The sequence below is a fragment of the Eublepharis macularius genome, chromosome 1, assembly GCF_028583425.1.
Source record: "Eublepharis macularius isolate TG4126 chromosome 1, MPM_Emac_v1.0, whole genome shotgun sequence".
In the NCBI taxonomy this organism is placed as follows: Eukaryota; Metazoa; Chordata; class Lepidosauria; order Squamata; family Eublepharidae; genus Eublepharis; species Eublepharis macularius.
In genome coordinates, this window is record NC_072790.1 from 49,122,622 (window position 1) to 49,266,800 (window position 144,179).

At 41.0% G+C, this 144,179-nt stretch overlaps 3 protein-coding genes across 3 annotated transcripts in view; 1 reads left to right on the forward strand and 2 right to left on the reverse strand.

The window, feature by feature from the left end:
* Nucleotides 1–503: 503 nt before the first annotated feature.
* On the forward strand, nucleotides 504–119,799 carry ROCK2 (Rho associated coiled-coil containing protein kinase 2). The gene is made up of 33 exons (XM_054969922.1): nucleotides 504–1,387; nucleotides 42,777–42,858; nucleotides 44,150–44,250; nucleotides 48,635–48,772; nucleotides 51,681–51,941; nucleotides 58,623–58,767; nucleotides 61,102–61,240; nucleotides 62,625–62,716; nucleotides 65,115–65,274; nucleotides 70,783–70,840; nucleotides 72,939–73,027; nucleotides 73,921–73,969; nucleotides 76,911–77,046; nucleotides 77,181–77,272; nucleotides 77,440–77,686; nucleotides 77,901–78,007; nucleotides 79,128–79,287; nucleotides 80,361–80,521; nucleotides 84,678–84,862; nucleotides 86,831–86,900; nucleotides 87,495–87,598; nucleotides 91,167–91,353; nucleotides 94,488–94,581; nucleotides 94,670–94,764; nucleotides 95,501–95,680; nucleotides 96,084–96,252; nucleotides 100,460–100,530; nucleotides 101,644–101,732; nucleotides 103,905–103,983; nucleotides 105,833–106,094; nucleotides 109,059–109,272; nucleotides 115,302–115,426; nucleotides 116,669–119,799. The coding sequence occupies exons 1-32, from the start codon at nucleotides 1,232–1,234 to the stop codon at nucleotides 115,411–115,413; spliced, it is 4,284 nt and encodes a 1,427-aa protein (XP_054825897.1). The 5' UTR covers nucleotides 504–1,231; the 3' UTR covers nucleotides 115,414–115,426; nucleotides 116,669–119,799.
* A 3,249-nt stretch (nucleotides 119,800–123,048) lies between these two features.
* On the reverse strand, nucleotides 123,049–134,724 carry SLC66A3 (solute carrier family 66 member 3). The gene is made up of 7 exons (XM_054997566.1): nucleotides 134,492–134,724; nucleotides 128,540–128,622; nucleotides 128,373–128,442; nucleotides 127,062–127,119; nucleotides 125,675–125,795; nucleotides 124,802–124,843; nucleotides 123,049–124,212 (listed from the first exon to the last, which is right to left on the reverse strand). The coding sequence occupies exons 1-7, from the start codon at nucleotides 134,638–134,640 to the stop codon at nucleotides 124,121–124,123; spliced, it is 615 nt and encodes a 204-aa protein (XP_054853541.1). The 5' UTR covers nucleotides 134,641–134,724; the 3' UTR covers nucleotides 123,049–124,120.
* A 7,763-nt stretch (nucleotides 134,725–142,487) lies between these two features.
* Nucleotides 142,488–144,179, reverse strand: part of C1H2orf50 (chromosome 1 C2orf50 homolog) — a 22,429-nt gene continuing 20,737 nt past the window's right edge. Inside the window, exon 3 of the mRNA XM_055000491.1 lies at nucleotides 142,488–144,057. Coding sequence (XP_054856466.1) covers nucleotides 143,866–144,057 — 192 coding nt within the window. The 3' untranslated portion in view covers nucleotides 142,488–143,865. The remainder of the gene's footprint in view (nucleotides 144,058–144,179) is intronic.

The following is a 144,179-nucleotide window of genomic DNA, read 5'->3' on the forward strand; positions in this document are numbered from 1 at the left end:
GGCGCGGGGAGAAAAGGGAGGCGCCCTGCTCTTTCGCCTAGCCTGAGGGCGACATTCTTCAGGGCATTCCCGCCAGCGAGCCACCCTCTTTGGAGAGTTTGACTGAGGCAAAAGATCAAGATTCGGGTCCAGTAGCGCCTTAAAAAGACCCAACTAGAGACTTCCAGGGCAGGAGCTTTCGAGAGTCAGACTCTCGAAAGCTCCTGCCCTGGAAGTCTCTAGTTGGTCCTTAAGGTGCTGCTGAAGTAAAAAGCATGTCACTGCAGCCAGCAAAGCACACAACATGATCCCGTCACTCCCAGAGCCACGGGGCTAAAGTTAGCCTCAGTGACCGACAACGGTATCCTTCTCTCGGTGAAAGAAAGACACAAAACTCTCTTCGCGCCGCTTCCTTTCGGTCCACAGCCCGCCTCAGACCGAAGCAGCAGAGGCTTGTGGGTAAAGCGGAGGCCATAGCAGCAGAGATAGCGATAGTTTATCGGGGGGAGGGGGGGGGGGGAGACCGGGTTGCCTCAGCCGGCTGCAGCGCGGAACAAGGCCCGCCAGTTGCCAGGGGAGTGACACGAACGGCCCAGAGAGAGGGAGCCCAGTGAGGCGGTCCCAGGCCCTCCTGGAGGAAGAGAGGGAGGGAAGAAGCCAGCCGGGCTCCTCCGCTCTCGCCTGCCCGCCTTCCTTCCCTCTCTTGTCTCTCCCCCCGCCGGGTATTGACCTGGTGCAAAATGGCCGAGAGAACAGCACGGGGAGTGGGAGACCAGCCGTGACTTGTTTTCCCGCCGAGGAGACGGAGGGGCGAGGAAGAAAGCGGCGAGAACCCGACTCTTCGCACCGACTCCAGCTCTCCCCCCCCCCGCTCCGGGCTATTCATGCCTGAGAAGGGGGGGCGCCAACAACCGGGCGGGTGGAGCTGAAGCAGCGGCGCTCGCCCCAATCGGCGGAAGGGGAGGAGGGCGGCCGCTGCTTGAGCCCCTCGTCTGGGTCCCTCCTGGGGCAGGCCGAGCCGGGACTGGGCGACCCCTTCCCCCAAGGCGGGCGGCTCTTTCCCCCCCGGGCAGCAGCAGCAGCAACTGCAACCCCGCAGGCCCCGAAGCGAGCACCGGCGGCGGAAGGCTGCCCGGCGCTTGCTGCTCTTCTCCTCCTACCAGCTAGCCATTGCCCGGCTCGCCTTGGCGCCCCAGAAGGATAAGAGGAGGAAGAAGCGGCTCAGGAAGAGAGCCCCGTAGGCAGCGGGGGAATGAACCATCAGCCGCCGCCTCCGCCTCAGCAGGAGGGGAAAATGTCCGCTTCGCCGCCGCCGGAGCCCGGCGAAGGGCTCATCGCGGGGCGCCAAAGGAAGCTGGAGTCCATGATCCGGGATCCCCGCTCTCCGGTCAATGTGGAAAGTTTGCTGGTGAGTCGGGGAGGGCGAACAGGGGGTCTGGGTGGGGGGCTTTATGAAAGGCTGAACAGGGAGGGGATTGGGGTCTCGTTTGGGGAGGGTGGTTCGGGGGGATTGGCGTGAGAAAGAGTTGAACTCCCGCGTTTTGCGCGATTGCGGAAAGAGGAGGGAAGCGCTGGTGAGGAGGGGAGAGCCCTCTCCCACTTACGGCTGGGAAGACCGGGGTGGGGGGACCAGTACTCGACATGATGGGTCTGGCGGACCTTCCGTTTGCATATAAAGGGTTACTCTCTTTTCTGTCTGTGCGTTTAAAACACAATTCCTACCCTGTGTTCTGTTCCCCCGCCCGAAAAATTCTTGACAGTGACTTTTTTAAAAAAAATTGAGTAACTTGATTGGATGGACGATGCACTTAGGCTCCCCTCTTTTCCTCTAGAGTGTGCCGAGGGTGCTGGCAGTCGTATTCAGTTGGGCCTGTTGAAATATTTTTCCCTAGAAAGTTTGGAAGGGGGAGCAAAGAGTTTAGGGGGAGGAGAAGGAGAAAAGAATTCCCATGATGGAAAGAGTTTTGTGTTTGTTCAGGCTGGGGAAGTTACAGACTTCCACCTATCGTTTTTGAGTTTATTTTCTGAGGGATGAAATCCATTAGAAATCCCAATAGCACTTGCTTTTGAGTATTCTTACAGTGCAGCTGTATGCAGTTGCTCCAGTCTAAGTCCATTGAAACACTGATTGCAGAGTCAGGGTTCCAAACCCATTCATATTGGAATTTCCTCTGAATCCAATTACATTACTTCCAAGCCAGTCTATTTGTAATCAGATGTTAGTCCATCCTTCTTCGATGTCATCTTCGATCTTTTAGCTTTGGTTTCCTCCTGAACTTGGTTTCTGTCAATGGGAAACTTAAGGTTGACTTTCTGCCTGTAGGCACTATGTAGAGAGAAAAAGTTAAGGACTCATGGGAGGGAATAAAAAAAACACTTTAAGGAAGAAAGAGACAAATGAGTTTTTTTTCCTAATTCTCTTCACTATTAACTTTCTGCCACTGTAGGAAAATAGCTTTTGGAATGCCAGAGATTTCATGCCTACTTTGGAAGAAAGAGGAATGGGATTTTTGTTTCTGTTCCAAGAGTTGCTCCCTGCAGGCATTTGGGGAGGTGGGGGGAGCAGCAGCTGGAGTCATTTTCAAAAAATGACTCAGTCCTGCTTGGCCAGAGTACAGGAACTGACTAAACAGTATGTCTATGTCTGTGCTTGAGGGTGTAGGGATGCCTTGTGTAGTGGTATGCTTGTTACAGATACCCCATAGCGGCATGATGACGTTTATGACACTTGCTAGAAGTATTGCAGAATATTTACACTGAATTATGCTCATATTAGCATAAATAGTCTTTGTCTCCCTTGTCCACCTCAGGATCTTTATATCCACCTAGTGAAATCTTTGGCCTATGGCCAAAAGAACAACTGATAATAATAATGAGGATGCAACATTTAAACAACAAATTATCAGATAAATGCTTAACACTGGGCTAGAATTTTTCAGGACGTCCCTCTTTCACAGTTGTTACTTTGTTGCGCTGTTACAAAAATGAGCCCAATATTGAAGAAAGTCATTTTAGAAAGTGAAAATTTAGCTTTATATTCATTTTTGTAAGTTGAAAAATAGTTGTATTGTCGAAGGCTTTCACGGCCGGAGAACGATGGTTGTTGTGGGTTTTCCGGGCTGTATTGCCATGGTCTTGGCATTGTAGTTCCTGACATTTCGCCAGCAGCTGTGGCTGGCATCTTCAGAGGTGTAGCACCTCAGGTGACACTGAGAGATCTCTGTCTTTTGGTGCTACACCTCTGAAGATGCCAGCCACAGCTGCTGGCGAAACGTCAGGAACTACAATGCCAAGACCACGGCAATACAGCCTGGAAAACCGACAACAACCATTGACAAATAGTGTTTCTGTGTAGATCAAGATGGGTAGCCATGTTAGTCTGTCTAGCAGTAGAAAAGAGCAAGAGTCTAGTAGCACCTATAAGACTAATAAAGTTGAGGTAGGGTATGAGCTTTCATGAGTCATAACTCAGATATATCTGAAGAAGTGAACTGTGACTCGCAAATTTTGTTAGTCTTATAGGTGTTCCTGGACTCTTGCTCTTTTCTGCTGTTTCTATTTAGTTGTCTTAAGCAATATTAGATAAGTAATCAAAATACATTGAAATATACTGAGTGTTTAGCATTTGTATACTGGCATGCAGAGGATATAGGTTCATTATTGTCCACATGAAATATTCAAGGTAAAGCTTTGTTTATTTGATGTCTTTGGATAAAAATAGGAAACATCTATCTCAAATGTCTGTCAGATTAAATCTGGAATAGAATTTTTGACAGTGGTCTCTTACAATTCATGCATCATTATATATTCTGTTTCATAACTATATAGAGAAGGAAGACCAGTTGTTTTAATATGCATGAACACCTGTTGACAGTTGGGAGAAGTGAAAGCTAGTACATTGTGTTGCTTAGCAAAAGCTATGATTACTACACAGTAACTTGTTGATATAGTTATATGGAAGTTGGAGCCGCTGGTTCATTTTAAAATCTTGATTGTATATCCATTCTAATAATTTAAGCAATATTTTCAAATATTACCTTGGTTTACCACTTGTCCTGTATTAGATTTACATGTATTGTGTGGGAATTAGTGCATGTTAATTAACTTTATTTTAAACAAGTGTGCATAATTGGAATGCAACATGTGAAATATTTGAATTGATGTTCTGAGTTGAGTAGTGCTTAAAAAAGCCTGAAGATGTAAAATGTTTCATCTGATCAGAAATACATAATTGAACATATATTTAAATTTTTATTAAACTGGCAATAGAGACTTATTAATGACCAAAAACCTTTGTAATAAAGTAGAGCTGTTTTAAAACACTTAAGTTCACATTTGTTTATTTGAAATATGCAGGTATGTATGTGGATGTTATCAAGAGATTTCTTAGTCTGTTTATAGATTAACTATTCATATTTCTGTCCTGCTTTCCAACTGGCATGCCCCAAGTTGCTAGCCTGTGGTTTGTGGTTTTTTTATCCATGATAACCCATGCAGTGGCAAAATTTATTTTAATATTAAAGCACTGTAGCTATTATAAAAGAGGGAAAAGTTTTAAATTCAACTCTGTGTAAGAGAAGCTTGTATAGAAGATAGGTACTTCAATAGCTATTCAACATGATGCCTAAATAGAACCCTATTTTCAGAGGCAGTACCAATGCTGGCGTTGGAGCACCTTCCAGTGCCATTTGATTGGCCACTGTGTGAAATATTTGTCTGCTGGACCAGATGGGCCATTTGGTCTGATCAGGCACAGATGTTCTAATGAATGTATATCAGCCACTCTGCTCAGCAAAGTCTGAAGCCTTCCACCTAGCCTAAGTCATCTTCCTCCAAAGATCCACTTACACTGGATGGAAGGCTTCTAGTTTTGCTGAGCAGAGTGGCTGGATCACTCCCTTGTTCCTACCTTTACAATCATCTGATGTAATTAGAAGGGTAGGTTGCCACCTAGCCAAGAGAATTAATGGGTTTCTGACTATTTTTGATTGCTGTGAAATAATAGCAGTTCTCAGTATTGAATGATCAGTTGAGTAGCCAACCCTACAAAGCTTTGTAGAAATGCACATATTAAAGATAGGCCATATATCATGAGATGTAAAGTACTGTTTGTCTATAGCAATCTCTTTAATATAGTGGATGTTGTCAGTTTTCTGGGTCTGTCCTGAACTGCTGATTTTGGAATGTTTCCTTACTGAGTGCTAATAGCTGTGTAGTAATAGTGAAAATGTCTGCTTAAGATAGCTTCTCTCCTAACTCAAATGGCTGTAGAATGTTTGAAAACAAGTATTTGTGGCATATATAATAAATACATCATATTTTGAAAGAAATATTTGAACATATTTAACATAATGTTGGCCTTTACCTAACGTTAAGAGATGATTAATGGATTGCAAGATTGTGCACTCTCTCTAATCTTCCATATAAATATATAAATTCCACGTATTACTTCCCTTTTACCACAGTTCATAATAGTGTCAGAGTAACACATGACTAAGCATACACCTCTGTGCTTGTGCTCTCATACATGCAGTCAAAGCCTAATATTTTAAACTCCCGGAAAGTAGATATGAAGTAACTCTAAGGATCAGTTTCCATTAGATGTTACGCTTTAATGCCAGTTAAAAGGCAGTTTTGAGCTCTGGCTGTACTAGTCATTAGATATTTTCAGTCGCTAAAATTCAGAACTTTGTCCTTTGCAACTGTATTTTCTAATATGGTTAATGCAGATACTCTATTTCCTTACAGATGGTCTGTTTTGTTCCTCTTATGAAGAACCAAATTCCAAATAACTGGTCTAGTGAATAATACATTGAGCTTTTGCTTACCCAGACAATTGTAATAACAGGAAAAGTGGCTGTATTTGTTTTTGCAGAAGCGAGCCTATGGCTGTAATAATGTATGCACTTGGAAGTCCCATTAGACTGCTTAAGAAAACCATATAGGATTGACTGCAATCAGTTTCTAGAAGGTTAATTTGTGTGGCTCATTGATGCTTCATGAACATATATAATATATGATTACTACACATTTAATGCTACTTGTATGCTTTGATTAGAGGTCAGAACACTTTACTCACTTGTGAGCAATTTACTTGCTGCTACTTACAAGGAGATTTGTAGTTTGTATTTTCAGGTTCAAATGGCTAGTTTCTAACAAATAATTTATGATAAAGGAAAAAATCTTAACATCTATTATCTTTTTAATAATGATTTTTATACCAGATGCTACATAAATGGCTGTGTTACATAAGCAGTTTGATCCTGTTACACTGGATTCCTATGGGTAGTTGCTGTGTGCATGTGTCTGTTGTATTACAGCAGCTACATGTGAGGCAAAAAGCTAAAGCTTCATATATTTGTCCCTTACGCTGCTTATCCCCAAACTTCTTTGTGTCTGTTCAGGAGGATCTAAACTCCTAGGGTCTTATGCTAGTTGCCATACAAAGTTCTACCAGCCCTCTAGCCCTGCCATTCCTTCACCTTTAAAGAGTGCTTTGGTGGTTGTTTCACAAGATCTCTGAAGCAATAGTGGTAGAGGTTGTAGCTGCACCCATAGTGGAAGCAGGGCAGCTTCCATGCTTCCTGGTGCATAGTTGTATTTTGTAGCATCTGTCCATGAGAATGTAGTGTTGAGTTTTAATATTATGTAGGAATGAATAGGCTGTTTATTTTGGCTTAGCCCTTTAGCAGTAAACGTTCACACTCTGCGTGGGAGGACATCTTAACAGGGGTGATTCCAACCAATCAATCAGTCTTGGTTTCAAATTTTCTGTCCCCCGTGTTGGTAATGCCTTGCCAGTGAGCGCAGATTTTCTGTGGGATCTACAGAGCTAGGCTCTCTTCTTCTACATTATTTTTTTCCTATTCTATCTTCCCTCAAAGGAAGGACTGAAGGACAAAGAGACTTTGAGGAAGTTATGGACAGTCTCTTTGATGCAGAAGATGGGGACACCCTTTTCCTCCCTAAGTAGGGAGGAAGGAAATGGTCCCCTGTGGGCCGGTTGAGCCCCATACAAGTGTGTGCAGCTGCAGAGATCCAGAAGTACTTAAGCCTCTCCCCTCAAACACAGCCACTGGATACGTAGTAGAAATCATTGGCGGGGGAAGAGTTGGTGCAGGAAGCCAAGGTCAAGTGTTAGCATGGCCTAAATAGGAAAGAATAAGGTTAGTTTGGTAGGAAAATCCCCTCAGTGAGGAAGTACGTAGTAGTACCAGATCAGCATCTATTTTAGGCTAACACTGTGTGTCTCCCAGAGGTACAGCTACGTGCATACAAGAAGGAGCCTCAGTGACTGTCTCTACCTGCAAGTAGCTGGATGACTCTGGGGAATCTACACTGTTACAGGTTGACCTAGCACCATTAACCTCTAGAGTACAGATGGGCATGAACTGCAAAATGAACTAAAGTTTGTCATGAACCGGGCTGGTTCATGGTTCACGAACCTGCAGTTCATGGAAGCCCCGTTTTCACGAACTTCCACAAACTGCTCTGCCAGTTTGTTTGGTTTGTGTTAAACCAAGGGAGTGGGGGTGGAATGCCCCTTTCCCTGCCGCTTTGCAGCGGCACGGAAAGGGGCATTTAAACCCCTGTATCAGCTGCTTGGCGGGGACTTCCCCGCCAGTCAACTGATCAAAGCCGGCGGGGTTTAAATGCTCCTTCCGTGCCGCTGTGTAGCAGCACAGAAAAGGGCATTTAAACCCTGGGCGCTTTCCATGCTCCAACGGCAGGGCTGCAGGCTTCAGCAGGAAGCTCTGCTGTTCCCTTCGCCTGCTGTAGAAGCAGCCAGGGGATCCTCTGGCCGCTCTCATGGCGGGCAAATGGAGCGCCCAGCAGTAGCGGGGCTTAAGCCAGCGGGACTGCAGGCTTAAGCCGATGGCCCTGCCGTTCCCTTCGCTGGCTGTGAATGGAGTACCCGGTGGCGGCGGGCTTAAGCCGGCAACTCCACCATTCACTTCGCCTGCTGTGAAATGGCAGGGAAATGGGGCATTTAAATCCCCAGATCAGCTGCTTGGCTTTTTGCTTCGCAGCGGCACAGAAAGGGGCATTTACCCCACGAACTGGTTCGCGAACTGGGACAAGTTTGTTGAACTTCGTGGTTCTTGGTTTGTAAAAATTGACGAACCACGAATTGTGGTTCGTTGCATTTTCTTGATTCGTGCCTATCTCTAGAGGAAGCCAGTGGCATAAATCTCGCTCCCTCTTTCCTCCTCAGGTGGGTAAATTCAAGAGTAGTTTTTGTTTCTTCCCCCTTTGTATTAACCAGCAAACCAACAGAGGACTCGTGCATGTTGGTCTCAGGTATGACACTATGGCTTCTTCTCAAGAGAAAGTTTCATTTAGGAAATCAGATTTCTCTTCAGATCCTTCCACCTATCCAAATGGGTAGAAGGTCTCCAGTCCGATGCTGAGCAAATAGCTCAAGCAGTATGTTATTCTTGTCCATCCAAGTCAACTCCACTACTGCAAGGGTTACAGTTGTAGGGTAGTACGACCACTGTGGTTCCTTGTCACCAATACCTCAGTTCAGGGAACTGGTAGAATTGCCACCTGGGTGTTTTCCATATACTATTACTAAGATACCCTGCATAGTCTAATTGCAGCCTTGACAGGTGGGTACTATATTAGTTGTTCAAACAAAGCAGATCAGCCATTCCTAACCAACATGGAATTAACTGCTTTTGGACATCTCCTGCCAAGATGCTCCCCCCCGGCCCCTAGTCAGAGTGAGAAAGAAACACTGGCACTTACTGTGAGGGTTCCTTCTGCTCTAAGAAAGTGAGGGCATCGTATCCTACCCTAATTAAGAGAGGAGACAATTTGGGCTGACCAGATATTTCTCTGTTTATCTCTCTCTGAGTTTCTCTTTCTATATATATTTTTCCATTACATTGCTAATGGTCGTCTTGTCTTCTTGTTTACTACCTGTTTAGTTCAGAGCTGTGCAGTATTTACCTGGCATGTTTGCCTTTTTATAGTTATCTCTGAGTTCTAGGAGTTGTTATATGGCTTGGAGAGCTCTTTAACTGAAGAGTAGGGCGACCCCCACCTCTAGGAACAGAAAGTTTGAAACTAAAAACCTGCATCCTGGATTTATTGGTGCGAATCACCCATGCTAAGATCCTTCCTCAGAGTAGAAGAAATCCTTATAATAAGTGCCATTGTTTCTTTTTAATGAGGTTTGAGCTAAGTAAACTACATGCTTTATTTATATGTAGGTAAAGGTAAGTCCCCTGTGCAAGCACCAAGTTATTACCGACCCATGGGGGGATGTCACATCACGACGTTTTCTTGGCACACTTTTGTTACGGGGTGGTTTGCCATTGCCTTCCCCAGTCATTTACACTTTACCCCCAGGAAACTGGGTACTCATTTTACCGACCTTGGAAGGATGGAAGACTGAGTCAACCTTGAGCCGGCTACCTGAACCCAGCTTCTGCCAGGATCGAACTCAGGTCATGAGCAGAGCTTGGGCTGCAGTACTGCAGCTTACCACTCTGTGCCACGGGGATCCTTTATTTATATGTATTATGTGGCTTCTAAGAATTGCCCACAACTATTAAGAGGCTTATCTTCTGTAGCATTGAAGAATCTAGTTGACATTTTAACCCCAGAGATGTCAGGGTACAGTCGTGATGAGAATGAAACTGCTGGGTCTGATCCTCCACACAATGCCTTCTGTTAAACTTAAGGTTTTATTTGATGAATCAAGTTTTGCCTTGAGTCTCAGTGAGAAAGACTGACTATAAGTGAAGTATATAAATAAATGGTGCTAAATGAAAAAAAAAACACCATCGCTAACTTGGAACTCAAACTCATGCCCAGCATATGAGCATTTCTGGACCTTACTTTCATCGTCAATGTTTATAATCAGGGTATTATTTTAAAGGACACTCCTTTTTCCACTCCGATACTAGTTACATATGAACGTCTATGATTTATGGAATGTTAGGTAGATTGTCCTGTGAAAACTATTACAGTTAAATGAAAATACTAAGATGTCCATTAAATACAAGGATGAAAGCATATTGATAGAGGGCTACTATAGCATAGTGTTTAAGTGGTTGGGCTGCCAATCAGCACTCTGGGGTTCAAATCTCACTACTTGCATGAGTTCAGGAGGTGGCCTGGGTAAGCCACTCCTCTCAGCTCCGGCTCCCTAGCTGTATTGTACTTCAACTTGAAGTGTTTTGGAGTCTTCGTTGTGTTTTGCCTTCACAACAGCCTTGTGTAGGTTACTATTAGTCTGAAGAAGAACCAAAGCAGAGAGTTACTTTCCAATGCCTACAGATTGAGCCTATTATTTCTTTCGGTTAATTTCTGTACATTTTCCAGGTACTTCCTGCTGAGGATTTTTGGAGAATCTGACACAGTTACTTGATCAACTACAAAGAAGCTGTTTAATAGCAGAGGTATATAGGGCTTTGGTCAGAGCTTCAGGAAGCTCTTTGCTGGGTATGATACTATAGCAGTGTTTATGGGTGGAGAATGAGATCTCTCCCTCTTAAGTAGTTTGGGTCCCTTCATGATTAGGGCAAAAGTAAACTGGTTGAACTCTTGGGCTTGGAATAAATTCTGATGAAACTATGAATGAGTAACTATGGGATAAAGAATTCAAAGAAACGGTTCAAATAAGTGCAGCTGAGAGGATTGAATATGTTGTTGCTGGAAGAGCTAAGAAAAATAGAGAGTAATGTACATTACCTTGATTGTAATGGTAAGAATGTATTAAATCTGATGAATTGAGGGAATTGCTATTAGTAGCGAAAACTGGATGAGAATTAGGTAATAATGGGTAACACAGAGTATATGATTGAAGAATAGATCAGTAAGCTGAGGAACAATACGTGTCTTCCAGCATATGCACCAAGGTGGAGGTGGGCAAAGAAACATTTCCCTAGCAAGTGCCTCTGGTTATGATTAGCTGCATGTCGTTGCATCTTCTGCTATACTAAGGAAACATGAGTGACACTTTAGAGGGGAAGAAAGGATGAAGAAATTGTGGTCAGACTACAGCAACCGGGTAAATAAATAATAGAGAAGCAAATTTCCCATTCACTCCTCTGATGAATCTTCTCCTCTCCTTTTTTAGTGTTAGAGCTGCTGTTTCTTCAAAGCTAGGAGAAAAAAGTGTACCATGTTAGTCTGTTCTCTTCTCTGTCATTAATTAACCAGAATTCTATAATACTTGGAAGATAGAAGCAAGTGAACCAGAGCCAACCGCATACAAACTCATTGCTGTGTTTTGCGTAGAGCTGAATTACGAGGGCTGAATGTGCATATTGCTATCTGAGAATAAAGAGGAGGGATAAGTAAGTACGCTGCCCCTTCGCTGTTAGTTGCTTCGGCTTCAGGTAAAAGGAAGACACAATATATTCTGATGCTCATTAAAGAGCAGTACAGTGATATCCGTCCTGCTTTTTCTGTGGCTAGGGCTAAGGCAAACACTGCGAAGTTTCTCACTCTCATGTTGATCAGAAGAAAGGTACAGCCTGTAGTAAAGCTGGCTTACAGAATTCTGGCTTTTCACTGTTACATTGCTTTAAAGGTAGAACAGTTAATGTTCTGTGGCAGCTATGATTTTTGCTTTACCTACCGGAAAACTTCTCCAAAAAACAAAACCCTATGAATAGCACATTGGGAAGAAGGTTAAGCCAAAATCTTTCTGCCAGTATGTAAAATAAAAAGGAATCTTGTGGCACCTTAAAACCTAATTTTTTTTTTGTAGTGAATGTTTTGGTGGTGGGGGTGGGGGTGCTTCTCAGCTCCTTTTTAGTTTTGCTGCAACATCTAACATGGCTGATGCTCTGGAATTTGCCAGTATGTATTCTCCATGTGCAGGAAGCTAATTTTTTAATAGAAGGAACACTAAAACATACAGTCTGTTTACTCTCCGCCTTCCCCACAATCTAAAGTGACATATCAGAAAAAAAGCTTTATTACTCCATTCTTATGAAAACATAGTCTCCTAGAAGTTGGAAATTAATTAACAATCTGCCCAGCTAAAGTAGAATTATCTTGCTTTAAGCCACAAAATATAGTATGATAATGACCTCTGCTAATTCACATATCTCCTCCAGTTAGTATTGTGTAAACAAAGAACCGTCTTCTCCAGTAGTGACTCAGCAGCATGCAAACAAATACTTCCCACCAGTAGCTTTGCATGGCATGAACCAAAAAAGTATTGAAGCAGTCAGGGGAAAAATGCATGCATGTATGATGCTGTGATTGTCCAGTTGCAGATAGTCCATTTGATTTTGATTTCTGTCACTAGTGATGTGCTTTTTTGAGCTCTGGATAAGAACATTTGTTCTTACTTATTTTAAAGAGCAGGATATCAGGTGCCGATTCTGAAGTAGCATTTGTAAACTGAGAAGGGAACAATGCCAGATCAGATGTCAACTGACCATTCTAATGCTTCAGTAAAGGTTGATATAGCATGAGAATTTACTCACATGTCAACAGGACTTGTAGATTATTGACTCTTCTGCTTCTCCTACTGTTTGTGCAGTGGGTGAATTAAGATGACTTTTGACTTTTTCTTGTGAAATGGGAGAGGTGCTGACAGTTTGTTCTTACATCATGTTAGTGCAGTTTTTAAATAGTTTACACTATTCTTTTCTCCTGGGAACTATTGTAGGTTATTATGAAACATAATTTTCTCGCTATATTCACACCACTGTTCTGTATGCTTGAAATCATGTTGTATTAGTAAGAAGGGTCGGAAGAAATGAAGTAACAGATTTACTCTTCCTTGAATTCTGGTGCCTGGAGAGTTCGCACTTTGGAATTGTGTGTAGTCAAACATCACAAAAGCCATATAGTTAGAACTCCTGAAAGATTTAACAGAGTTAACCAAAGAGCCAGATTTTCATTATTCATCACTGTAACAACGTAAGTGTATTTACACCTTTATTGTACTTGAAACCATTGGAGTCTTTGCAATGCAACAATTCTCTTCTGAGATCTGCCTAGGGTTTACAGATGTTCCATAGTTGAAAGAGATGCTCCTTATTCCAGCAAGAGGTTATACACTTCATAATAAATCTTTCTCAGCTCTGTTTTAATTTTGCAAGTTCTTTGTTGAATTACCCAGCCAAACCATCTTTCATTTTATCTTATGATTTGTTTACTGTCAAGAAGGATTGATGTATCTCGTTCTTGTATAATAGTATCTTGTTCTTGTATAATAGTTCCACATGTGAAGCAGCCTTCACTGTCCCAGGGATGCTTTTAGTGGGCAATGTAATGTGTGCAATAGCCAGTCATGGATGCAGCTGACAACTTCTTGTGATTGTGGTGGCTAGAAAACGTACTGCCGTGAGTGCAGAAATTGTTGCCTGCTGTTAATATGTGATTCAACTAGGTAGATGTGCCCAATATTGTGTTTAGTGGAGCAAAATATCTTGTGTGGTAATAATTGTCCAGGTAAAATAATTGAGGTTCCTTACCAATAATTAATGTTTAAACGAATCTTATATTTATTCCAGTGTGCTTTGTCTATGTTGCATAAGAAGTATATTGAATTTAATATTCTGTGAAAAATATGAGACCTCTTGCAGCTGTGATGGGAGGAAGTCTGGGAGCCTTATTTGTTCATTCTGCTTCAGGATATTAACCCCTCCCCACTCATTCCTGATTCTTGGGGCAGGAAAATATAAAAATAAACTTGCTGTAGACTTTTTCCCTCTGGAAATGTTTTCCATTGGGTTTAAATAATAATCAATTTGTGGTGTTGACTTTCTCTAGGAAATTTAATTTTTCTCTAGAAGACTTCATCTTAGCAAATGATACCAATTTTCTATATAAGACCAAAGTTGTTAGCATTGGTAGTATTGGAGGTTGTATTTTAGATTGCTGTTTTAAAAACATGCTTTGTTTTAATTGAGATTTATGCTGAATAAATGAGTTTCTGAGTTAGGTGTTCCTGAGAGCCAGTTCTCCTGGTAACTTTTTGGCTCCTCCCCTCTGCCCCGCCATGCGATTAAAAAGGAGGCATTATGGGATGCAATAATTGCCCGAGTCAGTAGTGATTCTACAGTTGCATCACTGCTTTTTGGCAGTGCCATGATGATGGAAACCATGGATGAATTTTTTTCCTCCATGCAGTCCCATTAGGGTGAATGCACCTGCACTTGAGGGTTTCCTGTGTAGAAAAAAAGCAGCCCAAATGACTGTTGTTGCCAGTTTTTACTCTATATTAGCATAAATGAACAGGAGGAAGGATTGCTCATGAGTTCATTTTTTAAGGTAAATGTGGCTGGTTATTAAATTGCAGTGGTGAAAACCCCTCGAAGTTCCTGATTCTGCCAGCTTTGGCACTGGGATAATGTGAATGCCGCATGGTGCAGAGTTTAAAAATGAAATAATTTGAACTGCATTTAGAGATATTCTGTTTTGCTTTATCAGTCAGCAAAGTATGAAGAAGAAATAAACTATTACATGAGAATCAGGCTATAAAATCTAAACATAGATACATTGTATTATTATTCTTAGTTTAAGCAAGTTTTATTACATCAGCAAGCAAATTTAGTTGTCCTTGAATCTTCTGATATCGAACAAGAGTGTGGACCTTCCTTTTTGTTCTGCAAAAAGATACACAGTCTAAAACATTTACATTTCATGTTGTTAAAGGAAAAATAAGCACCGTAACTGCACGTTGACTGTAGAGTTGAATACTTATTGCTGTTATATCATCGATTGCCTTTCGAAGGAACTAAAGAAAAAAATGCAATGTTGGTTTAGATCAAATGCCCCGTTAGCCCAGGAAAGGTCACAAGCAGGGCAAAATGATGACATTGGACTCAGCATCTGGGAATTGCAAGAAGCATGCCTATGAAAATGCAGATTCCATGGCTAGCTATTGGGTCTGTCAAGTCAGATCTTCCTTTTAATATTTCTTATTTAATCTTTTCTTCAAGTCTTCTAAGATCATCACTGGCAGTGATTTCCATAGGTTAGTTCTGTACTGTGTAAGGAAATGCTTCATTTTGTTCTGAATCTGTCGCCTGTACTTTTTGTGTGGGCAATCCTGTGATTTACACTTGTGAGGAAGGGGGAGGTAAAGAGAGGGAATGAACCAGGGCCAATTTTCATGACACTTTTTATGCCAGGTGTCATTTCAGCACATATTGACTCTCACTCTCAGCTGTATCTCTAAGCACTGTGTAGATCGTGAGAGAGAGTTGGTGCTGCATGCAGAAATTAGCATAGGTTGTCTTCATGTGATATTGCAACTAAATTTTTAATCTTCACTACAGAAATTTAATACACTGTGAATGAAAGATGGGGGAGAGAAGCTTATTAAAGAAACCAAATTCATTTGTTTGAGTCTTTCCTACATAGCAGCAAGCAGAAGCCACTACTGGTTGAGCAGTGAGGCCAGCCCTCTATTTGCCTCTGGTCAATAGAAGGGCCGAGCAAGTCTAGCTGTGTATTAGGGCTGAGGTACCATGCAAAGTGGGTTTTTTGGTCAAGTGACCTCTCCCTGCAGGTTTGAGCTGCCAATGACTACACGCTGCTATGTTGTCTTAGATAGGAAAACTAGTTTAGGACGTCCAGACAGAGTTCTGGCCTGTTCATATATAACAAAATTAAAGTCTCTTGAACTGAAGACAGAGATTTTTGGCTCTCTCAACAAGAAGCATATCCAGCGTCATTAAGAAAAATACTAACAGTACAATACACCTCTATTCTGTGGAGTATGCACTTAACTGTATGCAGGAAAATGACTTGTTCTTTTAATAAGAGTTTTTGCCACCCACTTGGTGCCCCCAAATTAGTTTCATTTCTGGCACAAAGTGATGTTTGAAGTGACTCATTAAACTTGTTTCTTCAACAATAATGGGGTTCAGTTACCCATTACTAATTTCTTGCTTGTAACAGACTAATCAATTAGTCATTATGGTTTCGTTGTTGTATCACTGTACAAGTATTATGGTGTAAATACATATTAAGGGCTGGCTGTTTTTCATCATTTAAGAACAAATTTAGGAAAGTCATTATACCTGACAGTGGATGTAAACATTAAACACTCTTCTCATGGTGTATGTCTGATTTTTGAAGAAAGTCTGGATGTTAAATTTGTACTTAATTAGCAGGTTAGTTGCAGTGATGACTGTGGTGAATGCTGCTTTCATTGTAGGCTGCAACGTATTGTATGTTGAATCTTTTTCTTAGGCATCATGCTTTATGCATCTGATGTACATCTCAGTTCTTCCCAATGCACATTCGCCCTTAAACAAAGCTTGTGCTGAATAATAAAAGTCGTTAAGGAGAATAAATATGTGGAGCTTGAATGATAAGTGAATGGAATAATATATTTAGAGTGGATGTTCACTTGGCTTTTAGTGGAACTAGAGGAACTGAAATGCATGGGGTGATGATTAGAGTGGCAGTAGAGAAAAATTTGGCCAGAGTCTGACCGAACACAAACTAGAGCACATTTGAGAGCCTATTCTGGTGGTGGCAATGAAGGGAAAACTCTTTTCTGTCACTATGGCATTCACATAGTGAAGTTGAAAGATGCTGGTTAGTATGGTGTGAGGCCTCTTTGCTCTAGGAAACAAATATCAGTACCCTCAGATACATGTTATGACCAAGTTATTCAGCAGTTTAAGGATAAAATCACTTGCATCTGGTCTGACTTAGACTTCATGTTAATGGTGTCTTCATACAGTTATACTTAAGTGTTCCTGAGATTTCTGATTTTCTGACTCACATGTCTTTCGTTTAATTCAAACCAAACACACAAACAAGATACTTGAAGATGTGAGGCCTCCCACCTGTTCTCTTGGTCAGTGCCCCTCATAGTAGGTGAAGTCTTACACAGTGGATGGTAGAGGTGTGCAATTTCAGTTTGGTATTTGGTAAAAATACCAAATTTTATCTGATTTAGCAGATAATAAACTGGATCTCAGGGATTAACAAAGGGATTAATGAATTAATACTGAATTTAAGTTTACTAAATTTATTTGATAAAACTCGATAAACTTCAGAAATCGCAGCTAGGCTGTTCTTTTGCTAAGGAACAGCAAAGAAACACTGCTTGTTCAAGGTTATTGTTCTTCGGGGAGGGGTGTGTTTGCCAGGGTGCTTGGTTCAGTTTAGCATAAAATCACTTAGTGGTGTTTGGAATGCTTGGTTCAGTTTAGCTTAAATTACCTAGTGGTGTTTGGGTGTGCTTTCATGACTGGGTCCCCTGCAAATTTGGTGTATATTGCTTGCAAAATGCCACAACCAGCCCTCTGGATAGCCCCCTATAGCCCCTATAATTTTGCCTATAGGGAATAATAAGATTGCAGGTGGCTGGGGATACCTTCTTTGGACAGCCATAAAGTGGCCCTCTGGGGGTCCAATCTCTCTGAAACTTGGGGGTTCTTTAAAGGTCAGATGCCTTGCAAATTTGATGAAATTTGGTCAAAAATGAGCCCTCCAGGCCACTGAATATACCTGAATTGAGTTTCCCATATGAAACAATGGCCAAATTATTTAGAATTTGCTTTGCATTACCAAACCAAACTGGAGAATGAATTCGATATTTGGGAGATACCAATTTTTTTTCTATTTCAGTATTACCAAACCTGAATTTACAGAATTTTTTTCTTGTTACACCCTTAGTGGACGATGCTGATTGTTAATACTGCCTTAATAATAATAACATAATAACATTCAGTTTATACACCATCCTTCAGGACCATTTAATGCCCACTCAGAACAGTTTACAAAGTGTGTTGTTATCCTCGCGAGAATCACTCTGTGAGGTGGGTGGGGCTGAGAGAGCTCCAAGAAGCTGTGACTGGCTTAAGGTCACCCATCTGGCTTCAAGTGAGGAATCAAACCCGGTTGTCCAGATTAGAGTCTTGCCGCTCTTAACCACTGCACCAAACTGGAGTGGTTCCACCATTCATGAAACAAGGTATAGTCTGACCTCTTTTAAAAATCCATTTTTAGGTGGCATGGAACTGAACAGCTATAGAATAGAATATAAATTATATAGTTTAAAGGAATGTTTTGGAGAGAATAGAGGCTAAACAGTTCCTGGCATTCTAGGATGAGACTGAGTATCAGATGTGGATTTAGACCTAGCCATGATACTCCCTTGATCACCTTGTTGGTCACTTTTGACTTCTCTGTAACCTTCATTACCATCAAGCATGGTATCCTTTTGAGCTGCCTGGCAGGGTTGGGTGTGAGTCAGTGTTGTGTTTGCTCTGCTCCTTCTCTGAAGGCAGGAACCAAAAGGTGGTTCTATGAGACTTTTGTTTAGCATCTTGGCCCCTGACCTGTTGGGTACTGTAAGGGTGAATTTTGGTCCCCCATGCTTGTAAATCTGAAATCACCTGGAGAGATCATTTGGAGATTACAGTACAGTGCTACCATTATGCTGGTGACATAACCTATCTCCCTTTCTGTCTACATCCAGGGAGGAAACAGAAGTATTTAATTAGTGATATGGGATAATGAAATGGAACAATGCAACACACAAGTGCTATAAATGGGGAATAAAGCCAATTTGGAAGCAAGAATTTCATCAGTTCTGGATTCAGGTTACATTTCCTTGGAAAGTTCTGATTTGCAGCTTGGGGGTGCCATTTGTCTCCATGTTGTGTCTGAACACATAAGTTTCAGAAGTTGTCTAGAATGTCCTTTTCAATTAACATGAGTTTGCCAGTTGTCGCTGTTCCTGGTTAAAACTGATCTGGCCACAGTTGCACAGGCATTCATAGGTTAGATTACTGTAGCATGTTTTGTGTGGGGCTGTCTTTCAAAATTTGCTCAGAAACATCACTTTGCACAAAATGTGGCTGTGTAGATCCATGTTGGAATGCACTGGTACGATCATATAATGCCAGTGCCGCTTCAGTTGCACTGATTCCCTGTTTTCTCTGGTCTGTTTAAAGCCCTTAACAGCCAGTGCCTCAAGTATCTAAAAGGCTGCCTCCTTTTGTAGCCCCCTTCCTACATCAATACTATTTTCCTTACCTTATTTCCTAATGAGATACTAGTTCCCAGCTTTCTTTCCGTTAGCCCTTTGGTTGCAGAGATATAAGGGGAAAGGTTCTAGAGCACATTTCTCCTTAAGACTCCACAGCCAAAAGGGTTAGAGACTTTAAAAGGAAAAAAGAATGAATGCCTGGGACTAGTGCATTATTGCTATAGCTATATATTGTGACATAGCTGTTACTATGGTTTTTTTAAAAAAAGCTTGGGGGTAGGACTAAAGCAAGGAAAGTACTGCGAAAACTTTGTTATGGACGCTCTGCTGTTACTGTGAATGGCTCTGTGCAATGAGCTACTCTGAGAATCATCTCCATGTGGAAGCAGCCTATTATGAATTGCCCTGAGGAAATTTGATTGGTCTAGATACATACTAAGTAAATGCAGTGTAAGGGCACATTTAGTTGGTTCAAGTTACTATTTTCTGCCTGTGATATAAGGAAACAAACTAACTGAAAAGTGCAAAAGCTACTTTAATGTTTTAGAAAAATGTCAGAGACGTGCAACCTGAGAATATTTTCCTGACCACCTTTCATGAAGTTTTTTGTTGTGGATTTTCCGGGCTGTATAGCCGTGGTCTTGACATTGTAGTTCCTGATGTTTCGCCAGCAGCTGTGACTGGCATCTTCAGAGGTGTAGCACCAAAAGACAGAGATCTCTCAGTGTCACAGTGTGGAAAAGAAGTTATAAGGTCTTTTCCACACTGTGACACTGAGAGATCTCCGTCTTTTGGTGCTACACCTCTGAAGATGCCAGTCACAGCTGCTGGTGAAACGTCAGGAACTACAATGCCAAGACGATGGCTATACAGCCCGGAAAACCCACAACAACCATCGTTCTCCGGCCGTGAAAGCCTTCGACAATTTCATGAAGTTGCTTAATAGTTTTTACATACCTTGTTTGCTGGACCATTCTGACTAGCTTTTTTAATTTAAAAACTAACCAGAATGATCTTGATTAAACACCCATATCATTTTTATTAAAAAAACAAGGTTCCTTTAAATTAGTATTGAGCATATGGCCATAATTCACGGGCCTTAGGATTGTGAGAGAGTTTGTGAGAGAGCTGATATTGTCATTATCCTTCTGTGAAACTGCTACCTTTTTGTTGGCCTGAAATAAAACTGCTTGTGTTGTGGAATTTCAAGAGTGCTTTGCATGTTCTGCTAATTGGTAGCAAAAGAGATTCCTGTGTCTCATGTAGATTTTTGCTGAATGGATGACACAGACAGCAAGTCAGTTGAAAAACAAAACAATGTTTATGTAACCCTTTTCAGTTTGAGCCTGGTCAGGAAATGCAATACCATACTGTGAAGAATTTTTGTACTAACTCAGCACTGAAAAATATTAGCTCAGTGTCTTCTGTAGAGTTTACTTTTTACTTGTATTTGTTGCGTGGAATATTTCACATTGGTATGCTAACTTTAGTATGGGTAAAATCCCTTTGAAGCTATCTTAAAAAAAAAAAAGATTTTAACTTGCACTAATAGCCAGCTCATTGACCCTGATCAATGCAAATAAAGCATCATGTGAGCTTCATAAAGGGAGATCAGAATGCTTATGAAACATGGTGAGGAGGGATTTCTTCAACCCAAGAAGTCTTCTGTGAGGTAGCTTTTATTCTATGTTACATTGTTCACAGGAGATGAACAATCTTTTCAGTTGTATGAGAATTTATGGAGCAAAGTTTGCATTTAAAAAACTCCTTTGACGTGAATAAAAGTGACTCCTGATTTCCTAAACAGGAATGTATGTAGGTATGTTGTGTGAGTTTTTTGTTGTTTGTTACATTATTTAACACAATCTGTTTATTGCTTCTGTGGATATGCCAGTATTCAGTTTAGTACTCTTTTACTGATTCCACAGTGCTTCTCTTCATCACCCTTTAAATAGTTTAGAACTTCTACTTTCTCCCCCCATCTGACCTTTTTAGAAACTCCAACTGGTTCCCTACAACTTCACCTCTTTCTTCTTGCTGATTACTTTCCAAAGACTTTTGCGATACCTTGATTTGAAACATATTACTCTGATCCAGAAGTCCCTCAGAGATGTATCCAGATTCCAGAGAACGGCTCATCCTTCCAGACTTGAATGTTAGCTATAGAAAGTAAAGATTTGCATTCAGAAACTGTTACACAGCTGAACAGATAAAAGAAAAACATTTCTTTGCAGCACCGAGTCTCTGGTTTACAGCTCTTATGTCAAAATAAGTGTATTTAGTAGATCCAAGGAGCTTCAGGTTACACACTGCTGCTCCAATGAAAGTAGAATCTTATTGGTATATATTTGATGCAAGGAAGCGCAAGGCTGTTTATCCTAATATGAATATACTTCCATTTAAAAATTTTTCTTTATTTAAACTATAAACTATACACCATAACATAATAAACAATAAACATAGAGAATAAGAAAAAACATACAATTCTAAACATGAATATACTTCCGTGATAATGTACTGTAGAAATCAGCAGGGCTCAATTCTGAGAATGTTAACTAGGATTAGAAGTAAACTTTTAAGAAGTTATTATTGATGGATAAATATTTAGTTCTTAACCATCTCGGATCACCCATTAAAATATAATTTTGGAGGATTAGAATTTTCTTTAAAAAAAACAAAAAAGCACTGATCAGCTTGTGTCAAAACTGTTGGTATGAAAAACTTCCTCGTTGGAATTTGGATCATAAGTTAACTGTGTTCAGTGTCTAATTCAAAAAATATTTTCCATTACATAAAAAGTGGGAACATCAGACTTTTCCCCAGTATGTTAAAGCTGGGGGCGGGGGGAATCACTATGTAACTCTGAGTTTGAAAATTGCTGGCACTTGAGTAGGGTTTAGCTCTTCAGAAGTATTGAAAATATCAGATTGTGTTCCTGAAAGTTTTAATGTTTATAGCATTTATTCTGAAGATACTAAAAGTTCTGGTGTCAGATTACTGATAGATGCTCCATTTCACTCAGGGAAAAAAATCTGCAGTACAGATTCCAGAGTGAGATCTAATTTTTGTAGATAGAAATATCTGGAGCAAAGGGCCTTTCTTACGAGATGAGTAGCCAAGGCTGCCTTGCTAAATAAAGCTTCATAGCATTTCTGATATCACTACCAAACAGCTTTAACTTCTCCTGTTGTTCAGATTCAGTGATGTTGATTCAGAAGATTGCTAGTACACACTTCGTCATTTCTATCATGCCATATTTTTTGTTAATTTTTGATCATTTTAGCACTTTTGGGTCTTGAGTTCAAGTTCTTTCTATGAAGGTGTTTGTGTAGGCTTTCTCCATAGTCTTGTAAGTCTCTCCCAAAAAATTCACAATATTTTATCTAGAGGTAAGAAGCAGGATTTTAGAGTTAACCGCAGGCCAATTAGTCAAGATTTGGCATTTAATTACCAGAAAACCTAATACTCTGTTTTCTGCCGCTACCATGCCACACTCAGCTGCCTCTACCATTTTACATTATAATATGTAGGGACTTAGATGTAGCTGTGAATTTACAGTAATATTCTGTGACTCAGAATATTACTCTTGACTCAGTTTGAAGCAGTTTTCAGCAGTTTATTTACAGGGAGGTCAAATTGCCTGTTTAAGTGTTCATTTCAAAAGCAGCTTTTGAGAGCTGATTTGAATGTTCAGCAAGGCATATAGGACTGTATCACACCATCAGTGCTAGAATAGCATTTCTTATTCAGAGCCAGTGTAATGGTTAGAATGTAGGACTGGGATCTGGGAGACTAGGGGTCAAATCCCACTATGCATTGAAATTTGCTGGATGACTGTGTGCTAGTCACTCTATCAGCAGAACATGTGAGTGTGAGTAAACAATGAGGAAGGAAGACCCACATACTTCGCTCTGAGCTTCTTTGAGGAATGATGGAATAAAAATATTCTGGATATATAGAGATTTGATTTCTTCTCTGTGTCAAAGTTTTCCTGCTAGTGAGAATCTTGGCAAGGGTGTCATGTGCCCTGCTGACTGTTTTAGACAGCTGGTTGGCAGATACCTTGATATTTTCAGATTTATAAGAAATTATATGTACTCGTTCCTTACTTCAACTCTCCCTTGGTTCCTTTCATGTGTTTACTGAGATTCTCTCTACACAAGACATATGACATGTGTTCTTCACATGTTGGGAGACACAGTGCTAGCCAGGAAGTGTCATTTTGAAAGACAGAGCTGGTGGAGATCACTCTAGAGGGGACAGATTCTCTCACAGCTCTCCCCCACCTCTGGTGTGCTGGACTGTCTCCCCTTCCAGAGCTTTTACTGTGCCACCCTCACTGCTTAAAACTTTGAATTAACCAAGCCTCGGCAGGGCAAAGGCTCCAGAAGGGGAGACCCCAGAGCCGGCGAAGATCACTCTGGAGGGGATGAGGCATATGTGGTACTTCCTTACCCACTGTACCCTCACAATAGCTTTGTGAATTAAAATAGAAAAGAGTCCAGTAGCACCTTTAAGACTAACCAACTTTACTGTAGCATTAGCTTTCGAGAACCACAGTTCTCTTCGTCAGATGCATCTGGACTCTTTTCTATTTTGCTACTACAGACTAACACGGCTAACTCCTCTGGATTAAGTTAGGCTTAGATAGTAGAATTGGCTCAAGATCATACAGTAAGATTCTTGCATGGTAAGGATTTGAATCTGGGTCTCCCAGATTCTGATATAAAACTCTTACCCCCTACCCCATACTGGGTTTTGTTAGCAATAGCACAGGAATTTTTTTCCATGTTGTATTGTGTCCCAGGTTAGCATCTTTTCTTTATTTTCATCATGAGGTCATTAGGCAGCTTTTTCTTTTAGCACTTTGCTTAATTTGGGGATATTTTTAACCATATCTCCCTACATGCCTGGGGTGATGCAGCAGGGATATTTTAAGAGTGCTGTAGTTGCAGAAGAGGCCCTAGGAGGAGTTGCCACCAAAGCGTACTATGACTCCTGTTTGCTCTGGCATGAAGAATGTCCAAACCGTGATTCATTATTGTACTTTGCTTAGTGAATGTCCTCAGTGAATGATGATACTGTATTTCACTTGTACTGTGTAATCTGCCTTGGATCTTGGTGAGGAAGATGGTCTATAAATAAATAAGATAACAAGGTAATGTTAGGGCACCTTTTGGGGTGAAAGCTTTGGCAGCTGCCATTTCAGACTAACCCACAGAGCCCCAGGCTGTGAGTTTGAAAAGTTTGCCTGGTTTGAGTTCCTCAGAGTATTAGTATAAGTGCTGGATTAGCTTTAGTTCCATCATGACATCTGAAGAATATGTTCCTAAATACTCTTCAAAGATACTGTCCAAGTGGTCAAAAGATCAGTACTATGCATTTCTCTTGATTTTATCCAGTACTGATAATCTAGAATGAAACAGGGGGGAGGGGACTATGCTAAATCATGCACATCAGCTGAAGTTCTTGTAGTTGATGTGCTGCAGTCTTTATGACTGGATAAGTAGATATCAAGTAGTCAGTAGGTTTTCAGTACCTACTCTATACTATTCCTCTTCCAATTTCAACTTTTGCCTGATCCCTTGGATTCTGCAGTGCTACAATCTGTATTGTGTAATCTGAAGAAATTTGTACACTAACCTAGAACACAGCATTGCTTTAGATGTTTAGGCATTGGGATCCCTTTTGGAGGATAAGACTGAGGACACTATCTCTTTTTCAGCTCTGTTGGTCATCTCATTTTCCAATCCATTCTGCAGTCTCAGGATTCTTGGCACATACACCCCCCACCCCCAGTAGGATCAGGCCAGAGCATGCCTGGAGTCTAGATTGCAGAGTTCGGAATGGACTGGGGCATAAAGCACAAAGATGAGTAACTCTTATTGTCTGTTTGGACCTGCCTTTACTTCCAACCTTATGCTGTTTTTTATTTAAAATACTTCTATACCACCTTTCTACAAATGTCTTCAAGGCAGTTTACTATATAAAACAATAAAACATCTAAAAGAAAAGAGATAGGAATAAAAATAAAATAAGTAAAAGCAACATGTACATTAAAATAGAAATAGTAATAATAAATCCCCCAGCAAGAACAAAAATAAGACACCATACACAAAATGAACACAGGGAAACAATCAACTCTCGCCTATGGGGCTAAAACTAGGGCTCCCATGGAATCAACCAACCCTCTATCCTCATGTAATAAAATATAGGCACTTAAATAGAATTAAAGCCACACCAAAAGAATCCATATACATTGTCTGGAAATTTTGCTTATACAGAGGACATTGAGATCTTCTCTTTAGGTACAAGTTGTTGAGCTAGCCACAAATAACACTGTTACCAAACTTCAGATCAACAAACAGGGAGGCACCAGTTCCAAGATACTCTGCTTGATAGTGATCTATCTTTGGGACTGGTATCTAGATCCTAATATTTTCCTGCGTGTTGTCCACTACAGCTCTCCACAGCTCGATGCGTTGAACAAGACTGATAAGGTAGCCTTTGTGTAATCTCTGAATTCTTGATACTTATTTCACATTTTCATGTCCTAGGGCCAATTCTGTGGATTTGTCTTGAGAGTACAGTCAATGCCAAGGGTTTTCTTTTCTGCTGTGCAGAAGGCTACATAAGCCCTGTTCTCTAGGAGGAGTATCCACAAGGGCATGGAGGAGAGATCATGTATGTACTTTGTTCCTCAATTCAGAAGTGCTACCTATGACACTCAATGATCTCTCCACAGATTGTATCATGATATAGTTAATAGCCCTGCCAATCCTGGTCTCCTAATTAGCACAGAGTGATTTCCTAATCTCCCACTGTGAAAGCCTTACTTTCCCAGCACCTCTGCAAAGTTCTCCAGCATGATACCTGATAGTTTGAAGGATCTAGTTTTAGTTGAAGCATTTGCTTTGGCTCAGTGAAGGAAAATCTTACAAAAGCAAGTTGATTTCTTTGTTTCATGCATTGGCGTAGCTTGGTACCAGTACACATTCCATTTCTGGACATTCTTCTCAAACATTAGACTTCCATTTTTTTTTTCACGCAGTTTGTCATGAGATTTTTTTTTTAAAAAAGGAACTCCAAACAGGAGAGTGTAAAAGCAGAAAAGCTGCGGGAAAGTTGATATGACAGCAGGTTTTCTGCTTTTTCACTGTCCTGTTTAGAATTGCCTTTCCCTTCTTTTAAAAACAAATCTTATGGCCTAGAGAAATGCTTCTTTAAATGTCTTCAAAACTTGCACCCATTTTTTTAGTCTCCAGGCTGTAATGGGTTTTTTTTGGTACTATCTAAATTTAAAGTGTAAAACATCTTAGCCAGTGGCATCCTGAAAGCTCCATCTTCTATCTTTCGAAATGGCCTTTCTAGTAGCGATTATGTCTATGCTTTCTTCTGTGATTTTCTTGTTTTTCATATGCTCAAGGACGAGGTTGTTTTACATCAGGGTAGTGGTAGAAAGTGTTGAGTCGCAGCAGACCTAAATCAACCCTGCAGGATTTTCAAGGCAAGAGGGAATTTGTCATTGCCTGCCTCCATGTAGTGACTCTGGACTTCTTTGGTAGTTTCCTTTCCAAGTATTAACCATGGCTGCTGACCGTGCTTAGCTTCTGACATCTGGGATTGGGTTAGCCTGGGACTTCCAGATTATGTCATTAAGGACTGACTTCTAATTTTTCATCTCAGCTAGGATGATGTTCTGCACCTACCCCACTCACCAAATTCTTAGGTTGACAGGAACATGCATATACTGCATGTATACTTCACACACAAGGAGACCAACAGTGATTTTCTTAGGCGAAGTTCTATTCTTTTCCCTATTCCAGTTGTACTTCAGAGAAATTTGCATCCTGTTTGAATGACTGTTTCCTCAGTTTTCCCTGCAAGTACAGATCTTTGGAGTGGCAGCATATATATATTCTAAATAAGTAAAATAAGTGTTTTCTACAAACATGTGTAAAACTGTTCCACAGTTGATCATTTCATTTTTGCAAAGCATTATATTCTGAATAACTGCATGGCCAGAGGTGGCTTTTGGCAGAGCAGTTCTATACACTTAGTTTTGTGAGGAAATCAGCTGCCTCCTGCAGGTGTGTCAGCTATCAAGTTACCCTTATAGGGGGCTGCTTGGGGGACCATGAAGGAGAGTGCAGGATGCTTGCTTTTTTTCTTCCTCCCTCCAGATAGTTATGTGCAGTCATACAGTTTGTCCTCCTTTCTTGATATAAACTTTCATTCAGTTTTCTAGCAGTGGTTGTTTTTTTTTCAGAGATGCATGCAAATGGGGTAGATGCTTGCTCCATCCTTCAAAACATACACAGATGCTCAACATCTGACAACTTCTTGGATATACTCTAATGTGTTTCTCAACTCGGTTATGTCAAAGCACAGAAACTGAGTGTAGGATGGCACATAGACTACTCAGTCACCAATTACAGGTAAATGGCCCAATTTTATTCCCACATAGACACAGCAAAACAATCTGTTACAGGGTGGTGACACAACACCTTGCCTCAGCTCTGTGTTCTTTTTGAATCATGGACATAATGCAGGAAGCATATCAAGCCAGTAGCCTCAGTCTTTTTGTTTTTTTACCATTGGCGCTCAGTCTTTATATATTTTGATTTTAGCTGTCTTATCAGATCTGTTGTTCTCTGTGAGTTCTTCAGCTTCTGCAGACTCCCGATATAAACTATAGCTGGGATTGACTGTATGCTGCTCATATTAGAGACTACAGATGGATTAGGCATTCTTGTTTATCGGGTGCCAAGTTCCTCAGTAAGCATCTTCTCTGAATTGGCAGAGGTACTGTCAGACATGGTGCTGGAGATACCTGGACTGATTGTCCTGGGTGACTGTAGTATTGATACTGAATGCTTCTCACTAGGGCTAGCCTAAAGTTTTATTGCCTGTGTGGCTGCCCTGGGCCTCTCTCAAATTGTGACAGACGCAACACATGAAAGAGGCTCTACCTCAGAATTCATTTTTTCCATCGAGCCTTTGAGATGGAGGTCTTCTTTCAGGATTAGGGATTTGGCCTGAACCATGGTCTGATCATTTTCTGCAGAATGCAAGGGTAAATATGGACCTGGCATCCCCACAAAAAAGGAAGCCCTGTTAAAATGGTTTGCCCATAGAGGATCAAGGATCCTTCTGGACTCCGAAACGCTCTGCGGGATTTTAGAATTCCAAAAACATACTCTGGTGAGGCAGAGGTGGAAGCTTGGAGCATGAAGCTCCTCAAAGCTATTGACAAGGTTGTTCCTTGTCATCCTCTACCTCCCTTGGGGTGGAAGCCAGCTTTGTGGTTTACTGTTGAACTGGGAGATCTAAAAAGGGCTAGAAGACTTCTAGAAAGATGCTAGGGGGAAACTCATGCTGAACCTGATAGATCATGCTAGAGTGCCCATGGAAGACCTATGAAGTGGCAGGGAAAATGTTGAAAAAATGCTATTTCTCTGCAACCATTTCACCAGCTATTTTACTACCATTTCAGTTGTTTAGGGTATCTCAACATCTTCTGGCTCTTAATTCTGAACCTTTAGAGTGTTAGGAACTGACAATTAGCTGTGACACCTTTGCAGAGGGTTTTTTTTATTTTGCTGATAAAATGGCATGAATAAAATCTGATCTGGTTGCCACTGTAATATGTGAGGAAGAAGAAATACTTAATACATCATCTGGTCTACTTATGGACCATTTTGACCCAGTTACAATGATGGGTATTGACGGGATCCTAGGGTTTGTGAAGACCGCTACTACCTAGATCCTTGGCCATCATGGCTTCTAAAATCATGTAAGGCCCACATAAATGAGCCCTTAATGTCGGTCATAGATCAGTCACTAACTCAATAAATCAGTCTCTAACTGAAGGCACCTTACCTTGGCCACTCAAAGAGGTTGTTGTCTGCCTACTACTTAAAAAAAAATCCCTAGACAAAAATGATGTGGCCAGCTATCACCCAGTCTCTAATCTGGCCTGTCTTGGCAAAGTGATTGAGAGAGCAATAGTGGACTTTACTTTAATGATACTACTCATTTGGCCAACAGACCTTGAGCAATGATACACTAAATACTACAAAAATAAAAATATAAAAAATAAACCATTTTAAAATGTCCTGACACTACCACTACCACATTTAAAATCTTTTGAATTTAAAAACATAAATTTAAAAACATACGCAAAAATTTTGGCTACAGCCAGTGTTACTCCTAAGCCCACACCTTCCAGAAATGTTTTTACCTTGGCTGTTATGGCCAGCATTTCATTGTCACGGAAAACAGTAGTAATCCACACATCCCCTATACCATGAAAAATGTTACATTCTGATAAACAACGCTTTAAAATTTCTATCTATCCAGTAGTACAGTCACAAAGTCTATCAGAATATGGAATCTTTGTATTCAACCTTGTATAACTTGAGAAGGGATAGAATTTAGTCTTGCAAGAATAATTAATCTCCTGTATTGAGGAACGGTTAAAAAAACTAAGTATGGTAAAAGCGCCTTTGGATTGGAAAATCTGAGATATAAAGGAGAGGATACCCTATGGGCTTTGTGCACAGTACTCAGATGATTCATTCACCAATGAGCATGCTGCTAACTTCTTATGCTCACTAACTCACTACTGTTGAGCCCCAACAACTAAAGTTTTTCTCCATTAGTTTCCTCCATGGAATGACATATAAATCAGATTTTAATAAATACAGACACCTGTTAGCTTCAGAAGCAAATAGAATTTTCAACTAGAGCCCAAAGGCCATTGGCCAAGCCCACACTTCCAGAGATCGTAGGCCCAGTTCTACCCTTAGAGAGACATTAGCCACACAATTTGGCATATTGATCTTCTGGACCAACTCTGGATCTTCTTGGGTAACTCTTGTGCTCTGGACTCTTATCAGTATGGTTTCAGGCAGGGCTATGGGATGGAGACAACTCTAGTGGTTTTAATTGATGACCTCCATCTGAATGTATGCAGGCTATCAAAACCCAGACCTGTTTCTTGGCCAAAGTATATGCTAAGATACGCCTGCCTGGCTAGGCTCAGATTAGGTGGAAGTGATCCTGGTTGGGAAAACAGAGATATTGAAGGGTTAAATTGGCCCTTGCTGACTCTTAACAGAGCCTAGAGGTTATACTGAATCCAGCCCTGCTGCTAGAGAAGTAAGTTAATGCAGCTGCAAAGAATGCCTTCTTCCAACTCAGTCTATCCTAGAAGGTGGTCCCCTACCTTGACACAGCCAATCTGGATCCTCAGCATGGTAACATTGAGATACACTCCTCAAAGTCAGCTCACAGACTCCACTTGGTGCAGAACGGGTTTCACTCTGCAAATGTGCAACATCAACAACTGCCTGTGTACATACATTCTCTGGGGTGGTCCTCCTTTATGAAATGGCCTGCCTGATGAGGTTAGGAGGGCCCCCGCTCTCCTAGCTTTCTGAAAACAATGCAAAATTAAATTATTTAGTAGGGATTTTTATGCAGGTAGGAAGGCTGTACTGGAACGAAATGGTTTAAAAGATGCTTTGGTCTGGGACTGTAGACTGTACTACTATGTACTGTCCCTTGCTGTAAGCCTACTTCTACTAAGTAATTTCTGCATCATTTAGCATGTCATATTTAAATTGCTTATGCTTTGTTTAGTTCTGTATCAGATTTCTGCTTGATTATGCTTTGTGTTGTTTTAGTTTTAGCTCTTTAGCTCTTTATCACGTTTCCACTTGTTTTCAGATTTTCTCCTAATATCCCATTGCATCATTTATTGAGTGTCCCCAGCTGTAGATCATATTGAATTTACACTATGTAATCCACCTTGAGTCTAAGTGAGAAAGGTGGACTATAAATAACTTAAATAAATAAAGTTGGTTAAAAGTCAGTTGCCCAGCCCTCTACTTAGTATGTTTTCGGAGCACAGCATATATATATAGAGAGAGAAAGCAGCTGATGTTCAGAAAAATGCTAATATGTGATATAACTTTCAGGTATAACTTTGCTTTAACTGGGAAGATTCTTTCTCACTTGCGTAGAAAAAAGTGCTGTGCTTGTTATTACCAAACTCTTTGGAGCTTCAAATGATATAATTCCCTTACAAATTTGATGTATGAGGTAGGCTTTAAAATAATGTTTTAGATTTGGGCATAACAAAAGTCTCCAGCAATAAGCAAGCTGCCCACACAGTTATCACTTGCAAAAAAGTGTGGTATGTATTTTCAGATCATGAGTCAGTTCAAAGTAATATTTAACTGCCTAAAGAAAGGATTTTGACTTGACAGCACAAAACTACAGGGCTACATTTGTCTTTATCTCAAAGTAATGCAGCTAATGTATCATGTGTCCTTTTGAGCATCAGGGTAACAGTCCATATTTTTAGCTATGATGAGTTATGTATAATAGCAGTCTCTTCTTTAGTTCTGCGAGCATAGATACGTTCTTGTCTGCCAATGTGTACCCCTGCCTCAGAATGACTACAGTGAAAGTCTGCCAAATTTGCTGCCATATTCTTCTTTGTAATTTCTCCGTGCTCTCTTTCACTTTTTGTGGTCTTAATTTTCTTTTAAAGAATATGATGGTTTGGGGAAAGAACCAGTATAGGAAATAGTTATGTTAGTATTCAAAAGATCAGTTTATTATGGCATCATTTTTCTTGTAAGTTCATCCCTGCAACCAATGAATTGCCTGGCTGGTTTGTTATGTGATAAAGAAGTCTTGTCTTACCCCCTGCTGCTTGCTTGCCCCCAATAAGGTTGACAGATAATAATGTTACAGTGACAGTAAAAGCCACAATGGGCAGTATTAACTAGCTATGAAATCCTTAAAGTTGCAGTAGCCTTATCAGGTATAGATTCTAGGCTTAACCATTATGTCCATTTTGTTTATTTGCCAGATTTGCTGGTGAGTAAAAAAAATTGATATTTTTCCAGAAGATTAAACCATTAAGTAAAGCTATAAAACCAGGCAATGGCTTTATTAACCCTCAGTTCTCCAAACCTTACTCTCCTCTCTTAATAACAGTACATTGCTCCTCTTGTCCCTAACCCCATGTAAAAGTTTGCTTCAATCCTACTTTCTCTTTAGTTTCTCCTTTCTTCAGCTTCATGTTCTACCACCTATTGTTTCCTCGGGTCTCTGCTTTTCAGTCAACTACTCTTTTAGTCCCACATTGTTGAAATGTTTCCAATCCAATTTCTGTGAGAGAAGAAAATTTGTCAGTTTGGCTGGGATTCATTCATACAGGAGCAACTTTGGGGGGCATGCTGACTGGTAATTTTTTTTGTAAAGGTGGTGATTAATTTGACTGTTGATGATTACAACATGGTCATCCAACTTAAGGATGTAGGATTGAATCCCATGGAACACTTCCACCTGTGCAAGAGCTCTTGTGCGAGTGGAAACACCACAGTCATTGCATGTAGTCCTTGCATTAAGTCAATTCGAGAGTCTCAAGATTACATCACCTTAAATACAGGGTTTGTCCATGGAGTTGGTTCACACATTGAATTCCTAGAAATCAGGTGATATAAATGCATGAGTGAATTGACCCTTTGGGCTTTAAGGAAGTAAGATGAGCAGATGGGGATGGCATGCTGTATTGGAGAGGTAGGGGAGAGAATGACACAATTGGGGACAGTAGTAGATTTTTCTGCTCCTGTTCTGAAAACAGCAGATCAGATGTGAAAGAATCCTTTTGAAAGAAGGCTTTATAGAGAAGGTTTACAGTAAGAGAAATGAATAGGGTTTATGCGCTCCAGAGCCTGACCATTTCTCAGAAAAACTGAAGGAAAGTTGGATTACTGGTGAGAAGATGACAAGCTTCTGGAGCCTGATTTTTCCCCCCCTCAATTTCTGTTCTCGCCTTTCCCCACTACACCTCCAAATTTCTTCTTAGGAATTCCTAGAACTAGAGTAGTGATACTCACTCCATGGCTTGCAGAGAGCCACAGTTACAATTACCATCAGCCAAAAGTGCCACATTTAATTCTTGCCATGAGGCCTGTGCCTCAAGGAGGCTCATAGCTTATTCATTCCTCTGGCAGCAGCTGCTTCAGTGTGGGAACCATCTGCCAACCACAATCCCCACTGGGCAAGGGTCTTGCCCACTTTCCTAGAACATGAGACAGGTTTTGCAATCCATAGTTGTATAGTTTATTTAACATCCCAGCCATCAATCATATTTATTTACACTGTGTGATCTCAGTGAGAAAGGCGGACTATAAATAACATAAATAAAAAATGAAAAAGGCAAGTCAAATCTCCTCATGGGACTCCTGAGCCATTGAGTATTGCTGATCTAATGCATGAAAATACAATCAGGGCTCATTTTGAGGGAGAACACGCAGGAATGCAGTTCCAGCAGTTCCCCAAAGAGGTCACATGTCATGCAGCCCAGCCCACTTGACTCTTGGCCATTTGGGCCCATTTCGGCCTGGATTGGGGCCAAAATGGCCCGGATCGGGCCTCTGACGGGTAGTGGATCACTCTCCCGCTCAGCCCCAAACCTGACCATTTTGGGTCCCTTTTCAGCCATTTTCAGCCCCTTTTTGCCATTTTGGACCCAATTTTGGCCCTGAATGGCCAAGATTGGGCCCCAAACAGCCAGGACAGGTGATGTCAGGGGGTGTGGCATATGCAAATCCGTTATGCTAATGACACACTTCTGGTGATGTCAAGGGGCATGGCATATGCTAATGAGTTATGCTGATGAGTTTTGCTAATGAGTTCCTCCAGCTCTTTTTCTACGAAATGACCCCTGAGTACAATATAACATCAGGGGAAGGCCTTGGACTCCATGCTCTGCTGTTGGCCCTCCAGAGGAACTGGCTGGCCACTGTGAGAGATGGGATGCATGACTAGACGGACTATTGCTCTGATCCCAGCAGGCCTCTTCTTATGTTCTTATGACAAACTAACTCAAAAAAGAATTTGTAAATGAATGCTGGCATCTGCTCAGAACAGATTATATTAAGTGATTCTTCATGATTACAGTACCGCAACTGAAATAGACATAGGAATGGATGTGTGATATGCTTTTTCATTGTGAGGGGAAAGAAGTAGCAGATGAAGTGTGGGAAGCGCTAAAAGAAGAAACTTTTAAAAGCTGGATTTGATTATTTTGGCTGCCATACATAGTTACATCAAGTCAATGTAACTTAGTTCTATCATATAAATGTCTGATTTAAAAAAATGACAAGGCATATATTTAACTGTAATAAACAATTGTCTAAAATATCATTTGAATGTTTTCATGTCTCCAACAAGGATCAGATTATCAGTGATATTCTTTCTCAAAAAAAAAGTTTAGAAATTTAAGTCTTGTATTTAGTTGTAGTCGGTGAATAGTGTTTCAGATTTCATGCTGCTACTGTCTTCTGCAAACTCCATGCACCTAAAAATTAATGTTGTGAAATTTTATATTTATAACACGTTCCCAGAATTCACAACCGTCAATCTTCTGTAATTCAAACAGTGTCATGTTTTATTTGTATACTATGATTAAATCTGAGAGAACTAGGAAGTTATTGAACTTGACAAATTTATATTTGTGGGAAAGATAACTTTTAAACACCTCCCCACCCTTTACTGAAACTACCAGTCTTACTGTGTCTCAGGGGTATCTTCTTGAGTGGTTAGGTAATTCCAGTTGCTGCTGTATGAGGACGATGGAATAACTGAACTAGAATCAATAGTGGTTTTGGTTATCATTTAGTTATTAGAGCTCTTACAATGAAATCCTAAGCAGAGTTACTCCAGTCTAAGCCCATTGAAAACAGTGGGCTTAGACTGGAGTAACTCTGCTTAGGATTTCACTGTCTATGTATTATAACTATGTGTATAGATGGAAATTTAGAAATAAGAATGCTGCAGAGCACATTTGTTCCTAGTAAATTACCACTATCCAAAGAATTTCTCCCAGTGGTATCCATTTTTTTCCTCCAAGGAGCCTAGGATGCCATGTTGGTTTCTGTCTTGGTTGAAGACAGTTGAACCATGTTGGTTTCATCCCCAATTTTGTCCAGTAAGATTAGAGCGAAATATTTTGACTGATCCAGTGTTACACAGTGAAGTAAACAGAGTGAGAATTCGAATCTGCATCCCTCCACCTCAAGCCCAACACTGTGTTGTATTATTCTGACTGCAGTCTCTAACTAGAGATGAGAAGGCCCTGAAAAAAGCTGATTTTTTTTTTTAAAGACATCCCTCCGTGGAAAAATTAGAAATTTTGCAGAGTACTGAAAAAAGCATGTGGAATGTTTTCTGTTTTGGAGCAGTTGGAATACTTTAAAGATAAGGTTTTAATCACTTCAAAATGTGGTATGAAAATTTTTATGTAAGACAGTCTGCAGCGTTAGGGGAAAACAATTGATGTGTAGTCTATAGACATAAACAGTATTTTCTTGGATACAGTTACTGTTTAAATGTGACTAATTTTATCTGCATTTAGTGTGCACTATTGAGTTCTATAGACACTATTGATGAGTTCTTTATTTTTAGTATTTATGTTTAACTTGATATTCAGATATGCTGCTAGTCCTGTAGTGACTGTGTAAGATTGTTTCTGTCCACAACATGGTACATTTTTGTTCACTACAAAATCTGTGTCCTCTATTTCAACCTCTCAGACGGCTAAGACGGCGACGGTGGTACATCTGCTAATGTAGTATAGGGTGCAGCAGTTTGTAGCACATTCTGTCTAGTATATGTTATGTTAATAATGTTGCTTGTAGGAAACTAAGATATTTATACTTTAAAATTTTGTTAATATGTCCAGTATAGTTTTGTATGCTAGCTTATAAACGATACTTTCTTTTGTTGTTAAAGCAATTTAAGTTTGATCAGAAAGTGTTAACTATATTTCAGTTATTCCAAAATAATTGGGATAATTGGGCTTTTTTCTACACCTGTATTTACACCTGTATCCCCAACACACTTGTTTTATTGCAAATCCCATAGAATTTACTCAGGCAACTATATACTGAACTCTAGCGTAAAGTAACCTTTCTGTACTTCAAGCTGTTCAGCTAAGACAATTTGTATTTATATGACCTACTAGTATGAAAAATGGGTAGCTACATTTCATTTATAAGGGTCTGGGTATTTGAAAGGCCATCTTCTCTCATTACTAACTTACCCGCAAGTTCTCATTGGCTGTGGTAAGGTGTGTATGAAATGAGACCTTTTCTGTGGTGGCATCTCGCTTAAAGCATATCCTCCGCATAGTTTTGAGCCTGAAGGTGTCAAATGAAGTCGTGAGTGCAAGTATTCTGTTGTGTCCCCCCTCCCTTCCTGGATTACTATTGTAGGGACAGCTGTATTGTGTGCTAAAACAAGCTAGTGGAATTTTAGGACACTTTTTTGTGGCTGCACTTACGTTTTTAAGATTTTTTAAAAAGATCTCTGCTTCCTCACTGTGGTGGTGGTATTCTATTTTTGTGGCGCTGTAAGCTACTTGGTACATTTGTGGAGAATCAGTCAAGAAAGAACTTCCATAATTATAGCCTAAAGTAAATCGGGCTTTTTTCAAAAGTTCTGTGAAGTTATTTTGAGTTTGTATGCAAGCTTAAATACATCAAACCTCCACAGTGTTGCTCAGTTTTAATGTAAGTTGTCTAATTGTACAATTTGTCTTGTAAGTGCTAGCTACGGGGACCGCAGGTCTTAGCTGAGAGATCCCCATGCCCAGATGGGCTGTTATTGAGGTTGGGGTATCCCCCAATGGTAGCTCTTTGGCATTTTCACAAATTATGCTGTTATATCAGTTGGTGTAAATGTTTTATGAACACAGAAAACCATCTTTCCAAATTCAAGGAGTGCTGTATAAGTATCAGTTGTTGGAACATGCTAAATCAGAAAGTATGGGCTAAAATTGTACATTATTGTGATCATGTTAGTGTGTACTTGCCTTTGCCTTGCTGTGCTTGCCTTTGCCTTGGATGTGTTTTGTTAGACAATGCTATTTTTAGTTCAGTTGTCTTTCAACTTTTTGTAAAAAGGGAGAGAGGAAGTGAACAGTGAAATCACTTTAATAACATATTTCCTGCTTGAAGTGTGTTTTTATCTGTGAGGCCTAGACAGAGGACATGTCATTTCCTGGATTACTTATCTTTAGTACGGATGGTCTGCTGTACTACATAATCTCTTGACCCCCAAACATTCATCAGGATTCATAACTGCAGTACACATGAAGGGCAGAATCTTGAAAACCTTTACTTGCTAGTAGTCCCTTAAGTCAGTGACCCTAGGTAGTACTGCTGAATATGCTTGTATGGGACTAAGTTGCATTGAAACCGGCGGGAAATTTCTAAGTAAATATCCTTATGAATGAATATTTGCTTTTATCTGAAATAGATGATTGTTGAATTTCTAGAACGTTATCAGATTATAATGTAGAACTATTTTTTTTGCCATGATCTGGATGGCCCAGGCAAGATCTCATCAGATCTTGGAAGCTAAGCAGGGTCAGATGAGAGACCACTAAGGAAGTCCATGGTTGCTATACAGAGGGAGGCATGGCAAATGTCCTCTGTTCATCTCTTGTCTTCAAAACCCTATGGAATCATAAGTTAGCTGCAACTTAATGGTACTTTCCACCACCTCCATAAATATGTTTCTGTCTCCATATCCTATTACATAAAAGGCTAACCATATTCCTAGCAGAGCTTCCCTCCATGGCAGAGGGCGCTGCCATGGAGGGAAGCTCGAATGAGGCAGCCCGTCCCTCTAGAGACCACACTACAGCGGGAAGCCCAGGCTGGGATCAGGTGCGGAGCAGGCAGTAATGCCTGCCCCCTGCCTTCACCCAACTGGGATCAGGAGCAGAGAGGGGGCAATGCCCACCCCCTGCCTTCACCTAGCTGGGATCAGGAGCAGAGAGGAGGCGGTGCCTGCCTCCTGTCACCCAGCCGGAATCAGGAGCAGAGCAAGAGACAATGCCAGCCCCCTTCACCTGGCTGGGATCAGGAGTGGAGCAAGTGGCAATATCCACCCCCTGCCTTCACCCGGCCGGGATCAGTCACAGAGGAGGAGGCAGTGCCCACTTGCCCGCCTTCTCCTTTCTAGAGCCTGATGTATTTTTTCCCACAATGGGCTTTGTAACTAATTATTGATAATTTTTACATACCATATGTGATTCAGCTACAGTCTTCAAAGGCAGCCATCTGATGGTGATACCACGTTTTAGGGTGGCCCATCTGGCATAGACCAGTGCTCAGATCTTTTTCATTTTGGCCCTGCTCTGTGGAATGGGCTCCCTGAAAAGGTGGGGAGCTCCCACCTTGGAGATCTTTTGGAAGTACTACAAGATTGTCAGTTTGCCAGGAGTTTTAAGGGGGTTTGAATGATAGGCATCTTTGGGGGAGGGGGGATTTGGTTTTTTAATTTTTTTTGTTTTAGCTGTAAATATCTTTAATCTATTATTGTAAGCTTCCTTGAACTATCAGGAAAGACAGGGTAAAATGTTTTTAATAAGTAATTATAAATAAATACCACCTTTATTGTATAAAATATTTTGTGATACCGTGTATTCATCTGTGTAACAACTGGTTATGAATGATGGACCCCCTCCAATTTCTAATTAGAATGGGCTGGGCTAGTTTATTTTTCAAAACATTGGAAAATGATTTTTACTGGTATAAAAGTACAAAAGTATTAATTGCATGTAGCCAAAGGCCCCCCCCAAAGGTGAATGACAGTGCTAAAATTATTAAATCTAAAATACTCATTAAGCCATGTAATTCATGTTTTATGTGTTGTATATATATTTAATTGTAATGGCCTTTGGCTATATGCAATAAATGGCTTTGTACCTTTGTAATTATTACTGTTCCTGAGCCTATTCCAGAGTTTGTACCTTTGTCACATACTTGGCAATCCCTTTGAACGCCCCTTGGGACCCCTTACTCCTTGGCCAACTGACTCCCTTCCCTCCCTCCAAATTTAACTGATGGCATTGGCCTCCACAAATGTGTCATATAGGAGGTTTTTCTATTTGAGTGGTCTTTTAATCCTATTATCCCAGAGATAATCACATTATCTCTGCAGTTTCCTCAATTATATATATGGAAAGAGAGATTCTTTCTCTCTCTTCTCATAGAAAATATGACAGTGGAGATGAGGTAACCTAAAGCAGAAAGAAACTGAAAACTTAAAAAGGCACATCTTCTAATGTTGATTCTAATCAGCACCTATACAAAAGTTTGTCATGGTTACAAGTTGTAAAAGAGACAATATCTGGAATCATGAGAATAAGGTATTTAAAAATAACCAAGGTGTTATATCTGTGTATCTTATTAACATGACCAGTGCCACCAGCATGCAGACAAAAAATACATATGTAAATAGGTGTCAACCAGTGATAGGGAGAGATTTGTGCAAACTTGGAGAAAACTCTATTTTTACAGAAAAACCTCAGAGGGAAAAGAGAGGACTTTTTAAAAACCCAAATGTCTGAAATGATGCCTGGACTTGATACTACAGCTTAAAGGGGGAGAGAAAAGATCCCGCAATGCTATGCCTAGCAACCCCAGTAAACATTGTCAAGGTGCTTGGGCAACAGGAGAAAGTATACAATGATGATAGCTGGGACAGGGCAGGAGTAGGAGAAGGCCGTTGAAGTGCGGGGGAAGACGTGAAGAATCAGGGAATTGGCGGCCGAGGGCTGACCCAAAAGGGAGGACATGGGAGCCAGCATAGGTGTGGGATTTTTCTTTCCCCATAAGTTCCCCCAGCCTGTCATTTTGTGAAAGAATAGCAGTGATAAATATTTTAAAAACCTGCATAGTATACTTTTGGAGATTGTTGATTTTTTTTTAAAAAAAGGATTATACATGGCTATAGCAACTGTAATTAGTATGCATTTTTATTTAGGATTTATCTAAACAATAAATAGATTTAAATCTGCCATTTTTCCAGTGATTTACATCACTTCACCCTGTTTGTTCTACTGTATGTGGGGCATGGATTTTCTGCTGCATAATTCGTGTGTGTTTGTAATCTATGTGGGTTGGCTTTCCAAAAGCAAGGTTTTTAAAAAAATTTTTACAGATGATGCTAGAACAGACATACCCAGGCTTATGGAATCTAAGACTCTACAGCCAGAATGTTATTTGGTCCAGCTCTAGGACTGGATGAAAGCAACCAAGTTATGAACATAAGAAGAGCCCTGCTGGGATAAGACCAGTGGTCCATTCTGTCTCACACAGTGGCCAACCAGTTCCTCTGGAGGACCATCAACAGAGCATAGAGTCCAAGGCCTTCCCTTGCTGTTGCCTCCCAGCACTGGTATCCAGAGATTTACTGATTCTGTGGCTAGTAGCCACAGATATATCTAACCTCCATAAGTTAGGTGGATAATCTGGTTCCTTTCTTTCTGGAAAGGTTTATCCTCATATCTGTGGATCCCAGAAGCCATTGGAGAAGACTGTCGTCAAATTTGAACAATGTTTTTTCTGGGCTTCAGAAACATAGTGAAAGAGGTCACTTAATTTTAGATTTTCTCCATTACATTCCCTTCCAGACATAGCAACATATAGGGAGGCTGACAGAATCAAGAAAGTGCTCCAGGATAATTGAATCGATATATGCTCATTAAAGTAATGGGTCATTTGTGGGGAGGGGCTACAATTATTGCTTTTCTGAGCATTTCAGGAAGATGTTTGCAAGACCCTCTGTTTAGTTTTTTATTAAGCATGATGAAATTAATTCCCTAGTATTAATGGAGGCTACTTTTAAGCTATGTTAAGTTGCTGCTTTGCAGGGCGAGAGAGGGAGGAGATAGCCTACTGCATACCTCTTGGCACTGTCCCATGATGGAAATACTACCTGAGTGTAAATTTTCATGGAGTAAAATCCAGTAGTATGGCAGGGAAAAAGGAGATCCAAGATCTTACCTGAGAGTTGCCTTCTGTCACTACCACTTTACATCTTCTATTAAATTCTTATATTTTACTCATCTCATCTCCATAGGGGAAGGGATGTGGTGTTTTGCCCTTTTTATGTGATCTGTATATTGCTGCTTCCCTGATTTCTTTAGTGTTCCCAAAAGGTTTTCACTGCCACCAAAAGCCTTGGTTCTCTCTCAGTTCACTTACTTACTGTATAGGAAATCTTAGCTATAGATAATAGTATGACAGAACAGTCAGCATGAGGGGTGGCTGCGAGGTTTAAAAAGGGATCCTTTATTCTAAATGAAACACTGTTTATTTATACCTTCATATGTGCAATGGTTTCAAAGTGTATTGGATTCGGAATGGTTCATAAGGGTAATGGTTTCAAAACAGGTATATATTGTTAAATATTTCCTACAGACGCAGTAACAAAGACTAATTTTCCATGATGTTGCCACTTAGGCTAAAAATACCCCCAAAAGAGAGGAACATGGTATTCTCTGAGTTCCCAGAAGTGCACTTGCCACATAAGCTGATTTCATCCACAAAGTAACTGACTTCTTCTCTCAGCACTTCACTCACAGAATAACTCTCTCCTCTCATCCACACTGAAGTCTGCCTGCCTTGCCTGCCTGAACACTTTTTCTCTCTGTATTCTGACTAAACTGCAGTTCATTCTGTCCCCTAGGGTACAGCTGCCATTCAATCACAGCATATTCATTCATTCATCCAGTCCTTCTCCTCCTTTCTTTACAGGCCTGCATTTTAAACCATACCAACATACTTTCAAACCCCAGTGTGTTGCAAAGCTTAGAGTGCTGGACCTAGGACCTGGGACACCCGTGCTGGGTGACCTTGGGCCAGTCACACTCTTTCAGCCTAACCTTCACAATGTTGTTGTAAGCTGTGTTGGATCCCCCTGGGGAGAAAAGTTGGAACATAAAATGAAGTAAAGGAACAAAATCAGCAGAAATAAAATGCATGAACTATTAACATGGCAAAAGCATACATGGGGGCTAGCCTGGGTAATGGCTTCTAGATGGGACTGACCGCCTATCTCACTTCAGTGACTGATGTTGGAATGCCACCAGATTATGAACTACTAACTCAGGTCAAAAAAACAACCTAGCTCTTTATTCCGTTCCCAACAGTGATCAGCCAAATGTTTCTGGAATTTTCAGATGGGCCATCAAGACGATGATCTCCCTGTTTGCCTCCAGTGTCTGTTTCTCAGAGTTATATTGCTACTGCTGCATATGATGGCTCTATTTAGACATTTTAGATAATAGCAATTGATGGCTGTATCCTCAATGAATTTGTGTAATCCTTTTACTTAAAAAACCAGTCTAAATAGTGACTGCTACTTCTGTGGTATATTGGATGTTATCAGTTAAGTATATTGTGTGAAAAAGTAATTTCTTTTGTTTGTCTTGCCCCCATCACCCACCTGTTAGCAGTCTCCTGTCTGGCTACTCTGTGAAGGGCTGCCCTTGAAGATGGCCTAGGAGCTGCAGCTAGTGCAAAATTCTGCACCTCTTCTCCTTCCTGGAGTAGGCTGAAGACAGTATATTTGTTCTAGGCCCAATTCAGTGTGCGTTAGATGCTTAAACAGCTTGGACCCTGTACTCTTAGGGGTAATCTTCTGTGTATTGCCTCCAAAGTTAGCTAGTGGTGCTTCATTGCTTTTTGTACCCTTCTTCCCCCAGTTCCAGATACACGTGTATACATATACATTATATGTTTTTATGTTTTTAAAGGATGTGTAAAGCTAAGACTAAATGTGAAAAGTAAGAGTACTTCTTCAGCATCTTAAATTATATTTCAAAATATAGATTGAATGCAAACTGGGTATGAGACACAAGGTACTTTGTAATCTGTGTGTAGCAAAAGATTATGCCGTCTAAGAAGCTATAGAATAAAGATGGATGGATTTCTGTAAAATTAATTACAATTAACCTTTAAAAAAACTCTTTTTATAGGATGGTCTGAATTCTTTGGTTCTTGATCTGGATTATCCAGCTCTGAGAAAAAACAAGAACATAGACAACTTCCTAAATAGATGTAAGTTTCATTTGCATGCTATTCCTTCCTGTCCATTGATACTTAATGTTTAGAGATGTTACATATTACTCCGTTTTTCACCTTGCCTGTCTGAAAAAGCCAGATAAATTTTAAAAGACGGACTTGTATTCTCATCATTTTTGAATAAGAAGCTGTCAGTATGTGTTTAATATTAGGTATTTCATTACATTGTTCATTATATTCGAATATTATTTACTTTTCTATGCAATTAGAACAGTAACTTCGTAAGTCAAATGAAGCCTTTTGTTGCTCATTGGAATACCCCATACTATCTGAGATTCTGTTCTGTACTGTATAGATAGGGTACCTGATTATTTGAAATGTCTTTTTTTTAAAAAAAAAAAATGAAGGCTCTGGTTATTATATATAAAAATGTTTATTGATGTCAGTGGCTCACCAAGTGTGCAAGCTGGTGGCTTATACCCTTGAACATGAATCATCCTTCCAGGATGCTTATAGGTGGGAACCAGTGTTTATGGTCACAGATTTTTCCCACTTTTAGCTCTTCCCAGCACTCCTTCCAACGTTAGGAAAAAAATGAGAAAAAATATTCTGGGATTGTAGGACCCAATTGGACCCTATGATTTGGAAGGTTGCTGTGGGTTGGGGGGAAAGGGTACAAAATTGCCCGTTCTCTCCCTTCTGTCTGCAGTGCTCCACTGACAGAAGAGGGGCAGAGAGGGTAATTTTGCCCCCTTTGCTCTTTCCACTGCAGGCTCCTGACCCGTATGGCTTATTAGTCCACGTGGGTTCTGCAACACTGGGGATAAATTTTCACAAGTCAGAAAGAAGTGCTAGGGAAGAGGAATGCCGAAAAGGATCTGTAGTTGCTTGGGTCATAAACTGCTGGACCCAACCTCTATAAATTCTTATGAATGCAAGGTGGACAATATCCCTATTCCTTGTTCTTTTTTATACAAATCACATCAATAAAAATACTTATATGTGTGATACAAGATGTATCTAAGATGAAAGCCAGTGTGATGTAATGGTCGATGTGTTGGACTAGGATCTGGAGGTTTGAAACTCCATGCTACCATGGAAGCTTGTTGGGTACCCATGGGCCAGTCACATACTGTCAGCCTAGCCTACTTCACAGGGTTGTGAGGATAAAATGAAGGAAAGAAGAACAATCTAAGCCACATTGCATCTCCTTTGGGGAGGAAAATAATCCATTTTAAGAAAACGTATACTTACTTAAGAAAATATATAGATAGATGACCTAATATTTGACCATGTGCACATTATAATGGCATTCTTTAAATTTTAGTTGAGAAAATTGTGGAAAAAATTCGAGCATTGCAAATGAAAGCTGAAGATTATGATGTTGTTAAAGTGATTGGAAGAGGAGCGTTTGGAGAAGTACAGTTGGTAAGAATCAAAATCTACGTAAGACCTGTAAACTTAAATTTTGGTGCTAGTAATGTCTTTTGGTATTTAGGAGTAATTACGGATGTTAATTTTCTCAAACAACTTTACCCTATATTACAAAATGTTCAGAAAATGTGTGTTGTCATAAAATAATCATAAAATAATACTTTTACTAAATAAATTGGCCTCCTGATAGTCTCAGTTCTTTCTTTCTTCTTCAAGTAGCTTGACATTATACCCTTTTTAGATGCATTGGTGGTTGATTCTCTTCAAAAGTGTGTGATTCTCAAAGTATAACAAACAATGAGCATGAAAAGGAAGTTGAAAGGCGGTTAATGAGACTGACACTTGATTAAAACTCATATTTGTAATTGTCTTAGATTTCTTTAATCAATCTTGCTAAATTTGCACATGAATAAAATAATTGTTCCCAAGGAAGAATATTCTTTGGTTGAATCCAGCCAACCTTTTTCACTCAGTCATACCCAGTTCCCTTGGGCCTTTTCCCCACATAACTTTTGTACATACAGATCCCGTGATCTCCAGTGCAGAATTTTTTGAAAGCCAAAAAATTCCTTCTTCCTTCTTTCAATCAGCTTCCAGAAAAGCTGACTGAAACTAGCCCTTTGTGCTTAGATAGTGTGCTCATGTGCCACAGCAGGCATAACCTTAAGAAAAAAATTCTTGTATTAAAAATTAAGTTTGAAAAAAAATACAGCCCGATTAATCAGGTGCATCTTTTTAATCAAAAGATTTTAAATTAACAAAATGTTCCTGCTTAGTAATTAATAGTATTTAAGTAGCCTTGAGTACCCTTTCTAATTCTTACTTTAAAAGATTGATCTTACTGTAAGTTAACAAGTATGCCGTGTGCATATACCTTTCCACTCTCAGCAGTCACAGATCACACTCTCAGTTCAGCAGAGGAGGTATCTTTGCTTTACTGATGCATTGCCTGCCATCGCTAGAGGACCCACAACCATGTTTTTGGTACTTTTACCTCATCCAGTAACTTAATATAGAATCCTTCCTGGAAATTTGGGATTAGGGAGCATTAGGGCTTATTGTAACAGAAAAGGAAGGAGGAGAATAAAAACATCTTGTGGATTTTATGAAAATGGAAATAGTGTCATCATGGAGCAGGAGGACTTGTGGGCTTCTGGGAGAGAATGCCTGTCCAGCAAAGGCATTCCCGCCCAGAAGCCCTCTAGACCCACAAACACACCTCTTTTCCTCCTGCTCCCTTCAGCCTTGGAGCAGACAAAGAAGGGCCTTATTATTGTTCCCAGGTGACTGCTGGTGATTTGTGCCCACTGATTGCTGCTGATTGGTGGGAAGTGGCAAGCTGCCTGGCGATCACCCACCACCGGCAGGCAGCCTGGGCAAACTTGAGGTACGCGTGCTCCCAGCCATGTGTAACCATGTCATTTCTGGAAGTTATGTCATTGTGCTGGCTGTGGGAATTCTCCCATGCTTTGCATGTGGCTGATTTTGGCCCCAAACAGGCTAATTCTTAAAAGAATCAGCTCCTCACAAAGCATAGGAGCACTCCCGCAGCCAGTGCAATGATATCACTTATGGAAGGGATATTGTCACGTGCAGGCCTAGGACTGAATGCGAAAGAGAAGAAGCCCAGTAAGTACTGGGACCCCACGCCCACTGGTTGCCAGGGAGACATGGCAACCCTACGCCTTATACTGGCTGCCATCACTCTGGTCTGGGAGTTCAACTAGGATGGGCCCATAGTATCCCCCCCCCCCCTCCAAGCAGTGCTTCTCTATTGGGGAGGGTGTTGCCAGACGATCGGTCGAGCTAGAGACGTGAGAACCACCAAACAAGATGTGGGGGGGGGGGGAAACAATTGTGAGCAACAGATTTAATAGGGGATACTTTAAAATAAGCGGGGCATAATTAATACATAAAGGAGCCATCAAGAAAAGCGGCTACCTGACTGGTCCCTTCCTGGGTCTAACCACCCTCCCTGGGGAGGGATCATCTCCTGCTGGTAGCTGCTTCTCTGCCACACAGCTCCTGGGATAAGAACACCTTCCCCCTTCAGGGAAGGCTTCTATTACTTTTCTCGTGGCCCAGCCTCTTTGGGGGTGATTGGCCTTCCTTTCCCCACCATTCTTCCTTAGTCCAATCCTACATTGGGGAAGGATCTTGGACAAAGACAGTCAGGCCTATTGGGAATTTTACTCTTGGCCTCAGGCTTCCTTGAGGCCTACAGGCCCAGGATTACGCCAAGTAGGAAAGTGAAAAGCAGAGTGAGGGTGGGGTGGAGGTTCGGTGTTTCAAATGAATTGTAGCAGCAGTTCTCCCAAAGAAAAATATTGCTTGCAAAAAGGAAGAAAGGTGCAGGCTTGAAAATAATAACTTTCGATGTATTGTCGAAGGCTTTCACGGCCGGAGAATGATGGTTGTTGTGGGTTTTCCGGGCTATATTGCCGTGTCACTGTGACACTGAGAGATCTCTGTCTTTTGGTGCTACACCTCTGAAGATGCCAGCCACAGCTGCTGGCGAAACGTCAGGAACTACAATGCCAAGACCACGGCAATACAGCCCGGAAAACCCACAACAACCATAATAACTTTCATTGGATTTCTACAAACCCCAATGTTGTGTTGACTGATGGCTGTGGTTACTAGCTCTGATTCTTTCAGTAGCAGAGAAAATTGATGCATGTGACACACACAACCTGGGCATGGTGTTAAATAAGCAAGCCTCATTCTCCCCTTGTGTGCTGTGATTCCTTCCATAGTTTCTAGTTCTGATTCAGAAGGTGTGCACAAAACTATAGTTTGCTGGTTTGGACATAATGGCAAGCCACAGTTGCTGGGAAACAATGGAAGAAATTGTGGAGGAGAAGGGAGCACACAAGGCCAGGGCTTGTTTTCCATCCTCTCTCTCTCTCTCTCTCTCTCTCTCTCTCTCTCTCTCTCTCTCTCTCTCTCTCTCTCTCTCTCTCTCTCTCTCTCTCTCTCTCTCTCTCTCACACACACACACACACACACACACACACACACACACACACACACACACACACACACACACACACACACACACCCCTTAATTGAAGGCTTCCTAAGGTGGGAAGTCTTGACTCAAGGTCCCTTTTTCTGTCGCATCCACACACAGCTGTCAAAGATTAGGTTTGTCTTGATATCTGAAAGTGGTGTTTGTTTTTGATGCTGTGCAATGCTTTGAAAATTTGTTAGGGGAGTTGAAATGAGGACAGGATAGATAGACTTGCATTCAGACAAGATGTTGAACAATCTCCCCGACTTTAAAAAAAACAACTAAGTAAGAGTCGCATGCTGTCCTGATTCAGATTGGGTTTGTTGAAAGCCCGGAAGTATGCTCTGGTTTTTATTTTATTTTCTTACAAGACTTACAAGACATAGGAATATTAGTTTCTATCAGGAAAACTATCTCCCTTCTGGGTGCCTGTCTGAATCAGGACATTCCAGTTTGCCTTTTTAAAAAAATGGAAAGATCCACTTGGAGATTTCCCAATATCTTGTCTCCTTTAAATTTTAGAGACATTTTTTAGGGGGATATCAGAGAAAGCACAAGTTCAGGACTGACTTGATTATGGCTGATAGTTTCAGGTCTGGTAGCTCATCTCTTAGAATGTGTTACCTTCAGATTTATTTATTTTATTAGACTTATATCCCGCCCTTCCTGTGAGCAGCCTCAGGGCAGCTTCCAACAAATTATATTATTAAAATACAATAAAACATTATTAGGTAAAGGTAGTCCCCTGTGCAAGCACCCAGTCATTACTGGCCCACGGGGGGACGTTGCATCACGATGTTTTTGGCAGACTTTTTACGGGGTGGTTTGCCATTGCCTTCCCCAGGCATCTATACTTTACCCCCAGGAAACTGGGTACTCATTTTACCAACCTCGGAAGGGTGGAAGGCTGAGCCAACCTTGAGCGGGCTACCTGAACCTGGCTTCTGCCAGGATTGAACTCAGGTTGTGAACAGAGCTTGGGCTGCAGTACTGCGGCTTACCATTCTGCGCCACAGTGCTCTTCAAGTAGCATATTAAAAGTAGCATAAAAACCAATATTAATACACAATTATACCAACAGCATAAAAATCCAGGCGCTACCGAACAAATCTGGCCACTACAGAATCACCATAACCTTGTGGATCCCCTGTACATTTTCTTCAGAGTGTTGTATATTTTTTTTAGGATTTATGTTACCTTGGAAGGTTTTTGCTTACATAGAAGTAATTATTTGGGTTTAATTTTTGTTATTGATGGAAGTAGTTTCAGACTTGCATGTTACTGTTATTAAAAACCAAAATGCAAGAGAATCCTTTTGTAAAATCTTGATAAAACTTTTCAAAATATTATTTTCTTCATCCACAGGTGCGTCATAAAACAACCCAGAAGGTTTATGCAATGAAACTCCTTAGTAAATTTGAAATGATCAAAAGATCCGATTCGGCCTTCTTCTGGGAAGAAAGAGATATAATGGCCTTTGCCAACAGTCCATGGGTAGTTCAGGTAAGGATTCTTTTTTATGTTTAGAATTGTTTTGCACTTTGAGATGTTCTTTTGAAAAAGCATTAAAACTCGTGTACTATAGTATACTTTGATGTAGTATTAATTGATGGTTCATTGTCATGGTCACAGTGTAGTCCCACATGGATACTGCACATACACAGGTCTGCTATGGGAGAAACCTTGAGAGCTCTTAAAAAATGAAGGTCAGGTTTCATGCAACTTGAAACAAAGGCATTCTTAAAGGGTCTCTTGAATAAATTTTCCCTTATCCCTATTAGTTCCAGAGTGGAGCTTGTCTCTTGTCGTTGCTAAGCTGATATGAAGATCCTTTGAACTACTGGCCACCTGCTCCCTTAAATGCCTTTCCTGGAAAACAGCAAGATTTGAGTCCAGTAGCACCCTAACGACCAATAAGATTTCCAGAGTATGAGCTTTCAAGAGTCCCCATTCACATTCACATGCATTCTGCTAGGTCTTAGGCTGATTCAGCTGCTTCCTGCGCTGGTCTCTCCATTGACTCTATTTGTAGGGCAACTATGTGGTGGTCCTCCTTTACTTTTGCTACTCAATATGCTTTGGACATAATCTGCAAAAGAAGCAGCAGTGGAAAGGCAGTACTGCAATCTCTGGTCCATTGAGAGCATCACACCTGCCATCCTTGTGGATAAGTTAGCTCGCTAATCACCCGTGTAGGACTGCCCTGTGACCATAATGATGAAAAATATGGCTGCACTTCCCTGTAACTGATGTTTATCAAGTGGTCACCAGTGCAGTCGCTGAACCCTCCCTCCTGTGAGCTCTCTTTGTTTTCAGTACCTATTTTTTCTGAGATCTGTGGCAGAGGCGAAGAGGAAACTGAGGGGAAGGTACTCCCTCTTTCCCTCTGTGCGCCAAGAAAAAGGTGGGAAATTTGGGTGTATGATGGAATTGGGGGTACACCTCACATGTTTTTAAGAGCTCTCAAAAGTTTCTTGCGTAGCAGATCTGTACATGTGCAGTACCGATGTGTGATTGAACCGGTGACCACCTGATGAATATCAGTTACAAGTAATGGCAACCACATTATTCCCATCTAGTTTGAAATCCAATTGACTTACTCCTTATTAAACTGAACTTTTAATGGCTTGGGTCCACCAGTAATTTCCACCTGCAGAACACAACTTCCTCACACACACACACCCCACTGCAGCCCAAAATGCCCTCTGAAATGGTGCTCCTTGGACCAACAGTGAGGGGAGATTGTCCCATGAAGGGTGGGGGCGGGGGAGAGGGAATCAGAACCCTGCAATGCAAGGGGGAAATTGGTGAAACTAATCTCGATTTGCAGAAATCCTCCAGTGGATTCCAGCTAGTATGTGGTTCTTTCTGATCCATTTGCTGGGTTGTAAATCAGCTGCTGTGAAGTGTATTTGTACGCTGTGGCAGCAATATGTATAACATTTAAATCAGAACAGTATCAAAAAGTAGGTGCTGTGAATTTCTTTGAGCCACAGCAGTGCTACTGCTGTGGCGTTTGTTTCCTATTTTCTTCAGTAGTGTGTAATGTTCGTCAAATTTAGCTGATTGTACCTCATGAAGCTTTATGGAAATGTTCATGCATTTGTAAGTGGAAGAAGTATAATCAGCCAACTATGCTATGAATCTTTATTTGGGTTCCTTTAAAACCAAAATAACTGAACTAGGCTCACATGCCAGTAATGTGTTCAGTTCTGGTTATAGTTAATTTTACATGCACAGGATGATTAAATTAACTCCCAAGTGCAATCAGAATCCAAGAAGCCTTGTGGAGAAATTGCAGTCAGGAAGCAATGTATGTGTTTCGTGTTGGCAAGAACTCCCCGAGGGCTCTTTATATATCTTCCATTTATTGTTTCAACAGCCGTTTGCTTAAAGTCAGGAGCTAGGGCAATCCAGAACCCATTTAGAAATCATCTCTTAGGCTGATCTTGTAAAAGTCCATGTATTCTGCCATTCTCTTTGTATTATCCCCATTAGCGTGCAGTAAGTTCTTAAGAAAGTAAACCTAGAGGGAGTGGAATTTAGATACTTTCTCCTTCCTGCTGTGTGGATTTGCTATCTTGTTTGCTATTGTAGGGTTAGGGGCAGGAATTGGAAAGACCGGTCAGTGGTGTTTTCGCTAGTGGCAGTACAATGACCCCTTCCACATTTTTATCAGTGTGCACATGAACTTGAGAGTTACAGGCATGGCTCTGATGCTAACCTAGAGCCAAAACACACGTTAAGAAAAACCTAGGTTCAGCACGTGTTCTCTTACCTCAAGGTTTGCCGGGATCTGTAGGAGTCCTGGAAGCTTAAAGTAGGCGTCCTGGAAGCTTAAAGATCTGTAGGGGTCCTGGAAGCTTAAAGTCCTGGAAGCTTAAAGGATCTGCAAGCGTCCTGGAAGCTTAAAGGTGTCCTGGAAGCTTAAAGCTTAAAATACAGGCGCCTGTATTTCCCTTTCCCTTTTTGCTGCTCTGTAAATGCTAAACTTTAAGCTTCCAGGACGCCTACAGATCCCAGCAAACCTTGAGGTAAGAGAACACGTGCTGAACCTAGGTTTTTCTTAACGTGTGTTTTGGCTCCTAGTCATCTGTGAATAGGTGCTGTAAAGTTGCTTTATCCAACTGTAGTTAACACTTCAAAGCGAGATGCTCAATTGTATTTTCTACAGTAACATTTAGTGTCAGGTAAAAGATTGACGTGATCATTTGGAATGATAGATTGTCTAAACTTGAAAACCCTTTATTAGGAGGTACGCCTATACAATTAAACTATTAAACTATACCAAAACTATTAAGGCATAAAAAATAGCTTCCATAGTGTTCTAAACTGGCTGTGAGCTAACCGTATATTGAAAGTTGACCAGTCTAGTGAACATCTTTACAAATGTCCATCCTTCTGGCTGCAGCTTTTTTGTGCCTTTCAAGATGACCGATACTTATATATGGTAATGGAATACATGCCTGGCGGAGATCTTGTGAACCTTATGAGCAATTATGATGTGCCTGAAAAGTGGGCCAAATTTTATACAGCTGAAGTTGTCCTTGCGCTTGATGCAATTCACTCCTTGGGATTAATACATAGAGATGTGAAACCTGACAACATGCTTTTGGATAAATATGGACATCTGAAGTTGGCAGATTTTGGCACTTGTATGAAAATGGATGAAGTAAGTATCCAGTTGATTTTGTATTCCTTGAAAATAATGAGTAGTTTGCTTAACTATGCCATACTTAATAAAGAGTGTAATGTAGTAGATAGTGAACAAGAAAGTAACTGTTTTAGATCTTGCCTCTACCATGAGCTCACTTGGTGGCCTCAGAGAAGCCACTCTTTCAAGCTACAATATATTTTAAGGGATTTTAGGTCCCCTAGTTCAATATATTTTAAGGGATTGTTGTAAAGATTGCCGAGTAATCTGTGAAATGCTTTTGACACTCTTAAGATCATGTACGTGTTAAGTAGCATTGGGCCTTTTGTTTGTTTTTTAAATTGAAGTACTTGAATTGAAACTTCATTTTCATGTTCAAGATACAGTTCTGTAGTACAAAGGATAGCTTGATCTCCTCATCCTAATATTTGTATGTTACTGTCTTGCCTTGAAGATTTAGAGAGAATGAAAGTTGGTGTATATATTGATGATGCAATTCTTTGTTTCAGGTTTTGAACCTAACTCAGCGCATTCCCCCCAGTAACCCAAGAAAGATATAAAACATATTCTAACGAGAGATCTCCCTTGAGCAGATTGAGATCACAATTAAACAAAAAAAAAAAGGTTTCAGATGCTACCCACACAACTATATTTGGTACTGCTTCTTGTAAAGAGAGGCCTCTCAGTCACAGTGTTTTATCAGTTATCATTAGCTTACCGAATATTTTAAGGGCATTAAGAGCAAATTAACTGTAATTTAGAAATGATCCGAAGGGGTGGTGATCGAAGACTCATGTGAGGGTTTGTGCTCACTCATCTTGGCTTTTCATTTATTTTTTCAAATCACTGCTTGTGGGGCTGCAAAGAGTGCTACCTAAATGGCAGGAAGCAGTTATCCTGTGCCTCTTTTTAGTACGCACTAGACTGAACTTCCAGCTTCAGGAATACTTAAAATAAGAGCCTCTCCTGCTGTTCACCGAGGAGGAATTTTTAATCAAAAATGATTGCTTTCATTATATTAAAGAATTAACTGAATCTGTTACTGCTGATGATAAACGGCGAATACAGGCTTTTAATTCACGGTGAACTCTTTATTTGGCAGAATGAAGAAATATTTAATTTTCTTTGCTATGTAGAACCAGGTTACATTTGGATTGACATTTCAGCTTAAGTGCTTTTTGAAAATAAATCTTTTGGTAGTAGAACGTAACGTCTATCTAAGTAAGCTTGTGGTGGTGAGGGAGTTGTGCTGAGGCGGATAGAATGAAGTTTTCAGTGTTTTGAATTTTTAAAAAGAACCCTGATGGGGCAAGGTCTTACCTGATTTCAGTGCTGGTAAGCCCTTGCATTTTTAAACAGTTTAATGGAAGGCTTGATAATGAAAACAGCAACTGGCCCATATTTACTATTTCCAGTTATTCTCATAGCATCCCCTAGTGGTTTTCAGATGTCTTGCTTAACAGATAGATCAAAACAAATCAACCAGGCAGCTCTATTTGGAAAGTTTTCTGTTGGAGCTTATTTTTTTCACTATGGAAATATCCAGCGTATTACACTATGGAAATATTCAACATAATATCTTTATGACATCAGTTTCTAAAACTAGAAACTACTATGAAAAGCTAGTGCATAAAAAAAAAGCTTTTTGGAAAAGTTGGAATGAATGCAATTATGAGGTTTGAATGGGACAACACTTTAATGATTGGTACATGTATTATTTTACTAATCAGATTTTTAGAGCGTGGATCAAGTTAAGATAATAGAAGTTCATTTAAAGGGGAAGTGGTAGCAAGAGATTGTTTGCTTACAATTTGCACTGGGCTCCCCTTCCTTGGTGCCTAAAACATGGTTGGCAGTTTGGCTGACTGGGTTGCATCTGCCTGAGTGCAGATGCAAATAAAAGCAACGTAGAGATTCAAGTCTAGTAGCACCTTAAAGACCAGCAAGATTTTCAGAGTTGATCTTGTTAGTCTTTAAGTTGCTACTAGACTCAAATCTTATTGTTGTATTGCAGACCAACCCACCTGAAAGTACCCCTGTGCACATGGATCTCTACATTATACCTTTAGTACATTGATGCATTGTTCTTTTTGCTCACACATGCTTTATTTGTAGGTAATGTCATTCTTTGTTATGGGAAAAGTTATAATTACTATTTGATGTGGCATTTATGAATGCAAATAATACATCTGTGTCTTGCTCTTCTTCAGAAGAACTCGAGAGTAGTTTGCATATTTTTTTTTCCAGGCACCCTCTCATCCAGCCAGTTTTACAGGACCAAATCTGTTTAGCTTCAGCATTAGAAGTGTGTAATGTACCTTCAGACCTTTCTCTTGGCTTTTCTCTGAATTATAATACATTAGGTGGGGGTTATCAATCAGGTTTTTTCAGAGCCTTACTAACAAGCATGAATGATTACTGTGGGTAAACCTTGATTATAGTTGATATTTATTTTGTATTTAAATAAAAGTAATTAAAGAGTTGGGGTGGCCTGTGCTTCCAGATATTGCTTCTCATTTCATTCTACAAACTCTACAAATCTTTGCCCGATCATGCTGCAGAATCAGTGATTCACTAACTGATAAATGGAGACTTGCAGCCCTGGTGGAACCATCAGGCACTTTAGAACAATCTACCACTGTTTAGGCATCTGTGACTAAGCTTGTAAAGTAAGGTTTGGTTTTGTTTTACTCAAAAATGGGGAAGAAATGTAACAAAACAAATTTTATAGCGACGTGTTAGTTTTTGGAATCCTATTTCTAATAGCGGTTGACATACCGATTCAGCATGTTAAATTTGTTTTGACTAGAAGCTATAAAATCAGGTAACATCACGATAATAATAATCTGCAACACCTCCAGACTCAGTTTATTTTTCATGAACAACAGGACGATATTACAATTGTGTTGCTGTTGAAAGGATGCTTTCTGTAAAACATACTTCTCTATGACTTTTAGTAAAATATTTCCATGTTGCTAGGATAAATATACATTTTAATCCTGGTGTTTTAAATTTAATTTGGACGTCTTAAATTTGTTAACTAGGTTTTATCAAAAACAATTTAGGCATCCATCAGCTAAAAACACACGACCTCTGGTGATAATTCCAATAAAAAACAAATTATAACTTTTTTGTATTTGGTTTGATGTCAATTTCTCACATAGCAAACTCCCTAGTGAGGATAACACTAATAAAAATTCCCAGCAATTGTGCATTCTTTGTTTCTTATTTCAAAAATGTTATTGCAAGATTCAGCTGTTTTGCCAGAATGCACATGCCAGATCATAAATAATGGCCAAGAGATTTTGTAGTACGTTGCCTTATAAACAGATTTTCTTTTATGTCCCCATCGGGATTGTTGATTTTGTTGAAAATTTTCAGTTCTTCTATAGCTTTCCTTCGCATACACATTTTACATTCTCCAAACTGCATTATCAGAATGTGTTGGATCTTAAGTTCTTCTGGTGGAACTCACAAATTAGGACCTCCCCACTTTCCATACCTACTGAACCCGACAGGCAACCCCCTGTTCTGCTTAGAGTCAAAGGCAGGGTTGGATAGGGAAAAGCAGCTCTGGAAAGGGGCCGTGCCCCCTTCTTGCCTCCTGATGGAGTGGGGAGGGAAAGAGGAAGAAGGCCTGGCCCCCGAGAAGGAGGAAAAGGGAAGGAGCAGGTTCGCTGAGGATCACACCTTAACTGCTAGAGCATAGTGGTTAAGTGGTTAAGATCCCATAAGCTCAGTAGGCGGCCTTGGGTGAGCTGCTCCTCTCAGTCCCATTTCTCTAGATATATTGCAGGGATAACAACACTGACTTTCCTTCACCAGTCTGAGTGGGGCACTAATCCATCTAGAAGAGTAGTGTATAAGTTATTATTGTGTAGGGCTGGGGTCTCTGGCTCCTGTGGGGTAGCTGGTGGTGACTTACATTCACCTCATAGCAGTGGCGACTTTTCTTCACTGCGATGGCCACTGTCCCCATGGAGTCGGTGGCCGTTACCATCATCGGCAGTTCTCACTCGTCACCGTGTTCTGCCTTTGTCTACCAAGACTTTCCTTAGTGGCTTTAATAGCCATTCTTTCTCCGGTCAAGTGACTCAGAAACAGTGTGTATGTGATATGTGTGTGTGGGGTGGGGGGGGGGAAGAAGGAAATCAGTGGAAATCACTGCCCCCCTCCTCTGCCAACAAACGTACTGTTTTGGCAGTGTAAATGTGGTTACAGTGGTGGAACAACAACTAGGATCCAACCCAGTGTTAGTTATTTTCTGTTCTGCCCATTAGAGTATGGGTAGGATATTTAGATGGAAAAAGAGAGAGATGAAAAGTTTTTAAAGCTGTGGCAGAATCTGTGCTTTAAAAAACGCTTTCTGTCAGCATCTTAAATGTTTAGATGAGTAGTTCTCAGACTTTTCAAAGTGGTACTATACTCTTTGGAAATACTTGCAAAGTCTCTTCATGTAACTCTCCTCTCCCCCCCCCCCCTGTATAAAACACAAGAATCTAAACTCAATGAACACTAAACAATTGAATATTTTACTTTTCATGTTTGCTACTTATAAATGGGTAGCTTTGCTGAGTGACAGGCCGTTTCATGAACTTTTAGCACTCTGTGCCGAAGTAAACCCAAATTTATCATCTAGCCTCCCGGAGCTTACTTTCCTCCTTCTCCTTCCTGCCCTTTTGACCCACCTGCAAGAAAGTTGCAGCACATTTTTGGGTCCTAGCCCACTGTTTCAGAACCACTGATTTATGCACTCCATAAGTGATGCAAGATGAGTGCAGGCATCCTTCTGCATTGTTAGCTGTGGAATAAAAGAAGAATCTTTGGGGGGTTTATCTACAGCTACCTATGGGGGATCTTGCTTCATATGCAGTTTTCTCAGCTACAGCCTTAGACTTCAGTCTTAAGTATCCATGGCAGAAAATAAAATGGCAGAAGTGGCAGGAAAAAAATTACGATAACTTATGTTTTCAAAGCCTTTCTGTCTCTACAAGACACACCTGTTTCCTTGAAAGAAATGGAGAATTGGTCCTTTTGAAAGATCCCCTTTTTCTCCCCACCCACCTTCAGATATTCATTTGATTTTAACCTGTAACTGTCCTGTAACCTCAGGACTTTCTTTGAAGAGTTACTCAATGTTCCATCTTTGCAGTCTCATGACGAGGGCATGAAGTGCCTCTTTTAGATGTATTAGTATTCTGTGTGGAATGATAACCAACTGCAAAACATTCGATGAGCAATATTTTATCAGTCAGAATGGACACGACCCACTTGCACCCCAGGCACAGTGGAGCTCACACTTGTGGGTTCAGATTAGCAAAATGATGGGTTATAGGGGAAGTGACAAATCATTGTGCACCTTTGTTACTTCCATTTAACCTCCTCTCCGTGCTTTAAATTACTCATGTTCTCTGCTACTTGTTATACCCTCCCTGAGTGTAACATGCTTATGAACAACTCACAATTTAAAACTGTTGGAAAAGCTATTCTCTTGGATCTGGATAATATCTCTTTTTTGTGCTATAACCAGAATATTAATTCAATTTTAGTCGTGGCAGCAGAATATTTTTTCATGAAAGATAAAACGTGTTCTGCGAAGCAGTACCTTGTATTTAGCTATCATGTTTTAATCTGTTGCATTAAGGAGATGGAAATCTAGCATTTGTTCAGACATTGGGAGAAGTGGAGATAATATACGTTTATAATATTTTATTGAGTTCCCATCAAGTGTGCTTGTGCTCCTTTTGAAATACGTGCCCTAATCCTAGCTAATTTGGTAGCGCTTGCTCTCTATACAATGCCCTTTGAAGTGTGAAAGAAAGTAACATGAGTAGTCTTATGCAGAGGGGAAGATGATTACCCTTTAATGATGAACACTTTGTAATAATGTTTATAAAGCAGTTTTGAGCATCCAAAGCACTTCATCTGCAATATCTAAATATATTATTATTGGTAATCTGTAGAAAAACCTTACAGTGTAGGCCAACATTAATAGCATGGATCCAGCCTTCTTTCAAGGACTCTGTCCAGCCTTCGGGAGCCTTTCTCCAACTTAAGTGGCACTTCTGTCAATGGAAGGAAGTTGGAGTAAGGCTTCAGCCTTTTGCTGAGTGGACTGTGAGGATGCAGGTTGGATCTACTCCAGTGAGCTGCTGATGGGGGAGTGGTTGGATTGGGGGCTGTAGCCGAGAGACATTGTGAGTGACAGCAGCTTCTTGCTTGCCACTCAAACTCTCTCTGCTACTTTCTCTCATGATGTGCATAATATTAAAATTCTGGAATATTTGGAAAGACACTTTCTCTTAAGTTCTTTATTATAATTTAATCTGTTTGTGTATCTGACATCTATTTTACTGGAACATCGAGAAAGGACCCACAATTGGACTCAGTTGTCGTCTGCTGTCTTAAGATCTTTTGGAGCTTACTGTAAAGATTTCCATTCTTGGGTTGTGAATTGGACACAGCTTGCATTGCCAACTTTTGATTATTCAGTTTGGCTCCTAGATTAACTTCTTCAATCCCCGTAGTAAGATTTGTTGTTACTTGTATTGTGTACTTTATGAAAAAAGTTCTATATGGGGGCGATTATACAATTGTAATATTTATAATAAAATGTTTTACTTAAAGAAATGTAGCTTACTCAGCCACCATACTTATCCGTTGTACTGTTTAATTGTTGTCTTTTATATAATAATGAAGACAGGTATGGTGCGTTGCGATACAGCTGTTGGAACACCTGACTACATATCACCTGAAGTATTAAAGTCACAAGGGGGTGATGGTTATTATGGACGGGAATGTGACTGGTGGTCTGTAGGAGTTTTTCTGTTTGAGATGCTAGTTGGTGAGTAGCATGTTCTTCTTATTCTCTCTCTCACTTTAGATCTTCTCTTATATCTGTACATCGCTGCATTATTGTTGCAATAAGAGCATGATGCTGATGAGGCTATCGGTCTTTAAGTCTAATCTTTTTTTTCCTTTTTGCTCTATACAACAGAGTCTGGGTTTTCAGCATTTGAGATGAGTCTTCTCTAAGAAGGCAAGGATGGTGTTATAGGAAGGAGCTATAAACTTTGCCTTCTCTTTCTTCCTGTCCCACCATGACTCTCCTATTCTGCAACCTTGGATTGAGTTATAAAGGCAATGAGATGAGCCGACACTCCCCATAGTAGTCAATGTAACATGTACCTTTCTTGATGGTGCATTCTCTCCCTCTTTTGGATAACAGTGGAGCTCTGTTTCTCTCTTGTGGATAACAGTGGAACAATTTGGTTATATCAGTGGTCTTCAACCCATTTTTGGGACCTTCAAGAATTATCATATGAATTTTGCTGCCTTTTAGAAGGACCTCTTGTTAGTGTGCATGTGCAGAGAGCAGGAGCGCCATGCTTCCTTCCTCTTTTTGCTTGCAGTCTGAAAGAAACAGAGTCAGCGATCTGAGATCCACTCAGTGGTGTAGAGGATTTCTCTATGATTCTAACCTGCAACTTGTTCCTCATTATGCTATACCTCCTGGTACTCAGACCTCCTGTTCTGGGCTCTCTTGGTCTAACTCTGTTTTCTCTCCCTTCCTATTGTGATGCTGATGTCAAATGCTTGCAGTTTGGTGGATCCCATACTGCCACCTAGAGATTAAAGGTGGATCCTGACTCTGGGAAGGTTAAAACGACTGGTTTGAACAGCGGACTGGAAAGAATCAGTAAAGCAAGATCCCTGTTCTAAAGACCCTTTCTCCAAAGGGGCTCTATATTTCTTGTGTTTTAAAAAGAATTGTATTAAAATTATGGTTTGTTAGCTGGTTCCTAGAGATCATGCCTGCAACGCAAGAAAAAATCAAATTGTGCAAGCAATTCAATAGATTATTAAACACTTAGTGAGACAATTATGTATGTGTTGGGTTCATGGATTTTTAATTAGACTGATAGAACTGTGCGTGCAGAAAACAGCAGAGTCATGGAACTTAATTTATGCTTGTTGGATATGTCAGTGGATTGGATCCAACACTTGTTCTCTGTTGGCAAAGGACACTTCTGCAAGAGGAAGGGGGGATTTTCACAATTCTACCCTCCCACTGTAGATCCTCACATAGCTTCCTGAACCGCTCTTGGGGATACTTTGATGTTTCACTTGCAATGCTCTTTGATAATTACCTTGAATGTTTCCTTTGAACTTTGCACATTTATCTGCCAACTTTGCCACCAACCATTGCAGCTCAAGGTGGGCTAGAAGAAACCTGATCCACAGGTAACAAACAATTTAAAAATAGCAGAAAGAAAAGTTGTGCATTTCTTCCCAGGCAAAACTTTCTTTATAGATTAGCTGTCCAGTGTCCACCTTACATTTTTTACCGAAAGCAGCCAGAATGTGGGCCCTATGTGCTTTCCATATATTGCTGCAACCACCACTGAAAAAGAAAAAGCCTATGTTTATTTATTTTAGAATATGACTATGCTGTCTCTTCAGAATCCTGCTTGAGGCAGCTTACAATTAAAAACACAGGCCATTAAAACGCAAGCTATTGGACATAAACAGCATAAAAACAATCCATAAAACAAAAGTAGACCATTTCAAAGCTGATAAGATACAACCTCTAATTCAAAGCCTGAGTAAAAAGATGTGCTTTAGCCTGGTGCCTAACAGTAGATGTAGTGTGTACCAGGCAAGTCTGAAGGGGGAGGGCATTCCAAAGGTGAGGTACCACCACAGAAAATGCCCTGTCACTAGTTGCTACCTGTTTCACCTCTGACAGAGAGCAAGGTTTGAGAGGCAGATCTTGGCTGGCTGGCTGGTATGTGAGGAGACAGCCCTTCAGGTATGATGGCAGTCAGACAAATCAAAGGGAGTATTTAGTGAGAGGACCCTGAAAGGACTCGTTGATGAATAGACTCATAATAAGAGAAAAGGTCCATCAAGTAAACTGGCCCCACATTGTATAGGGCTTTAAAGGTCAAAACTGGTGGTTTGAATTGGACATGGAAGCATTTTGGTAAGCAATGAAGCTGTTCCAATGTGCTTCCCATCTGCGCATTCTAAACAATCCGCAAACTGCCCTATGTTGTACCAGATGGAACTGCTGGTTAGTCTTCATTGGTTTGTATGTTTTTATCGCAATTTATTTTTATCTACTTTCATGTTTTAATACCTGTTACAGTTAATACTTATGCATTTTTAATTTTAGGGGATACTCCATTTTATGCTGATTCATTGGTTGGGACATATAGTAAAATCATGGATCACAAGAACTCATTACATTTCCCGGATGATGTAGAAATCTCTAAACATGCAAAGGACCTTATCTGTGCCTTTTTAACAGACAGGTATGTAAGCCTATATTTTTCTTTTTTATTAAAATGGATTGCTTGCTATACATTTTGATAACAATGAATACTTTCAGAAGGATTATTTTTTAAAAAATAATAATTTTGGAAACATCGTATAATCACAAATCACTGAAAACTCACTCATCATCAAAATCTGCTTTTTAATCAGTATTTCCATCAATAATTACCAAGTCTTGTTTTCTTCTTAACAAAATGCTTGATGGGATTGGTAGGTAGTTCTATAGATAACCAAAGATAAGCATCAAACAAGAGCCTCTTTATTCCCTCTCCTCATGGCATCTCTAGCAAGGTTTTGTTTCAAAGTTCGCCCAGACTTCGTGGCGGGGGAGGCCTCAGTGTAAAGGAATGCAGGCAAAATGCACGGTCTTCTTCCACTTGCTGTGCTGTGTGGACCAATCCATGGTTTATTTAATTTGTAGATGATTTTTTTTAAAAAAAATCTGGCTACAAGCCACATCGTTGTCTGCTGAGCCACATACACAGGCAGTAGCAGAGGGTCCAGTTTTGGGAGTATCTTTAGATTCCGCTATATTTATGTGGAAGAAATGGCCGAAGGGTGGAGAAAACAGTAGATGAAAAGAACTGAGCTAATTAAAAGAGTGCTTTGTCTACTACCCTTTTCCCTAGACTTGTGTATGCCTTCCCAGTTTATATTAAAAGTGGTGCTCAGTGCATTTATTTAAAACAGAGCGTCTTTTTATATACACAGTTGCCTCTGAAGCACTTAAAGTGACGAGGAATGAATATCTGTCATGTGACTTATTAGTTCTCATACGTAAGCTTGTTTTTATGGGTTTTCAACAACAAAAAAGCTGTTTTGAAAAGGAATGAGTTTGCCACTTGTATAATGGCTTCATTATACGCCTTAAGGGAAAAAATGTGCATGTGTGGCTATGTTTTTAAGTAAGAGGTGCAGGATCCAGTTTTTGAAATACTTAGTTCAGTAGATATTGAATAACTGCTCTGTGTTTGGAAGCCAGGTCTTCCGTCATTTATGTCCAAATGTTTGTACTGTGGTTTGGCAAGCTTTGTAGGATTGCAGATTTTTTTAAAAAAAAAATAAAGCTTTTTCCTGTGTTCCATTCCTGCACAGTCCAGTTGGAAATACGTTTTATTCCACACGTGGCAGACTGAAATCTTTAGCCATTTCATTCTGCATATGTGAGAGTGCTAACAAATAGCTCTCTCTCTCTGTGGAGATTCAAATTACAATAGATCTTAATGAAAAACTGTCATGAATGATCATGTCCCTTCTGTGTTTAGACATCTTGGCAAGTGAATTGAATCTAAAAATATATGCTTAATGAAAATGGAATGCCGTCTATTTTAATAAAAATTTTGGTTTAATTGCCATGTTCAGGGAGGTGCGTCTTGGAAGGAATGGCGTAGAAGAAATTAAAAACCATCTGTTCTTTAAGAATGATCAGTGGAATTGGGAAAATATTCGAGAAAGTAAGTACCCTTTTACGTTTGAAAAATGTATGTTCATTTTTTGCTTTGAGTTAGCAATGAATTTACAATGGTCTCTTTTTATGGAAGCTTGTATCATATTTTTCTGCAAAAGTCAAGGCTTCACAACTTTCCAGCTGAGCTTCTGTAGAGTGTGGGACGATGTCACATACTCCTGAAATAAATCTCGTGTGTGCTTTCCGTATGTTTGAATACAAAGATGGAAATATGTGTAAAAATATAATTTTTTTCAATAGTAATTGCCTACAGTGCAGAGCTCCATGAGCACTTGATGCATTTCAGTGGCAGGGACAGCCAGGCACGTGCAGAGGGATGTAGAACTTCCCTCACTGTTAGCTTCCAGGGAGGAGTTCTGTAGATCTGCTTGGGCTTCCCGGCTGGTAAGGATGTCCTGGATTAGCTGGTTGGTTGGCGTTATTTTTTATGTAGGTATTTAAGGTTTAATGTTCTAAGTTTCTTAAATTATATGTCTGATGTAATGTGAAGACCAAATACCACTTAATATTTTTTTTTTTCAAAATCACTTTGATTTAACTGTAGCCTTACATATTCACTTGAATTTTGGACAGTTTGGCTGGGCCATCACTTTTTACAAGTTACTCAGACATTTGCAGTTCGGTGGTATAACAATGCTTTGCATTTATAAATCACTTAACTTGTGTTATATTGTAAACCTTATAATAGCCCTATAAAATATGCTGTTATTATTTTACCCCTATTGCAGTTGAGGCTGAGATGGTGTAGTTGGCTTAAAGCCACTCAGTGAACCAATGGCACCGGCAGTGGTCAGACCTCACTGATTGTAGCTCATTCTCTTAGCAGCGATGTTACATCAGCTTTAGAAAAGGAAATAAACTAATTAAATTATTAATAAGGTTCAAGCTTAATTTAAAACACGTTTATTAGTGGGATTCTTTCTAAAGAAATAAAGCTTGAAGGGTTTGTTCTAGTTCTGTTCAAACTGAATTTGTAGCAGTTTTGGTTTCAGTCCAGTAGCTGGCTTGGGAAATGCTTGAACCGCTCCAATTCACTGTGTCCTTTTTCATTTTTTTTCAGTTTTACAGTATTCTGTTTTTATTATATACGTATATTATTAACAGTACATTAAAAAGTATGTCAATCTAGCCATAAGAGAGGGGAAAGAATTTTTTTAAACAATCACCCAGTATTAACAGGCTAAAGCAAGATATACATTTGCTAACAACCAAAGGTATACAGTTACACCTATTTGAGCCAAAAAGGTTCTCCATTGAGTTTTCTCTCTTTGTAAATATGTCACTTTGATCATAATTTTTTTTCTTTAATTTTATCAACCCAATCCTGCATGTGCAGCTGTGTTGCTTTCTTCCAGTGTTTGGCAAATGCCATTTTAACTGCTGTAATGAAGAGTAAAAAGAAAACTTGAAGGTTCTTTGGAATAAGTATATGATTATTTCATAGCATTACCTCTGGCAAATTGGAATATCAGTACTAAGGCCAGTTTTGAGATTTTCTGCTATAGTATTTAAATACCCACCTCATGTGGGCCCTGCCACTGCATATGAACAAAAAACCCCGCTTCTGATTCTTTGCAAAACTGGCACCTACTGGTACAAAAGCTGGACATTTTAGCTTTTGGGGGGGGGGGGGTGTTAAGATAGTCGATCAGTGACACTAAGCAAGTTTTCTTCAAACTGAAGACAAGCTGTAAATGATGAACCATAAGAAAAAATATAATGTCATACTTGTCCTGTCATAAGGCTGTTTTCCATCTAAAACAAAAAGTTGTACACTCTTTATTGTATTTAATTAATAAATTATAAAGTCTGGACTAGAGATGGGCATGAAACGAAATACGGGAAGGTCTTGTTTAGTTTGGCTGTGAGCATGAAGGGGCCCGTTCTGGGTTCCCTCGAACCGGCTCAAATTCCCTGGGTTCCCTCGAATTCGGCCAATTCATGGTTCATGTTCTGTGGAAATGAAGGAGTCTCGAACCACGTGGTTCGTTTTTTTCCCCGTTCCGTGCCCATGTCTAGTCTGGACATACTATCTTTTCCTGCTTCAGTCAAGTGTTATTAAAATTCAGAACAGCTTCTCAAATTTGACATCCTCAAAATATTTTCAGGCATTATTGGGGTTACAATTAGGATTTCCAAAATGGACTGCAGTTCAGGGATTGTTTAAAAAAAGAAATCCAAACTTTCTCGCTCACTCAGCAGTCACCCTACTGCTTCCAGAGTGTGTCTTCCTAGTTTCCTTACACTTCTGAGTATACAAGCTGGGAGTCTGCCATGTTCTGCACTGCTTTGGACCTTGAAGGCTGTGATGAAATGTCCTGTTCAATTTTGTATTGAGGTCAATGAATTTTGTTTTAATACATGTCTTTCCCAATTTTTTTTAGCTGCTGCACCAGTTGTACCTGAGCTCAGTAGTGACGTAGATAGCAGCAATTTTGATGACATCGAAGATGATAAAGGAGATGTTGAAACATTTCCAATCCCCAAAGCCTTTGTTGGAAATCAGCTACCTTTTATAGGATTTACCTACTATAGAGAGAACTTGTACGTGATACATTTCTAAAATTGTCATTGTAATGCTTCTGTCAATAATGAATTCTATCAAAATATTTAGACCTTTGTTGTGCTCACTAGTGCAGTTACATATGGGTATTGTGCATGCACAGGCCTGCTGCAGAAGGAACTTCTAGAGCTCTTAAAGTGATTTGTGTGCTTCCGACCCCACTCTCCACACCCGAGTTTCCCGCCTTTTTCGAGGCATGATGAGGTAGGGGGCAGGGAGCTGCATCCTTCAGTTTGTTCTCTGCTGCTGCAGAAAGTTGATGCTGATTCCTGAGATTTTTTTTGGCTTTTCCATGTTTCCCTTCTTTGAGGGAAAATATAAACCTAAAGTAGGGCTTCCAGATCCCCTTATCCTCCAGGTGGGAGTGGGGGGATCCAGCACTCACAACTGTGCCATTCTGGGAGTTCTCCTTGCATGCCCCACACATGCATGATGGCATTACTTCCTGAAAATGACATCCTTGCGCAGGTGCAGCACATGCCTGCTTCACAGTGGGCCGATTCGGGCCCCAGCTGGGCCTGATTTGGCTCACTGCGAAGTATGGGAGTGCTCGTGGGGTGGCGTGATGTTGTCACTCCAAGGAAGTGATGTCATCATGCCATCCCAGAAGCCCACACCTTTCCCCTCTGCCGGCCAGGTGAGTCATGGCAGGGGACAGAGGGTGGAAGAGGGGGATCCCCTACCCGCACAGGGGGACCTGGGAACCCTGACCAGAATTCCTCTGTGCTGTTCTCTGTTTTCTTCCTCATGTCATTCTTGAGACTGAGGAGAATGTTTTTCTCTTTAAAGAAGAAATATGTAGATGTTTTTAACTTTCGTTGACTGTGACATTATAATGGCCTGGCAGACAACCATTTTTTTTTGGTCTTATCTGCCTGGAGAATCTCAGTGGAGCTGGCTGGTTCTATCTTGAGTGTACCCCAAAGATATGATTGGTAGAGCAGAGCACTCTTTGTGAAAGGCTTTGGCTGCAGCCAACCTGATTTTCAGTACTTCTCTCCCACCTGGTTGGTCCAAGGGTCTGGCTGTCTGTATACCCCAGAAGCTTGGACAAATAGATCTTCTGATTCAGTTTGGCTTTTTTCTGAAGGGCTTTTGGCTGCATACCTGTCTGGCTAAAGGCATTCCTTCACTTTTTGGGGTTGCCTTAGTTCTGAGGTTGGGAGCCGTCAGTTCCAGTGAGATGCAGTCTGTTGTCAGCCATTTGGAACTTCCTTTAGGCCAACTTATAAAGGCTCATGCAGTGACAGAGAAGACTGAGTTCCATATTGGTCAATGGGTCCAAGGCTCAGTGCAGCCCCTTTCACAGACTGCTGCCAAATTACAAATGATGTTGTGGTAGAAAAGCAGCTTTGGTTTCATTGGCTGTCTATGCTCAGCTTATAGTTAACTCTGTGGTTAACACAAGAATAGTTCAGCCTTGGAGATGGAGAAATATCTGCTAGAGACACCAATCAAAGAGTTTATGACTGAGCATAGAAATAGTCTAAATCAAGCAATAACAATTCAAGAGATTAACTTTGCCATCAAAAAACTAAAGGCAGTGAAGGCTCCAGGTCTGGATGGGGTTGATGGTTGCCTATTATAAATGCTTTGAGGATATATTAGCTATACCCCTACAAAAAGTGATGAAGGAAATACAAGACAGGAAGATCCTAGCATGGACATGACAAGAGACAAATATAACTTTAATACATAAAGAGGGGAACGATCTGTTAATACCACAATCATACAGACCCATCTCTTTACTTAATATGGATTATAAGATATTTACAACAGTAATAGTGGAAAGAGTAAGAAGATGCATCTCAGAAGTAATTCATGAAGATCAAACAGGCTTTGTCCTGAAGACATACATGAAAGACATCAGATATCTCCTCAATGCAATTGAATATTCAAAAAGAAAAGGTGAAAAAACTGCATTTATGTTTCTAGATGCTGAAAAAGCATTCAACAATGTGTGTTGGAAATTTCTTATCAAAGCACTGCAAAGAATGAATTGTATGATTGAGTTCTTGAATTGGATGCAAAGTATCTACACCAACCAACAAGCCACAATCCTAGTTAATGGTTCGTTTATGGAAAAAAATTGAAATAACAAAAGGAGCACGACAGGGATGCCCAATATTACTATTACTGTTCATTATGGCCTTGGAAATTCTTGCAGTGAGAATCAGGCAAGACAGTAGAACCAATGGAGTAAGGAGGGGAAAGAGATATATAAAATGAAAAGCTATGCAGACAATGTGGTTATATCAGTGACAAATCCAAATAACTCTTTGACTGATGTTATGGAAAAATATTTGGACAGTACTCTGAATATAAGTAGAACAAAAAGAAAACAAAGATAATACTACTTTCAACAACAACAGAGGAACGAGAAGAGACTGGAAAAATAACGGACTGTGCTATCACTACAAAGCCTGTAAAATACCTAGGAATAAATGTATAAAATGAGAACCTGTATAAAGATAATTATCAAAAAGTGTGGACAAGCATTACTGAAGATTTGCAAAGATGGGGAAAATTGAATATTTCATGGCGAGGAAGAATTTCTGCTGTTAAAATGAATATAAAACCAAAATTGAATTTCCTGTTTCAAATGGTCCCAATTCATACAGAACAAAAGACTTTAAACAAGTGGCAGAAAGTAATAAACGATTTCATATGGAAAGGGAAGAAACCAAGAATAAAATTTAAAGTATTACAGGATGACAAAAAACGAGGATTGGAAGTACTGAATATTAAACTGTACTGCCAGGTGACATTGGTTTGGATAACCAATTGGATTATAAATCTGAGTAGAAGACGCATCAAATTGGAGACAACTGATGCTAAACAGGGCATTCATAATTATTTATGGCTTAAGAAATCACTAAAGTCCATTCAGGACGGGGTCCATATACTAAGAGACAGACTATTTAAAATATGGTTTCAATGCAGAAATAGATTGAGCCCATCAATCTCGCCACTGATGTTGTGTATAAATGCTCACTGTGACGCCACCACCAGAAATAGAATTGATCAGTTCAGTTATGAATCTATGACAGACAAGCAAGGATATGTGAAAATTTGGCAAGAAATTCAAGCTCAAGGGAAAAATATTCCATGGTTGATGTATCACACAGGCTTACTCACTTCCTATGGCCTGTGTTGTTGTTGATGGCTTGCAAGACATACAGCACTTCATCTCTCATTCATCCCCTATGGTTGGTGAGGGCTGTAAGTGGTTCACCTGGAATTCCTCCCTTGCCATTTTCCTTTTAGATTGCTAATTAGCAGATCGTTATGATCCTTTTTACTTCCTCTTTTTAAGGGAGCATAACACACCTTTGACTACGTCGGAAGGGATAATAAACATTGGCAAGGTAGTAGATGGCCTCAATATATAATTGTGGCCAGTGTTAGGTAATCTCTGACTAGACTGCTTCTGACTAGCCTAGTTGTTTTCTTCAGAGGCATCCATTTCTTGGGTTTGCTACCTAGGTTAAGGATATTTGGGATAGACTGCTTACCTTGTGGACTGTGAATTGACCAGTTCAGGCAGACGGTGCGCTGATTAGGAGGAACATGCTCAGTAGCTGCAGGAGCCATTTCTTCTTTCCTTAAGAAATGGTGGCTCAAGGGTAGAACACAGGGTTTGCATGAAGAAGATACTTCATTCTATCCCAAGCAGTTCCAGCTAAAAGTTTATCTAGTAACAAACATGGGAGAAAAAGCCTTTACACTTACTTATGTCATCTAGGATGATTTACTCTGCATGAAAGAGTAAAAGATTTGGTGGTCTGCAGCCTTGTCAGTCACTCTTATGTTTCTTCCCTGTGGGAGCTTCTGGATGGAGATTATACCCATTTTCTTGAATACTCTCCTTTGCTTATTCCCATGGTTTCCTAAAATCAGCTGCCCTTCTGAGGGCAGAAAGACGGGAGGAATTTTGTAAAATAAATAAATAATGAAACTCTTCCCCCCCCCCCATCTTTGTGTGTTTACGTTATTTAGCCTAAGGTCTGTGGCTGTTTTTTCTGGCTAGCAACGGCTGAATCTTATGTCACCACAGGCTATAGCTAAGGAGGAGTGTATATTGCTTCCTACTCTAGAATAAGTAGATTTTTGAACCTGGTAAGCAATGTCCCACCATTCTGGAGGATTAACAATGTTAGCGTTCCTATGCCCTAGCGTAGATTTACCTCCCAAAAGATGTGTCTCATTTACATGTTTCATGACACTTCCCTATGCTATTGTTTCCAGCTCTTTCTGACATCTCCAAAAAACTTCTCACATACCTTTAGATGCAAGGCACACTGTTTTTATTTACTAATGACCTGTATGGCTTTTTATTGCTTATTCGGGCTCCAGGAAAGTCCTGTCACTGTTTGCACCCAAACTTCCCTAATGTCTTGGTATGTGTTTTTCCCACTCCATCTTGAGCGGATCGATGTTCTACTTCTTTCTTTCTTTCTCCTCATTCCTTCAGAGTTTTTCCCTGCATCATTTCTGCAGTATATTTCATTTGGGACATTGGTAGAATAGACCCCTGTCCCTTTGTAGTGCCTCTTAGATGTATAAGAATCTAATCAGTTTCAATCTTGGATGGCTATTTATATAGTTTTTATATACATAAATATGGGTGACAGTTTTTAACCATTATGCCAAGCTATGACGTGTTACACCCTCCATCCAAGTTAGCTCATCAGGCTCCTATGTGGAACTGCACTGTGACCATAATGATAAAACCGGGGTTACATGTATCTGTAAGTGTTCAGTGAGTGGTCACTAGTGCAGTCTCACATCCCTTCCTCTTGTCCCACTGTGAGTTCTTTCCTGGTAATTCTACTGGTTCCATAGCACTGAGTTGAAGGATATGACTTCCTGCCCCTTCTTTGTGCCTTGGAAAGGTGGGGAACTCAGATGTGGGGAGGGGAGGCAATGAGTGCACAAATTACTTAAAGCACTCTACAAGTTTCTTCTCTGGCAGGCCTGAGCATGTGCAGTAAACCATGAGTGACTGCACTGGTGACTAGAGACAAACAACAGTTCCAGGTAAGTGCAACCATTTTTTTTTCAGAGTTAAATGTTCTAATTTTGTAATTTTCATAAATATTGTATTCAATACAAGTATTTAGTGTTTTGCGCGGTGGGGGCGGGAGGGAAGAAAGGAAATACAAGTAGAAAAATATGTTGTGATAGAAGCATTTAATTTTCTGGCTGTGTATAGTGAACCTGCATTACTGCACGTGAATGAAATGTTAATGTTAAACTTGCATAGGCATTCCAACTATAAACTATGTGTAGATTTGAAAGAAAGCTCTTAAATTCTTTCTCCTTCAGCCAAAAGATCTTGGATTCACTTGAAAATGAAGCGCAAACTGAATAAGACTGCCATCATTCTGAGAATAGTCTAGTGTGGATTAAAACTTGAGATGGTTGATTAAAATGAGTTGATTGGCATGGGTGCAAGAGTTTTTGAAAACTTGAGTTGTTTTCAACAGGTTGCTAAGTGACTCTTCTCAGACCTGTAAGGAAAATGAATCCTGTAGGAAAAATGAGGTAAGTAAGTACACTATTTTTATTAAGTGTTAATTATTCTTAGAATACTAAATCCTTGCATTATAGAGCCATGTATTCCCGTTTAAATGGTTAGCATTTGTTGTACAAATTTACGGTTATCTATGAATAAGCCCCATTAAAGTGAAAGAGACCACTGGCCATTAGGTGACTATGTTTTTGCAGAATACTTCTTTGGAAACTTTAATGCAGGCAATTCTACAGTACTAAGAAGATATGAATAGGGAGGTGTTTGTTAAAAAAAATAAAATCATTGACCTGTTTGTTTGGTTTGTTTTTACAGGACAGTGAAGAGGTGAGCACATTATTTTTTTTTAACTGTGAAAGATGAAAATGTTATTCTTTCACTATATAGCAGTGGTTCAGTAATCTGTTCTCGTTTATTTTTGACAGTAGCAGTCTTTCTTGAACATAGGCCTAGTCTTTAAAAAGTCAGTCAGTGGTTATACATGAAGTGATATGTACATGAGAGCCATCACTGGACAAGTAATATTTATCCAGTTTTGTGGTAGTGCCAAGTATTTTAAATAAAAAATAGTATTTAAAATTATCAATGTGTCAAAGTTACCAACATGAGAAAAACAGTGCTGGATCAGACAAAAAGTCCATCTATTCTAGCTTCCTGTTTCCCTAGTAGCCAGCCCTCAAATGTCCCTGGAAGTCTTACAAGCTGGGCACTGCTTGTTCTTGTCCCTTAGCAACTTGTATTCAGAGTTGTCTTACATCCCGACATGAAGCATTGAACTCATTATAGTAGTAGTATTTTATGACTGAGAGGTCCGACATTGGTGGATCTGTCAGTCACTAATAGATTTGTCTAGTCTTTTTTTAAAAGCAAGCTGCTGTTGCATCTTGTGGCAGTAAGATCTGTCAGATAATTGTGTTATTTACTTACGTTTTTATGTAACACCTTTCTTCAGGGACTCAACAGACAGAAAAATACAATAAAGTCACAGTGACACAGATAAACCATGTATCATCAGACACCCTAAACAGCATTTTCAGAAAACAGTTCACAAAGTAGCAGCGGCCTCAACTAAGTCCTCGAGATGGCCTTCAAGCCTTCCTAAAAATAGGCAATGAAGATGCCCTTCACACCTTTTCTGGAAGGCTATTTTCAGTCCAGCAACTGAAAAGTCCCTAGAACAAATTGAAGAACAATGCATAGACTTATAAAAGAACACCGGAGTAGGCATAAATGAGTGTAATTGGTACACAGGGTCATATATAGAGATGCAGCCCCCATTTGTTTAAATTTTTTAAAAAAAACATTTTCATTTATCTGTCCTGAATCTATTGCTCATCACCAGTTTCATTGTGTGCCCTACTATCTAAGATGGCTTCTTAGTCTCATGCAAAGTTACCTATCGCAATCAGCTTGGACTAGAATAATTCTACATAAGATTGCACTGTTGGATGCCATTCATGGTACCTTGTGGTGGCAAATTTAAGGTTGGAGAGAAGATGTATACAGCTTTCACAGAAATTTTAAGGAAGGTAATTGTTGAATTTTACCAGTAACTATGGTGCAGAATTTGAATTATATTCTGAAATTGGTCTGTTGGTTTCAGGGGGGAGATAAGCTTACTTATATGTGGGATTCATTTCACCCATTAAAGTTTTCATAGTTTGGTAACAAATGCGAATCTGGAATTGTAATGCCACATATTGTAGATACTTGAGGCAATTTGCAGAATTTGTAAAGTTTTGCAACTTTTTAACTGCTATATTTTGAAATGCCTTATGCAATGCAAGACAGATTGGAAAGTTAAAAACATCGTTATAATATGGTTTACATCCAAGAATTCCGTTCCAACTAGACAAAGACTTCCTCCAGTAATAGAAAAGAATCCTTGGATTCAACCCTTGCGTGTCAGTGGATTTCATTTTACTCTGTATATCCACAGAGTTAAACTACTTATAATATACTATGCTGTTCTAGGTATTTTCATCACTCATCTACGGAAAAGGAAATAGCAAATAATTTTTAGTTCTAGATAATAGGTTTTAGACTTCTTGTATTTATCTAAGTAATTTTCCATTCAATGAGCACTTAATATCCTGACTCTTCCTTTTCCAGTTTACACAATTTCAGAAAAAAGTAAACAAGTTAGAAGATCAACTTCGTAATGAAGTCCAGATCAAAGATGAGCTGGAGCAGAAATGCCGGTAATCGTTTTTCCTCCCCCTCCCCATTAATGAGTAGTTTTTCAAGAAGCGTATAGCAGAACATCAAATAAGGAATGATGTCTGCATCAAGAGCCATATAATACCAAGAGGCAGCCTATATTTAAGACATTTTGGTTACCTCATGATTTTGAAAATTTCCTGGCCTCAGACTACTCATATTCAAATCCCCATCTCTCTTCAGTATAACTTACCTGTGCTCTGGAACACATATATCTTGCACTGGGAAGAAAGGGATGATTGGAGAGACTACAGGTGTCAGCACTATAGCCTCCCAACTTCCGCTGATGGCCTGTTGCCTTGCCAGCATGTGTGTGGGTGCTCCTGTGCCCATGTTACATGTTGGTCAAGAATCTTGCTTTTAAAAAAAAGTCTGTATATGAAACAATTTTAAAAGCTTTGTGTTTGCTCGGTTCTTTATTTAAACAGGGCTTATATAAGGGATGTATTTTAGTCATATCCCTTGCTTTCATTTTTCGATATATGAAACTCCTTCATTGTTTTATCCCTCAGTTAGCTTTTGCATGATTGCCATATCCTGTAACTTACAGATCCAACATGGAGTTGTTAGGGTATTTAGAGAATTTTCAATTATTCTTTTGTGGTCTCTGCATCATATTGATAGGCTTTATGCCTGCACAGAGCAGCAGCTTGGAAGCTTCTACAGTTAGTTTTAAGATGCAAAAAAATCCTTCAGAAAAGTAGCTCAGACTATGTATGACCACAGTGAAGGAATCGTGCCACATATTACTTAACAGTTGCTAACAGGAACAGAGGTAGTTTGCTATAAAAGATTTACAATAGAAACACTGGAATTAATTTTTCTCAACTTATTTGGTACTTTTCTCCTAATACGTACTTCAATACTTCCGTAGAACTATTAATAATCGCTTAGAGAAGATAATGAAAGAATTGGATGAGGAGGTAAGCTAGTATTTTTTATTTACTCCATTATCTTATTTTCTCCCTTGTGTTTTGATTATTTTGTTTTCAAGATAATGCTAGTGTTGTCAACACTGAAATATTTATGGTAATAGCAAATAGTAAATAGAATAAAAATGGGACTATTGCAGATATTTGTGAGAAGAATGTGAGATGTTTTGCTTGTCAGTTTTTGAATAAGTATGCAGTTCTTATGATTTTTCAGAATGATACATTGGGTTAATACCAGAAGTTTACTTGTTGAATTTACCTTTCTTTAAGTAGCTCTGAGCAACTTGCAGGTTTTTCAGTTTCTCATGCTATCTGGCATCTAGTGAGATTCATAGCTGTGCAGGGATTTGACTTAGTTTCCCCCCCGCATCCCAAACTAACTGAAATCCTAAGCAGAGTTGCTCCAGTCTAAGCCCACTGATTTCAATCGACTGAGACTAGAGCAACTCTCCTTAAGATTTCACTGTAAATCAGTGCATCACCTGATACTTTATTACAACACTGCTCAAGTACTTCTCCCATTCCAGATTTTCCCTTGGCAGTAGAGATGGGCACGAAACAGGGAAAAAACGAACCCTTTGTGGTTCGTCGCATTCCATGAAACACGAACTTTCAAAAAATCGTCCTGTTTTGCAAAACGATTTGTTAGGTTCGTGAGTCGTCAGATCCTGGGGCCATACAACGGCCCCCTTCATACCCAGAAATGCCATACTCACAGGGAGACTTCAGCAGGCTCTCCTCCAGCCACGCTCCAAGTAGCTCTCTTCAGGCTCTCTTTACTGACTTTTCCCTCCCATCCTCCTGGCCACCTGCTTTCTGCCGCTACTGGAAGAAAAGTCAAGTGGAGCGGAACTGCTTGGGTTTTCCTCTCTTCAGGTGCTCTTTGCTGACTTCCCGCCCTCTCATCCTCCCGCTGCTCTGACATGTCCTCCCCCCCGCCTCCAAGTTCTCGAAGGAAAAGCTGAGCAGAGCAGATCTGCTCAGGATCCGCTCCAAGGACCTTGGGTGCAGGGGTGGGTGGGAAGGCATGTCAGCAGGAGGATGGGAGGTAGAGAGTCAGGGAAGGGTTCCTGAAGCTGGCAAGCAGTGAGCAGCGGCAGAAGGAGCTATTGAGGCTGCTGCTGCCGCTACTCAAAAACAGAAAAGGGAAACAGAGAGGGGAAGGAGTCTCTGACTACAGTTCCCAGGTATACTTGCGCAGACCCGCATTGCTCAGCAATTGCTCAGGTTGGCAGAGAGAGCTGCATAGCAAGGTTATGTGGGCTAAGATTGGGGTTTCCACCGCAACAAAAGGCCTGCAGATATTCCGGACCTATGTTCCCTAGGGAATCAGTGGATTGGCGCCAGCCTGTCTGGCATCACAAAGCATTCACGAATTGAACAAATTGTCCCCCAGAGTCATAGATTTCGAGAAAAACGTGGCCCCATGAAACATATTTCCGCGATACACGAATCGGCCCCATTCGTCACGAAATTTGATTCGTATTTTGATTCGTGCCCATGTCTACTTGCTAGTCTGAAAGCAGGATTTGACTGTGGATCCAATCTTCCATTCAAATTGAGGAATAGGAATAGTGTCTCTGAAGGAAGAATTGCCCGTTGGTCAGGTCACCTCTGGACCATAGGAGAAATATTTTAATCATGAACTTTATTTATTTTCTACATTAGCCAATCCATTTAGGCTCACAGTGGTGTCACTGTACTCAACAGGGCACTGCTGCTAAATCCTCAGTCCCAATGTGCTGGAAGCCACATTTTTAAAGATAAAGTATCTGGTGGTGCTAAAGACACATTAGTCCTTATCCTAAGATACAAAAGGCAAACCGTATTGCCAACCACTCACTTTTTATCCCCGCACAGGCGTATTCCGCAGGGGTCAAGAAGTGAGTCATCGTCAATAGACTTACCTGGCCACAAGAGCCCAGAGACAGAGTCCACACCCACGGACTCAGCTGTGGCGTGGGGAAGATGTGCCGGCTGGAGCAACCAGCAGAGCCATGCCAGACCCTCCTGGGCCTCGGCTGCTGGCCTGGGTGCAGGGAGCAGATGTGCCAGGCTGAGTGGCCACCAAAGCAGCCAGTGAAACCGTGCTGGGGCCTCAGCTGCTGGCCTACACAGCGCCAGGGACAGCACAGGCCACCCTGAGGGTGGCAGCGGCTAAGAGAACAGCCAGCCACATCACACTATCATCCTCTGAGCTGTAGGTGCTGGCTCAAGCAGCAGCAGGGGCAGCGGGAGCCTCAGCATGGAGGGCCAAGCATGTAGCCAGGGCACTAGGTTGCTAGTAAAGAAATATAAGAGAGAAATGTAGCATGTTCATTAGGTTTCTAAGAAGACTTGAACTGAATGCCACTTCTTTTGGCTATATTTACCAGAAGCTAGATAAAGATGACCAAAAATAAATTCAGCTTTATAAGACTATGAAAGCTTTGTTGTTGATTTCAGCGTGTGTAGTGAATCCTAAATATGGTTGCTTTAAAGGCCACATATTGTGCCTAATGTTGTACTAAATTTGGATTAGATTTTTACCATTGATTTCCATTAAACACAATTATGAGGTTATTTTGCTGTTCTGAAATTTTGTGGTTGTTTGTAATTTACATAAGCACATCTGTTGAGCATATTTGTTGCAACCCAAATGAGAAACATTTTTGCATAATTGGTTAGATCAAGCCAGCCTTTCCCCTCAATCCCAGGCAAATTCCCCTCCTTAGTACAGTTCCCATCCCTCGTGGCTTTTGTTCATTCAAGTCCAGTGATCCCTAGCCTAGGCTTTTTGATGTTCAAAGGGAATCCCATCCTCCCCTTTTCACCATTGGAAAAAGCTGTTTGGATCTAGCCCAGTGCTTTCATTAAATGTAATGAGGTCTCGTTCTTTATCCATCTTCTTTAAAAAGAAATATGCCTTCTGCCCTTCAATACATATTTCTAGGTAACCTCAAGAAAGAATGTAGAGTCTGCACTGAGACAGCTGGAAAGGGAAAAAGCTCTTCTCCAGCATAAAAATGCAGAATACCAGCGGAAAGCTGAACATGAAGCAGATAAAAAACGCAATCTGGAAAACGATGGTACGTGGGTCAGGGTCTTGAGGCGTTTGTGAGAAGTGAACAGAATCCTTTTCCTGCTGCTAGGAATTTATTTTTTTAAAAAGCCATTGTTAAATAAGTATGATGAACTTAATAATTCAACATTTTTATTATAGTTAATAGTTTGAAAGACCAGCTTGAAGATTTGAAAAGGCGAAATCAGAACTCTCAGATATCAAACGAAAAAATCAACCAGCTACAAAGACAGGCAAGCTATATTTCTGTTTAACTAGTCTGTCCGACTTTGTTTTGAGTCTGTGTATTAAAATTGCCCTGTCAGTGACAGTTTGCAGCTCTGATGTCATTTTGGAAATGTTTTTTTAAAAAAATTGTTGATAATTCACTTGTCTGAAATGTTTTTTCATGGCTCAATAGCTGGATGAAGCCAATGCTTTGCTGCGTACCGAATCTGATACGGCAGCCAGGTTCAGAAAGAGCCAGACAGAGAGCACAAAGCAGATTCAGCAGCTGGAAGCTAATAACAGAGATCTGCAAGATAAAAACTGTGCACTGGAAAACGCTAAACTCAAACTTGAGAAGGACTTCCTCAACCTACAGTCTGCTCTAGAATCTGAAAGGAGAGATCGGACTAATGGGTCAGAGATTATCAGTGATCTGCAGGGTATGAAAACCATTTTGCTGGAATTTGCTTTGCACATTAGAAATAAGCAGTGTTGCTTGCATGCTGCTTTTGGAATTAGGAAATAGTTGTATAATTCACTATTTTTTCCATGTTTTAGCAATTATTCTGCCATTTTAAAAAAAATCACAGTTCATAGTATGCTAAATTTTAATAACTTGTGTAATAACGTTGGTCTCTTCCAATATTTTCTTAGGCCGAATATCTAGTTTGGAAGAAGAAGTAAAAAATGGGAAGAGTACATTAACTAAAACTGAAACAGAGAAAAGACAATTACAAGAAAGATTCACAGATCTGGAGAAGGTAAAGAAAAGTAAATGATATATAATAGCTTAATTTTGCAAATTACTGCCAATGCTATTGAGTTTCTGATTTTTGCATACCTCGATAGCCATATTTTCTGTTTTTAGAATTACATAAAATGTAACTAGTAAATTAATGGTGATGTTTTTCCATGAATATATCTGTCAGTTTAGTTTATGACATCTACACTGTCTTTAAACCATAAGCTGTTGCTAGGATGCATATTTGAAGCTTGCTGATGCTCACACTTCTGGAGGAATAGTAGATAGGCCACACTAGAGTATCTGTTGAGAGAGCAAGGCGGAATGTTCTTACTTGCAATTATCTGTAATCAAATGTATTTTTATCTGACAAGGCTTCTATTACTATGTGTTCCAATCTGCATACACCAGTTATGAGTGGTAATAGTTTATGCTACTTCTGTAATCTTCCAAGGCCCTTTCTTGTGGCATTTTCTTTCCTCAGACAGCTTTGACCAGAGACTAACAGAGAAATCCTAAACAAAGTTACTCCAGACTAAGCCCATTGAAATCAATGGGCTTAAACTAGAGTAACTCTTCCTAGAATTTCACTGTAAATTAAGGCTATAAGGAACTGTGGATACATTCGTGGAAATTCTAGTGGGCTTGAAAGTAACAGTTGATGAGAGTTGTAAATTAGTACAGTTGCAATCAGTTGGATGGAAGGAGCTGTCCACTGAAAGCTGAGAAACTGGGAGTCAATGAGGACATGGAATGAAATGTGGGAAGAGCTTAGAGGTTGCCCAGAGGTTGCTCAGTGCTAGCATTGCCCAGATTCCAAGCATAACAGCTAGTCTTACTAGAGGTTATGAAGAGTCAAATTATTTGCAGCTTTGAGGAATTTTTTCATGCAGTAACACAAAGTTCAGTTGCTCTCTGTTATGGGAGATCTATGACACTTTTAGTAGGTAGACAAATTAGAGTTTTAAATGTATGTTTATTACCTATTACAAGGTAGAAAATAGGATCAAACTAGAAATCTTAAACAGAGCTCCTCTTTTCCTCCTGACACTGGTCAGGTATTCCAATTAAAGCATAGATGTTTACTTTTAAAATATTTGTGGATTCAAACAGTTGCGTTCCTGTGTATTCCTTAACAGGAGAAGAGCAACATGGAAATAGATATGACATACAAGCTAAAAGTCATGCAGCAGAACTTGGAACAAGAAGAAGCTGAACATAAAGCAACAAAAGCTCGGCTAGCTGACAAGAATAAAATCTATGAGTCTATTGAGGAAGCAAAGTCTGAAGCAATGAAAGGTAAAGACATGATATATCACATACTCATAATTTTATTTATCATGTACATATCCCACCCTTTTTGAGATTTTTCTAAGAGAGAATGACTTAATCAAGGCTACTGTGTTGAGCAGGGATATGAACAGTTTGCCACATTTAAAAGAAACCTAGCCATATTGCCTCATTTAAAATTTAATCTCAGCCAGTGCAAATTTGTTGTGTTAAACTGATACGAACACTATTTGGCTTCATAGTTATACATCAGTGGTCAGCATCTAGGATGGGTAGATGTTATCGTCTGATGTAGGTAAGGTACAGACGTACTCAGGGCTGCGGCCATCGCTAAATGCTAATTCTAGAAGTCATCGGATTCTATAATTATGTAATGCTACCTCTTGAATTTTTCAAGGGGTATAAATTTAATCAGAGAAAATTAATGTGGATTGTATTTCAGATGTTTTCACAGAACTTTGATCAGTGAAGTCAAGGTGATGAAGATATTTTGCCAGCTTCATTGCAGGCATAATGTATGTGTTAATGTCACTTGGGGGGAAATCCTTTCTTGCATCTAAATCTTTTCTTAGAAAACTGCCTGTGTTGATGCTTCCATTTGCCCTCGCACTGGAGCGTGTAGAAGTTTCCTGGCTGTCTAGTCAAAGAAAATGAATGCATAAAATGGTGCAGCAGCTGTATGTCAAAAAAGTCAACTTTGTTTTCACAAAGAATTGAGAATATGTGTAGGCAGTAAATGAGTCAGACTGTGTCTTGAAGTAGAATAATGGAAAGTTGACAGTGATTTTTGAAGCTGAGGAGTCTTGCTTATATAATGCATATTAAATAATCGTTTACTTCAAGCTGACTGGACACAATCTAAAAGTAGTACATGAACTGAAGCTTCAAACCCTGTATCTCCAGTTTCAAAAGATTCCAGTTATGTAGGTCCTTCAGTAATAGCTCTATTTTCAACTTCAATTATATCACTTTTCTTCACAGAAGTTCTTGATGTATGTGAATGAACTACCAATGAAATTGTATGACTGTCAGTGTTATAAAAATGATAAACGCTGACTTTGCTGCTTTTTTTAACTTGATAGAAATGGAAAAGAAGCTCTCGGAGGAAAGAGTCTCAAAGCAAAAAGTAGAAAACTGCTTGTTGGAAGTCGAAAAACGTTGCTCTATGTTGGACTGTGATCTAAAACAATCACAGCAGAAAATAAATGAACTGCTTAAGCAAAAAGATAAATTGAATGAGGATGTAAGTATCTGCTCGGGGCTTTTGTCTTAGGTTATTTGTGTAGTATGGTAACTCATGATTAGTGATTATTTACATATCCAAGTTTCTGTTTAGCTTTCATTTGCTTCATATTAGTTCTTTACTTTAAAAAAAAAAGGTGAAAATACGATAACGTCTTCCTGAAGCAGCCTTTTTGTATGCACACACACACCCACGTTCCTGTGGGTTGGGAGCCCTTCTGGAATGATAATGTGATGTGATGGGGAGTGTATGGGCAGGAAAGGATAAAGATTTGACATCTAATAGGCTCATAGCCAGCATCCAAGCTCATGTTTCTAGCACTACAATCCTGTACTACAGTTTGAACCCTGGTTTTAATTGGCTAAGACTGGAATAATTCTGTATATGGGACTGCACCTTTGCTTGTTATGTAAGTTTGTTATTGTTATGTGCTGTCAAGTTGTGTATGACTACTGGCAACTGTATGAATTAATTACCTCCAGAAGACCCTATTATTACCAGTCTCGCTCAGATGCTGCAAACTGAAGATCACCGCTTCCTTTACTGAGTTAAGCTATCTCATGTTGGGTCTTCATCTTTTCCTACTGCCTTCAGCTTTTCCTAAAATTGTTGTCTTCCTGTGAGTCTTGTCTTCCCTGTTACCAAAGCACAATAAGCCCTGATTTTATCGTTTTAGCTTCTAGGGAGAATTCAGGCTTGAATTGATCTACAACCCACTTGTATCTTTTTGGCCATCCATGGTATCTGTAAGACTCTCCTCTAGCACCACATTTCAAATGAATCAATTTTCTTGTTATTCATTGTCCAACTTTTGCAGCCATACATAGTAATTGGAAGCACCATAGTATGAATGAACTTATTCTTGGTCCCCAGCAACACTTTTTTATCATTAAGGATCTTTTCTAGTTCTTTCGTGGCTTCCCTTCCAAGATTTAGTCTCCTTCTGATACCTTGGTTGCAGTTTCCCATAGCCTCTTGTCCAGAGTACAGGTTGTGCATCAAAACAGATTTCTTTTAACACCATTTCTTTTAACACCATCCATCTTTTCATGATCCACACAGTTGGAAGCGAAGCTGTAATCTATAAAACGCAGGCTGATTTTCTTCTAAAATTCTCATTAACCATCATACATTTGCAATATGATCTCTAGTGCATCTTCCTTTTCTGAATCCAGCTTGAACAGCTGACATTTCTCATTCCATGTATAGTGAGAGTCCTTGTAAAGTTTTGAACATCACTTTGCTTGAAAATTAATGTGATGGTTCAGTAGTTGCTGCAGTCTTTGACATCTCCTTTTTTACAGTATTGGAATGTAGATTGAGCATTTCCAGTCTGTGGGCCATTGTTTTGGTTTCCATATTTGTTGACACATTCTTGTTAAGATTTTTTGTAGCTTGAACTAGCTTTATTGATAGCCTACTATATAAAAGGCTAACAGTATTCCTGACAACTTGCTTCCTATCCTGGTGCACCTGCAGAAGGCACTGCCGTGAAAGGAAGTCCAGATGAGGCAGCCTGTCCCTCCAGAGAGGGTGCGACAGTGGGAAGCCCAGGCTGGAATCAGGAGCGGAGCAGGTGGCAATGCCTGCCCCCTGCAACCAGCTGGGATCAGGAGCGGAGCAGGTGGCAATGCCTGCCCCCTGCAACCAGCTGGGATCAGCAGCGGAGCAGGTAGCAATGCCTGCCCCCCCAACTTCACCCAGCTGGGATCAGGAGTGCAGCAGGTGGCAAGCCCCACCCCTTGCCTTTACCCAGCTGGCATCAGGAGTGGAGAAGGTGGCAATGCCCACCCCCCACCTTCACCTAGCTGGGATCAGATGTGGAGCAAGTGGCAGTGCCCGCCCCCTCCCGCCTCCATCACCCAGCTGGGATCAGGAGCAAAGCAGGTGGTAATGTCCACCCCTCCTTCACCCGGCTGAGATCAGGAGCGGAGCAGGTGGCAATGTCCACCCCCCCGCCTTCACCCAGCTGGGATCAGTCACAGAGGAGGAGGCACTGCCTGCTTGTTCACCCTCCCCTTTCTAGAGCTCGTTGTATTTTCCCCTCACAATGGACTTTTTTACTAGTATAATAATAACTGTGCATATATACCGCTCTTTTAGACAGATCAGTGTCCCACTCAGAGCGGTGAACAACGTCAGTGTCCTGGTGATTCGTTTCTTCCTATTGCTTTTAGTGCAGCCTGTCACTTCACTTTCTAAAACTGCAGAGATTTCATTTAAAATTCTTCCTTTAAGGAATTTATTATCATCCTTTCAGCTCTTCTGTATAGTTCTTTAGTGCATTGTTTCTGTCTTTTATTTTGTTCTGATCAGATACTGTATTTTCATGTTGATCTTTCCGCATCAACTTGAATTTCCCTTTGATTTCTTGGATCTTGTGGAGTAGACCTCTGGTTCTTACTTTCTTGTTCTTTTTTTTTTTTTGCTGCACTGATTATTATAATAGATTTCTTTGTCTGCATGTAAGTGGCCGAAAAGCTGGTTCTATTTCTGTCACATTTTTACTTCTGCTTCTCATCTGCCTGTAGAAATGTTAAGAGATTCAGCAATCATCCACCTCGGCTTCTCCTTTCTTTTGGTTAGAGGAATGTTCTTTTTGCAGTCTTCTTTCATAATGTCTCTGGTTTCAAACCACAGTTCTTCTAGTTCACATTCAGTTGAACTTAGTATTACAAATCTGTTCTTTAGATAATCTTTAAAATCTTCAGGAGTGTTATTTAGATAATATTTTGGCACTATGATAATTTCAACAATTTTCTTCAGCTCATTTTTGATATTAACATTTTGTGGCCCGTGCCACAATCAGCTCTTGATCTTTTTATAGCAGACAAAATAAAACTTCTCTATCTTCTATTTCCAATTATGTAATCTGTTTAATTTCTGTATTGGCTATTCAGTGATGTCCACGTATACAGTTGTCTGTCTGGTTGGCTAAAGCATATGTTTGCAATGAACAAATAATCTGCTTCTCAGAATCCTATGAGACATTCCCCTGCTTCATTTCATAACCTTGTTCAAATTTTCTGACAAAATTTGATTCTGCTTTGTTTCCTACCTTTGTGTTCCATTGACCTATGATTATCAGGTCGTCTTGTTCAGGTGTCTGATCAGTTTATTCCTAAGTATTTGCTTAAAAGCTTTCAATTTTGTCCTCTTCATTTATAGTTGTGGGTGTAAACGTGAATGATAGTTATGTTGATAGGTTTTCCCTGATGCTGTGTCTTGCCTCACTATTAAAGCAACACCATTTCAAATACTATTATCAACTACTAAATGAAAACTGCTAATTTGTTTGGCACTGTATAAAAGGTGGGTGTTATAAGCAGTAGGTAGTCATAGAGTTCTTTCCCCCTGTTAATTTTGTTTGATATAATTAATGGTCTGCAGTTTAAGACATGGAGTTGGATCTCAGAAAGGATAGCAGCAGATGGAAAGGGGGAGCCCCTACCCCTGCTATCCTTGGCTACCCTCCCCATTTCCCATTCAAATAGCATTTTAGGCTGCAGCAGAATGGGGGAAGTTAGGGAAGTCCTGCTACATGGATGAAACCCTTTCTATCTGCAGAAATCGCCAGTGGGTCCAAGCCAATGATATAGAACAAAACATATCTAATAATGAAATATATGCACAGATGTTTAGCATAGCAATAAAGACAGGTTGCACAAGAAACTTGTGCCTTACACGACTAGTATTCCATTCCTAATTGCTTGTACTTGGATGTAAGTCCCAGTCAGTTGCGCGATAGACATATAAGTTAATATAATCTGCAGTTAACATGCTTGTTATTTATTTTGAACCCACAGTTTTACTTTTATTTATGAAAATTGGGAAATCTTATAGTGGATGGTCTCCTGGTCCAGGCTTTAATTATTCTATATAGTGTCTAAGTAGTATAAAGGATTTTTCTCTCTGCAATCTTTCAATGTGCAATCACAGGTGACTTCTCTTGAGTAATATTTATTAGTGGAATGGAACTAGCTGTTGCTTGTCTCCTCTTAAGCAGCTTTCTCCTTCACCCCTGAATAAATATCCATAGATGGCTAACCATTAATTCTTGATAAAATATTGTTCAATAAAGTAAGTATATGTATTGCTCTCATTATATATACATGTAAAATAGTTACATTAAAAAGGCATTGTTGTTGTTTTCCAGGTTAAAAACTTGACTTTAAAAATAGAACAGGAAACACAAAAGCGCTGCCTCACACAGAATGACCTCAAGATGCAAACGCAACAAGTCAATGCATTGAAAATGTCAGAGAAACAGCTAAAACAGGAGAATAATCATCTTGTTGAAATCAAACTAAGTTTGGAAAAACAAAACAATGAACTCCGAAAGTAAGGCAGCTCAACAATATGGTTGTTTATTGTTACTGTTTGATATCCCTTTAGAGCTGATAATAATTCACAACTAAGATGAATTTAAGGTTATTTACAGCCACAGAGGTAACGATCATTTTCAAAATAAGCTTAATTCAAAGGATTGGAAAATAATGGGCTGTCCAATGAGATGGATAATCTTGTTGTGAGCCAGCATAGTGTAGTGGATAGTGCCAGACTAAGTCAGATCCCCACTCTGCCATGAAAGTTTACTGGATGACCTTGGGCCTGTCGTATGCTCTCAGTCTAACCTACCTCACAGGCTTGTTTTGAGGATAAAATGAAGGAGAGGAGGACAGTGTAAGCCAACTTGGGTCTCCAATGGGGAGAAAGTCAAAGTATAAATGAAGTTTTTTAAAAGTGCAGTTTGGGCTATCCAAAATCTGAGTAACTTTTTAAATCTTCAGATTGCTGCCATTTGAGTTTCTCTGGTGTCCAGTCTGCATGTAGCTTAGTAGCTTAGTTTCATTACAAGCCACTCTGGCATGGGGCTTTTGAAGGTGTGTTCAACAGCAACATCGCTGCAAGTACATATATATGAAACTTTTAGTTATCTGGTGGTTGTGAAGGTCCTGTTTTGTTCCACTCTGCATCAGGGGTCCTGGCTCACATTGTATTGGATTCAACCCATAGCAAATTAGCAGAAGGGATCTTTACCTCTTTGTGCTGCAGCCTGAGATCCCTCCCAAGCCATTCTTGGAGGTTGGGTAGACCTTTTGGAACAGAGTACGATATGGTTGGGCTGCAGTGGGAAGGGAGAGTTGACATAAACTGCCACTTCCACACTTGTGGAAGGATCAGGTGACACAGAGAGTCAAGAGGGTTCTGTTAAGCTCTAGCTCCACCACACTCCTCACCATTCGGTCCCAACTCAAGAGTCAGCACAGCTGCTCCTTGTCAGCTGGTTGCCCAGATGCCTTTAAAGACAGTGTGGCACATGGCCAATATGGCTTCTTGAATACAGATGGCTTGTTGTGCCATCTTGGAGCATTAATTGCTGGCAGACAATGGGGCAGCAACAAGGGCTAGAGAGAGAGCTGCAAACACTGGCACCCCTTTGTGGAGATGCTGCTGGAAGAAGTTCACCCAGCCTGTGACACCATCACCTTTGAAATCTGTCAGCCTCATTGTGATCCTTCAGCCCCTGAGGAAGTCTTGATGACGAAATCTGCTGTTTAGCCAGCCGCAGCTAGGGCTGCCTCTTGTTGGATCCTCTATGCAACATCTTGAGTGACACCTGTAAGAAAAGAAAAGAGAAGATACAGTTATGGTCATGAATTGACTTGTACTTACCATTTCATTTACACCTGGAGCGCTCGCCTTGTTCCCAAAAGGACTGGAACGGGGCATTGAGTCCCCCATTTGGATTGGACTGAGATAAGAGATTCTGGATGTATTATGAATATATGAATGCACTTTTTGCACAATTGTGTAATTATAGAGCACACTAATGATATTTTTGATTGTTCTCATGCCATAATATACAGATATATTTTCTCACTTCCCGGGTGGGTTTCCACTTTGCTTGCTGTCGGTTTAGACTGGGATTTGCCTTATTGCTTTGCAACTTCCACACTTGTGAGCTGTTCCTTTCACGGAAGACTTCACACAAGAATAGAGAAGGGTGCAGTCTGCCAATTGGTTCCTTCTTGCTGCAACTTACTTGTTTCATCTGATGCTGATCTTGAAGATCCTCAAATTCTCAGAAGCAATTTTGGGCTGCAGTATGAAAGGGAAGGCAATAAAGCTGCCATTTATGAATTTGCTATGCTAGCAGTTTGTTGTACAACAAGAAGAGAGGGAAAATTGAGAAGCAAGAAATGATTTATTCTTGCTTGTCATAAAAAATGCATAGTAATTTATATAGCCTCCCACCTGAACTACATGATGATTTGTGAGGGTTTATTTCTTTTCTCTTCCCAATAGGGAACGCCAAGATGCTGATGGACAAATGAAGGAACTTCAAGATCAGCTTGAAGCAGAACAGTATTTTTCAGTATGTACTGCGGGATATTTATTATTCCATTCCTCTAGTAGAATGCAGAAACATTATTTCATTGCCCTCTACATCTTGTAGCTTTATCCCCTTGGGAGTGTTACCTGTTTCCCTTGGGAATTAATACATTTTTGGCCAATTCTGAAGTTTTCCACTCAATCTAAAATGGCTGGTGCCTCCTTTGAGTGTTTTACGTATACTTTGTTATAGGCATTGTTAATGCGCTGCAATTTCTAATCAAAGTTAAAAATCTGAACCCACATCTTTGAACTCACAGTGAGTAGAGAAGGTAAAGATGGTATGTTGGTAGCATGCTTCTGAGAGATATGCAGAAATTCACAATTGTTTATTAAGTCATAACTACATTGTGGCTAAATTTAGAGCTCAGTTAACTGTTATGTAGCTCCCACACAGGTTAATACCAGCAATTGATCTTTGACTTCTGATGTCATAGTGACAAGCAGCTGTAAAGATTCCATATCTTAAACAGGTGTTAATGCAAATGAAAAGCTTCTCTAGAGCCACTTTTTCTTGATCAGTTGATTACATCAGTGGTACAATGTTCTCATCAGTTTTCCTTTTAAAAAATTTCAGACGTTGTACAAGACACAGGTTCGAGAGCTGAAAGAAGAATGTGAAGAGAAGACAAAACTTTGTAAGGAAATGCAGCAAAAGATACAAGAGTTGCAAGAGGAAAGGTGAGGTTTTGACAATTTGCTTCTTGTGCATACATATGTCTATTAGGAATGTGCACTTTAAAAAATGGTATTTTTTAGACTGGGATATTGGAAAGGCCATAAATATTGTTATTCCCCTTATCTGGGTCTTTATATATGGTTTTGTATTCACAATTCCAAAATTATTCAGCTCCATTATTTTCTATGGAGAGTTTCTCCAGGGGTCTGGAGGGGTTGTTTTTGATGACACTAAAACGCAGGGCATCCTTCACCAGGCCATGAAAGAAATGGGCCACACAGTAAATGCACCTGAGGATAACAGTCTGTACCAGGTCTATGATGTTTGCACCACTATCAATCACTGTGAAGCCTGTAGTGACTCCCCTGACTACGCATGCTATTAATTGCTCCTCTGGGGCAGCAGAGATATGACCCCCATGTGTGCCTTGTTGAGGACCTTGGCATGGAACAAAGCCTGGCAGTATCTAGCCTTACAGCCCCCAGTCTCATTCTGCCTAGTGCTGGTTGTCCCACTTCCACCCAAAACATTGAGTTGCAACCAGTGCAAAAAAAAATTGGAAATACCAGAATTTCGAACCAGCAAGCAGGCCATGAAAGAAATGGGCCACAAGCCTAAATGGCCAAGCCGCTTCGGAATTCTGGTATTTACTTACCTCGGCATGCTCCGTAAAGATTCAGAGCATACCTAAGTGAGGGGGAGCAACCCACCCCCCACCCACTTACCTGGCCAGCAGGGAGAGGGGGAGGGTGATCAGCTGGGCAGTGGGATGCCGCAGCGGCAGGACACGCAAGGCCGGGACGGCCCGGAGCCGGCTCCGCTGCCACAGCCCACGCAACGCTGGGACAGCCCGGAGCTGGCTCCTCTGCCGCCACACCAGCTCCTCTGGGCCTGCAGGGCAGCGGGGAAGGCCGGAGCCGCCTCCTCTGGCCCTTCCTGCCCCTCAGATGCCGCTGCGGGCAGGAAGGGCTTTCTCTGCCTCCTCCGCAGCCCCGCAGGACAGTGGGGAGGGCTGGAGCTGCTGCCGACGCCACCACCAGCGGCAGGGCCAAGGTAAGTTGGGGGTTGGGGGGTGTTTAAAGGGCCCTGCTGCTTGCAAGCGGCAGGAAAGGGGCCCTTTAAACTCAGCCCCGAAGTTTTCCGAAGCATTACGAATGCTTTAGAAAGCTTTTTTTCGGGATTTCCGAATCGGGGCCAATTGGAAACCCAAAGCGCACATCCCTACTGGCATGGTTGAACTGTGCCTTTACATAGTCCCTAGCAGTTCTGTACAAGGAGGGTACCATTATCCTGCTTAGTGTGGTGCGAGCAGGGACTGTATACCAGGGGTAGGCATCTTGGAGCAGCTTGCAGAGCTGACATGCTTGACTGTGGAAAAGAGCTGACTGTCTAGGGAAGACATTTCATTAGTGAGGTGAGTGCCCTCCCTTCCCTGCCTTCTGTAGTACCCTCCCCCCACAATTAGGACACTAGTGGGATCCCACCTGAACATCTCCGTCAGAGATGCTTGACATCCCTTCACTACAAGAGTCTGAGGAGGGGAGCCTTCCCCCTTTGGCTTGCTGATGGCCATCCAGCACCAGCCCCTCTCCCCCTGATAGTGCTTCTTCAAATGGTTCCTGAGGCTGGTAGTTGAGAGAGAAACCAGGTCTTTCCCTTGACTGATCTGGGCCCTGCACAGTTAGCACTGTGCATAATGAGGATTGTCTGTCCTCCAGAAGCAGTTCCAGAAGGCAGAGGTGTAGGTACACTCATGCTGACTAGCAGCTGGGGGCGCCCCACAAACTACTACCTGTGAGGGGCTTCGAGCAGACACACTGTGTCGGGGGGCAGGGGGTGGCAGAAAGAGATGCTCAAGGGAGAAGAGGTTGAGATGGCAGCAACTTGAGGGGCACCTCCTCCATCTCTTTCTCTTGCACTACCTCCAGGCTCTCTCCCTGCCTCTCCTTGGAAGGTCTACTGACATCGGAGAAACCAGAGAAAAGACTCCGCCGAGTCTCTTCTCTAGTTCCTCCAGCTTCCTCTGGGTCCCTGGGGTGAGCTCAGGAGCCAGAAAACTCTTGCCCCCCATGCTTAGACTGCTCCTTCTCTTGCTGCTGAGTCACAACAATTGGAGGAAAGGCAGCCTCAGCCCTAGACCCCTGCCCACTGCCAGCATCTGCAGGCAACACTCCATCAGCTGCCTCAATGAAGAGGGACATCAAGCAAGGCCTCTTCACTGCAGCATCCCAGCCAAAGGTTGGGGGCTGGTGGCTGTGGGGCAGGCCCTCCGCACAGGTGGGGGGAAAGCTACTGCCCTCCTCCCGTACTATTTTTTTGCCAAACCTTTCGCCCCAGAGATCCACTGCACTCCTCTTTTGTTGCTCAACTGATCCAGGCCCTGGCTCACCTCTCAACTACCAGCCTCAGGAACCATTTGAAGAAAAAACAGGAGCACCCCAAAACGACATTAAACCAACAAGCAGTATGACAAGCAAGCTGGCAACAACTTGAGTGGAACTCTCTCCCCCCTCAAAGGAATAACCCTTTAAAAATTAAAGTGCGTCAAAACCCCAAAACCAGACACAACACCACAAGATGCAAAGCAACACAGCAGGAAAAAACCCAGCTTGGATGGAAGCCCTTCCTGCAAAGGAATCACCCTTTCAAATTAAAGGGCAACAAAAACCCTAAGAGCCCAACAGAGAAGCATGACACCACAAGCTGGAAAGGTTTTTAAAAAATCAGATATAAAACCAAACATTTCACCCCACTCACACACCAGGCAACAAAAAGAAAAAAGTAAACCAATGCAGATAAGCTGTCCTAAACTCAAACCAGTCCACCCACATCCACCAACCCATAGCAAAAATTTCCCAAACGCTAGTCCCTTTCCCTCCTCCCACACCACAATCTACTTGACCAACCTCCCTCCCAGCAACCCTCCCCCCCTCCCCGCCCCCAGGAAAAATTGAAATTGAAATAATGTTTTAAAAATATTTTTTAAAGAGTCAGTTCACTTCCAGTGGATCCAGACAGACAGGCAGAATCTGGAATCCTCCAAGGCAAAAACAACCAGAGCAGCCAGAAGAGTTCACTCCCGGAAATTTCAAACTGTAATGGTGACAAACTGCATTTTGGCCTGCTTTTATGCTCTTTGTCCATGGTCAGAGAGAATTTGAAAAAAGGTGTCCTATGAGAAAATCACCACAATTGGCCAGACACTTAGAGCTCTCCCAGTGCGAGATCCCATTCGCTTGTGAGAGCTGCCTCCCTCCCCACCCTCTTATTGCCTGGGAAGCTACAAAGGGGTGGGGAGACAAGCTGTGGTGGCCTTTAAAATGTCAGAACTATGATTCCCAAATAATCCTGAATTATTTTCAGGATTATCCAGGAATGTCAGTACCAGTATATTCAAGAATCCCAGATATGTTATGGATTCTCAGATACACCTGGAAAATATTGATAAGTTTTTTTAGAATATATTTTCAGACTGGATACACCAAATTGCATATCCCTAATGTCTATATTTCAAGTTCAAAAATGGCAGAAATAATTTTTTCAACCACAATGTTTATCTTTGCCTTGCAGGGATTCCTTGGCCGCACAACTTGAGATCACTTTAACCAAAGCAGATTCAGAACAGTTGGCTCGTTCCATTGCTGAAGAACAGTACTCAGATTTGGAAAAAGAAAAGATCATGAAAGAGTTGGAGATTAAAGAAATGATGGCTAGGCACAAACAAGAACTTGCTGAAAAAGATGCCACAATAGGATCTGTAAGTGATTCTCATCAAGACTTTGTTGTAGGTTTTGTTTTACCTGCTAAAATTCCTCTAGTACTGTAGTACTTTTTAGAAGTTGTATAATTGGGCTACAAATATTACGGTGAATTAGAAATACTTATACTAGAGTCCTAGCTAAAAAAATCAAAGTGTGAGTTGCTATTGTAAACTAGTAGAATGAACAGCAGTCCTGCATCTGGTCACACAGACACGTTGCATTGAATTTTACTGCTCATGCAGCAGCGTGTATAGAAGTTAAGTTTTAGAAATACAGCCTGGTTTTTATTAACTGTTTGCAAGATTCCAGTATCTGTTCCACTTCTGGCTCATACTTTCTGATACAAAGCACATTCACCTCTGAGTAGGAGTGTGCAGGGCCAGGGTTATTCTGGTTTCCTGATTTGGAATACCCAAATTGGGAAAAAGATCCAGAATAAAGGGAATTCCAAAGTGGCAAGCCTGAATCGGAATACCCGATTCATAAAGATTTGGGTTTGCTTCGTAAAGATTCGGCCGTTATTTCAATGGGGAACATGCTCTTGGCTTTCTGGGAGCCTGGGGGGGCATTTTCTTTAAGAAGCAAACCAAACTTGGTAGGAACCTTCTCCTAACTCTCCTCTAACTACCCCCAAAGTTTCAGAGAATTTGGACTTTGGGGGGCCATGTTATCTTTCTAGGTAGCTTGGGGTGGCATTTTGCAAGCAAAATGACCCAATTTTCAGGGGACCTGCTCCTACCTCTCCTACCATGCCCTGCTCCAAGGTTCAGGGAGATTGGACTTTGGGGGGGGGGGCATATCATGGCCTCCCAAAGGTGGTTCTCCCAGTGCACCATTTTATTTCTACTGTGGGGAAGACTTCCACACAGCAGAAACACGTGGATTGGGGCTGCCAATGGCCACAGCCACAGTCTGACTACACTACACTCATCCCAAGCAACCCATCAGAACTACATCCCGCCCCCCAAACCTAACCACCCCTGCTGTAACTGGCCAGCCACTCTCCATTGGTTCCTGTTATGGGAAAATCCAGACTTCCACAGCAGGAGCACATGCAATGTGGCATCCATGGCCACAGGCATAATCCCCCTTTCAATCTACCCCCCAACAGACCCAAAGACACACTCCCCCAAGTTCCCCACCACCCCCAGAGCAGGCTGGCCAGCCACTCCCCATTGTTCCCTATGATGGGAACTTTTAAACTATAACAACTGTAAACAACAAACCCCAACACCAACTATTCAAATAAACAACACTGAACACCAACTGCAGCAAAGAAGTAAAAAACCCTAAGAAAACCCACCTACCCCTACTCCCACTCCCACCCATGCACCCTGCAGAAATCTAGCAAAGAAGCAAAAAAAAATTTTTTTTAAAACCAGCTTTCAACTGAAGGTAAATGGCTAACGCCCTCCCCACTCCAAAACAAGCCATAAACACAGAAAACTTAAGCACAGATAAAACACTTAATACACTCAATCCCCCCCCCAACACAACTCAGCAACACAAGAGCAATTACAACAACAGTTAATAAAAGAAATGGCTAACACCCCGCCCCACACACAGGCCCACTCACTCCAAAACAAGCCACAAACACAGAAACCCCAGACAATACAAGATAGTAGAGCTAAGCCAAAAAATAAATTCCCAGTGAAAAACTCCCCCCACCCCAATCAGGGCTTAGGCCAGACACTCAAGCCTAACACAATCAAACCAAGGAAGGCCACAATCAAGCAGGAAACCCCATTCAATCCAAACTACCAAGACGAAGACATTAAAGCAAAAGTAACAAACTCAGGCCAAGCCTCCCCTGCCCCAATCAGGCCCCAGAGCGGACAGGTCAAACACACACTATCACACAAGGCCACAAGCAAGCAGGATTTTTTTTTAAAAAAAATTAAAATGCAAACTTAAAAAAAAAATCCCTTCCCTATCCCCCCAACCACCCCCTCCCCCAAAGAGAAAAGAACCCTGTGAGTCAGTGACTTTCCTACTAGTCACATGCAGGTCCAGTCAGCAGCACAGCAGGCATCCAGCAGTAGGGCAAGGAATCCAATCCAGAAGTCCTCCTCCAAGCAGGCCAGCCAAGTCACTCTCACAGCCCCAGGCCAGACAGAAGGAGACAAACTAGCAGAAAGCAGGTACCAGTCTCTCAAAGTCTCTAAGTCAAGGCAAAGTGGAAGCTAGCTAAAGGCAAGCCTCCCAATTTAAAGTCCTGCAGCATTTTAAAAAAGGCACTCTCCTTCCAGACAATCCCCATTGGCTGGAAGGAGAATCCTGCTGCAGGACTGGACACTCCTAACTCCCCTCTCCCTTCTCTGATCCCTTCCCTTCTCCCCCATGTACTCCTAGAGTAGTCACTCCCTCCTAACCCCTCCCATCCTGTAAATAAGGAGGGAATCTCTGCAAGCAGCTTGCTGGCTGCTATTGCATTGCATTGCAATGCAAAAGCTAGCTAAGTTTTGGAGCAAATTCAAGCTTCCCACCAATTTTAAAGAGATGGGAGGGGGAAGGGGGAGGTTGTAATGAGTCACTCACTCCTTCTCTCCCTCCCCTCTCCAAAGAAAGAGCTTGAATTTGTAGCAGAACATTGCTGGCTGTTTGCAGTCGGCAAAGTACTGCACCTGGCTGCCCTGAAGCTTTCCGAAGCGATCCGAATCACTTCGGAAAGCTTTGCTTCGGTATTTCTGAATCGGGGCCAGCATCGGAAATACCGAATCTTTCCAAATCGGGCCCGATTTGGGTTAAAACCCGGAATCGGATTCCGAAGCACACACTCCTACCTCTGAGCCTAATCTGTGTATGTCCTGTCCATTCACTTATTCTAGTTTTTGAATCCTAGCCCATGACTGTTGCTGACTTTTTAGACTCACAACTCATGCCATCATGAACTTTCATTGTTAATTTTATTGACTATTAAGCTTTGCACTCACATCTTCTCTGCTTCTCACCTTTAACTTCCTTGTTCTCCTTATGTCTCATGCTTTTTCTTTCAATGTTCCTCATCTCAAATGGTGACCTCCTTATGAACAATCTCTAAATAGTTGAGCCTTTTTTCTTTTCTTTCTTTACTCCTTCCTCCACCCCATTCCATGACTAACACTTTTCTCTGTTAATTTCTACATTTTAGCTTGAAGAAGCAAATAGGACACTCACTAGTGATGTGGCTAACCTTGCAAATGAGAAAGAAGAACTGAATAATAAACTTAAAGAAGTCCAGGAGCGTGAGTGTTCTTTTATTTTTTCAAAGAAGTAAATCCTATTTGAGTAATTGATTTTGAAAACTTACTTACATCATTTTTTTTGTTTCAGAAATTTCCAAAATAAAAGATGAGGAAACAAATATAGGACTTATTAAGACTCAATATGAGAAACAGTTGTTTACTGAAAGAACCCTGAAGACACAGGTACAATATAAGCAAAAAATACAACAAAACAATAGTTCACTGTTAATAGGCGTCAGGGAGAGAGAGATAATAGAAGGGGCTGGGTGATGACATTCTAACCGTGTAAATGTTTCATAGCTTTAAACTAGTAAAACATTCTTAATACTGCTTTGTTTTAAAAATGGTGGTAAGACACTCATTGCCTTTCCTTCTTACAGAATCAGTGGTTTGTTATGGCACAAGTTCCTGTATGTAATGGCCAATTTAATCCAATGTGCAACTGAATATCAGAGTTAGAGTATGTTTAGAGGTATTGTCTATGTTAGTATTTGAGAGCAGAAGTAGAAACATAATCCCTGAACAGGCAGAACAGTGTCTAAAAATACATTATTGTATTAGGTAATTAACAAATCTATGCTATCTACAAGTTTTGAACATGGCCATTGCGCACCAGTATTGTAAAACAGGGCTTACACTTTAGTAATGCGAAACTGTACAAGCCCTTAAGCTTAAATTCTTAACCTGATGTTTATCAACTAATTTATACATAAAACTTGGCTGCTGCTTTGATCCCCTCACCCCTTCTCACTCAAACAAGCGAGAGCAATTGTTGCACAAATTAAATCCTTTCGGAGTTAAAATATAGCTGCATGAATTTCATTCTTTTGTGTATTCTTTCTTAATGGTGAAAATGACCTCTGATTCTACATTTTTAATTTAGCACTCTTAATTTTCCCTCCCTCTCCTCCTCTAAAAGGCTGTTAACAAGTTAGCTGAAATTATGAATCGTAAGCATCCTGTCAAACGAGGCGCTGACACTGATGTCAGAAGGAAAGAAAAAGAGAACAGGAAACTGCACATGGAGTTGAAGTCTGAGCGTGAAAAATTGACACAGATGATGATAAAGTATCAGAAGGAGATTAATGAAATGCAAGCAGTAAGTACCTGCATGCAAATGCTTATGCGAGCAAAGTTGCTGTGTAGTCTTCTGAAAGAGGCGTTACTCCAGTATAACACTTCAGAATCTCTCGGACATTGTAGGTAGTGTTATATTTTAAATAATCTATTCTGTGCATTCTTGATTATAACGGCCACAGTCCCAGAGGCCTCCAACTCCTCCTGTTTCATGCCCTGGGCCTTGTTTAACCTGTCTGTCTGTAATCAAACAGAGGGCACTTCATAAGAAGCTATTTTAGGATGTGGATTTCATTCCTCATGGGTGGGTGGGTGTTGGAACACTGCTCTTTGAGTATGCCAAGAAAAAACCTCTGAACAGTGTAGTAAATATTTATTACTGAGCTGAACTTTGATTTTTTACTTACCTTAATATCCTTTTATAGCAAATTGCAGAAGAGAGCCAGGTAAGAATAGAACTGCAAATGGCCCTGGACAGCAAGGACAGTGATATTGAACAGCTTCGGTCACAGCTTCAGACAATACACATCGGTCTGGACAGCACCAGTATAGGCAGTGGCCCTGGAGATGCAGAAGCTGATGACGGATTCCCCGGTAAGGTTCCTCCATTAGCATCATTCTGTTTTCTTACAGAAATTAAAACGTAGCTTCTGTAACTTGGGGCGGGGGGGAAATAATGGCAATAGTGTTTCCTTTTTATTTCTTCCCTTTCCCCCCAAACATTTTTAGCAAAAAAAAAAAAGTTTTTGGATGAAGAAATAGATTTAAAATTTTGTATGTATTTTCTCTTGGTTCATATATTTTGATCATGACTGAGGAAGCAATAGTAGTAACTATATTTTCAGCTGTTTTCATTACTCTTTTTTTTCTGCACTCCTCCCCCACCGATGCTGGTGCTCAGTTCGTATTACTCAGTCCCACACTACGGAGTCTCTGTCTTTTACCTACCAGCGTTCTTCTACCTCTGTCAGTATTGCCACTAAGCCTTCCCGTTCTCGTGTGTTTTTCAACTCTGATTCTGACTCAGAGGGAGAACCGTTGTCTTCTGCACAAGTTCCTTCAGAACCTGACAGCCCAGGTGACATTCCTGAAAACTATTTAGTGGCAGAATGCTCTTGCTTGAAGGTCGTCCCTCTAATGATTCATTACTAACATGGAAAGCCGTTGAAATCAAAGGGAAGTACGCTGCATGAGGAAGGAGTGTCCTCTTACTTATTTTAATTAGACACTGTGGGTGCTATCTGGAGATGCATGCAACACACCGCCTAGTCCACTTCTCAGCAGTTCCCACCCTTGGCAAAAGAGTTGCAGATAAGACAGTGAGGGCAGCAGACCTTAATTGATTTAATCAGTAGATTTGATAGGCAAATTTGTAATTGGAAGCAAACAGTGAAATGTATACATGGCTTTTATGTATTAAACAGTACATCATTTCACATTTTCTTCTGTACTCTCACAGACACCTATGTCTTTAGTGAGATTTTGGAATTCATATCTCTGAATTGACAATCTTTAATTGACTACCAGTCCCAGAGAAAATGCATTGGGATTTTTTTCATAGAAAAAAATTGTTTCATGGGGAACTACACTGAAATAAATATGGTGCTCCTCTTGTGTGCTCATGTGTTATGTGCACACAGAAATCTTTATTAGTATCTTTTATTAAGAACGGCTCTTCAACCTGGGAGCAGAATGTATCCCTAAACTAGGCACTTGTGGGAGCATTTCTAGTGTGTCTGTTTAAGTCCCGTTTTATTCAATAGGGCGTACTCCCGGGAAAGTTTTCTTAGGATTGAAGCCTATCTCTACTTAGTCCCACTGCAGCCATTAGTTTCCCAACACGGGAGCTCTCTGTTACCACTGGCTGTGGAGGTATGTGACCTTGCTTATGAACACCCACTACCAGTTCTCCATATAGACACTTGCTTAATTACTTGCTTTTATTTTGGCATGGCTTCTGTTATTCCTTGTAAGCAGCCATGAGTTGTATGATAGGAGAGGGTAGGTAACACCAGCCAAGAAGTATATCTTTTATAGCCTCTATGTACCTTTTTTGCATCATTGTAATAAATTAGAAAGGTCAGTGACTTAAGGTCTTTCAAACTGAGAGATATGTTCCTTTAAATTGTACGAGTAGATGCTTTTGTGTTAGTTCCCTGCTTTTGTCACAATTACTGATGCTGTTGGACTTCTGAAGACTTTGATCTAAGTCGCCAGCTATTTAGAGACTGATTTTTGGAAATCTCACTAGTCGGCCATTTTACTTCTGTGGGATGGGAGAGGGAGGGAGGAAATTGATCTTGGGTATATGAAAATGGTACTCATGTTGGTAGACCTCAAATAGTATTTTGGGGGAAACAGATGGTAGTGCTTGACAACAATTAACTGATAATATGTGGACTATGAAATTGTTCTGCTATAAAAGGGTGAGATTTCCCTTAGGGGAAATTTTATTTTATTTATTTGTTATTAATAGTCTGCCTTTGTTACTGAGACTCAAGGCCAATTACACAGTGTAAGTCAATATGATCAATGCCTGGGACATTCAGTAAACAATACAATAGGGTATGGATAGCAGAAATTTGAAAAATAAGCATACATCCAAATACATGACATGTTTTTTTTAATAGATAAATGATTTTTATTGGATTTTATAGTGGGGAAAAGGGTTACAACAAGACAAATGTGTTCACAGATTTCTTAAGTCTTGGAATTCCTGCTGAGACTTAGAATCTTGATAATAATAATCAAGTTGCAACGTTCTTCACCAACTGGAGTCTCCAAGTTGACTTTGAGGGGAGACCTATGTAGAGCTCATTACAGTAGTCCAGTCTTAATGTTACTGTTGCGTGGATCCAGGTGGCCAGATCAGATGTGCCAAAGTAGAAGGCCAAGGTAGAAGGCTAAGTTGAGTTGGAAGAAGGCCTTTTTTGCAGTTGCATTAACTTGCTTCACTCAGCAGCAGTGCTAGATCCAGTCTAACCCTCAGGCATTTAACTGTATCTGCAGTGGTTAACTGAACCCCACTGAAAGTTGGGAGCACGATGTCCTTCAAGATCTCTGCCTTCCCAGCCAGCATCATGGTCTTACCTGGGTTCTGTTTCAGTTTTGTTTGCTTTCAGCTATTTAGTGACTTAAAACCTATATTTCATCACCAGGGGATTTGGACAGAGAGATATAGAGCTGGGTGTCATCCGCATATTGATGACATCCAATTCTATGTTGGCTCTTCCTTCACCTGTCTGAGAGGCACACTTTCTTTCCATCCCTTTTCCTAAAATATGAAAACTCTGAAGTTTTTATGTGTGTGTGTGCGCACGCGCACAAGAAAATGTGAAAGTGTGCATGCTTACACACATGTAAATTTTCAAACTATGTTAGTAATACTGTCCCACAGTATTAGTGAAAGTACGTTAGATTATAAATGTGAACATTTGTTTGCATAGCGTGTCAGTGGGAATAATAGGTCGAAGAAAGATATTCAAAAACGGGAAGACAGATTAGTAAAATATGACTTGTGTTTGCATGTATGCTGCACTTGGGATCTGAAGAAGTAAAGCAATAAGGTTCCAACAATGATCTTTTAACAAACTTTTATCATATTAAATATTTTATGGGCTGCATAGTTACCATTTAGCTATAAACATGCATTAAAATTAAATAGTCTTATGTAACTTCTAGCAAAAAATACATTTAAAAAAAATGTGGTCCCATAAAATAGTTTTGTAAACTCCATCATCTTCTCCCAAGTTTATATTTACTGAAGTTGATTTTATCAGCTAGGTGATCAGGGAATAAATAGATTAACTACCTTTGTATGTAAGCTGTGGTGAATTACTTGTTTTGTCCTGAGTGCTGAAAAATAAATGCATTGTCTGCCTGTGAAGATAATAGTGTGCTGGTAATATCTGCATGTGTCCAGGGAGCAATGACAGACATAAGCCCATGCCTGTTGTCTTCTCTCACACGAATGGCTTCAGCTCTTCAAGGGTTCTCCTTGGCTGCTTGGATGGACAACTGTTCCTTCATGCCCTGCAAAATGGCTTGGTTGTGTTGCTGTTTGAAATATGTGCTGGGGGTTGCCTTCTCCTGTTCTGAGTAATCATAAAACCTAAATGAAGCTCATCGAAATGAAAATAATCCCTGTAGAGCTGTATATGGAATAAAAAACTAGGAGTCTCAGTACTAGCTGAAAAGAGCTAAAGGGAACAGGCAAGTCAGTCCCTCTTTTATCTCCTGCGACTTATAAGTCTGAGCAAGGTCTCAATGATACAGTGTATAATGTGTTCACTGCTGAGACTTAAAATCTTAATGTAGATAAAGGTACTTTCCAGTATTGGCCAAGGACCAATTAATTAATCTGAAAGCAAAACATTCGGATGCTTGAATAACAGTACCAGCTATCCAAAGATGAATTCGGGAACAATACGTTCTACACGACCGCATAGTTTATGGGGTAATGGCTTGTTTTCAGATATTCTGAAGGTGTGGTCACAAGAGGACATGCTTAATTACTGATAATGTCTTTGCAGAAGGAAAATTAGGGCTGGCAGCATTCATTGCCTTACAATAATAAATGCTTTTTACTAATAAAAAAGTATGTAACACAGTTATGACTAGAGCTTTGTTTTGTTTTTCTTGTGTCTGCAGGTCAGCTTTTTGAGATGCTTTGTTTGCGTGTGTAAGGGGGCTGTAGATGATCATAGCTTTGAAAAGCATTTTTCTTGACCTGACATGAATTTGAAAAACAAAAGACAGCGTAATTATTGCTGGTTTCAATATTTGCTTCCATTTTTTCCAGAATCACGATTGGAAGGTTGGCTCTCTTTGCCTGTCCGAAACAATACCAAAAAGTTTGGATGGGTTAAAAAGGTAAGAAGCATGAGTCTTTGATGGTGTTGTTGTGACATAATATTCAGTGCTTATCAGCAGCCAGCAATAAAATATTAAGATTTTTCCATGATGTGCTTGCTGCCTTTCTAGAGGATAACCATGTTTATCTCTCACCATTTGAGAGGTTGGCCTGTTGCGAATTATAAACAAAAATTCTCTGAAGAGTCTACCTTTTGTCCCCTCACACCCCAAGAGGCAGAGAAAGCTGGAGGGGATATAAACTCACACACAGTGAAGAAGGAGCTACTGACTGCCTTTCTCCATTTGATGCTTATTTCTCTTTATTAGTGGCTAACTTTCCCTAGGTGCATGGTGGGGGGTGGGGCGGGGGGACATGGAAAATTAGAATTCTCAGCCGGCAAAGCTTTCATGTGGTGAGGTTACTGTAAAATATAAACTATAGCCAGGCTTTATGTAAACAAATCTAAAAGTTGAAGATATGTTAAGCTTTTGGGGGAAGCATTGTTTGGATCCAACCATCCTCCAAGAAGCCTTCCTCCAACTTTAGTCTCTTTTCTTCCAAAGAAAGGTTGGGAGGAGTTGTAGGAAGGCTCATTCCACCAGAGTAAGGATTTTCAAACTTTTCTGAGTGAACTGGGAGGATTGGGGTAGGATCCCACTTGTTGAATTTGCAGCTACAGATTAAAGGGGAGTTGGAGTAGTTGGGAGACAGAGATACTTGCATATTTTAATAACCCAGCAGTAAGATATCCAATTACATTTGTAAATCTGTAAGACTTAATCAGAGGCAGATGATTTTGTAGAAAGGAGCAGTTTAAGAAATCTGGTCTATTTTTTATCAGCCTTGCAAACATCATTGCTTTGTGAGTTTGTTCTCTTCCTTGTAACTCTCATCTTGGTCTTATACTTGTTTATTCTGTTGTGAAAATTGCAACATAAATTATAACTTTCTAGCATAATACTCATAATAATAACAACAAATAATTTGTTATATTGATTTGTTTTGTGATGTACTTTTACCCTATAAACATGTTGTTATGGAAGAGAGATCACTTAAAAATAAAAAATAACATTTGTGACAAAACCTGTGCTTATACTCAAGTTATGCCCCTATGTTTTTTCCTTAAATAGTATGTAGTTGTAAGCAGCAAGAAGATCCTCTTCTATGACAGTGAGCAAGATAAAGAACAGTCAAACCCTTACATGGTGCTAGATATAGAGTAAGTACTGTTGCATGACTTAAATTTTGTTAACATTTTAGGTGAATAACTTTGGACCTTAGGAAGATATGACCTTAGCCAATAGACAGCCATAACCAGTTAAAAAGTTGTGTCCTGTGTGAGTAAATTATAATTTAAAAGCATAAAATTGTATAAGAATAATCCTACTATATAAAAGGCTAACTGTATTCCTGACAAGACATGGGCATGAATCGAAATATGAATAAAATTTCATGATGAATTGGGCTGATTCATGTATCACAAAAATGTGTTTCGTGGGGCCGCATTTTTCACGAAATCCACAACTTTTGGGCCTGATTAGTTCGATTCGTGAATGCCTTGTCATGCCAGACAGGCTGGCGCCAATCAATTGATTCCCTAGGCAATATAGGCCCAGAATGTCTGCAGGCCTTTTGTTGCCATGAAAACCCCAATCTTAGCCCACATAACTTTGATAGGCAGCTCTCCCTGCTAACCTGAGAGCTCACAGTCTGTTCTATGAGAGCAATGAGCAGGGGGGAGATGGGCCTTCTGTAGCCATGAGAACACCAATCTCATCCAAACCCTGTTAGGCAGGTCTGTCTGCCAACCAGATAGCTCCTGTTCTGCTCTACGTGAGCATTTCTTATATAAGGCACAGCTCTGTACCTCCTGCTTTCAGTTCCTGTAGACAGAGGGAGAGGAAGGAGCTGTTGCTGGGATTGGGAGTGAGAGAGTGAATTTGGGAGCTTTTGGCTGGATTTGCTGGCGCTTCAAAAGAGACCTCTTATTTTCTGCTCTTGTCCTTGCTGGGAAGGTTGTTGGATGAGAGTGCCTTTGAAGTCTCCCTGTCAGTTTAGCATCTCTGGGTATGAAGGGAGCTGTTGTAGGGCCCCAGGATCTGACTAATCATGAGCCTATGAATTGTTTTACAAAATGGGACAATTTCGTGAAGGTTTATGGTTCGTGGAATGCGACAAACCACAAAACTCAGGGTTCTTTTGTTCCCATTTTGTGCCCATCTCTATTCCTGACAACTCGCTTCTTACCCTGGTGAGCCTCCAGATGGCGCTGCCATGGAGGGAAACCCAGACGAGGCAGCCCGTCCCTCCAGAGAGTGCACCGTAGCAGGAAGCCCAGGCTGGGATCAGGAATGGAGCTGGCAGCAATGCCCACCCCCTCCCTTCACCCAGCTGGGATCAGGAGAGGAGCAGGTGGCAATGCCAGCCCCCCCCTTCACCCAGCTGGGATCAGGAGCAGATCAGGAGGCAATGCCTACCCGCCAGCTTCACCCGCTAGCTGGGATTAGGTGTGAAGCAGGTGGTGATGCCCCCCCCCCCCCCGGCCGCCTTCACTCAGATGGGATCAGGAGCTAGGGTGCAGCTGAATGATGCTCAGCATCAAGGGAGCACCCTCCCCATGTCCCCACCCCAAGCAGTACAGCAGCTGGCTTAACTGAACTCCCTTCATACATAGGTGCCTTGAAGTGCTAACCAACTTTTCCTGATCATCTTGTTTATTTTAAAATTCTATATAGTTCAGGTGGGTAGCAGTGTTGATCTGCAGTAGAACAACAAGATTTGGGACCAGTTGCACCTGAGAGACCAACTGGAAATCTAGTTGGTCTCTTAAGGTTCAACTGGACTCAAATATTTAAAATTCTAATTATTTTTAAAAAGGCTTTGAAATAACTAACAACATACATTGTTACTTATTTATTTTCAAATAAACAACCCTGACTCTGTTATGAACCAGCAGTTAGTCTGCCAAAACCTGGGATGAGTCTGTCCTGGCCCTGAACTTGACAAGCGCTACTACTAGCTTCACACTTGCTCCCTCAGTTAAGACCTTATCAGTTCACGCTAAACAAGTCTATTTAAATAATTTTAAAATCTCTGATACTGTATGAAGCAGGTGAGAAAAAGGATTCTTTCACAGCCAATTAAATATAGTTCCCAAAAATTCCTGTTCTGCCCTGAAGTGACCAGCTAATCCCATATGATGAATGATGATGATATACATTCTATATTTGCCAAGCTTTAAAACACTAGTTGCTTTTTTTAAAAAATGGATACCTTTAAACCTGTAATTTAGAGGTTGTAGTGAGCCTACTAAAGTAGATTAGGAGGGGTTGTTCATTATATAGTATAGTTTAGGCTTTATTTACATTTTATCATATTTCTGCTTGTACAGCAAATTATTCCATGTACGGCCAGTGACACAAACGGATGTATACAGAGCAGATTCCAAAGAGATTCCTAGGATTTTCCAGGTATGCCTTTCAAAACTCATAACTCTAAAACAAAACATAAGATTGAAGGGTGGGGGGAATGAAGTGGCATATCTTTGTCAATGACTAGAACTTATTTAATTGATGTTTTTGTCCTTATGTATTAACTCTGAAAAACTCTAAATTGCAAAAAGCTCTCTGTAACTTAGATCAAAATTGTGTACTTCAATATACTTAGGTTTAAAAAATATTAAGTAGTTGGTTCCCTCTCTATCAGGGCTGGATCTAGGGTTGCTGGCGCCTGGTGCAACCCTTGTTTGCCTGTCTGCATGCACAGCGCGCACGTGCTCCTGACGCTGCGTGATGACATCACACAGGGCGGGAGGCGTGCTGTCCACGTGGCAAGCCAGCTGACCCAGCACCCAGTGCCCCACGGAGCTGGCAGCAGCGGTGGCATGGGCAGCTGAGCGCAAGGCTAGGAGGCCCTCCGCGTGGTTCGCCTGCCCTATGCCACTTGCACGGCAAGCTGGCCAACCCAGCGCACAGTGCACTGTGGAGCTGGCGGCGGTGGTGTGCGCTGGGGCAGCTGACTTACCACGTGGGTGGCTGAGTGCAGGACTGGGAGGTCCTGTGCGCGTGACAAGTCAACTGCCCCATCGGCGGGGCAGGCAAGGGCTTCCCAACCCTGTGCTCAGCTTCCCGTATGGCAACCTGCAGGGCGCTCTTGGCTGGATCTAGGGTTGCTGGCGCCCGGTGCAACCCTTGTTTGCCTGTCTGTACGCACAGCGTGCACGGGCTCCTGACGCTGTGTGATGACATCACGCAGGGCGGGAGGCGTGCTGTCCACGTGGCAAGCCAGCTGACCCAGCACCCAGTGCCCCACGGAGCTGGCAGCAGCGGCGGCATGGGCAGCTGAGCGCAAGGCTAGGAGGCCCTCCGCGTGGTTCGCCTGCCCCATGCCACTTGCATGGCAAGCTGGCCAACCCAGTGCACAGTGCACTGCGGAGCTGGCGGCGGCGGTGTGCGCTGGGGCAGCTGACTTACCGCGTGGGTGGCTGAGCGCAGGGCTGGGAGGTCCTGTGCGCGCGACAAGTCAGCTGCCCCATCGGCGGGGCAGGCAAGGGCTTCCCAACCCTGTGCTCAGCTTCCCGTGTGGCAACCTGCGGGGCGCTCTTGGCGGCTGGCAGCCGCGCCCGGCACCCCCTCTTTGGCGGTGCCGTTAGCAGGCTACCCCCATGCCCCCCCCTCAAACCAGCCCTGCTCTCTATCGCATATAATGTTTTCAATAGAAATCCATTCTTGCATTACTACTCTGTAGTTTCAAATCATTTCTGTTTAAGTTTGTTAGAACTGCAAGGAGAGTTTGTATCACTGTAAGAGTGGCAAATGGGATGCATCCTTCTGTATCAGTTTGTCAGTTTTTCATACTTCTGGGTTGCTTTTAGACATGTATAAAAGCTTACAAGCATTTAGGGAGAGAACCAAGTCTCTGCAGTGTACCAAGCATGCCTTCATTGCTTCCAGCTTTGACACCCACACATTGAATGTTACAGTTAAATTGTTGTCCATAAATCTCAAATTGCATAGGTCTAAATTACTTAAACACAGTACACTGTTTAAAGTCATGAAAAATATGGAAATGATGGCACAGTTCAGGCATTTGCATATTTATGTGCATATGTGTTAACCAAATATTATAACTAAAGTATGGGCAAGACACTTGCAGTGATTGAATTACCTCTGTCATTGCTCTTCCATCCGAGCTGTTCTTTTTCTACTTTCATGTTTTGTTTCTACACATACTTCTTGCAACAATATTGATTTTCTTTGGGGATATGTCTTGTGTCTTAAGTAATCCTAGCTTGGTCTTTTGTTGTTGTTGTTGTTATAGATCCTGTATGCTAATGAAGGAGAAAGCAAGAAGGAACAAGAATTCCCTGTAGAGCCAATGGGGGAGAAGTCCAATTACATTTGCCACAAAGGACATGAGTTCATACCTACCCTGTATCACTTTCCAACCAACTGTGAGGCTTGTATGAAACCACTGTGGCACATGTTTAAACCTCCTCCTGCATTAGAATGCCGTCGCTGCCATATCAAGTGTCATAAAGATCATATGGATAAAAAGGAAGAGATTATAGCACCTTGCAAAGGTACCTAGCAAATAAATACTTAGTATAACTTTGGCTGATCTGTTAGGACAGATCCAATGCAACTTGTGAAGTACCAGCAGAATTGCTTCCAGGAGGAGACGACTCCCCTACTTTTCATTGAGGGAGGAGGGAGTCTATTAATTTGTGTTCGTTAACTTAAAATGCCTTTATATTTCTATAGCTTTTGAAATGTACTTGGAAAACAGGGTGCAGTTTTCAGAATACATGGAGTAAATACTAGCATGACTTCATAGCAAGAGTTTTCAGGAGCCCATTTCCACTTAAATTTTTCTATCAAGGAATCCCTGTGCCTTGTGAAAGATTTTGAGGCTAGTTCTTTGTTTGCAGTCACTTCATCCACAGTGCTAGGATGACCTGTTGGACTTCATTGTTGTCCTGCGAAAATTGATTTTGCATCCTAGAATATATCCAGTATTGCCCTCTGACTTTGCCTGGTAGATGAAGGTAGGCGGCTAGCTGTCTTTCAGGGAAGATTGCCATTACTCCAGTGTCACTGAGAATCCCTGTAATCTTTAAACAATTTCCAAGGTTCCCTGGATCATAATTTGAAAACTCCATTGTTCTACATCACAGCAGCCAATTTACCCCTGAAGCCCAAACCAGACTAAATGTTCTGCTAATAAAAGGGGTGTGATAATTACCACTAATTCACTGTTCCAGCTACAGACCCCAAATTGCCTCATGCTCTTCCTGAGGGTCCCTTGACACCCAGGAGCAGCATTTGGGAGAGATCAGTAATGACGATGACAACAACAACAGCATGCAATTTATATACTGCTGTTCAGGACAACTTAATGCCCATTCAGAGCAGTTTACAAAGTGTGTTGTTATTATGCTCACAACAATCACCCTGTGAGGTGGGTGGGGCTGAGAGAGCTCTGGAAGATATGTGACTGACTCAAGGTCACCCAGCTGGCTTCAAGTGGAGGAGTGGGCAATCAAACAGGGATCAATTTAGACATAAGATTCTCCCAAATATCTCTAGATTTCCCCCTTTTATATTAAAATCCTTGTTAGCACCGGGACTAAATAACCCATTTTGGCAACAAACACACAATATAAGATTGATAGATACTTGTTAGCATCCTTGCAACATATAAGGGTCTTATGTAGGGGTGTGCACACTGAAAATATTCAGATTTCCTGCTTCGGGTTTACCCAAAGCAGGAAAACCATTCGGAAATACCCAAAATCTGAAGCAGCAAGCTGAATCACTTTGGAGCTCCTCGGCCCCGACATCAGCAGGCGAATGGAGCGCCCGGCGGGGGGGTGCAGGCTTAAGCCTGCATCCCCGCTGCCTCCTTCACCCTCCACTGACGGGGCTGAGGAGTTTCCTGGCCCCGACAGCGACGCTGGCACTCAGCCGCTTGTTGGGGAAGCCCCCGACAAGCAGCTGATTCAGGGGTTTAAATGCCCCTTTCCCTGCCGCTCGCAGCAGCAGGGAAACAGGCATTTAAACCCAAAGCTTCCCAAAGCATTACAAATGCTTCTGGAAGCTTTGCTTTGTGATTTCCGGATCAGGTCCAATTTGGGTATTTTACCCGAATCGGATTCCCGAAGCGCACACCCCTAGTCTTATGAATAAACTTGAATTGGAACAAAAGACATCAAAAAATTCAATGGTTTCTTTATTTGCAGCTTCAAATCAACAGATAAATCAACATTATTTAAATAATGAATACCCCTAAAACTGATTTTGAAGAAATCCTAGATTCACCACTAATATCTTGTAAAGGTCTAATATCCGAAATTTACAATATTATATTAAATACATGCAAACAAAAGACTCTTAATTATCAAATTAAATGGTCACAAGATTGCAAAACTAATCTAACATCTGAACAATGGCGTGAGATATGGTCAGCAAATACCTTCAATTCTTCTGTAATTGTTACCAGATTGCAAACCTTCAAGATCATAAATAGGTGGTATTTGTTGCCTAAGAAACTCTCACAAATCTACTCTTCTTTATCTCCATAATGCTGGAAAGGCTGTGGGGAGATTTGTACATTCTCTCACTGCTGGTGGGAATGCCAACATGTTAATTTTTGGAAGAAAATTCTTAGCGCGATTAAAGATATCACTAATTATACAATTCCTTTAAAGCCGGAATTACTCTTTTTAGATCAATGGGATGACATTCCCATCCCCAAAATAAGAAAGGATCCTATAGCAAGTTTATTAACAGCTGCAAAGAGTGCCATTGCAACTCATTGGAAAAGTAACAGTGTTCCATCAATACTTGATTGGCATAATAAGATTTGGGATCACTTTAGTATGGAGAAATTAAGTAATAAAATATACCAAGCCAGGCACTTTCCTAAAAGTACTAATTTTCAAGAAAAATGGTTTCCATTCTTCGAATATCTGGAAAACAATAATATCTGGGCTATGTCAAAGATTTATAAATTGATTATTGAATGGTTATAATGTAGATCTTAAAAGTTTATTGTCATCTCGGTTACGCTACATTTGTACTTAGTAATTGTTATTTGATACTTGGTTGTGTATATTATCATCTTGTTATTTGCAGAGTTATACTATCTTGTAACTTAGCTGTTTTTTTATCAATAAAAATATTTAAATTTTAAAAAACCCGGTTCTCCAGATTAGAGGCCCGCCACTCTTAACCACTACACCAAACTGGCTGTAGTGGGGTGAGGGGGCAGGAGCATTCTGTTCCATTGATTGTGGTGCCTTACTTGGATCCAACTTGTTTGTTTTATATTTGTCGTCCTATTGTTTGGAACAGGTTTTTTTGTCCTTGATAGCTTTAAGCTCAGTTCAACCAAAGGTAAAGCACCTTTTAATTGAATTGAAATGTGCGCTACTTTAGTTGGTCACAGCTGTTGTCTGAAGGAGCAATATGTTCTGCTTTTTATTTAAATAGAGTTCATTGAATTAACGTGTCTGCACTCTGAGATGTTAATTTTAATATTTCAGTAAATTATGATGTTTCAACGGCAAAGAATCTACTTCTGTTAGCCAATTCTACAGAGGAACAGCAGAAATGGGTGAGCCGCCTAGTGAAAAAGATTCCAAAAAAGCCTCCAGCACCAGATCCTTTTGCACGATCTTCTCCAAGAACTTCCATGAAGGTACAGCCAAATCAATCTATTAGACGGCCAAGTCGACAGCTTCCTCCAAACAAACCAAGGTAAAAATAACTGCATGTGAAATAGTTAATATGGCAGGTTTAATTTTTTTTCTTTTCAGATTAGTTGCATTGGACAGCTCATAAAGACAACTTTAGACACTTGTTTCTCTAAAAATTGTTTATGCATTTGGGTCCATCATGGAAGTTTTTATGACTTTTAACAAAATTTATTTAGCCTGCTTGTCTTAATGAGATGGTCACTGTTCAAAACCTCTTTTCAAAAGTGGTCAAAGAAGAAATGGTTGGCTGTATATTGTAAGAGCTGCCAGTGGAAGTTTAATGCTATGGTGTAACTCAAACCCTTTTTATTTTTACTAGTAAAATCCATTCGTTCAGCAAAGCAATAAAAGGATTTTATTGGTGTTAATGGAAGCATTGAAGCAAAGCATTGCTTTGTATTTAATTACTTGCATTCCATACTAATCAGCAATATGTTTTCTTCTGATGTGTTCCATTAAAATAAAGTCACCTGAACTTGAAGGTGAGACTTCCCTTTGCTTCAGAGTCTCAAGATATATTCAGATTGTGTTGGACTTAGAATTCCCATTATATCAGATCAGACCATTTGCTTTACCACTACTGCCCATCTTCATTCGGTGGGGAGGCAAGGAGCCTTTTATGATGTTCTGTCCCCAGGTAAATGCAAGTAAAATGTGTGTGTGGTAGCAAACATTTTACCTTTAAAATAGTCCTATAAACATTTTCTCTACCAAACTTTGTCAAACACTTCCCTGATTTTTTGTGTTAAGAGTAAGACTTATTTCAGATGTAACAAGAATTGGCCCAGGAACGTTTTGGCTGGCATGATCCCCCTCCCTTATGTATTTTATTCACAGTAGTCAAAGCAAGCTTTAGAGGTTTTTTTAATGTCTAAAGCACCATCCTGTAGTTGTTCCAAGATTCCAAAATCTGGCTTAATACTTACTGGTTGGCAGGAAAAAAACAAGCCATACATTGCTAATCTGGACATAACAGCAAATTATGGGCCAAAATAGATTGTGCGACAGGGGTCAGCCACCTGCAACCCAACTTGGGTCATACGTATCTTATATCTTGGCCTCAAGACTTGTCACAGAGTTGAAAGTATCTAATTATACTGCTGCATCTGAAAGAAGGAGGGGAGAGTGCACAAACCCAAACCCAAGACACCCCCCTCCCCCCAATTTGTTAAAATAGTGGCAAACCCCGGCTTGTCCTTATGTATGAACAAAGCAAGCATAATGGTTATTTTATCTGTATCCTATGTATAACTTGTTATGTAGGTATATAAGCCTGCTATCCCTAGTAACATGAACCAACTATACATATTTCAGCTTTGCATTGCATGCAAACAGTTTGTTTTCTTTTTAGCAATCAGATCAGTGCCAGAATTTATCAGATTATCTGAATTCCCCTGCCTTTGGCAACTCTGTGATGCTATGTATTGCTGTGGTATATAGCGATCCATATCCTTCAGCAGTGGTGCCAGCCATTGTGTTTCTTGGTGCCCACTTCCCTTTTCTTCAAATCAGAGACCCTGTCCTGCTTTCCTGTATCTCTTTGCAGTGGGAAGAGCTTCAGGGTACCCCAGGAGGCATCAGACCTTTGGGTCTATAGGGAGTCTCATTACCAACAACTGTTTCCAGTATAGGAAGACACTTGGCTTGGATTCTCCCAATGTTTTGTGATTGGTGTTGCCTTGTGTCAGCCATTTTGTGGTGTTGCTCACTACCTGTTGTCAAAAATCCAAAAGGACTTCTGGTCCTAAGAGCCTTAGTAGAATAAACTAGAAATCTTAATTGGGCTCAGAAGTCTTTTAGGTAATCTATGTGGCTTTACTATAATAGTATTTCAGTTATTCAGCATACGAGGTTTCCCCCACATCCTGCACAGTGAGCTTAGAATAATCTTCAAGAGTAAATCTTACAGAAAGTATTACCTTTGTTCTGCCTTGAAGTTAATGAAAGCTCGACTGATGATTTCTGGATCCGAACTGGAGAAAGTTGAATACTTTTCACTTGTTTAAAAAATGAATGAACATCTACCATATGTTTTGGCTCTTACCTTTTTATCACTTATTTATTTTTATTTTAGTTCTGGGCCTGTTCTTCGAATTATTCTTCACTGATTTTTTTTTCTGTACTATGTGTTTTAATATTTCAACAGTAAGTAATAGGGTCCTGTGGTTCAAAAGCAAATGCACGTTAAGTGTGAGAACTAACAATAAGGGAGCCTAAATGACAATATTTTTGTAAGGCATGTATATAATTAGTTTAATATCAGGGGTATGAAGAATAAATTGATGTAAAAAAAGTAAACATATCAGCATCTAAATGTACAGAATGTTTATTGTCCTGCGATATCCTTAAATCTTACAATTCATGCTGCATTCTAAATGTTTTTTAAACCATCAAAATAAAAATAGTATTGTCATTTAGCAACACTCAGCATTGATTTTATTTTTTAGAATTGCATGAAAGGCGTCTTTTGTGCATTTCATGCTTTGTCTTGTTGATACATAGAGGATAATGTTGCAAATTTATGGTTAGTATATGATACTTTTAGAAATTGGTGATGGTCTTGAGTCTTGCAGGTCCAAGGACTTCCATCTGTGGAGTACGACTTTCATGACTTCCCCTTCCCATGGCAGCCTGGAATTCTCCCTGAAATCCTGCTCCAGGAGGAGAGGGGATCCCCTCTCCTAGAAGAGGAATCTTGGGGAATAGGATTCAGTCTGCCATGGGAGTGGGGAGCCATGAAAATCTTGTTCTGCAAATGGAAATATTTGCATCTGCAGAAATGCTTAGCTGGATCCAACCCTCACTTTGTTCAACTGGCAACCAGTTGCATTGGTGTAGGTTACATTTACACTTGAAGGGATGATACCCTTTGGACTGGAGTATGAGAGAGCAGCATTTCCATTTAATGTGCTCCCCTAGTTTAATTATACATTGAGTGCTCAATGGGAAGGGAAAAATTATTAAAAGTAATCTGTGATACTTATTTACAAATGTTGGAGTCTCCTTTCCATGCAGAAACTGACTGATTGAGGAGAGGTATGAGATTAAAAACCACGTGATGTCTAGCACAATTGTTTAATGGCGAAAGAGGAGCTCCTTCTCTTTGATAAAAAGCACTTTTTCTTGGTGATACAATCCTGATGGTGATCTCAGTGGAGGCAACCAGCTGATCTAGCTAGTTGGCTTCCTTAAAGGGTTTTGGCAGAGGCTGGGAGATAGCTAGAAGACTTCCAAGGGGGCCTGGGGGACCGCAACCACATCAGTGTCCATAGCATCTATGCCATCGTGCCTCAACATGTAACATGGCCATGATGGCAGGGCTGTGGTGCAAAGGACCAATCTCTGGGTGGCAGCAAAAGGGCAAAGCCTAGCACAGAGCCCAACCAGGGAAGGGGCAGGGCCACAAACTGCGGGTCTGAGTTTCTGCATACGTCCCATCCCTTAAAAGTACAGGCTGCTTTCAAACAGAGATGGGACACTTGACAGATGGGATGGGTGGGAAAGGGCCCCTGCAGTCAGCCCACTGGGGGCAACTAGAAATATGACCATTCCATGGCACAGTGCATGAAGGGGCCAAGAGCACAAACCCCAAGAAAATGGTACTGGGAGGGGATGGGTACACAGCTACCCAGCTGCCTGGCACTCCATGGTGAGGATGCCTTCTCATGGGCTGCCAAGGTGCCTCTGGATCATACCTAGGCCAGTCCCTTCAGAGGCAGACTGGTAGAGCAGAAGCTACTGTGGGGCCATGAGCCATCACCACAGCTCCTCGAGCAGACATTTGGTGTGTGCTTGCCTGTCATAAGTGACAGCCACCAGATCCTCCAGGTGACTGGTGGCCATTGCTATGGATGCTACCATCTCCTCCATCCACTGGTGATCCTGAGGCACAGAGTCCCTCCACTCATTATAGGTCTCCGACAAGCTCTTCCTTGATCGCTGCCCACATGGAAGGGTGGAATGCACTGAGCTGGCCACAGGACTTCTGCTTGAGGACCTGGAAGGGGCTGAGAGTTCCCTACATCCCCCTGCACCATGGTGGCCACATCACCTGGGATGTCTGCCCTGTCCATTTGATGGTCCCCCTCATTATCTCCTCCAGTCCCCACCCACCTTCTGAAGACATCAAGTCTGCCAGCTGTCTCTACAATACTCCACAATACCCGGCGTCCAGAGGATGACTATCCTGGCTGCCACAGTCTGTCTCAAAGGGAACGGGGCAGTCATCCAAGCCCTGTGCAAGGAGCTCGAGCCAATGCTCTAATGCACTCTCCCCTCGGGCCATCCCTGTTCTGCAGAAGGTTCTTCTTTCCCTCTTATTCCTGGCAAAGGGCTCCTTCCAAGGGGTCGTGGTTGAAGTCCATGAGGTGTTCCAGTCATTGGTGAGCTTCTGCCTTCACACTTTCCTGGATGCCATGCTGAGGCTCCTGCGGGAGCACATTTGTGCTTCCCCACAGAGGAGGCTGATCTGGCACCCGTCATGACTGGATTTTCCAAACACATGGCAGTCAGAAGCATGTGTGGATGGGGATCAGTGCAGGGTCTGCCTCCCAAGTTGTTGCTGGACTTCTGCTGTGCATTGCATCTAAATGACTCAAAGGTCCAGTAGCACCAGAGAGACCACCTGCAGCCAATCCACCTGGCCTCCCAGAGCCAACTGTCCTGGATGTGTGACAGGACAGGGGCAATCTATAGAGGGGGCAAGGAATTGGGGCAGGAAGGGCTGTGGAGCTAGTATCAGCAAGGCACAAACAAAAAACAACCCTGACTCTATTGAACAGCAAATCCTAGAGATGTCCAATAATGTAGCAAGGTGCCAACTCCCCGTGACCATCATGGTGAACTGCTCCCAGGGCGCATGGGTAGACTGGCTAACCCATGTGTTGTGCCACTTGCTTCTGAGTGAGGCACACTGCCAGGTCACCAGAAGGTAGGCTGGAACCAACAGGCAAGCAGAGGGTTGGGGACAGCCATGATCATGGTCTGAGGTAGCTCTGTTAAATCATTTTTAGCACAGAGAGAGATGAGCTGCTAAGGCATGCAGTAGAGGCACTGTTTTTAAGAGAACGTAAGAGGTAAAAGAATGCTATGGTTTTACTTCTCTCACTTTTAAAATAAATATTTGAATAGTCAAGGCTCAATGTTTCCCGTGTACCATTCACATACCCAACTAGAAGCGGTCCTGTGGATCTTCTTAACTAACCTCAGGTTAAAAAGTGGCATGGAACTGACCTGATCAGACATTGGTCCCTTTATTGCAGGATTGCATGTTCCATAGCCCAAAACAGTCTGAAAGGCTGGCAGGAGAAAGGAGGAGGGAAAATAGCACTGGGGGAGACAGATACAGGCAGATCGGTGAGAGAGGCAAGAGGCGAGTTGGAAAAGCTGGATGGGGGTGGAGAGCGATGTGGGTAAGAGATGTTGTGAAGGGAAAGAAAAGCACAGATACTGTGGGGAGGAGGAAAGAGATTCTCCCCTCCCACATCCTTGCTTATGTATCTACATGCAGGCATACACATAACCAATGTTCAGACCCATATAATTAATCAACTGAGATGTCAGCCCTACTCTTAAACCAGGGCAGCATGGATTCATTTTCTTAGGCGGTCAGCTTCAGTGATTTTTTTTAAAGAGGAAGTCAGTAGACTGATCCATTTATGTCTACATTTTTGGGGTACTGAGCCTAGTTTTACCAATCAATGGTTCGCAGTTCCTCAACAGGACAGGATTTCTGTTTGTGGAAAAGTGTCTCCTGATTCCTCTGTTTCATTGCATCCCCCCCGTTTCTGCCCCCCTATGCTGGTCCCAAGGGTCTGCTGATTTATAGGAGCAAAATATCAGGAGTTTTTTAAAACTCCTGGATACATGCAAGTAGAATTTATCTTTATTTGACATGCATGTTTTACAAATAAGTTTATATATGCTTCAAAACACAGACTAGGAAAAAATGCATATTGTAATGCCTTTTTATCATGTTGAGAATGTTTTTAGTGAGCTGTAGTTCATAAACTTTAAAACCTCCTTTTCCAGATTGCTTGATTTGGCATTTAAAGACTGGGATTGGTCATTTGATGATGTTGATGATATTGATGTTGATGGTGATGATGATGATGATGATGATAACGATGTGTTTGATTTCTGAAGAGCAAAATGGGGTGAATATCAGTAGGAATGGATTGGATTTCTCAAAGCATGCTGTTTTGTATTTTGCCTACCAGATAAAGTGTGTGAGCTTAAAATTTCCACTTATGAAAGCCATTTTATACTTTAAAAAATTTACATCCAGAAATATTTCCGTGACCTCTGTTCCTAGAAAAAAAAGTATTGCTTTAAATCCATAGATCCATCTTTGGTTTTCATAACTTGCTTTTTCAAGTATTTATTTCTAAGTATTTGTAACCAGCTTTTGAACAGTCAGCGCTGTAGTTTTGTTTAGTCTGGGTTTCTGCATGCTCCGAGGTGGGCAGCAACATACATCTTTTAGTTGGTAACTTGCATATTGTTATCCCAGCGAGTGTTACAATATCTACGTATGACTTGGCTTTCTCTGTGATGATGCCTTTTTACAAAAAGATTTTTTAAAACATTTATGAAGAGCAATGTGCTTTGCAATGCATGTAAATAGTAAGTGTGCCGTGATGTGCCTAGACAAAATACAGTTTATTAGGTACACTGCAAGTAACGATGTTAGCATGTCTGTCTCAAAAGCATATCTAAATGGGCATGTAAAGATATATACAAATTGCAGGTAGCTTTTCTTTAATCTGAAAAGCTCTAGTATTTCACTAACTGAAGGCATATCTAGTTTAATGGGAGGGGAAAGTCAGAGTTCAAGACTTTTTCACACCTGGGCTCCCTTTTCCTTTTCTGCTCTCCATCCTTGAAGTTACTGCCTCGGAGTTGGGGCCAGGCCTGCTTTTCCAAATCTTCCTCCAACCAATGATAATTAAACCACATAAAACTGTTCTCTCTGCATTGCTGTAGGGGTAATAAATATGATTCTCCAAAGTGGCAATTTAACCCCACAGTAGGGATTTATCTCCTCTTGATTAAATCTGTGTTGGCCAGGATAGGAAGCTTAAGAGGAAGGTCAGTACAAATGATCTGTTTGTCAGGTAGTTTACATGAACAGAATGGTAAGTTTCCATTTATTCAATGGCTGACTTTTATTCACACGATACTTTCCTGAGTGCACACAAAGGGAAATCATAGATTGGTTCTGGTTGCAGTAGCTTTATTGTATATGTATGAGAGTGGGAATGCTGTATGCTTAGCCTCTTTCAGCTGAGTGGGAAAACACTGTAGCAAAACAGTATTTGCTGTTCCTTTTAACAGCAGAGGAATTAAATTTAATAGCAGTTTATTGACCAAATGTTTCTTTCCTTTTTCTTTTTCAGCTAACTGCCTTCTGTAAATGCAGTCACTGTTGAAGGTGATTTTCTTCCCATTGAAATGACTGAAACGCTGTATCCCACAACTAATGATAAATATATATCTATACAACTATTTATATATAGCTGTCCTGAAAGACAGTTATATATAAATCTATAGCAGAGGTTTACAGGGAGGATTTTTTTTTGCTGCAATACAATTTACTAATAATTCCTGAGGATTTTTTTTTAATGTGGCTCCTTTGCATGACTGATCACATTAGGAATGGGCTGTAACTGTACAAAGATACTCTTAAATTCTGCTCTTCTGCCTGTCTTGGAAGAACTCACACTACATTTCACAAAAGGATTAGAAAGTGCAGGAATACAAGAAGAATCCATCCCTTATCCAGCTTCAGTAAAGAAATGCCACCAGCAAGGTTGCGAGAAGAAATGGGGTGGGGTGCGGGAGGGAGAAGAAAAGAGTCTGTCACACTGATGACTGAATCCTGAAAAAGTGACCATATACTGTGTGTGTGTGTTTGTGTATGTGTATATATGTATATTGTATTGTACTGTAATGCTGCAAGAGGGTTTAAAAAAACTTTCCACTTTATTTTTATACATATTAATCACATCCCATTCACTGCAGTTGCAACTATGCACTTGTATAAAGCCATATTTTTGAAATTCATATCATTCATTCGTGTATATTGAAAGCTGCATGTCTGCGTTCAGCAGATTAAGTATAAGAAGAGTTCTAAGCAGATGCTCGTTTCATTTACTTTTTAATGAGCAAGTCCTGTTTTACTGGTCTTGAATGCCTTAAGTTAATTTTGTTCCCTTTAAAGTCTATGCCCATTCTAGATATTTAAGAGAAAAAAAATAGAGGTTTACCAGCTCTTAGAATGCAATTTTGCTTTGTTGCAGAAAAATATAGTGCACTATGTTTACATATAATAGTTTATATCAATGTCAGTCTATTCTGAATGTATATTGAATGGGTTTGGAAAGGAAGGAGGGATCAGTCCAATACTGATTGTCTTGCCAAGAAGCAAGAGGTTCTTTAGGATTTGACATTAATAAGCATGCCAGTGTGGAAGGAAAGCATTTTTTTAAAACAAAGCGAGTAAAAGACAGAGACATAAATGCATAATCAAGACAAGAGTATACATACAAAGAAATAGCAGGGAGAACATACAGCATTTCAGCACAATAGCATAGCATAACAGAACAGAGGAAATATACACATAAGACCTGATAATTTGCAATGCCAACTTCAGTTGTCTGGGACCCCAAAAGACAACAGGCAGACCCCTATGGCCAATTTGTGCCCAGCATGTTACTGGTCTATTTGGGCTGAAGTCCAGTTTGAGAGGGAATTTACTAAGACTTGTATAGGTTAAACTTACATATGCCCCCCCCTACATTAATCCTGCTGTTTAAAGATAAGTTGATTGTCACAAAGGGAAGGTTCAAGACCAAAACATGCTCTCAATGTCCAAGGCCAGCTGATAAAGGGGGTACCCTGGCACCGGTTCAAGAAATGATTGCCTGCCCCCCCTTTCAGTCAGGTGTATTAATTTAGTATCCTTGGGGCCACTTTGCTTGACCTCTTTGGGAGTCTATATACCTTGTACTTAAAACACCAGCAAGGCCAGAGTTTATGTCAGCAGAAAACAGTATAGCTTAGCAAGGCATATTCAAGCAAGAAATCATATTCAGGCCCTGGCATGAACAGGGCAAGATGGCAGAACTGTTGATACACCAACTAACTCCTCGATATACAATATTCTTGTGCAATGTCACTACACTGATTTTCAAATCAATGAATTGGTAGTATTACAACAAATATATAGCTTTCATACATAAGTGTAACTTTTCCACTGAATCCTTTTTACAAACCTCAATATTTGCCATTGACTGTATATTCCCCTAACTAAGTGCTACAAAACTTCATTCTGCCTTTTTTTTTTTTTGCAAACTATCAAAGTGTGTTTATTTCTGGAAAAAGATCTAGCTAATTTTGCATTCTCACCAAACAATATCTAAGGACTGTCAGAAACCCTGAATTATTGAAACATACTGTAGATGTATTTTAAACTTTTAAAAAAAATCTTGTTCTCTTAGCACATAACTGTAGGAATAGGAAGATAATTTCAGCTATGTGTTTTTGAGAACATCGCTGGGAGGAAAAGGCCTTGAAGGCACTTGATCTGATTTTTTATTTTAATTTTGTTCAAAATATACTTTGTGACCTCATTTATGCAATGTCCGTAATTTATCCCAGAAAATGCATGTTTTATACAACTACAGTATGCTATAATGTTAAACATGTTGGCAGTAAAAAAAAAAAAAGAAATATTGTAGCCTTCTCCTCGGTCTCTCTTTTTTAAACTTATACACATATATGCATATATATGTTGTGTGTTATAGTGTGCTAATGAAATATATAGAATGTAACGTTTCAATGAAGGAAATAAGACATTTCACTAGATTTGTTTTCTTTACTAACAGGAACTAGGTATTTGGAAGGAGAGAACCAGGAATTGTGTAACATCACAACTATGAAAATTGGAGTTGGGCTCATCAGAGCCTTGTAGAGAACAATTCACCAAGCAGGACTGCTTTGCAATTCCTGTTTGCTTTAATGGGGCTTTTGCAGGAGTATGATACAACAGGTTTAATTTCACAGTATGCTGGCATCCATTCCTGTGCTTAACCCCATTGAAATTAATAGGAATTGAGAGAAGATCCCCGTAGATTGAACCTGTAAGCACCTCTTTCCACTAATACATTTTGACTTACCAAATGTATAGTCAATTATATCATTTATGCGCATGTTTTTTTTAAAAGCTGTGCATCCCATCATTTAAACTATACTATACTTTTTATCATTTCAGTTATCCTTGAAGCCCCAATGCTCACCAAAGGAGTGTTAATCATTTTGCCTGCTTGCTTTGAACAGCCAGAGTACAGCATATTTTAAGAAATGCGTATTTTGCATACAAAACTTATTTTTAAATACGTGGACAATAAAAACTGTTTCCATTCACTGAAGGCATACATATTTTATATATAAATTGTTAATTGTGGGAAGTTCTGAATTGGAGAAAAAATATATTTTTAAATAAACTATTTGAGTAAGATAAAAATCATTCTTGATGTTGGCAAGTTGATACCTAATTTTTTCAAGAGTTAAGTGTACATGTGGATCAGTTATATAGAACTATCGGTTTTGGATACCAAATGGGGAAAAAAAGATGGCTCTCACCATGATTATGAGGAAAAGTCATGTTGTTTAACTTATAGAAGATTTCCAGTAACAAAGATGTTGCTTGTCCTTACAACATATTCAGTACTCGTTTTTACTTGTCTGAATACTGTGGTCTGGTGATCCTTTTGCTGAAGGGTGATCTCATCAACAGTGGTCTCAATTAAAACATATATTATGCAGTGCTCAGATGTGTGTCAGAGGACTGAAGCATGATTCTAGTGTGGTCAAGGAATCAAATTTGCAACATTACTCTGTAATTAGTTCTCCATACAATTGAGACTTAAAATATTAAGAGACCTCTAAAGTACAAAGAACCCCGTGGCACAGAGTGGTAAGCTGCAGTACTGCAGTCCAAGCTCTGCTCACAACCTGAGTTCGATCTGGGCAGAAGCCGGGTTCAGATAGCTGGCTCAAGGTTGACTCAGCCTTCCATCCTTCCGAGGTCAGTAAAATGAGTACCCAGTTTCCTGGGGGTAAAGTGTAGATGGCAGGGGAAGGCAATGGCAAACCACCCCATAACAGAAGCCTGCCAAGAAAATGTTGTGATGCGACATCCCCCATGGGTCAGTAGTGACTCAGTGCTTGCACAGGGGACTACTTTTACCTTTTTAAAGAGAAGCAATAAAAAAAATCCCAGCTCATTGTCAGTTTTCTATGCAGGCACACATGGAACTGTCCATGTGAGGTCCCATTAATCAGTAGATTATGTAGCTTTAAATCTGTAGAGGGGTGGCCTTCCCCTCTGAGTGCGTGCATGGCTGTTCGTACCCATTCCACACTCTGGGAGAGGCTGTGCCCCAACCCTGGGTTTCTCTTTTGCCACTAGTTGGAGCTCACTGGCAGTAAGCTCTTTTGTGCTAATTTGGTTGGTCCTTATGTATTCCCACTGTTTTATTTGAGGGTGAAGAAGAGAAAAAGGGAAAACTTGTAAGATCATGGCTAATAAATCCTTATTTAAAATGTGCACGTAATGTGGTGCTAAAATGACCAAGACAGATGGTCATTCTTTTTGCCTCATTTGTCTGGGAAAAGAGCATAACGTTGATGCCTGCAAACGTCAGGCTTTCATGCCAAAAGCCTGTGCTGAGTGAGCTACCAGGATCAAAGCTGCTTTTTGGGAAACAGCACTCTCCAGCACCAGTAGACAAGCAGCAAAATCCTCTGCCTTGGCGGAGCTTGTGGACTGGCCAGATCCAACTCCTTCAAACACCTTGAACCCAAGTGTTGTGGGTGCATTTGCAACATCCCAGGTCCAGGAACCCTTCGAAGTAAGTCATGAGAACCTGTTGTCAACACTGACACCAACAGGCTCCCACTTGGTTCTGAATCCTGAGAGGTCAAGATCCCTGGAGGTGAGTGAGCCCATTTGTGGGATTCCGGAGCCACTCAAGACAGGAGCTAAAATCAAATTGAAGCATGCCTCTAAAGGAAAAACTTCAGTCATTAGAGGGAAGCATTTACCTGGAGGTGGATGACCTCAGAATTGTAGATTCCCCCCACATACGATCAGCTCATTTCAAGACCCCATCGGTCTACTCGGGGGAGGAAGGTGAGCTGACCCATCTTTGCTTGGACCCGGTACATCAGGTACCTACACAGGTGTCCCATCTTGTATCCCCTACACCAGGAATGTTGTGCACACAGGTGTCCCATCTTGTATCCCCGTGACAGGAGCATGGAGATGTATACTGACTGGAGTTGACTGAATTTGTCTCTGATCCTCCAGCACAAGCATCAACACGCATATCCTAAGGGTAAGCTTTCTGAAGAAGGGGACTCTAACTCGCAAAAGCTTGTACCCTGGAAATCTTGTTGGTCTCGTAAGGTGCCACTGGACTCAAGTCCATCTGTTCTATTACAGACCAACATGGCTACCAACCTAAAACTATCATTATATCTCACAGTCTTTGATGGCCTTCCACTTGTTGGAATCGGAGCCATACACCCTGGATCAAAGCTTGAGCACCCCTTCCAACCCTTCTCCAGATGAAGCTCTTGGCGACAGGCAGCTGATATCTCCCACATAGCTCTGTGCAGAGCAAATGTTAAGGGTGGTTAAATCCCTTGACATAGATGTGTCTTTCACAGAACTGAAGCCAAAAAATAAAATTCTTCAATATTTCTATTCTGGGAACCCAGCTAACGTTACCTTCCCTATGACTGAAAGGTTTGTGGAACTAACACCAACTCTGTGAGAGTCCAGCCTCCGTATTAGCCATGTCTAAGCAGCAGACTCTACAAGTGTATTTCTCTTTTAGTTATTTTATCTGTGTTGTATTGGGCATATAAATGTCTTGACATAAATGTCTTTTTTAACAGATCTACCAACTCACTATCACAAGGCCAGACTGCAAAAGCAAACAATTCTGAAGAAGTTGTATGAAATGGAACTTTAGTCGACAGACTGTAATTTGTTTGCTCATTGGACTGCACAGATATTTTGCTCACTGTAGGATGTTCTGCATGATGGAACTCACCGAGATATTGCGGTTATAGTAGAAAGGCCAATGAAAATGTTCATTTCTGTAATGGTGAAAAAAGACAAGCTTCATTTTGGAAATTTTAGGAATTGAAAATGAAACTACCAATATTGTAATGCCCTTGTATAGGGAGCTACATTGTGGCTCATTTGGAATACTGTACAATTCTGGTTGCTTTATCTCAAAAGAGAGATTGCAGAGCGGAGAAATATACAGAAGGGAGCAACCAATATAATTAAGGGGGTAGAGCATGTTTCCTATGAGAAAAGGCTGAAGAGTATGAGCCTTCTTAGTCTAGAAGAAAGATGGCTAATAGTAGATATTTTTAAAAATTGAGTATGGGGTGGAAGTAGTAAATAGCTCTTTCTCCCTCTTCCGTAATACTAGAACTCAAGAGCACCCAGTCAATTTGATGAGCAGTTAAGTTTTTGGATCTTTCAAGTAATTGTTTAAGCTATATTTTCCCACTGTATTAAATCTATTGCTACCTGCTAAATACCTTTCAAGAAATTCAGGATGTAAACAGACAACAAAGACAAAGTTGTCATGAGAATAAAACAGGAAATCCTATGAAGTAGACTCAGCTAGCCAGGCCTAACGGTGCAGTAGTCATAGAATATTTTTACAAATATAATAAAGCAGAACAGCACTTCATATAAAACTTTTAATTTGGCTCCTTGGATTCCTAAACATACAGAATTTCATGATTGACTTCAAAAGGTTAGAAATCCATTTTACAAGGTTAAGTGCAAAGAGAAGGTTTCCCCCTCACTATACAGGAGTAGATAAAAGTAGTTCCGATTATGAAGTATTTGTTCTTCAGTGGAGTGGCCTTTTTCCTCACGGAATCGAGATTCATATTTAGATTTTTTTAAGTTCCATAACCTATCAACTAGTCCCAACAATGGTTTCCCAGCAATGGTACTGGGATTGCTATTCACACAGTGTGCTCCTTGATGTAAGAACTGAATTCATGGTGGCTTTAGACGCAAGAAGGTTTTAGCGTCAAACTATATTATGAGAAAATACTTGCTGTTTCAACAGAGTCCCTCCTTGTGCCTGAAACTTTTTAAACAGCCTTAGTTAAAGCACATTCATAGTTTCTGTCTCTTAACGAGGTAAGTTAAAAGGGCTGTTGATTTTTCAAGCAGGTGGAACAAGGACCAGGAGAATCGAGAGTGTGCCCCACCCAAAAGCCTGCTGCATTAAGCTTGGAAGTCCTCCTCTGCAGGATACATTACTGCCATGATTTAACTGTGCTTTAAATTTACTGAACTGTGATATGTGTAAGGCATCTGAAACATTTGTAAATGTTGTACCTTTAGCCTACTTGGCAACAAGCCTTACTGTGCGGTAGGAGATGTGCTCATACCTTGGTCAAAGTGTGTAGACAAAGATCATTCAGGAATGGGGAGTTCTGAAAAGTTGATTGGGTACATAGTCCAGTAAACAAGAATAAAACATGTAAAGTGGATAGAGCCCAAATATTAACATTTCTTAGAAGAACCACAGTGGAAGCAAATGGTGCATATTTCAAAAGATTTGTGGAGTTCTATCAGTATAGTGGAGCCCAATTTTCAGCATATAAGTTTCAACAGTCTATTAAATGGAATGTCAGTTTCCTATGAAATCAATACTTTTGGTCCTAATTATAGGTCCTTATATTGGCTTTTTCGTTCCTTTTGTTCCAGACTACTTAAAATAGGCAGAGGAGCTTGTGTTTTAGTCAGTCTTCTTTGCAGTCTTCCTGTAATGCAATATAGTTGCTGTGACCCATACATTAAGAGCCATCATAACCACAAAACGGACAAGAACTGAAAAGAAAAGGGAGAAAAGGTTTCGTTAAATTGACGCATTTTGCTTTTCTATTTTAAATCCTACAATCTACTAAAGGTACATGGAGTTACAAGCATAGCTTACTCGAGTATATGGCAACCACAAATCCTGTATTCTGTCTTGATCTAACAAGGAGGAATCTACTCACGAAAATAGGCTTCTGTGTACAGATTCTCTTATTGGAATAGGAACCTTACTGTGCATACGTGATGCACACCCCAGGTGCATGTCAGTATTGTGATGCATAGCTGGAGGCAAAACATGCAGTACAATTCCTACTGTTGCTTGTTTTGGACTGGAAGGTGTACATTCTCATCTGCCTGTCAAATACTAATTCCCCTTGCTATGAGTATTTAGTCTTCTGCTCATTCATTCCCACAACAGCTGTTACTTTGCCCCCAAATTCTTTAATTCCAAATAGGAATCTAATACTAAAACATTGAACAGACTTGGCCATTACAGCAAAATGGTACTACAAAATTAACCCCCCCCCCAAAAGTCACCTGTCATTTAAGATGCCAAAGTAACAAGTTAGCAAATAAAAGCAATAAATAAAACCAATATTACCTGAAAGATCCTTTGTTGTCATCAATGTTGTAAATATTCTTGCTGTAATTGAGAAAGCATAGTTTAAATATCCAGAAGCCAAAGAGTAGTTATACAAACTACAGGATTCTGCAGTCCACAGACGCAAGGATCGCAGATCTTTCCCTCAGTCCTTTCTGATCGTGGGACTGCATGAGCTAACTGCTATGTTGGTCAGGATGCTTCAGGGAATAAAATAGCCCTCATTTCCATCAGACATGGTAGGACAGTTTCTAATATATACCTTGATGAATGTTTATGGCATCTTATTTTTCCAGAAACAACACAGAAATACCTGAATCAATGTTTTTCCTGAAACACATGCACCGCATTTTCCATTGCGCCCTAATTATAACATGAATTTACAAGGAACTAACACAAGAGGGGGAAAGTAGTCAGAGTAGGGAATTTAAATGAGCAAATAGTTACCCCTCTAGTGATATCTTTGTATTTCAAGGTATTTTTTCCAAACTGACTGTATCTTGCTACAATTACAGAATTGACTGCCAATTTTTAATCCAAAATGGGTAAACAGCATAATGATTTCAGATGGGACTACTTAGGTTTGGACCCAAACGCTCTTTTTTCTAAGTAAGAATCTTCCTCCAGTGGAGGAAGACTCTCGCTTAGTGGAAAAGGGAATCTGGATCCAACCTATGGCCTTTTTCGAGTTTAGTCTCCTGTTACTGAGAGTGGTCCTACAGGGATGCAACATTTAGATGCTAACGCTTAAACACAACTAAATTTTAAACTGTGCACAGCAAAAGTGTGTTTTATTTTGCATCTAGACGTGCATTAGGAGTTGCCTGAACCATTTCTTGACACTGTAGAAAAAAATATTTTTGACATGCTTACCTGCACAGGTGTATGCAGCTAAACTCCAAGTCAAAGCGCTCACTTGTCCAGAATCTTTAGTCTGCCAAAGACACCTGAGTTGAGCAAATTTACTTGCTGCACTGACTAGAGTGGATAAATTCTATAGAAGCAGCAAGGGAGAGAGAACAAAAAACAGAACGTAAGGAAGGGTAGTGGCCTTTGCACTTACGCTTTGCACGTAGAAGGTCCCAGGTTTAAGCTCCAGTTTAACAATAAAAACCAAAACTAAGACGTGGACAGGCAATTGCTTCAAAATCCACAGAGCAGCTGTGGTTAATCACGAGAAAGATGCTGAACTGTGGTGTGACTCAGGATGACACCCTCTGTATATTTAACGTCTACTCTGAACTTTGGAAGATAGATATATTAACACTTAAACATCAGCAGCATTTTAAATATAATGGCCTGCGTCCTACGATTCTGTTCTGTTGATGGCAGAATTTTCTTACTCCTTGCAGTGGTAGAAAACAACCTTCAATGGAATGGATTGCAGTGTTCAAGCCAGTATGTTTGACAGAGCCTCTAAAATCTCATGGCCAAATGAGGTCTACCAGTACCAAATGGACCCAGTGATTCCTTAAACTGCTGAGTATACCTTACGAAAATCAACTGGGATCTGCATCCACCTCCAGTCCTCATAATACAAGCTGCTGAAGAAATAAATGGCTAAAAATGTATTGACTAACAAACGTTCTCCCAAGTTTTCTTCTTCATCAGTGCCAAGAAAGAGAATGCACATGTGATAAGAGCTGCAGAAATCTCAGTAGATTAGGGGAAAGTTACTGTATTAAAGACGGAACCAGCTGCCCACTGATCAAATCCAGGTAGTTCATTGGCTGGGTTTGATCCAGATGTCTTACCAATCAGCTATGTCCTCTACTGACTAAAAGCTGCCTTTTAGCCCTAGCAAATGACTTCTTTAAATACAAAGTTTCTTCACTTATCCCAGGATAGCCACCTAATAAGTCTGGGTGTTTTGCTCACTGGTGGTTTAGGACTATGTGAGGGGACTAGTTCCTTATAATCTATGTTCTGGACTAAATCTGCCCACAGGATAAACTTTTTATTGCTAATCATAATGCTGAATCCAAAATAAGGGTTCCTTATCCTACTTTTGGTTCAAGCTAAAGTGTGCCCTTTTAAGGATCTTTGCATACTTAATTTTAACAAAATATTCACGATAGTCTACTAGAAAGCATTAGGCAGGTGAAGAAAAATGGAACAGAACAGAGCCCTTGACAACTGGGCATGAAAAGCTCAAAATGGGTTGCCTATTTTTCCTCCAAGCACAATAACGTGTTTTCCCACCAAGAACCGGAACCATTAAACAGGTCATAGGCATAGCCAGAGTTCAATACCTACTTACCATAGCCAGGTCCACTATCCATTTCTGCAGACCTAGCACATACCATTTCACAACAAATCTTAGCCTTGTGGGTTAAGTTGCACAAGGGAGAAAATGATTATACAAACATTTTGAACTGATAGACTATAATTTGGATTAAATAATTAACTGGACTTGGTATCTCCAGAGAACGAATGAAACCAATGTGTTCTATATATCAAAAAAAATGTACATCATCACAGGGGGAATTTCTCCTGATTTTGTGGCTCAAACAGTTTTGATGCAAATCCCTTGTCATGCTATGCAGAAATATTAGCCCGTGCTGCTCGTGCTGTGGCCCCCTTCTGCTACAGATCCTGAAAAAAGCCCTGGAAACACTCAAGAGCAACCTGCCAAATTCTAACAACGTTTTTATCTGTAGGGACTGCAGTGGCTCCTGCATCCATCCTGCCAGTCCACTCAGGGAAGTTTGAAGCCTTTCTCCAGCTTAAAAACCCTCCCTGAAATTTAAGTAGATCTTCCCCCAACAGAAGAGCCACTTTAGTTGTAAGAAGGCCCCTTGGAGGAAAGTTCACTCCGCTCCACTGCATATTGCCAGGACGATGTTCACCGCAATTCTACAGACATTGATTTGGCACTGGACACAGGAGTAAAAGCTGAATTTTGCGTAATACGAGCAAATTGCTAGCCTTAAATAGGTAATGCTTGAGGGGCTCAAAGCAGGAATGTGATAGAATTCCTTGCAGAGAATGAAATAAGTGATAAATAAGAGAATTTGCAGTCATCAGAGATGTCCCTTGCTCAAGTTTTGGTTCTAGCAAAACACTCAGACTCAGCTCCCACTCTACAATAGGGAGTTAATAACACTGGCCTACCCTATAGGGCTGTTGTCTTAAGGCTATATGTAAAGTACTTACATCGCAATTCTAAGGAGAATTACTCCAGTCCAAGCCTACTGATTTCAACAGGCTTAAATTGGAGTAGCTCTCCTGAGGACTGCATTGTTTGAACACCAAGAGTATAAAATAAGAACAGGTAAACAAATTTACATACCTGTAGTTCACAGAATTTAGGCTACTTTGGCACTGAATTTTGCTGCCCTGAAGTCCTCCCCCTTCAACTCTATGGTACAATTAATATTCATTCCATAAACTCTAGCACAGCTACAGCAACTTGAGAAAGCTTTTGACTGACAAATTGTACATGTTATATTACAAATGGTTTTGGAAAAGTGCATTGCTGAATATCAATGGTGGTAGAAGATGTAAAGCAGAAATTTACTAAAAATACTATATAAATGAAAGTGACGGAATATATCATCGTAAAGGATACACGACAGTGTAAGGCAAAGCATGCTTCATTTTGCCACTGTAATGTAGAACAAACAGCAAGAGAATGACATCTGAAACAAAAGATCAGGCATTTATTACAGCATGATGGAATAAAAACAAAGCAAGGAGCAAAAATGGTGGTGAGGTAGTGGGAAAGCAATCTGTTACCTTGCGCAATGATGATGGGATATTCTACATAAGTTGACAGAGGATAACTGTAGTAACTCTGGTACCGCAGGCATACAAGGAAGCTGAAAAGAACAGATAGGACTTTGATCAGTTCCCATGCAGACTGTCTACCAGGGAAGCCCTGTTAGGAATAGCATATTTCAAGATTGGCATCCCCTAGGACCAGGGTCTTCTCACAGTCTTATCTGACTCCAGTCTGATCTACTCAAAACCCTTCTCTGGTCTATTGAATGGAGCTTATTCCCAGAAAAGTGTTCTAAGGATTGCACTATGACACTGCCATATTCTGAATCAGAGCATTGGCCCATCAAGGTCAGCACTGAGGCTAGGGATCCCAGAGGGGACGGGGGACTTCTCTGCTCTTTCCCTATCCCCCTGCCACCATTCACCTCTCCAGTGGGGCGGGGGGAAAGTGGGTGGATAGGCCTCTTAGGCGTTCTCCCAGGGTGGTGTGACGACAAGTGATGTCATTGCGCAGGAGCCAGGAGCGCTTACATGTGTCACAGTGGGCTGACTGGTCCCCAAACAGGCCTGTCACTTCCTGGAAGTGACATCATAGCACTACCCCAAAAGCGCATGAAAAATGTCAAAAAATGTGAGTGCCGGGTTCCCCCTCCCCACACACTTGGAGGATAAGGGGTACTGGCAACCTTAACTAAGGCCTCATCATTTAAAAAAATCCTCACTGCCAAATGCAGTTCAACTATTAAGAAAAAAATCTGGGACTTATATACAGTAGTCTAGGCTGCATATTAAATTGAGAGAGTCCTGCTGTGTTCTTCCATAATTTAAAGTATATGTAGATGCTCACGACCCCCGAATTAGCTCATCCCACTAGTGCAGTGCTATTTATACATATGTTTCTGTACACCTGAAAGAAGAGGATGCTATGGACTTGGCTTGTATTAAGCTCAGACAGCCCATGAGAATAGGAACAGGTCTAAGGAGCTAGGGAGCAGAAGGTTCAGAGGTAAAATGGCTAAAAGGAGGAGGCACAATAGGCTACAAAAGAGGGAGGAAAAAGGGAGAAAAAACCACGATTGCAGGATTATTTAATGATACATTAAATGTTTGCTACATAGAATGCCTACCATCTATTTAGGTAAGGATCCACTCCTAGCATCTGAAGATGTGCACTCTAGTTCAAAGCAGCTTATGCAAGAATCATATTTAATTCACTTTTAAGGAGCCACTAGACTTCTGTTTAGTTTTGTTGAAACAAAGGGTTTTGTTTCTTAACGGAAAGGGTTAACAGTTACACAGGGATCACCCGAAGGGAAATGGGAGGCGTGTTGCTTTTTATTGCAACACACAGGAAATAACGAAATTAGAGACAGCGCTCCTTCAGGAATGACATCTGTGTTTTCCATTTTGGGTAAAGTGCAAATAAAAAAAGTTAAGTTTTCCAGAGAAATTATTTTTGAAGCCAGTTCTGAGGCTGCTACAGAATCTGTCAATTATCAGTTCAGGAAATAACACTGAATAAGCAAGGTTCTGCAGCATGCATTTGACCTGCTATATGCAAATGCATATACTGGAGTAGGTTTTTCTACCAAGGGGAGAGTTGGAGTTCTCCCACCTTCACTCCTACAATGACATATATACAGCTTCCAGATCCAGAGTGCTCCCTGCCCTTTCCTTCAGGTGGGCTGTCAGCTGGGGTGGGGGCAGAAAAGGGGAGTTTTAACAGGTGCTCAACTATGATTGTTTAGCATTTTTTGCTTTAAGATTTTAACAGGCTCTCTGGAAAGAGGTGGGTGACTTTATTGCTGCAAAGACTGGTTAATCAGCAATGAAGGAGCCCCGCTCCAAGAAAGGTATTGGCAGCAACTTCACAATGGACCAAAGGATGCTGTGCTGCCAGTGACTTCTCACAATGAAGTCCCCCCCCCCCGAAATTATGTCTCAGTGCCCTCTAAAGGTGAAACTAGCGAAACAGCTACCTAATAGAATATTCCTGACTAGCAACAGAGCCTGTTGTGTGGAAAAATACAATGGGCTCTAGAAAACTGATTTGGTGGGCCCCTGCTGCGGGGCCGTAGGAGGGCCGTACCACTGTGCCAGGCCTCCCTGCCACCTCCATGGCCACTACAGGGCCTTGGGAGGGCTGCCACGCCAGGCCTTCCCACTGCCATGGCAGCCTCCTTGGGGCCTCTAAGGTAAGCTGTGTTACAGATGACTCATTTTTTATCCCCGCAGAGGGGCCTGTGAGTGCACCTGCAAGGGGATAAAAAGTGAGTCATCGCCAATATGGCTTGCCTTTTATATAGTAGGATGCATTACATCGGTATTCCGGGAAATCTATTCAACTATTAGTCCTATTTGGAGATGCAGGAAATTGTAAATGTCTTATCAGAGGGAGACAGAATATTTATCACTTAAATGAGTCAGGAATTTTCTACCCTTTTTTTCCCTTTAGTGTCCTTCCCCCATTTTTAGGTGTCTCTTCAGCCACCCTTCCTGTTTGTTTGGCAGAAAACATGAGACATTATATATGTCTGGCATCAAAATTTCTTTCCTGCTAGGATCATAGGCCCAGCCTTGCAAGTGAGTATAAAAAATGATTCTAAACCACAAGAAATGTACTAGCTTACACACCCTAGCCAGAACCAATTCTGTCACATTTTACAAAATCTTTCCTGCCCAATCACTTGGAAAAAATTCTTGCTCACCACACATACTCAAGCCAAGAGGCTAGTCACACGCCTTCAAGGAGAAAAGGGAACGAACCAGCAACAGGCTTCCCAGTCACATTTGCCTTTGTGGGGGCGTTCGTCTTTTTCCTCTTGAACCGAGGTGTGTTTGGCTCCATTCAGATGGTCCCTCACTAAGAGGGTAATGTATGAATCAGCCTGTGACATGAAGGCCTAGGAACTGGTATTCCTTAGCTTGCAACACCTGGCCTTTCACTTCCACCTCTGCATTCAGCCCCGCTGCCCTGAAGTGCAGAAGGAATGCTGCATTTATCATTATTAGCTCTGCATTAGGCAGTACTTGACTATTTTCCTGCAGTCTTCTGGTTGTGCTCTCGGAATATTCTGTGCTAATCAGGCCCCTATGCAAAAGAGCTGATAATTTCTAAATAACAAAAATCAGTTGATGATGCTCAAATGGGAAGCCACCCCTTCTGACCTGGAAACTCATCCTTTAAAAGGAGAGAAACTGAGGCTATCTGGGATCTTACAGTGGCAAGGGGAATGCACTCTGCCCATGCTCAACAGCCCCATCACTCTCTGGAAGGAAAAAGTGAACCCTGGCAGAGGACAAGCACCAGGATTCATCCTGCCTACGGGAAAGGTGTTCTCTGAATCAGAATAAAGTAAGTATATGTATGAAAGGTTTATTGTATTTAGCCATAGGCCATTACAAGTCACAAATAACAAGAATTAAAAAAGAAACATATGCTTGAATGAAATTGATGTGACATAGTCAAAACAATAAAATTTAAAACTAGATAAAACCATTAAACCATTTCCGGTTGTCAAATTCATATAGGACAATAAAAGTATACACAGTTAATAAAAACAGTAAAAATCCACAATGCCCAGTGTTAATTTAATCCCTTAAGCACAGCATTAGCCCGTATCTTTTTTGCAGCCAGGGCATATAAAGCCGTTTTGTAGGATATGTTAGCATCAGAATCGGCTAGTAAAACTGCAATCTTCTCGGGATCTGAGTGCGTACAAAGATTGGACTTAGTCCTAGGTTGGGCATACAACGGGCAGTAAAGAATATAATGAGGTAAGTCCTCAACTGCAGATGTTCCACAGGGACAGAAGTGCTGGTCCTTAGGTATTTTACTGTAGCAGCCTGCTAAAACTGCGGTTGGTATTGTTTCAAAGTGTTGGGATGTGAAAGCTGCTCTAAGATTATAGTTTGCAATACTGACTAAGTAAGATGCTCTAGAATGATTGCACTTAAAGAGTTTAAACCAAGAGGCTGACTGACAGTTCAAGACCGCCTGTCTGTCTATCAGGACATCACCCTTATAGACCCAGTCTCGAAGATGTAAGTTATTTGCTGAGGGGTCGAGATCGCCGGGGATGGAATATCTGTTTAATATATTATGAACAAAACAGTGGCGCACCGGGTCCTTAGATAGCATTTGATTAAATGCCAGGTATCTGAATGTATCAGATCTGGCTGCTTTGTTTTTTCCCCAGAATTTTAGTACCACGAGGTGCACCCGCGCCCTCAAAGAGGGCAGACCTGTTTCTGCTCTCATTAGGGCGACTGGCACTCCTTTGGGAAGAAGCAGAATTCAACATAGAAACTGATTTTGGATTGTTTCAAAACTGATAATAATATCCTCTTTCCATCCCCACACTTTGGCACCATACAAAAGGTGGGGAATAACCTTACTCTTGAATAATTTTAAAGCGGGGTCTATAAGTACTCCACCCTTGGTAAAAAAAAAAAAAAACCAACCTCAAAACAGATCCTACAATCCTTGTTGCAGAAGCTTTAACTGTGGCAACATGTACATTCCAATTCAGATTTTCTCTATATGTGATTCCTAAGTATTTAAACGAGCTACACTGATTAATTGGTTTCCTGGGTTGCCCAGTATATTCTAGGAAGAGATTTGTGCCCTTTTCCTGAAGACCATGACTTCAATTTTTTCAAAATTAATGTTAAGGGCCTCTTCCTTGCAGTACAATCTTAATTGCTGAAGCAGTCTTCTCATCCTGATTTGGATAAGAGAGACCATTGCCATATCATTAGCATATAATAGAATTGAGATTTTGTGTCCGCCAAGAGAGGGTGGGAAAAATTGCGGGCCACATAACCTCTCAACAATGTTGTTTATATACAAGTTAAACAGTATTGGGGCCAACACACAGTAAAGTAAGTGCCTCTGAGTATACTTAGATGCAGAGAAGTTAGCCGTGTTAGTCTGTGGTAGCAAAATCTGCTCTTCTGTGTTTGACCAGTCTCTGTATCAGGCATCTGACGAAGAGAACTTGATTCTCGAAAGCTTATGCTAAAATAAAATTGGTTAGTCTTAAAGGTGCTACTGGACTCTTTTTGAGTATACTTAGAGTGTCTTTGTTGTAATTGTAATCCACCCTGAGCCTGCTTTTAGGAGGGCCAATCTAAATATCTGATTAAATAAATAAAATTGCTCTGAAGCAATAATAACAACAACAACGGAAACATTCTTATATACTGCCCTGCAGGACAACTTAACACTCAAGAGTGGTTTACAAAGTGTGTTATTATTATTATTCTCATGACAATCACCCTGTGAGGTGGGTGGGGCTGAGAGCTCTGAGAGAGCTGTGACTGACACAAAGTCACCCAGCTGGCTTCAAGCAGAGTGGGGAATCAAACAGTTCTCCAGGTTAGAGTCCTGCCGCACTTAACCACTACATCAAGCAAGATTTAAAAGCCATGGGAATACATTTTTGTTAAGCTATGACGCAAAACAATGTGAAAATTCTCAGGCTAGTTTTAGGTGGGCAACTGGGTTGGTTTGTAGTGGAAGAGCCAGAGTCGGATCCAGTCACTCCTTAAAGACCAACTAGAAGTCCAGGGCATCAGCTTTCCAGAGTCGGAGCTGGTCCCCTTTCAAGTGCTCTGTAACTCAGCCTGATAAACAGTTCTGGAGCGCTCAAAAGTTTGCACGCTATTTTGTGTTATTTAGTTGGGGCTTCATAAAAGCTACAAAACAGAGCGTTCCAGAAGTTATGCTGATGAAGTGTCCTGGAGCACCCGAAATCTTGTATACCGGTTTGGGTCCGGTTTAAGAAAAGACAATCGACGTGTGCTTGTTGTTGTTGTTTTAGATCCTCGCTTAGCAAGTACAGCCAGTCCCCCGGAGCCTCTCTCAGGAGGAACCCACTTCTAGACCACCCTTTAACCCGCCACAAGAGGGGCTGGCTCTGGGCTACCGAAGGGGCCTCTCCTCGGTCGCTCCGACCCTCTTACCCGCTCAGCTCCAGCACCAAACTCTCCAAGCTGAGTCCCCGGGCGGACTTAGTCGCCAGCAAGACGAGTCCCTGCGGCAGCTTGAGCACCGCGCAGCCCAGAATGGCGCTCCAGTTGGCCAGCTCCAACAGCAGCGGCGCCCCCTCCATGACACCGCTTCCAGCCGGGCGCAAACGGCACCCCTCGCCTGTTGCAAGGCGGCCGCCTCCGGCTTCGGTTGGCCCGCCCTCTCGGAGGAGCGCGGCCAGGAGAAAACGGCAACGTAGCGCGCCTCTGTTGCGCCCTCACAAGGGGCGGGCGCTGAGCTTCGCGCCTCGCCTCGCCTCTTGAAGGAGTTGCTTCTGTGTTCCTGTTGTTGCAGGCGAGAAACGTAATGCTCGGGCTGTGACTCCTGACCTAAGTTTTAAAAAGAAGGATTTTTCAGCTAAGACAAAAATGAGTAGAAGCATCGAAGAATTAAAACGAACACTTAAAAAGCCCTTCATGGCCTTGGCCCGTTGCATCTTCTGGACCGTCTCTCTCCCTATGCTCCATCACGGCCACTTCGCTCATCTGAACAGGGCCGCCTGCAGATACCCGCCCTACAAATGGGCAAAATCTGCTGCTGCCCGTAGTGGGCCCCGCCTTGTGGAAAGGCCTGCCTGAAGAGGTCAGGAAAGGGGATGTACTAAAAGGAATGACAGGATTGCCCACTGGAAATAATGGGAGAGGCTTGTAGGCCTATTGGAAATAATGGGAACCAGGAATGCCAATTTACTTGCATGGGCTCCGTTGAGATCGCCCACTCTCTTGGCTTCCCGCAAACTATGCAAAACTTAATTATTCAGGAGGGCTTTTTCACTCAAGTAATAGGGGTGCTGTATGTAATGGCAAAGTTATAGGAACTGTAGTCTTATCTACTAGTTACTGTCTTTTGTAGATACACTTCTACTAGGTAGTTTCTTTGTCATTTAATATATCATGTCAAATTACTTATATTTTGTTTCGGCTATGTTTAATTTCTGTATTCAGAATTATGCTAGTTTTCAAATTTTTGCCATCCATCTGCTATTTTGTTTATTGAATGTCCCAGCTGTGGAGTGTACTGACTTATACTGCATAAGAAAGGTGGACTGTAAAATAACATATAAATAAGTTTATGCAAGGTTGAGGGAATGCGCTCTTTATCTAATCAAAGACACTGTTTATTTTTTTACATGCAGTAGGACTGGGCCTTGAAATTCCAGTTTTCTGGGCTGTTCTCTGGTCTCAATTAAACCTGTTCTTTCTGTAATTGGATGGTAGGCACGCATTCTTTCACACTTAGAGGTGTTCTCAATTACCAAATGTCATTCTGCCATTCTGTTTGGTTTAAAAACAGTGATTTGACTTTAAATTGTGCATGCTCAGTAAATTAGCTATCAGAGTATATAATTGTTGAAACTGGAGGCTTGCTTATAACAAGGCAGTTGGAGGCAGGGGAAGCTTTTCTCTGTACACAGGTTTCTAGTGTACCTAGTATGTCACAAGCCATGTGTTACCTTTGTACAGTCCAGGATTCAACATCCCAAAGGAAGCAAAACAAAAGATAAATTCTCATCCTTTCCTATATGCATAATAGTGGTTTTTCCTTTCACTCATTTTTACCCAGCAGTGCTTAAAAGCCAGCTAACCATAGAGTGTGATTACTCTTAAAATATATGTAATTTAACTACTATACCAGCAGAGTTTTTTTCTTCTGCTTAGCATAATTCAGACTTGTGATGTATTGTTTGACATAGAATCAGTCCATGTGATACAAAAGTACTATCCTCAGAAATCAGAATATCTTGCTTTGGTTTAATTTGTTCTTTAAGCATAAACCAGAGCCAGTTTGGTGTAGTGGTTAAGAGCGGCAGGACTCTAATCTGGAGAACCGAGTTTGATTCCCCACTCCTTGACTTGAAGCCAGCTGGGTGACTTTGGGTCAGTCACAGCTCTCTGGAGCTCTCTCAGCCCCACCCACCTCACAGGGTGATTGTTGTGGGGATAATAATCACATACTTTGTAAACCGTTCTGAATGGGTGTTGTTGTCCTGAAGGGCAGTACATAAATTGAATGTTGTTATTACTATATTGGTTGTTTGTGTCTGTAATAGTCTTAAAAATAATATGTCTCTCAAATCTTAAGAGAAGAATTGATGTAATAGCTCAGTATTCCTTGAATATGAACTTGCTTGACCCTCAGTCTCTGGCACAATAATAATACCAAGAAAGCACACACCTAAAACCCCAACAGGAAATTAAGATAGGCATATAATAGCTTGTTTTTATTTATTTATTTATGTTTTATATTCACATAATGAAAAACACAAGAGAACCGTGTGTTTTTCGTTACGACTCTCCGTGACTCTCTCTTTTTTGCCTTGTATTATATTCACATAATATCTTAACATATTAAACAGGAAAACAAGGGCTAGCCCAAGGATTTTGGGTGCCCTGGGCAAGCTATAATTCATCCCCCACCCTGGCCAGTGTGCTTCAATAATGTGTAAACTATCGTTTTATATTCTTGAGGGGGGGGAAGTGCCTTACAAGAGGTTGCACTCCTAAAAACAGTCTCCTGGGAGTAAGTCCCACTGAATAAAATGGCACTTACTTCTGAGCAGTCCTGCTTAGGGATTGCTGTCAAAGCCACTCTGCCACCCCCCACTCCCTGTTTCAAATCAGAATGAAAAAAAGCAAAAGTTGGCTTTTTAATTTTTGTTGCTTTTAAAAAACATAACTGATCAAATAAATGCTTAGGTGGCCTTAACAAAAACCCAGCTCTGCCCGAAACACAGAGGAAGAAGCAGTGGTTATTACCTGTTAAATTCTTAGCCAGAAACACAGGTCAGTAAGAGGAGAAGGGTGAGGAGAGGTAGAGCTGACATACTCACTGTGGTCAGACTGGCACTGCACCTCTCCAGTGCTGCGCCTTCTCAAGGGGGCTGTTGAGCTTGGCTAAAATCACTTCCCCATGGGTGCTGCAGTGTCTCTTCAGGAAGGCATGCAGTACCTGTGTCTTCTTTCTCCATCTCATGTGTAATAAAAGATCTGGGAAAGTTTCTCTCTCCGTGAATAGCTCTGTTCCACTCCTAGGTGCCCCCAAGCACTGCTTGCCTCTCCCTGCCATTTCATCCCTTCCATACTGCATGCCCAGGAGCTCATGGTGTCTGGACAACACAACGCTCAATGTTACTCTGTCCTAGTCGGGCTCAGCTGGCAGGTGCAGTGATAGTGCCCCTTCCTCCCTCATGCCTCTGCCAGCCCTGCTAGGTGTGCTGCTGCAGGTGCCATCTTGTGGGGCAAGGGAAAGGGTGGTTGCTGAGCTTGGAGGAGAAGAGGAGCGGAGCGGAGCATTATTTTTGGCACTCTTTGAAGTCTGTAATCTTAGGCAATTGCCTAATGGTCAGGCCCACCCTGGGCGTTAGATGTGTAATCAGACCATTGGAGAACAGCGATTGCAATACTTTTTACAGTGCAATTCTATGCAAAGATACTTCAGTCTAAGTTCATTGAAATCGATGGGATTAGACTGTATAGGATTGCACTGTGAATTGAATATATACCCTGTTTACCTGAAGGGAAGACTAGCCCCTCCTCAAAGGTGTGCCATCAAGAAAAGAAGTTGTCTTAAATCTACTTGTAAATTGCAGGTATGTATGGTAAGAAAAATCTCTTTGTATAACCTTTTCATCTAGGATGGGAAGATTGTGTTCCATTGTGGTAAATATGGGTATGTAACTGGAAGTTTGCACAGAAAGCCCGAATGAGTTGTATTTCTTTTTAAAAGAGAAAATCTCTCATAAGTTAGAAGATTAATTAAAAAGGCAAGTCAGATCTCTTTTGGAAGCTTTGAGGTTACTTAATGCCTTGTTAACAGAAGCTCAGATGGAATGCATGCCAGAGATTAGGAAAGATATAAACATATCCAAAAGAAAGCCAGCTTTATTAACAAGACTAATCAAGTTAGCTGTTCAAGGCAAGAATGTTTCCTTTAGAAAGTGGAAATCTTGCTGTGACGGGCCTTTAGATTTCTAGATTAGGTTTATTGTTATGGTTCAAAACCAGCAAACAGTACAATAAAAGTATTGAATAACGAGTAAAAAGCAATACAGTTATAAAATAGAATACCATCTAAAATTGTCCATAAGAGTTTAAAATTCTAAGATCTAAAACTTAATATTAAGATAAAATGTGAAATGACCCTATCTGTGCTTCTTTGTCTCTTCCCTAATTTGGTAAACCAGACAACCATATTTGGCGACCATCCTAGTCAGCTTTTGATTATCACCTGCAAACGTAATTGACAGAAGTATCGTTCTGCTACAACCAGGATAGGAATTGACAATAGGCATAACCAGTAGCAGGTGTAGATGGCTTTCCTATGTGTGCTCTAAATGTTGCACTCGAGTCGTTAATAATGTTTTTTCTCTTTCTTCCATGAACACTCTGATTGGAAAATTTTGAAAAGAGGAAAGAAACCTCTTCATTCTAAATATCATGCAAGGAATGGTAGAGCTTCTAAAAGTTAAAGGCCATCTCCAAGAGTAAATATTGCTTGGGAGTTTCTCTATCTGCTCGAGATCTACAAGGTGTTGTTCAATATACAGCAAGTGACTTAATGAACGAATAATCATCCTTTTATTACTTCATCTCCCTTGGTTCAGGGGAACATTTGCAATTTGCAATGTTAATTTACTTTAAAAAAAAATTAAACTGCCAGATTCAGTCAGCATACGTGTTTGAGTGGAAGGATTAATAGCTGGTTTATTTTGCTTATCAGCAAATGAAGTCAGTTTCCATAGCCTCTCCTGTTTGGGAGTTCGTTTTTTGCTGTGGCCTGGTTTGCCAAATTGGATGCACTTAGTGAGGCAGAGCAGTGAAAAATTAGTGAAAGAAAGCTCTTATTTCTTAACTCACTTAACTCACGGGCCTTTTCTTTCAGCTGAGGGAATCCACGCAACCTCCTATAATTTTGGGGAACTAGATTTGTTTTAAAAAGGGAAACTTCCCCTCAGTTATTAGATGGTTCTTACGATAGCGAGTATAAAGGCTTTGGGTACACTATTGTGAGGTAATTTTTGTGTTGCACCAGAAGAGTATAGAGATCACTGAAGTTTTGTTCACCAAAACAACAAAAAAGATGTATTTATGTACTAGTCGATTTTAAAGAACAGAACAGCAACTCAGGTCTCCAGAGAATCACAGGAGAAGCCTGGCTGAAGCACTTAAACTTAAGCTAGTCATAGCTTCGAGTTGTGACTTAAATTTGTTTTAATGCTTGTGGTTACAGACAGGCTTTCACTGCCTAACACCCAGGTTGGATCATCTCACACAAAAGATTCCACTCACACCAGCCTGTCCTTGACCCAGCATCAGACAAAATGCTACCCCGTGTAGAGCTTTGGAAACATAGACAGTTGGGTGGAGGGAAGCAACTATTTAAGTTGCATGCTGGGAGGGAGTGTATGTAGCGACTTTGCTCACTGTAAGCTTGGGTTGTGGAGCATGAGGGCTGGTTATTTTTGAACTGGAAAGAAGAGAGCAGGGAAGCCTTTGGGGAGCCCTTGTGTTTGCTCCTAGTGACTGCTGTATTGCTGAAAGGCCTTAGCTGAAAAAACTGCAGGCAGGAGGCCTTGCTGCTGAGCTGATTGTTTCTGGTGTGGGCCCTTCCTCCTGGCCTGTCATCGCTGAAGTCACTTCCTGGAGTGGAGGCAGGCTTCCAGACTGTTTCTTTGGACTGGTGCTGATTGCTTCTGGTCTAAGACCAACTAGCCTCTATTTGCTGAAAGCACGTCCTAAGGAGACTGGCTGGCCCTGAGGACTTGACTTCAGATTGGTGGCCTGGTACTGACGAGCTGTGGTACAGTGTCAGATTCTTCAAGAAAACAGTACTTCTAGAACATGGCCTGCATGGTAATCCAGGACATTAGCTGAGAGCTGCACTCTTGATGGGCATCAAGTTAGGCCCTGGCTTGAAAGGCCACCACTCGTCTTGGGACTTTGGACCTTTGCTTGTACCAGACTCTGAGTAGAGCTCAACCACTCTGCCACAATTCCAGGCAGAGCCACCATTGATACTGCCTGCTCTCTCCCCCGTTGGGAGCGGGGGATCCCCCACTCCGACACCCCATTACTGCTTACCTGGCTGACAGGGGGGAAAGGCAGGGGAACGCACCTCCCAGGACACACTCCCTGGCAGCGTGACATGCTCCTGCACACCACAGTGGCCTGATTTTGGCCCATTTGGGGCCAAATTGTACCCATTTGAAGCCTAGATTGGCCCACTGTGAAGTGCAGAAGCTCTCCAGTGCCCTTCTGGCAGCAATCACGTGCTCCGCAGCAGGCCAAATCAGGCCTGAAATCTGCACTCCACAGCAGGCTAATTTTGGCCCACTGCAGAACATGTGAGCTGGAAGGGGCCCTGGAGAGCTCCTGCGCTCCACAGCTGGCCAATTTAGGCCTCAAACGGGCCTGATTCAGCCCCAAATGGGCCGAAATTGGCTCACTGCAGAGTGTGGGAGTGCTTCCAGGGATGGCACGATGCCCTGGGCAATGACATCACTTCCCAGAAGAGACATCATCACACAACCCGAGACCGTGCGCAGGCATCAACTAAGGTGAGTGCCGGGTCTCTCACCTCCCGCCCAGAGGGTGAGGGGACCTGGCGACCCTGCCCTGAACTGAACTGCTGCTGCTTCTCCCTTCCAACATTCCTTTCCTCCTCTGAAAGATGATTGGACGCTGGGGCAGCACTCCCATAGGCTCAGGGAGGAAATAACTGAGTGGCTGTTCTACCTGTAAGGGGCTGGGCAGCCTCCTATTGGTCACACTTGCTTAAAGATGAAGAACAAATTCTTGAAAAAATAAACATTTTGGTAGTAAACAAAACTGATTAAGGGTATAGGAAAACATTCCTTGCCTTTTATTTAAAAATATATATTGTGAAAGACTTCTGTAGATTTTTTGCTTTTTAAAAATCAGCCTCGAGTACCATCTAGTGGTTGCTAAGTATTTAGAGCTCTGTGCTTTTATGCTGTCTGCATGTCTAATCTTATTAATTTTGCTTTTGATAAGTGTGTGCTTCTTGGAGTCATTATTCATTTGCAGTGCGGTCTGCTCAGATTTAGCCTTTTTTGGAGACGGGCCCGTTGTCTCTCTGTGATCCTCCCCACTCCCTCTTTGTTCTCACAACAACTCTTTGAAATAGGCTTGACTTCAGAGACAGTGACTGATTTGAGGTCACCCAGGGGCACTTCTATGGTAGAGTGGGGACTTGAACCCAGCTCTTTCAGGTCCCACTCTGTAACCATTGCATCTCACAAGACATGAGTCTTCTTGAGGCACCTTAAAAGACTAACAAATTTGGAGCAGCATAAAGTTTCATGAGCAAGACTTGCTCAAAAAGCAACATAGTGCTTTAAAAAACACTATGTTGCTTTTTGAAAAACAGATTAGATACGTCACACAAATATGTACAACTGCTCTGCCTTCATATTTTGAATTTATTTTAAAATCCGCATCCTTATTTTCAACCATTTACAGAATGCCAAGTCTCACAGCAATAATAATAATAAACCCACAAAAGCCATGTGGGTGAAAGCATGTAGGCTTTTGTACCAAAGGCACCTGGAGTATGGCTGCTTCTATTCCCCGTTATTTCCTCATTACTGCTGCAAACACACCCGACTGCTTTTAAAAATCAGTAGTAGAAATACAGGTGTAGTGGTGTGATGCAATATACCTACTACTGATTTTTCTTAATTTCACTGGTTGTGGTGGGAATGGTGGGTGCATTGGGATACATAGGGCAAACAGTGCCAGATATTAGTAGGGAAATCCATACTTTGCCATCTACAGTACAAGCAAATCTACTTTGACTCCAATCCAAAAAGACTGGAGCAAAACAGGTGTGGGAAACATGGGGGGTACCGCAGAAGAAGGCAGAAGGAGAACAAATGGAAGATTACTTCCTGTAGATGCTCCAAAAACCCTGCTCCAGTTTGAGAGCCAGGGCAGACCAAATCCTATGTATGGAAGCAGTCTATGTGAAATTGGGGTGTACAATCTAAACCCATTCCCATCCATTCCTCTATAGCTGGATTGAATTTATGTAAAGGATTTATGTCTGTTACCTTGATCCCTAAAAGGATCTGTATCAACAGCCGCTACCTTAAAGAAAAGGAAGACCATCAGTTCTTGACCAGAGACAGCAGAAACTTATAGATGGTTTATATGATTATCCATCTTTCCATAGAGTGTTTCCTCTCTTCTCTGAATTACTATTTACAAGATTTTTACCCCACCTTTCTGCCCTCATAAGGTCACCAAGGCGGCCAACAAATTAAGGCATACAAATTAAAATCTCATTTTAAAAACCACTAAAACCAGCACACAAATACATCATTAAAGCAACTTAAAACCAGAGCTTAAAATGAATACAAAATATAAAAACAGTTAAAACACTGGAGAAGATCATTGAGGGAATGCCAAGGGAAACACAAAAGTCTTCATCCTCTGGTGGAAGATGGCAATAGAAAGGGACATGAATTTCCCTGAGGTGAGACTCCAAGAGTTTGGGTGTCACTAAGCTTGGGTTGCTGCTGGACTAGTCTTAGAAGGTGAGGGCACCTGGCAGCAGAACCTCCATAGATGACTGCAGTGGTCAAGCGGGTTCATAATGGAATAAACAGTCCTTTTGAAACAATTTTGAATTCTTCCCTGAAAACTCTTTTCATTTGAGAGATGGGACCCACTTTGTCCAGGATTCTATACCCTAAACAGTTTCCTACTGAATCACTGCGGATCGCTTAGTAAACATAGGATAGCTAAATCTGTCTGAAGGTCAGAACAAGGGCTTATGTGGAACACAAGGTCAAATATGAAGTGAACCATAACCTTTCAGGCCCTTGAGCAAAATTATTTCTCTCTAGAGAAATCCTCATCTGCATAACTTCCTGTACTTTTTGCAGCAATCTATGCTTTGTTTCGTTAAATGAGTGGCAACTTTATGGTGGGCAGATGATTAAGCACATTTTGAATTTTTGTGAGGCAAATGTAACCGCTGAAATGTTGTGGAGGCAGTAGATATGGGCCTGGCTGTCTAACACAAACTTTGTAAGTCCTCAGCACCCTATGTTTCCAAATGCTGAGCCAGAAAACGCTGGTATTAGACCCAATCACCATAATTATGCCTGCATGATTATATTAGTATACTTTGTTGTCCTCTTTAAATCTCTAGATGTCTTATTTGGATAGAATTTGAACTATCCACCTTTAGAAGTGTGGCATCTAGAAAAAGTTTGCATTTTTAAATTTTTTACCATGAACCCTGATCCACAACGCATTAAAGTAGTGCTTTCTTTGTTATTCTAGGAAGGCTGGAGTTCCTGTCCAAGTTTGTTTTTTCTTCTTCCATAGTTGAAGAAGTAATCCATTTTTACCAGAGTTTTGCCAAGATCAGTGTTCATTCTGCTGCCGATAATTCGACTGTTAGTGTTAGGAATTCTGTCTGAAAATACCGATTCATACTCAGGGAGCGGCTTGTGTTCTTTTTTCTTGCCCTGGATAAAAGAAATGACAAATTGTTTATACCCAAATCTATTAAAAATGTCTTCCATAGAGATATTACAATTAATCGATGCTGTGGTAATTAAAATTGAGATAACCAATCATCTTCCAAGAA

Coding starts and splice junctions, on each gene's coding strand:
- ROCK2 (XM_054969922.1), top strand. CDS start 1,232: ATGAACCATCAGCCGCCGCCTCCGCCTCAGCAGGAGGGGAAAATGTCC. Junction 70,841..72,938: donor AATCCTGTAGGAAAAATGAG/GTAAGTAAGTAC, acceptor TTCCTTTTCCAG/TTTACACAATTTCAGAAAAA. Junction 79,288..80,360: donor AAAGTCTGAAGCAATGAAAG/GTAAAGACATGA, acceptor TTAACTTGATAG/AAATGGAAAAGAAGCTCTCG.
- SLC66A3 (XM_054997566.1), bottom strand. CDS start 134,640: ATGGAGGGGGCGCCGCTGCTGTTGGAGCTGGCCAACTGGAGCGCCATT. Junction 127,120..128,372: donor GCTTTGCCTTACACTGTCGT/GTATCCTTTACG, acceptor CACAAGGCTAAG/ATTTGTTGTGAAATGGTATG. Junction 125,796..127,061: donor GGATAGTGGACCTGGCTATG/GTAAGTAGGTAT, acceptor CTGCTTCTATAG/AATTTATCCACTCTAGTCAG.